This window comes from Sus scrofa, chromosome 10 (assembly GCF_054392235.1).
Source record: "Sus scrofa isolate SSC_HxYL_T2T_F1_AM1 chromosome 10, Sscrofa_HxYL_maternal_Yorkshire_Landrace_v2.0, whole genome shotgun sequence".
Lineage (NCBI taxonomy): Eukaryota > Metazoa > Chordata > Mammalia > Artiodactyla > Suidae > Sus > Sus scrofa.
The window spans coordinates 29,874,696-30,008,975 of NC_139392.1; the positions used below are offsets into that span (position 1 = coordinate 29,874,696).

At 46.7% G+C, this 134,280-nt stretch overlaps 1 protein-coding gene across 4 annotated transcripts; it reads right to left on the bottom strand.

Moving 5' to 3' along the window:
* Window positions 1-1,212: 1,212 nt before the first annotated feature.
* LOC110261044 (uncharacterized) lies at window positions 1,213-118,056 on the bottom strand. Of its 4 annotated transcripts, XM_084980804.1 has the most exons (50): window positions 117,933-118,056; window positions 102,138-102,470; window positions 100,993-101,137; window positions 98,890-99,068; window positions 92,975-93,156; window positions 88,958-89,093; window positions 84,205-84,325; window positions 78,465-78,548; window positions 65,766-65,956; window positions 65,292-65,316; window positions 64,177-64,206; window positions 63,046-63,093; window positions 61,867-61,995; window positions 59,591-59,811; window positions 58,842-58,866; window positions 55,744-55,794; window positions 55,337-55,384; window positions 53,554-53,774; window positions 52,805-52,829; window positions 49,707-49,757; window positions 49,300-49,347; window positions 47,517-47,737; window positions 46,768-46,792; window positions 43,670-43,720; window positions 43,263-43,310; window positions 41,477-41,697; window positions 40,728-40,752; window positions 37,630-37,680; window positions 37,223-37,270; window positions 35,438-35,658; window positions 34,689-34,713; window positions 31,591-31,641; window positions 31,184-31,231; window positions 29,399-29,619; window positions 28,650-28,674; window positions 25,552-25,602; window positions 25,145-25,192; window positions 23,361-23,581; window positions 22,612-22,636; window positions 19,514-19,564; window positions 19,107-19,154; window positions 17,323-17,543; window positions 16,574-16,598; window positions 13,476-13,526; window positions 13,069-13,116; window positions 11,287-11,507; window positions 10,538-10,562; window positions 7,441-7,491; window positions 7,034-7,081; window positions 1,213-1,920 (listed from the first exon to the last, which is right to left on the bottom strand). In XM_084980804.1, exons 10-50 carry the CDS (start codon window positions 65,305-65,307, stop codon window positions 1,901-1,903), a joined length of 3,348 nt encoding a protein of 1,115 aa, XP_084836930.1. In that variant the 5' UTR covers window positions 65,308-65,316; window positions 65,766-65,956; window positions 78,465-78,548; window positions 84,205-84,325; window positions 88,958-89,093; window positions 92,975-93,156; window positions 98,890-99,068; window positions 100,993-101,137; window positions 102,138-102,470; window positions 117,933-118,056; the 3' UTR covers window positions 1,213-1,900. The 4 variants fall into 4 exon arrangements, 3 of the variants coding, with proteins under 3 accessions (XP_084836930.1, XP_084836931.1, XP_084836933.1); XM_084980805.1 differs by lacking the exons at window positions 7,034-7,081; window positions 7,441-7,491; window positions 10,538-10,562; ... (15 more) ...; window positions 102,138-102,470; window positions 117,933-118,056 and having other exon boundaries at window positions 78,465-78,686; XM_084980807.1 differs by lacking the exons at window positions 7,034-7,081; window positions 7,441-7,491; window positions 10,538-10,562; ... (16 more) ...; window positions 63,046-63,093; window positions 64,177-64,206 and having other exon boundaries at window positions 55,744-58,080; window positions 64,531-65,316.
* Window positions 118,057-134,280: the final 16,224 nt, after the last annotated feature.

The following is a 134,280-nucleotide window of genomic DNA, read 5'->3' on the forward strand; positions in this document are numbered from 1 at the left end:
TTTCCCTTTGGCCAACAGCTCTTCTTTTAGCTCTCAGCCATGCTTCCTGGCTTGACCTGACTGCATTAGAGCAGTCCATGCTAGGAGTATCCTGCTGATAGCTGTCTGGTTCCCAGAACATGAAAGGCAGGTGTCTTGGTTCCCTTCTTGGGGCTCTTCAAGCAGCATGGTTGGGAGCACATCTTTTTGGATGGACTGCATCCCCTTCAGATGCTGGGTGAGTGTCTGTGGAAATCTGGGGGAGAACCTGACCTGATCGGCCCAGCAGGGACCCCAGGAGCTGCAGGCCCCTCAACCCCTCTGCCAACTTCAGAATGGCTTCCCCAGGGGAGATGCTTCACCAGGACGAAAAACACCTTGAGATAGCTCAGACTTGTGACAGCTTTGGTCACTAGGGGTGACTTGAGCCCGATGCTAAGGCCACTATGTCAACTGCCTCTCTTCCCTCTCTTTCTCTCTGAATTTTTGGTGTCTTTCTCTCACTCTTGTTTCCACTTTCTCCCCATTTTATGCTCAGCCCTCTCTCTCTCTCCCTGTCTGTCTTCCTTTTGGTCTCTGTCTCCTCTGTTTTTGTTGCTGGTGGACGGTGGAAAAAGCCTCCTCTTTTTGTGGTCGCCCAGTAGAAGCACTGGAGCATGGGGGTAGGTGGGGTTGGGGCCGGGATGTGCATTACAACCTGGGGAAGTGTGCAAAGTCTGTTCCCAGGGGTGAACCCAGTTTGGCCATCCCACGTCCTATCTGAATGACCAGGACTCAGCTTCCCACTAGGAGCATCTTTAGACACGGAAAGCCAGGAAGCCCAGGAGAGCCCGAGGGGTTTGAGAAGCCAAGGCAAAGACAGCTGGTCTTTCCCTCTCTTTCTTTGTTGTTTCAGGTGCAACCCTGATCATGCAGAACCCAGAGTCCTACAAGGCAGGGAGAGCAGAGCACGACGATGCGTGGACAATGGAAAGGTGTGACAACGCATTCTGGGGAGGGGAAAAGTGTTAACCTTGGGATTCACTCTCAGATTTTGGAATAGAGAAAATACTCTTGCCACCCAATTCTGCAGCACCACATCTTCCTTCTGTGGACAAAGAAATGTTTCTCTTGGCCTTTGCCGAAAAATCTGCACGTTCATGCCTTCTCTCATGTTTCCTATCTCTGCCTTCCATACTTGGGTATGCCATTCTTTATCCTCCCAAGGGATCCATTAACACAAAACACACTTGCTTTGCAATCAAAGTGTACTTTATTAAAATTACTTTTACAGTTTTTATCTGTGTCTCATTCGGTGTCACTCTACATGTTTTAAAAATACCAACTCCAGGCATGGGATATAAAGAAACATGTCAGAGACATGAGGAGGGAAAAGGTGAGATATGGATGTTCCAGCAGCCAGGATCTGGGCATGCAAGGCTCGGCCAACCATGTCATCCTGAAAGAGGGAGCGTGACAGAGTTCCCATGGTCAAAGGTACAAACCGACATGAGGCCACAGAATCCTTGGAAAGAAACTGGCTTGAGGGCAGTTGGTCAGGACTAAATCCACAGTCCCCTTCTTCAGTCAGGACTGATGCGGGTGACAGGACAGGGGGTGGACACTAGGGTGACTGCCTGACTCCAGTGCATTAAGTTCTACCTCTGCTTAAGGGGGCTTTCCTATACCTGTGTTTATTTTATCGAAAACTAGTTTTAAAAAAAGCAAATGGATAGGTAACAATTATTTAATACACAATCTTACATTCTACCAAAATCTTATATACCAAGTAGTAAACATGTATCAGAACTTAATACTAAATCTAGACAATAAAGAACTAAGCTTATACTAAAGTTGGCTCGTAATAGATGAAGAGTGAGGTCAATCTTGTATCCTGGTCAAGATGGAAACTTTTGGACTCTTCCAGTCCCAGGCTGAGGCTTCAAGGTGTCCCAGAGGAGTCTGCAACACAAACACAGGGATGCCATCACCGAGGAGGTGCAGAGTCAGATGGAAGGAGGGCTCCCCTGGGTGGATGTGTGGGTCCGTCAGGCTCCTCAGGGCCTGGAACTCCCCAGGGCTCAGATCCCCGTGGCACTGCCGTCTATGCTGTGCTTAGCTGAGGAGGTTTTCTGTTAGCAAAGAGGGAATACAATTGTCCTCCAGGAGCGAGTTCCCTGTGCATTGGGCTGGGCAGCCTTCAAGGGACTGATCCCTGCACAGTGAAACAGATGCAGCGGAAAGGGGAGGCTCCAGGAGACAAGGATGTAGTCCCTCCCAGTGGGGCCCTGGGAGGAGCAGGACATCTGATAACCCAAGGGAAGGGGTAACCAGCCCCTGCAGCCCATGCTTTATACCACTAACCATGAGACCTGCGTGGCAGAAATGGACAGAGGCCTGAAGACCTCCTTTTACCCTGAGAATGCTTTCTACCTCCTGGCCATTCTCGCTTGTGCTTTTCAAGGGGGGGGGGGAAGAAGTGGAGAAATCAGTCTTCCTGTATTCAGACTATACTACAAAGCTACAGTCATTCAACTCTATGATCCTGGCGAAAAAGCAGCAACACTGATCAGTCAGAAAGCCCAGAAATAAACCCAAGCACCAAGGGTCAACTGCTCTATGGCAAAGGAGGCAAGAACATACACTGGAGGAAAGACATTGTCTTCCATCAGTAGTGCTGGGAAAACCGGACAGGTACCTGTCAAAAGTGCAGTGAGAACATTCACTAACACCATACACAGAAATAAACTCCAAATGGCTGGGCGACCTCCATGTAAGGCCAGATACTAGAAAACCCCTAGAGAACAACAGGCAGAATGCTCTTGGACATAAATCGCATCAAGATCTTGTTTGATATGCCTCCTAGAATAATGACAATAAAAACACAACTAAATCAGTAGGAACTAATTAAGCTCAAAAGCGTTTGCACAGCAAAGGAGACCTTTTTTTAAAAAAGAAAAACTCCACAGAATGGGAGAGAATATTTGTTTTTTTTTTTTATTTTCCCACTGTACAGCAAGGGGGTCAGGTTATCCTTACATATATACATTGCAATTACAGTTTTTCCCCCACCCTTTCTTCTGTTGCAACATGAGTATCTAGACATAGTTCTCAATGCTATTCAGCAGGATCTCCTTGTAAATCTATTCTAGGAGAGAATATTTGTACATGATTCACCCACCAATGGCTTTACCTTCAAAATAGAGAAACAACACATACAACTCATCCACCACCACAAAAACCAAACAACTCAATGCAAAAAGAGCCGGAAGACCTAAAGAGACATTTCTCCAGATGAGGCTTAGGGATGGCCAATAGGCACATGAAGAGATGCTCAACCTTGCTTGGTACGAGGGGACTACACATCAAAACTGCAGCGAGGGACCACCCCACACCTGTTAGAATGGCCGTCATTAAGTTGATAGATAACAAATGCTGGAGGGGGTGTGGAGAAAGGGGAACCCTCCTACACTGTTGGTGGCAGTGGAAATCAGTGTGACCACTCTGGAAAAGAGTATGGGGGTTCCTCAGAAAACTCACTACAGTACTACCCTATATGATCCAGCGATCCCACACCTGGGCATCTACCCAGACAAAACTTTCACTCAAAAAGACACATGCTCCTGTGGAGTTCCCATCGTGGCTCAGTGGTTAACGAATCCAACTAGGAAACATGAGGTTGCGGGTTCAATCCCTGGCCTTGCTCAGTGGGTTAAGGATCCGGCGTTGCCATGAGCTGTGGTGTAGTTTGCAGACACAGCTCGGATCCTGCATTGCTGTGGCTGTGGTGTAGGCCAGCAGCTCCAGCTCCGATTTGACCCCTAGCCTGGGAACCTCCATATTCCACGGGAGCGGCCCAAGAAATGGTAAAAACACAAAAAAATGAAAAACAAAAAAAAACCCAAACCCCCCTCAAAAAACACATGCCCCTGTATGTTCATGGCACAATTCACAAGAGCCAAGGCATGGAAGCAATCTAAATGTCCACCAACAGATGGATGGATGAAGACGATGGGGTACACATATACAATGTCGTACCACTCAGCTGTGTACAAGAAAGAAACAATGCCACTGGCAGCAACAGCGATGCCACTAAAGTTATCATGGTATGTGGCACAAGTCAGAAAGACAATGACAAATACCACATGACATCACTTCCATGCAGAAGCCAAGATAGGGCACAAAGGAACATATCTCCAGAACAGAAACAGACTCACAGATCTAGAGGACAGACGTGTGGGGAGCCAAGGGGGAGGGGAGAGGAAGTGGGATGGACTGGGAATTTGGGGTTGGTCGATGCAAACGCTTACATTTAGGATGGATAAGCAATGAGGCCCTACGCTGTAGCACAGGGAACTGTATTCAGTCTCTTTGGAGAGAACACAATGGAACATAAGAAGAGAAAAATAATGTATAAATAGGTGTGACTGGGTCCCTTTGCTGTACAGCAGAAATAGGTACAAAAATACCTCACTTCTTCAAAAAATACTTCATGTATATATAGGAGTCACACTCAGCCATAAGAAAGAATGAAGCCATGCAATTTGCAGCAACATGGACAGACCTAGAGATTATCATACTACGTGAAGTAAGTTAGACAAAGATGAAAGTTCTAACACTTCTATGCTGAATCTGAAACATGACTACAATCCAGCTTTTTTACAAAACTGAAACAACGCACAGACATGGGAAGCAAACTTCCATTAGCAAAGGGGAAAGGGAAAGGAAGGGAAGGGATCAATTGGGAGTGTGAGATTAATAGAGAAGCAACAAGGATTCACTGTGTAGCACATGGAACTCTATGCAATATCTTCTCATAACCTGTAAAGAAAAAGAATTTGAAGCTGTACACCTGAAACTAACACAATACAGTAAATAATCTATAGCGAAAGAAATTCAATAAATATTTTTCAGTATTAAGAGTTTCAAAAAATCATGAAGATGTGGTAGTAGAAATATAAATTTATCTTTTTATTCTATTGCTGCATGAAAAGTATATAGAAGAAAGGTATTCTCTTTTTCTTTTTTCAGCCACACCTGCAGCATATGGACGTTCATGGGCTAGGGGTCAGGGACAAGCTGCCTCTGCAGGCCTAAAACAGATGCCACAAGGTGGGATTTGAATCGCCTTTGCAATGTATGCCACAGCTTGCAGCAATGCCAGATTCTTCAACTGACTGAGCGAGGCCAGGGATTGAACCTGCATCTTCATGGACACCATGTCGTGTTTTTAACCCACTGAGCCACAGCAGGAACTCTGAGAAGACAATGCTTTTGAAAGTGTACTAAAACAAGTTACATTCATGTTATTAGATGACACAGTGAAAAGTCACTGAAAGGAATACAACAAATTTGAATCCTAGCCTTTCACTTTTCCCAAGAGAAGACAGAACTGAATTGCCTCAGGGGTTGCTGCATTTGAACTTGTCATCTATGTCAAAGAATTTACAGAAGTTCCAACCTCAGTTTGAGAATGGGTGGCATGGGATGGCCCAGGCCATCCCTGGGCCTTACAGAGACTGAGGGAAGACCCAGACCCTGGAAATTCCCACTCAGGTTGGGATCCTGCCATGTCTTCTGTGTGATGCCAGGAGCACTAAGCATCCACAAGGATGCAGGGCTGTGCCAGGTGAGCCACTCTTCGTACATGAGCACTGAGGGATAGATGCCTTCATCTTGATTGTTTTCTGGAGCCCCGACATGAGGGAGGCCTTAGAGAGGCTGACACAAACTCAGAGGGAAAGGACCCTGTGTCACTTCTCTCAGGCTGAGATTGGTTCAGTACAGACCCGATGTGAATGCTCACCACCTGCCTCCATTTGGCCTGAGCCTCGGGGACCTGGGAGGGAGGAGACCAGGGCCAGGCTAGGAAGGGACACAGGGTCAACATGACTGGGATTTGGGGATCAGGGGATAGCAGTCTGATGGGAAGAGGGGGATCCAACAGGAGCTGTGACCACCTGGTCCTGCTGCCAGAGGCTCTGTCTGGGACATGGTCAATCCCAGGAGATGAGGTCACAGGGCCAGGAGAGAAAGGGTCTGAAGCAAGGCCAGCAGCTCCTTCACACAGTCCCCCAAATTCCTGCTGGCCAGGGGTGGTCTCTTTGGGCAGCTGGACATGGACCTCTCCCAGAGGGGAGGAGAGTCATGACAGCAGCCTGGGGTCAGCTGTGCAGGTGGACAGGACTCAAGGGTACTGGATCCTATGCAGCAACCCCAGATGACTTCTCCTTTATTTTATTTTATACTATTTTTGTCTTTTTCTTTATTCTAGGGCAACTCTGACAGGATATGGAGGTTCCCAGGCTAGGGACAAAATGGGAGCTGCAGCTGCCAGTCGAAACCACAGCCACGAAATACAGGATGCAAGCTGTATCTGCGACAAACACCATAGCTCACAAAAATGCTGGATATTTAAGACACCGAGTGAGGCAAGGGATCGAACCCGCAATCTCATGGTTCCTAGTTGGATTCCTTAACCACTGGAACTCCAAGTATGCCTCCTTTAACTCATCCAACTCTGCGAACATCCCTTCCCTCAGGACACACCGTGAGGACACAATAGGACAGGGAGGCCAGAAATCCCAAACATGCAGAGCCAGAGAGCTGCCTTCTCACCCACCACCTGACACTCACTCGACCAACTTGGTCTCCAGGGTCAAGGTGCCACCACTTCAGGTGCCACCACTTCAGGTCCCTCAAGGCCAATAAAGGAAACCAAGTCAACAGCTCTTGTGCACTGGGCCCTCACGGTGCCAATCACAAAGCAAACTTGCACAACGGGCAGAGACCAAAGCAGGAAGGAGCAGCTTTGGGAGGGAAAATCGATTCTCCCTCTCAAAGAAAAGGAGAGAGGAATACAAACACAGCACAACAAAGACCAGGGACCCAAGTCTTCTTCGTGGTATCCATTTCACAGGGGAAAACACCACAGCAGAGTGCCACTCATTAGGCCACCCACCCACCCACCCGCCAAGTCCTATCCCCCACTTCCTCCCTCTCCCGGCAGCAGGCGGAACCCAGGTGCTCCCAGGAACCCTCTCCCACTGGATCCCAGCTGCGTGCTCTTCCCTACCTGCAGCCTCCTCATCCTGGCGGCTGCTCAGGCTCTCCACCACTGAGTCTGTAGAAACACACCATCAGGGGAATCAAGGAGTTAGAAAGAGTGGCCCTCCCGTTTCTCCGGCTTCCCTGAGGTGACTACGGGTACAGAGCATCACCCTGGTTTTTCCTCCAGGTGCCCAGACCTTCCCTCTGCTCCATGGACTGAGACCCTTCCACACAAGGTGAGCACAGATGCCAACATTCAGGCATCTCATATCTGCTCCCTCTCCTTATTAAAGTAGGCGGTGAACATCTTTACATCAATTTCTTCCTGTTTTTAAGTTTCAGACTCACCTGCCCCACACTCCAAGCAGCAGGCGTCACCCAAGTGTCCCGGGATCCCTCTCCCATTGGCTCCTACCTGAGAGCTGTTCTTACCTGTATCACTTTCATCATGGTTGCTGTCACTCAGACTCTCCATGAAACATACTGCAGAGACACAGACATAAGGAATCAAGGTGTTAGAGCCTGTCCCCCACACGTATCCCCTACTTAGGGTTGTTTGCGGCCACACAGCACCACCCTGGCTTGTCCTCCGTGTGCTCAGAACTTCCCTCTGCTCTACGGCCTCAGAAGCTTCCATAAAACATTGGCCACAGTGGCAAACCTTCAGAGATCGTGGGCTGCTGAGGGATGGAGCCTTACACATCTCCCTTCTACGAGTCCATCTGGAGGCCTCAGCTCCAGGGTGACACACCTGAAATTCCAGCTGCATGGACACACTTGTGTGGTGGCCCCTGGGAGTGAACCATAGGCTGCTTTATTCTGTTCACTGCAAGAGGCAGACCTAACTACTGACTGAACTCAATTAAGCAGAAATGGCTCCTTCTGGCCAGTGGCTGGCACACTGTGGACAGCAGCTCTACAGAAGCACTGAGGAGAAAGGGACCACTGCCCGTGAGGTTCACCTCCAAAACATATATAAAGAAAACTCATACACCTCCACAACAACAACAGCAAAGAAACCACCCAGGAGTTCCCGTCAGGGCACAGCGGAAACGAATCCGACTAGGAACCACGAGCTTGCGGGGTTGATCCCTGGCCTCGCTGAGGGGGTTAAGGATCCAGCGTTGCCGAGAGCTCTGGTGTCGGTCGCAGATACGGGTGGAGAAAAGGCTCCCCCGCCCCAGCATTGCCGATGCGAACGTACACTGGTACAACCACTATGGAAGACACCATGGAGGGTCCTGCGAAAACTGAACACAGCAGGGCATGCGACCTAGCAAGCCGAGCACCCTGGGAAATATCAGGACAAATGTATCCAGGAAAAAGACATATGCCCCTCTATGTTTATGGCAGCACTGTTCACAACAGCCAAGACAGGGAAGCCACCTCATGTCCACAGACAGATGAATGGCTCATGACGATGTGGTCCACATAGATGATGGAATTCACGACTCAGCCAGAAAATCGAAGAAGAAACCAATGCCACTCAAAACAATAGGGATGGATCGGGAGATTCTCGTGCAAAGTGAAGTACGTGACAAAGAGAAAGACGGATACCACCTGATCTCACTTAGAGGTGGAATCTAAAGCACGGCACAAAGGAACCTGTCCACAGAACCCACGGATGCAGAGAACAGACTTGTGGTTGTGAAGGGCACGGACTGGGAGTTTGGGGGCAGTTGATGCCAACTACGGCATTGAGAATGGAGAGACAACAAGGTCCTCCTGTTGCAGCACACGGAGAACGAGATCCAATCTCCTGTAATCGACCTGATCTCAGACGGCAATAATATCAAAAAAGGAACATACGTTAATGGACACACACGACTGGGGAACGTTGCTCCACAGCAGAGAGTGAAACAACACTGTACCTCCATTAAAATAGAAACAAACAGAAAGGACAGTGTCTAACAATCCACTGAATGGAAAGACAACCTACAGAAGAGGATATTTGTAAATCTTGTATTTGAAACAGGGGCTCATATTTGGAATATATGGGAAACAACTACAAATCAATTGAATCAAAAGGCAAATACCTCAGTTGTAGATGAGTGGAAGCCTGGGAGAGACCCACCGTCCAAGAAGACCACAGAGAGCAGCACACAGAGGGCATGTTTCCCAAGTCGCCTATCACAATGGAAAGGCAAAGCAAAGGCACCTCGAGGTATCACCTCCCACCTGGTAGGACACGGAGTGTTTTCAAACCTGAACAGATGTTTGGGAAGATGTGACTGCCTGGGACTTCTGGACACTGTAGCAGGGAATGTCAACGGGGCCAGCCAGGACGGGAAACACCACGGCAGGACCCTGCAATCCCACTGCTGCATGGACATGTAAAGGAAGATCCATCAGTGTCGGGTAAAGAGACCTGCCATCCCAGGATCACGGCAGCGCCATACACAAGAGCCCAACAGAAACAGAGCCCCAGTGTCCACGGGCACACAGACTGAGAAAGACAACGGGGTGGATACAGACCATAGCAAGGTATTCCGTTGTCACAGAAGAAGGAAACCCTACCCATTGCAGCAATGCACAGAGAACTCCAGGACATTATTGACTGATTCACTTTTGGGCTTGAGGGCTGCCCCCGCAGCAGATGGAAATTCCCAGGCGAGGTGGCAAATCAGAGCTGTGGCCACCGGCCGACACCACAGCCACAGCCAAGCTGGATACCAGCCGCGTCTGGGACCTCTGCCGCAGCTCACCGCAATGCGGGATTCTTCACCCACTGGGCAAGGCCAAGGGTCGAACCCGTGTCCTCATAGGTACTGGTCAGGTTCATGAGCTCTGAGCCTCAACAGGAACTCGCTGGAGGACATCACTTCAAGTGAAGCCAGTCAGACACAGAAGGACAAAGACTCTCTGATGTCATGCACATGAGGTGTCTGAAAGACCACTCCTGAGCAGAGGCTGGAAGGGTGGCTGCCCCGAGTGGGCAGGAGGTGCGGGGGGAGCACAGCGTTCACAACACTCCTCGGGACACTTACAACCTCAAGAGGCTCGAGTTCATGGCACATGTTTGAAACAACAGCATGAAAGTCTGCACCAAGCAGAGGGGGAAGAAAAGAGGAAACGAAAGACCAACAGAGGAAGGAAAGCCTTTTCCCCAAACCTTGCTCCCAGCGGGTGCAGGGAGAATGAGGGAATGGACAGTTAGCCTGCGGTCATCATGAGACTGTTCAACGAGAAACTGGACAGCTATGTGGTGCTAAGGCACAAGTGACTCCCCACAAAACACACCCACTCACACTGGTTCACAATCACACCAACAGGCCCTCACACGCACACCCCCCAATGTTCCCGGACACCTACCCCCACCATACAAAGAGCCTCCTTTCCTCCAGGGACCCGAGGACTTGGGATGGCCCTTTTGTGGGAAGTCAGTCTCTTTCACCCCATCCTTCACCCCCTTTCCCAGGAGGAACCCAGAATCAGGGTGTCTCTGCAACCAAAGGGGCAGGAAAGCACCCCCCGCCCTTCCTCAACACCTGGACTTCTCCTCAGCAGAGCCGGGTTCCAGAATACTTACGGCTTTCATCGTCCATCCCGTCCACCTGTGATGAGAGAAAAGAAAACACTGTGAGTGTCACAGCATCCTCTGCACTGTGGCCACAGGTCTTCCTGTGGTTGCGGACCGCAGGCACACAGACAGAAGGCAGAGTTGAGTCTGTTTCCCCAAAAGAAGACAGCAAAGACACCTGTGGAAAAGGCACCAGCTTTTCATGGAAGACCTCCCAAGTCCACGTTCATTTAAAAAACATTCAGGCTTCTTTGGAGTTCCCGTCGTGGCGCAGTGGTTAACGAATCCGACCAGGAACCATGAGGTTGCGGGTTCGATCCCTGGCCTTGCTCAGTGGGTTAAGGATCCGGCATTGCCGTGAGCTGAGGTGTAGGTTGCAGACGTTGCTCGGATCCCGCGTTGCTGTGGCTCTGGCGCAGGCCGGTGGCTACAGCTCTGGTTTGACCCTGAGCCTGGGAACCTCCATATGCCACAGGAGTGGCCCTAGAAAAGGCAAAAAGACAACAAAACAAAACATTCAGGCTTCTTCAAAGACAAATGCTCCCTATGTACACTTGGGAACTGATGTGGTCCCTTTTGCCAATGCCCCTTGGAAGGAGTTATTGGTTGGTACCAAACTTTGACTCAACATTCCTCCACAGAGGAATGTGCATATATCCTCTATAATGGACTTGCTCAGATTTCCTTTTCTGAAGTAGGCACATCCAAGAAGAAAGGAGGCACCTTTTTAAATCTCCGATCAAGAAAGGTGAGCTTACCTTGGGGGCAAGCTGGTCTTCCTGCTCAACCAGGTCGCTGGCTGGGGACTCCTCGTCATTTTCAAGGGATGGGCCTGCCTCCTCCTCTGCCTCGTCAATGCAGGCAGCCTCCTCCTGCACCTTCTCAGTTCCCGGCCCCACCTCCTCCTCATTTGCCCCAGCCAGGGCCTCTTCCTCCGTCTTCTCACTCCCGCCGGCCTCCACAACATCATCGAGGGTTGCTAGGGGGACACACAGTCACTGTCAGCAAGGCGGTGGTGCTGCTCGGGAGGTACTCTGGGCACCTCACCTGACTGGACATGGGCTGAGAGTCAAGGGGTGGGGGTGGGATGAAGCACGGATGGAGCTTCTCTTGGCCCATCCTCCCGGGTAAACGTTTTGAAGGACGGCAGAGAGCACCTTGAAAGACCTGAGAAAGGGAGCCTCTGCCTCTCTTGCTAAAGGGAACCTCTCCGTGGCATATTCTCCATCTGAGAAATGGCCAACACGAGCATGCAGGCTCTGCTGCCATGACAGAGTCTCGTGAATCCTCCTGCCCATTTTCCTCTCCAGCCACATTCCTCCATCTTCTGAAATGGCAGGAGATCATTTCAGCTTCCCTACTCTTCCCACAGGGTGCTCCTGTGTTCACACGCCATCCTCTGGGATGTTTCGCCTCTTTTCTTTTCTTAGATACATAATGCTTCTCTTTGGAATACTTTGGCAATAGGAAACTCACGGGGAGAGCAGGCCTTCCCAATGCTATGTACTTTGCACCACTGTCCATAACAACTTTTCTCATCATAACTCATAGGACCTCTGCACCCATTCAGGAATGACTCCCCCTTCAGCCCTGCTGCCAGGTCTTGGCCATTTCTACTTTCCATCTCTGACACTCTGCCGAGTCTGGTTACCGCCTATATGTTGAGTTGCACGATATTTCCTTCTCTGTGCTGCCTGATTTCTCTATTTTTTTTCTATTGATACTTGTTGCTTTTTAGGGCCACACACATGCCATATGGAGGTTCCCAGGCTAGGGGTCTAATAGGAGCCGTAGCTGCCATTTTATGTCAGAGCCACAGCAAGGCAGGATCCCAGCTGCATCTGCCACCTACACCACAGCTCACGGCATTACTGGATCCTTAACTCACTGAGTGAGGCCAGCGATCGAACCCGCAATCTCATGGTTCCTAGTTGGATTCCTTAACCACTGGAACTCCAAGTATGCCTCCTTTAACTCATCCAACTCTGCGAACATCCCTTCCCTCAGGACACACCGTGAGGACACAATAGGACAGGGAGGCCAGAAATCCCAAACATGCAGAGCCAGAGAGCTGCCTTCTCACCCACCACCTGACACTCACTCGACCAACTTGGTCTCCAGGGTCAAGGTGCCACCACTTCAGGTGCCACCACTTCAGGTCCCTCAAGGCCAATAAAGGAAACCAAGTCAACAGCTCTTGTGCACTGGGCCCTCACGGTGCCAATCACAAAGCAAACTTGCACAACGGGCAGAGACCAAAGCAGGAAGGAGCAGCTTTGGGAGGGAAAATCGATTCTCCCTCTCAAAGAAAAGGAGAGAGGAATACAAACACAGCACAACAAAGACCAGGGACCCAAGTCTTCTTCGTGGTATCCATTTCACAGGGGAAAACACCACAGCAGAGTGCCACTCATTAGGCCACCCACCCACCCACCCGCCAAGTCCTATCCCCCACTTCCTCCCTCTCCCGGCAGCAGGCGGAACCCAGGTGCTCCCAGGAACCCTCTCCCACTGGATCCCAGCTGCGTGCTCTTCCCTACCTGCAGCCTCCTCATCCTGGCGGCTGCTCAGGCTCTCCACCACTGAGTCTGTAGAAACACACCATCAGGGGAATCAAGGAGTTAGAAAGAGTGGCCCTCCCGTTTCTCCGGCTTCCCTGAGGTGACTACGGGTACAGAGCATCACCCTGGTTTTTCCTCCAGGTGCCCAGACCCTCCCTCTGCTCCATGGACTGAGACCCTTCCACACAAGGTGAGCACAGATGCCAACATTCAGGCATCTCATATCTGCTCCCTCTCCTTATTAAAGTAGGCGGTGAACATCTTTACATCAATTTCTTTCTGTTTTTAAGTTTCAGACTCACCTGCCCCACACTCCAAGCAGCAGGCGTCACCCAAGTGTCCCGGGATCCCTCTCCCATTGGCTCCTACCTGAGAGCTGTTCTTACCTGTATCACTTTCATCATGGTTGCTGTCACTCAGACTCTCCATGAAACATACTGCAGAGACACAGACATAAGGAATCAAGGTGTTAGAGCCTGTCCCCCACACGTATCCCCTACTTAGGGTTGTTTGCGGCCACACAGCACCACCCTGGCTTGTCCTCCGTGTGCTCAGAACTTCCCTCTGCTCTACGGCCTCAGAAGCTTCCATAAAACATTGGCCACAGTGGCAAACCTTCAGAGATCGTGGGCTGCTGAGGGATGGAGCCTTACACATCTCCCTTCTACGAGTCCATCTGGAGGCCTCAGCTCCAGGGTGACACACCTGAAATTCCAGCTGCATGGACACACTTGTGTGGTGGCCCCTGGGAGTGAACCATAGGCTGCTTTATTCTGTTCACTGCAAGAGGCAGACCTAACTACTGACTGAACTCAATTAAGCAGAAATGGCTCCTTCTGGCCAGTGGCTGGCACACTGTGGACAGCAGCTCTACAGAAGCACTGAGGAGAAAGGGACCACTGCCCGTGAGGTTCACCTCCAAAACATATATAAAGAAAACTCATACACCTCCACAACAACAACAGCAAAGAAACCACCCAGGAGTTCCCGTCAGGGCACAGCGGAAACGAATCCGACTAGGAACCACGAGCTTGCGGGGTTGATCCCTGGCCTCGCTGAGGGGGTTAAGGATCCAGCGTTGCCGAGAGCTCTGGTGTCGGTCGCAGATACGGGTGGAGAAAAGGCTCCCCCGCCCCAGCATTGCCGATGCGAACGTACACTGGTACAACCACTATGGAAGACACCATGGAGGGTCCTGCGAAAACTGAACACAGCAGGGCATGCGACCTAGCAAGCCGAGCACCCTGGGAAATATCAGGACAAATGTATCCAGGAAAAAGACATATGCCCCTCTATGTTTATGGCAGCACTGTTCACAACAGCCAAGACAGGGAAGCCACCTCATGTCCACAGACAGATGAATGGCTCATGACGATGTGGTCCACATAGATGATGGAATTCACGACTCGGCCAGAAAATCGAAGAAGAAACCAATGCCACTCAAAACAATAGGGATGGATCGGGAGATTCTCGTGCAAAGTGAAGTACGTGACAAAGAGAAAGACGGATACCACCTGATCTCACTTAGAGGTGGAATCTAAAGCACGGCACAAAGGAACCTGTCCACAGAACCCACGGATGCAGAGAACAGACTTGTGGTTGTGAAGGGCACGGACTGGGAGTTTGGGGGCAGTTGATGCCAACTACGGCATTGAGAATGGAGAGACAACAAGGTCCTCCTGTTGCAGCACACGGAGAACGAGATCCAATCTCCTGTAATCGACCTGATCTCAGACGGCAATAATATCAAAAAAGGAACATACGTTAATGGACACACACGACTGGGGAACGTTGCTCCACAGCAGAGAGTGAAACAACACTGTACCTCCATTAAAATAGAAACAAACAGAAAGGACAGTGTCTAACAATCCACTGAATGGAAAGACAACCTACAGAAGAGGATATTTGTAAATCTTGTATTTGAAACAGGGGCTCATATTTGGAATATATGGGAAACAACTACAAATCAATTGAATCAAAAGGCAAATACCTCAGTTGTAGATGAGTGGAAGCCTGGGAGAGACCCACCGTCCAAGAAGACCACAGAGAGCAGCACACAGAGGGCAAGTTTCCCAAAGTCGCCTATCACAATGGAAAGGCAAAGCAAAGGCACCTCGAGGTATCACCTCCCACCTGGTAGGACACGGAGTGTTTTCAAACCTGAACAGATGTTTGGGAAGATGTGACTGCCTGGGACTTCTGGACACTGTAGCAGGGAATGTCAACGGGGCCAGCCAGGACGGGAAACACCACGGCAGGACCCTGCAATCCCACTGCTGCATGGACATGTAAAGGAAGATCCATCAGTGTCGGGTAAAGAGACCTGCCATCCCAGGATCACGGCAGCGCCATACACAAGAGCCCAACAGAAACAGAGCCCCAGTGTCCACGGGCACACAGACTGAGAAAGACAACGGGGTGGATACAGACCATAGCAAGGTATTCCGTTGTCACAGAAGAAGGAAACCCTACCCATTGCAGCAATGCACAGAGAACTCCAGGACATTATTGACTGATTCACTTTTGGGCTTGAGGGCTGCCCCCGCAGCAGATGGAAATTCCCAGGCGAGGCGGCAAATCAGAGCTGTGGCCACCGGCCGACACCACAGCCACAGCCAAGCTGGATACCAGCCGCGTCTGGGACCTCTGCCGCAGCTCACCGCAATGCGGGATTCTTCACCCACTGGGCAAGGCCAAGGGTCGAACCCGTGTCCTCATAGGTACTGGTCAGGTTCATGAGCTCTGAGCCTCAACAGGAACTCGCTGGAGGACATCACTTCAAGTGAAGCCAGTCAGACACAGAAGGACAAAGACTCTCTGATGTCATGCACATGAGGTGTCTGAAAGACCACTCCTGAGCAGAGGCTGGAAGGGTGGCTGCCCCGAGTGGGCAGGAGGTGCGGGGGGAGCACAGCGTTCACAACACTCCTCGGGACACTTACAACCTCAAGAGGCTCGAGTTCATGGCACATGTTTGAAACAACAGCATGAAAGTCTGCACCAAGCAGAGGGGGAAGAAAAGAGGAAACGAAAGACCAACAGAGGAAGGAAAGCCTTTTCCCCAAACCTTGCTCCCAGCGGGTGCAGGGAGAATGAGGGAATGGACAGTTAGCCTGCGGTCATCATGAGACTGTTCAACGAGAAACTGGACAGCTATGTGGTGCTAAGGCACAAGTGACTCCCCACAAAACACACCCACTCACACTGGTTCACAATCACACCAACAGGCCCTCACACGCACACCCCCCAATGTTCCCGGACACCTACCCCCACCATACAAAGAGCCTCCTTTCCTCCAGGGACCCGAGGACTTGGGATGGCCCTTTTGTGGGAAGTCAGTCTCTTTCACCCCATCCTTCACCCCCTTTCCCAGGAGGAACCCAGAATCAGGGTGTCTCTGCAACCAAAGGGGCAGGAAAGCACCCCCCGCCCTTCCTCAACACCTGGACTTCTCCTCAGCAGAGCCGGGTTCCAGAATACTTACGGCTTTCATCGTCCATCCCGTCCACCTGTGATGAGAGAAAAGAAAACACTGTGAGTGTCACAGCATCCTCTGCACTGTGGCCACAGGTCTTCCTGTGGTTGCGGACCGCAGGCACACAGACAGAAGGCAGAGTTGAGTCCGTTTCCCCAAAAGAAGACAGCAAAGACACCTGTGGAAAAGGCACCAGCTTTTCATGGAAGACCTCCCAAGTCCACGTTCATTTAAAAAACATTCAGGCTTCTTTGGAGTTCCCGTCGTGGCACAGTGGTTAACGAATCCGACCAGGAACCATGAGGTTGCGGGTTCGATCCCTGGCCTTGCTCAGTGGGTTAAGGATCCGGCATTGCCGTGAGCTGAGGTGTAGGTTGCAGACGTTGCTCGGATCCCGCGTTGCTGTGGCTCTGGCGCAGGCCGGTGGCTACAGCTCTGGTTTGACCCTGAGCCTGGGAACCTCCATATGCCACAGGAATGGCCCTAGAAAAGGCAAAAAGACAACAAAACAAAACATTCAGGCTTCTTCAAAGACAAATGCTCCCTATGTACACTTGGGAACTGATGTGGTCCCTTTTGCCAATGCCCCTTGGAAGGAGTTATTGGTTGGTACCAAACTTTGACTCAACATTCCTCCACAGAGGAATGTGCATATATCCTCTATAATGGACTTGCTCAGATTTCCTTTTCTGAAGTAGGCACATCCAAGAAGAAAGGAGGCACCTTTTTAAATCTCCGATCAAGAAAGGTGAGCTTACCTTGGGGGCAAGCTGGTCTTCCTGCTCAACCAGGTCGCTGGCTGGGGACTCCTCGTCATTTTCAAGGGATGGGCCTGCCTCCTCCTCTGCCTCGTCAATGCAGGCAGCCTCCTCCTGCACCTTCTCAGTTCCCGGCCCCACCTCCTCCTCATTTGCCCCAGCCAGGGCCTCTTCCTCCGTCTTCTCACTCCCGCCGGCCTCCACAACATCATCGAGGGTTGCTAGGGGGACACACAGTCACTGTCAGCAAGGCGGTGGTGCTGCTCGGGAGGTACTCTGGGCACCTCACCTGACTGGACATGGGCTGGGAGTCAAGGGGTGGGGGTGGGATGAAGCACGGATGGAGCTTCTCTTGGCCCATCCTCCCGGGTAAACGTTTTGAAGGACGGCAGAGAGCACCTTGAAAGACCTGAGAAAGGGAGCCTCTGCCTCTCTTGCTAAAGGGAACCTCTCCGTGGCATATTCTCCATCTGAGAAATGGCCAACACGAGCATGCAGGCTCTGCTGCCATGACAGAGTCTCGTGAATCCTCCTGCCCATTTTCCTCTCCAGCCACATTCCTCCATCTTCTGAAATGGCAGGAGATCATTTCAGCTTCCCTACTCTTCCCACAGGGTACTCCTGTGTTCACACGCCATCCTCTGGGATGTTTCGCCTCTTTTCTTTTCTTAGATACATAATGCTTCTCTTTGGAATACTTTGGCAATAGGAAACTCACGGGGAGAGCAGGCCTTCCCAATGCTATGTACTTTGCACCACTGTCCATAACAACTTTTCTCATCATAACTCATAGGACCTCTGCACCCATTCAGGAATGACTCCCCCTTCAGCCCTGCTGCCAGGTCTTGGCCATTTCTACTTTCCATCTCTGACACTCTGCCGAGTCTGGTTACCACCTATATGTTGAGTTGCACGATATTTCCTTCTCTGTGCTGCCTGATTTCTCTATTTTTTTTTTCTATTGATACTTGTTGCTTTTTAGGGCCACACACATGCCATATGGAGGTTCCCAGGCTAGGGGTCTAATAGGAGCCGTAGCTGCCATTTTATGTCAGAGCCACAGCAAGGCAGGATCCCAGCTGCATCTGCCACCTACACCACAGCTCACGGCATTACTGGATCCTTAACTCACTGAGTGAGGCCAGCGATCGAACCCGCAATCTCATGGTTCCTAGTTGGATTCCTTAACCACTGGAACTCCAAGTATGCCTCCTTTAACTCATCCAACTCTGCGAACATCCCTTCCCTCAGGACACACCGTGAGGACACAATAGGACAGGGAGGCCAGAAATCCCAAACATGCAGAGCCAGAGAGCTGCCTTCTCACCCACCACCTGACACTCACTCGACCAACTTGGTCTCCAGGGTCAAGGTGCCACCACTTCAGGTGCCACCACTTCAGGTCCCTCAAGGCCAATAAAGGAAACCAAGTCAACAGCTCTTGTGCACTGGGCCCTCACGGTGCCAATCACAAAGCAAACTTGCACAACGGGCAGAGACCAAAGCAGGAAGGAGCAGCTTTGGGAGGGAAAATCGATTCTCCCTCTCAAAGAAAAGGAGAGAGGAATACAAACACAGCACAACAAAGACCAGGGACCCAAGTCTTCTTCGTGGTATCCATTTCACAGGGGAAAACACCACAGCAGAGTGCCACTCATTAGGCCACCCACCCACCCACCCGCCAAGTCCTATCCCCCACTTCCTCCCTCTCCCGGCAGCAGGCGGAACCCAGGTGCTCCCAGGAACCCTCTCCCACTGGATCCCAGCTGCGTGCTCTTCCCTACCTGCAGCCTCCTCATCCTGGCGGCTGCTCAGGCTCTCCACCACTGAGTCTGTAGAAACACACCATCAGGGGAATCAAGGAGTTAGAAAGAGTGGCCCTCCCGTTTCTCTGGCTTCCCTGAGGTGACTACGGGTACAGAGCATCACCCTGGTTTTTCCTCCAGGTGCCCAGACCCTCCCTCTGCTCCATGGACTGAGACCCTTCCACACAAGGTGAGCACAGATGCCAACATTCAGGCATCTCATATCTGCTCCCTCTCCTTATTAAAGTAGGCGGTGAACATCTTTACATCAATTTCTTTCTGTTTTTAAGTTTCAGACTCACCTGCCCCACACTCCAAGCAGCAGGCGTCACCCAAGTGTCCCGGGATCCCTCTCCCATTGGCTCCTACCTGAGAGCTGTTCTTACCTGTATCACTTTCATCATGGTTGCTGTCACTCAGACTCTCCATGAAACATACTGCAGAGACACAGACATAAGGAATCAAGGTGTTAGAGCCTGTCCCCCACACGTATCCCCTACTTAGGGTTGTTTGCGGCCACACAGCACCACCCTGGCTTGTCCTCCGTGTGCTCAGAACTTCCCTCTGCTCTACGGCCTCAGAAGCTTCCATAAAACATTGGCCACAGTGGCAAACCTTCAGAGATCGTGGGCTGCTGAGGGATGGAGCCTTACACATCTCCCTTCTACGAGTCCATCTGGAGGCCTCAGCTCCAGGGTGACACACCTGAAATTCCAGCTGCATGGACACACTTGTGTGGTGGCCCCTGGGAGTGAACCATAGGCTGCTTTATTCTGTTCACTGCAAGAGGCAGACCTAACTACTGACTGAACTCAATTAAGCAGAAATGGCTCCTTCTGGCCAGTGGCTGGCACACTGTGGACAGCAGCTCTACAGAAGCACTGAGGAGAAAGGGACCACTGCCCGTGAGGTTCACCTCCAAAACATAAATAAAGAAAACTCATACACCTCCACAACAACAACAGCAAAGAAACCACCCAGGAGTTCCCGTCAGGGCACAGCGGAAACGAATCCGACTAGGAACCACGAGCTTGCGGGGTTGATCCCTGGCCTCGCTGAGGGGGTTAAGGATCCAGCGTTGCCGAGAGCTCTGGTGTCGGTCGCAGATACGGGTGGAGAAAAGGCTCCCCCGCCCCAGCATTGCCGATGCGAACGTACACTGGTACAACCACTATGGAAGACACCATGGAGGGTCCTGCGAAAACTGAACACAGCAGGGCATGCGACCTAGCAAGCCGAGCACCCTGGGAAATATCAGGACAAATGTATCCAGGAAAAAGACATATGCCCCTCTATGTTTATGGCAGCACTGTTCACAACAGCCAAGACAGGGAAGCCACCTCATGTCCACAGACAGATGAATGGCTCATGACGATGTGGTCCACATAGATGATGGAATTCACGACTCGGCCAGAAAATCGAAGAAGAAACCAATGCCACTCAAAACAATAGGGATGGATCGGGAGATTCTCGTGCAAAGTGAAGTACGTGACAAAGAGAAAGACGGATACCACCTGATCTCACTTAGAGGTGGAATCTAAAGCACGGCACAAAGGAACCTGTCCACAGAACCCACGGATGCAGAGAACAGACTTGTGGTTGTGAAGGGCACGGACTGGGAGTTTGGGGGCAGTTGACGCCAACTACGGCATTGAGAATGGAGAGACAACAAGGTCCTCCTGTTGCAGCACACGGAGAACGAGATCCAATCTCCTGTAATCGACCTGATCTCAGACGGCAATAATATCAAAAAAGGAACATACGTTAATGGACACACACGACTGGGGAACGTTGCTCCACAGCAGAGAGTGAAACAACACTGTACCTCCATTAAAATAGAAACAAACAGAAAGGACAGTGTCTAACAATCCACTGAATGGAAAGACAACCTACAGAAGAGGATATTTGTAAATCTTGTATTTGAAACAGGGGCTCATATTTGGAATATATGGGAAACAACTACAAATCAATTGAATCAAAAGGCAAATACCTCAGTTGTAGATGAGTGGAAGCCTGGGAGAGACCCACCGTCCAAGAAGACCACAGAGAGCAGCACACAGAGGGCAAGTTTCCCAAAGTCGCCTATCACAATGGAAAGGCAAAGCAAAGGCACCACGAGGTATCACCTCCCACCTGGTAGGACACGGAGTGTTTTCAAACCTGAACAGATGTTTGGGAAGATGTGACTGCCTGGGACTTCTGGACACTGTAGCAGGGAATGTCAACGGGGCCAGCCAGGACGGGAAACACCACGGCAGGACCCTGCAATCCCACTGCTGCATGGACATGTAAAGGAAGATCCATCAGTGTCGGGTAAAGAGACCTGCCATCCCAGGATCACGGCAGCGCCATACACAAGAGCCCAACAGAAACAGAGCCCCAGTGTCCACGGGCACACAGACTGAGAAAGACAACGGGGTGGATACAGACCATAGCAAGGTATTCCGTTGTCACAGAAGAAGGAAACCCTACCCATTGCAGCAATGCACAGAGAACTCCAGGACATTATTGACTGATTCACTTTTGGGCTTGAGGGCTGCCCCCGCAGCAGATGGAAATTCCCAGGCGAGGCGGCAAATCAGAGCTGTGGCCACCGGCCGACACCACAGCCACAGCCAAGCTGGATACCAGCCGCGTCTGGGACCTCTGCCGCAGCTCACCGCAATGCGGGATTCTTCACCCACTGGGCAAGGCCAAGGGTCGAACCCGTGTCCTCATAGGTACTGGTCAGGTTCATGAGCTCTGAGCCTCAACAGGAACTCGCTGGAGGACATCACTTCAAGTGAAGCCAGTCAGACACAGAAAGACAAAGACTCTCTGATGTCATGCACATGAGGTGTCTGAAAGACCACTCCTGAGCAGAGGCTGGAAGGGTGGCTGCCCCGAGTGGGCAGGAGGTGCGGGGGGAGCACAGCGTTCACAACACTCCTCGGGACACTTACAACCTCAAGAGGCTCGAGTTCATGGCACATGTTTGAAACAACAGCATGAAAGTCTGCACCAAGCAGAGGGGGAAGAAAAGAGGAAACGAAAGACCAACAGAGGAAGGAAAGCCTTTTCCCCAAACCTTGCTCCCAGCGGGTGCAGGGAGAATGAGGGAATGGACAGTTAGCCTGCGGTCATCATGAGACTGTTCAACGAGAAACTGGACAGCTATGTGGTGCTAAGGCACAAGTGACTCCCCACAAAACACACCCACTCACACTGGTTCACAATCACACCAACAGGCCCTCACACGCACACCCCCCAATGTTCCCGGACACCTACCCCCACCATACAAAGAGCCTCCTTTCCTCCAGGGACCCGAGGACTTGGGATGGCCCTTTTGTGGGAAGTCAGTCTCTTTCACCCCATCCTTCACCCCCTTTCCCAGGAGGAACCCAGAATCAGGGTGTCTCTGCAACCAAAGGGGCAGGAAAGCACCCCCCGCCCTTCCTCAACACCTGGACTTCTCCTCAGCAGAGCCGGGTTCCAGAATACTTACGGCTTTCATCGTCCATCCCGTCCACCTGTGATGAGAGAAAAGAAAACACTGTGAGTGTCACAGCATCCTCTGCACTGTGGCCACAGGTCTTCCTGTGGTTGCGGACCGCAGGCACACAGACAGAAGGCAGAGTTGAGTCCGTTTCCCCAAAAGAAGACAGCAAAGACACCTGTGGAAAAGGCACCAGCTTTTCATGGAAGACCTCCCAAGTCCACGTTCATTTAAAAAACATTCAGGCTTCTTTGGAGTTCCCGTCGTGGCACAGTGGTTAACGAATCCGACCAGGAACCATGAGGTTGCGGGTTCGATCCCTGGCCTTGCTCAGTGGGTTAAGGATCCGGCATTGCCGTGAGCTGAGGTGTAGGTTGCAGACGTTGCTCGGATCCCGCGTTGCTGTGGCTCTGGCGCAGGCCGGTGGCTACAGCTCTGGTTTGACCCTGAGCCTGGGAACCTCCATATGCCACAGGAATGGCCCTAGAAAAGGCAAAAAGACAACAAAACAAAACATTCAGGCTTCTTCAAAGACAAATGCTCCCTATGTACACTTGGGAACTGATGTGGTCCCTTTTGCCAATGCCCCTTGGAAGGAGTTATTGGTTGGTACCAAACTTTGACTCAACATTCCTCCACAGAGGAATGTGCATATATCCTCTATAATGGACTTGCTCAGATTTCCTTTTCTGAAGTAGGCACATCCAAGAAGAAAGGAGGCACCTTTTTAAATCTCCGATCAAGAAAGGTGAGCTTACCTTGGGGGCAAGCTGGTCTTCCTGCTCAACCAGGTCGCTGGCTGGGGACTCCTCGTCATTTTCAAGGGATGGGCCTGCCTCCTCCTCTGCCTCGTCAATGCAGGCAGCCTCCTCCTGCACCTTCTCAGTTCCCGGCCCCACCTCCTCCTCATTTGCCCCAGCCAGGGCCTCTTCCTCCGTCTTCTCACTCCCGCCGGCCTCCACAACATCATCGAGGGTTGCTAGGGGGACACACAGTCACTGTCAGCAAGGCGGTGGTGCTGCTCGGGAGGTACTCTGGGCACCTCACCTGACTGGACATGGGCTGGGAGTCAAGGGGTGGGGGTGGGATGAAGCACGGATGGAGCTTCTCTTGGCCCATCCTCCCGGGTAAACGTTTTGAAGGACGGCAGAGAGCACCTTGAAAGACCTGAGAAAGGGAGCCTCTGCCTCTCTTGCTAAAGGGAACCTCTCCGTGGCATATTCTCCATCTGAGAAATGGCCAACACGAGCATGCAGGCTCTGCTGCCATGACAGAGTCTCGTGAATCCTCCTGCCCATTTTCCTCTCCAGCCACATTCCTCCATCTTCTGAAATGGCAGGAGATCATTTCAGCTTCCCTACTCTTCCCACAGGGTACTCCTGTGTTCACACGCCATCCTCTGGGATGTTTCGCCTCTTTTCTTTTCTTAGATACATAATGCTTCTCTTTGGAATACTTTGGCAATAGGAAACTCACGGGGAGAGCAGGCCTTCCCAATGCTATGTACTTTGCACCACTGTCCATAACAACTTTTCTCATCATAACTCATAGGACCTCTGCACCCATTCAGGAATGACTCCCCCTTCAGCCCTGCTGCCAGGTCTTGGCCATTTCTACTTTCCATCTCTGACACTCTGCCGAGTCTGGTTACCACCTATATGTTGAGTTGCACGATATTTCCTTCTCTGTGCTGCCTGATTTCTCTATTTTTTTTTTCTATTGATACTTGTTGCTTTTTAGGGCCACACACATGCCATATGGAGGTTCCCAGGCTAGGGGTCTAATAGGAGCCGTAGCTGCCATTTTATGTCAGAGCCACAGCAAGGCAGGATCCCAGCTGCATCTGCCACCTACACCACAGCTCACGGCATTACTGGATCCTTAACTCACTGAGTGAGGCCAGCGATCGAACCCGCAATCTCATGGTTCCTAGTTGGATTCCTTAACCACTGGAACTCCAAGTATGCCTCCTTTAACTCATCCAACTCTGCGAACATCCCTTCCCTCAGGACACACCGTGAGGACACAATAGGACAGGGAGGCCAGAAATCCCAAACATGCAGAGCCAGAGAGCTGCCTTCTCACCCACCACCTGACACTCACTCGACCAACTTGGTCTCCAGGGTCAAGGTGCCACCACTTCAGGTGCCACCACTTCAGGTCCCTCAAGGCCAATAAAGGAAACCAAGTCAACAGCTCTTGTGCACTGGGCCCTCACGGTGCCAATCACAAAGCAAACTTGCACAACGGGCAGAGACCAAAGCAGGAAGGAGCAGCTTTGGGAGGGAAAATCGATTCTCCCTCTCAAAGAAAAGGAGAGAGGAATACAAACACAGCACAACAAAGACCAGGGACCCAAGTCTTCTTCGTGGTATCCATTTCACAGGGGAAAACACCACAGCAGAGTGCCACTCATTAGGCCACCCACCCACCCACCCGCCAAGTCCTATCCCCCACTTCCTCCCTCTCCCGGCAGCAGGCGGAACCCAGGTGCTCCCAGGAACCCTCTCCCACTGGATCCCAGCTGCGTGCTCTTCCCTACCTGCAGCCTCCTCATCCTGGCGGCTGCTCAGGCTCTCCACCACTGAGTCTGTAGAAACACACCATCAGGGGAATCAAGGAGTTAGAAAGAGTGGCCCTCCCGTTTCTCTGGCTTCCCTGAGGTGACTACGGGTACAGAGCATCACCCTGGTTTTTCCTCCAGGTGCCCAGACCCTCCCTCTGCTCCATGGACTGAGACCCTTCCACACAAGGTGAGCACAGATGCCAACATTCAGGCATCTCATATCTGCTCCCTCTCCTTATTAAAGTAGGCGGTGAACATCTTTACATCAATTTCTTTCTGTTTTTAAGTTTCAGACTCACCTGCCCCACACTCCAAGCAGCAGGCGTCACCCAAGTGTCCCGGGATCCCTCTCCCATTGGCTCCTACCTGAGAGCTGTTCTTACCTGTATCACTTTCATCATGGTTGCTGTCACTCAGACTCTCCATGAAACATACTGCAGAGACACAGACATAAGGAATCAAGGTGTTAGAGCCTGTCCCCCACACGTATCCCCTACTTAGGGTTGTTTGCGGCCACACAGCACCACCCTGGCTTGTCCTCCGTGTGCTCAGAACTTCCCTCTGCTCTACGGCCTCAGAAGCTTCCATAAAACATTGGCCACAGTGGCAAACCTTCAGAGATCGTGGGCTGCTGAGGGATGGAGCCTTACACATCTCCCTTCTACGAGTCCATCTGGAGGCCTCAGCTCCAGGGTGACACACCTGAAATTCCAGCTGCATGGACACACTTGTGTGGTGGCCCCTGGGAGTGAACCATAGGCTGCTTTATTCTGTTCACTGCAAGAGGCAGACCTAACTACTGACTGAACTCAATTAAGCAGAAATGGCTCCTTCTGGCCAGTGGCTGGCACACTGTGGACAGCAGCTCTACAGAAGCACTGAGGAGAAAGGGACCACTGCCCGTGAGGTTCACCTCCAAAACATAAATAAAGAAAACTCATACACCTCCACAACAACAACAGCAAAGAAACCACCCAGGAGTTCCCGTCAGGGCACAGCGGAAACGAATCCGACTAGGAACCACGAGCTTGCGGGGTTGATCCCTGGCCTCGCTGAGGGGGTTAAGGATCCAGCGTTGCCGAGAGCTCTGGTGTCGGTCGCAGATACGGGTGGAGAAAAGGCTCCCCCGCCCCAGCATTGCCGATGCGAACGTACACTGGTACAACCACTATGGAAGACACCATGGAGGGTCCTGCGAAAACTGAACACAGCAGGGCATGCGACCTAGCAAGCCGAGCACCCTGGGAAATATCAGGACAAATGTATCCAGGAAAAAGACATATGCCCCTCTATGTTTATGGCAGCACTGTTCACAACAGCCAAGACAGGGAAGCCACCTCATGTCCACAGACAGATGAATGGCTCATGACGATGTGGTCCACATAGATGATGGAATTCACGACTCGGCCAGAAAATCGAAGAAGAAACCAATGCCACTCAAAACAATAGGGATGGATCGGGAGATTCTCGTGCAAAGTGAAGTACGTGACAAAGAGAAAGACGGATACCACCTGATCTCACTTAGAGGTGGAATCTAAAGCACGGCACAAAGGAACCTGTCCACAGAACCCACGGATGCAGAGAACAGACTTGTGGTTGTGAAGGGCACGGACTGGGAGTTTGGGGGCAGTTGACGCCAACTACGGCATTGAGAATGGAGAGACAACAAGGTCCTCCTGTTGCAGCACACGGAGAACGAGATCCAATCTCCTGTAATCGACCTGATCTCAGACGGCAATAATATCAAAAAAGGAACATACGTTAATGGACACACACGACTGGGGAACGTTGCTCCACAGCAGAGAGTGAAACAACACTGTACCTCCATTAAAATAGAAACAAACAGAAAGGACAGTGTCTAACAATCCACTGAATGGAAAGACAACCTACAGAAGAGGATATTTGTAAATCTTGTATTTGAAACAGGGGCTCATATTTGGAATATATGGGAAACAACTACAAATCAATTGAATCAAAAGGCAAATACCTCAGTTGTAGATGAGTGGAAGCCTGGGAGAGACCCACCGTCCAAGAAGACCACAGAGAGCAGCACACAGAGGGCAAGTTTCCCAAAGTCGCCTATCACAATGGAAAGGCAAAGCAAAGGCACCACGAGGTATCACCTCCCACCTGGTAGGACACGGAGTGTTTTCAAACCTGAACAGATGTTTGGGAAGATGTGACTGCCTGGGACTTCTGGACACTGTAGCAGGGAATGTCAACGGGGCCAGCCAGGACGGGAAACACCACGGCAGGACCCTGCAATCCCACTGCTGCATGGACATGTAAAGGAAGATCCATCAGTGTCGGGTAAAGAGACCTGCCATCCCAGGATCACGGCAGCGCCATACACAAGAGCCCAACAGAAACAGAGCCCCAGTGTCCACGGGCACACAGACTGAGAAAGACAACGGGGTGGATACAGACCATAGCAAGGTATTCCGTTGTCACAGAAGAAGGAAACCCTACCCATTGCAGCAATGCACAGAGAACTCCAGGACATTATTGACTGATTCACTTTTGGGCTTGAGGGCTGCCCCCGCAGCAGATGGAAATTCCCAGGCGAGGCGGCAAATCAGAGCTGTGGCCACCGGCCGACACCACAGCCACAGCCAAGCTGGATACCAGCCGCGTCTGGGACCTCTGCCGCAGCTCACCGCAATGCGGGATTCTTCACCCACTGGGCAAGGCCAAGGGTCGAACCCGTGTCCTCATAGGTACTGGTCAGGTTCATGAGCTCTGAGCCTCAACAGGAACTCGCTGGAGGACATCACTTCAAGTGAAGCCAGTCAGACACAGAAAGACAAAGACTCTCTGATGTCATGCACATGAGGTGTCTGAAAGACCACTCCTGAGCAGAGGCTGGAAGGGTGGCTGCCCCGAGTGGGCAGGAGGTGCGGGGGGAGCACAGCGTTCACAACACTCCTCGGGACACTTACAACCTCAAGAGGCTCGAGTTCATGGCACATGTTTGAAACAACAGCATGAAAGTCTGCACCAAGCAGAGGGGGAAGAAAAGAGGAAACGAAAGACCAACAGAGGAAGGAAAGCCTTTTCCCCAAACCTTGCTCCCAGCGGGTGCAGGGAGAATGAGGGAATGGACAGTTAGCCTGCGGTCATCATGAGACTGTTCAACGAGAAACTGGACAGCTATGTGGTGCTAAGGCACAAGTGACTCCCCACAAAACACACCCACTCACACTGGTTCACAATCACACCAACAGGCCCTCACACGCACACCCCCCAATGTTCCCGGACACCTACCCCCACCATACAAAGAGCCTCCTTTCCTCCAGGGACCCGAGGACTTGGGATGGCCCTTTTGTGGGAAGTCAGTCTCTTTCACCCCATCCTTCACCCCCTTTCCCAGGAGGAACCCAGAATCAGGGTGTCTCTGCAACCAAAGGGGCAGGAAAGCACCCCCCGCCCTTCCTCAACACCTGGACTTCTCCTCAGCAGAGCCGGGTTCCAGAATACTTACGGCTTTCATCGTCCATCCCGTCCACCTGTGATGAGAGAAAAGAAAACACTGTGAGTGTCACAGCATCCTCTGCACTGTGGCCACAGGTCTTCCTGTGGTTGCGGACCGCAGGCACACAGACAGAAGGCAGAGTTGAGTCCGTTTCCCCAAAAGAAGACAGCAAAGACACCTGTGGAAAAGGCACCAGCTTTTCATGGAAGACCTCCCAAGTCCACGTTCATTTAAAAAACATTCAGGCTTCTTTGGAGTTCCCGTCGTGGCACAGTGGTTAACGAATCCGACCAGGAACCATGAGGTTGCGGGTTCGATCCCTGGCCTTGCTCAGTGGGTTAAGGATCCGGCATTGCCGTGAGCTGAGGTGTAGGTTGCAGACGTTGCTCGGATCCCGCGTTGCTGTGGCTCTGGCGCAGGCCGGTGGCTACAGCTCTGGTTTGACCCTGAGCCTGGGAACCTCCATATGCCACAGGAATGGCCCTAGAAAAGGCAAAAAGACAACAAAACAAAACATTCAGGCTTCTTCAAAGACAAATGCTCCCTATGTACACTTGGGAACTGATGTGGTCCCTTTTGCCAATGCCCCTTGGAAGGAGTTATTGGTTGGTACCAAACTTTGACTCAACATTCCTCCACAGAGGAATGTGCATATATCCTCTATAATGGACTTGCTCAGATTTCCTTTTCTGAAGTAGGCACATCCAAGAAGAAAGGAGGCACCTTTTTAAATCTCCGATCAAGAAAGGTGAGCTTACCTTGGGGGCAAGCTGGTCTTCCTGCTCAACCAGGTCGCTGGCTGGGGACTCCTCGTCATTTTCAAGGGATGGGCCTGCCTCCTCCTCTGCCTCGTCAATGCAGGCAGCCTCCTCCTGCACCTTCTCAGTTCCCGGCCCCACCTCCTCCTCATTTGCCCCAGCCAGGGCCTCTTCCTCCGTCTTCTCACTCCCGCCGGCCTCCACAACATCATCGAGGGTTGCTAGGGGGACACACAGTCACTGTCAGCAAGGCGGTGGTGCTGCTCGGGAGGTACTCTGGGCACCTCACCTGACTGGACATGGGCTGGGAGTCAAGGGGTGGGGGTGGGATGAAGCACGGATGGAGCTTCTCTTGGCCCATCCTCCCGGGTAAACGTTTTGAAGGACGGCAGAGAGCACCTTGAAAGACCTGAGAAAGGGAGCCTCTGCCTCTCTTGCTAAAGGGAACCTCTCCGTGGCATATTCTCCATCTGAGAAATGGCCAACACGAGCATGCAGGCTCTGCTGCCATGACAGAGTCTCGTGAATCCTCCTGCCCATTTTCCTCTCCAGCCACATTCCTCCATCTTCTGAAATGGCAGGAGATCATTTCAGCTTCCCTACTCTTCCCACAGGGTACTCCTGTGTTCACACGCCATCCTCTGGGATGTTTCGCCTCTTTTCTTTTCTTAGATACATAATGCTTCTCTTTGGAATACTTTGGCAATAGGAAACTCACGGGGAGAGCAGGCCTTCCCAATGCTATGTACTTTGCACCACTGTCCATAACAACTTTTCTCATCATAACTCATAGGACCTCTGCACCCATTCAGGAATGACTCCCCCTTCAGCCCTGCTGCCAGGTCTTGGCCATTTCTACTTTCCATCTCTGACACTCTGCCGAGTCTGGTTACCACCTATATGTTGAGTTGCACGATATTTCCTTCTCTGTGCTGCCTGATTTCTCTATTTTTTTTTTTCTATTGATACTTGTTGCTTTTTAGGGCCACACACATGCCATATGGAGGTTCCCAGGCTAGGGGTCTAATAGGAGCCGTAGCTGCCATTTTATGTCAGAGCCACAGCAAGGCAGGATCCCAGCTGCATCTGCCACCTACACCACAGCTCACGGCATTACTGGATCCTTAACTCACTGAGTGAGGCCAGCGATCGAACCCGCAATCTCATGGTTCCTAGTTGGATTCCTTAACCACTGGAACTCCAAGTATGCCTCCTTTAACTCATCCAACTCTGCGAACATCCCTTCCCTCAGGACACACCGTGAGGACACAATAGGACAGGGAGGCCAGAAATCCCAAACATGCAGAGCCAGAGAGCTGCCTTCTCACCCACCACCTGACACTCACTCGACCAACTTGGTCTCCAGGGTCAAGGTGCCACCACTTCAGGTGCCACCACTTCAGGTCCCTCAAGGCCAATAAAGGAAACCAAGTCAACAGCTCTTGTGCACTGGGCCCTCACGGTGCCAATCACAAAGCAAACTTGCACAACGGGCAGAGACCAAAGCAGGAAGGAGCAGCTTTGGGAGGGAAAATCGATTCTCCCTCTCAAAGAAAAGGAGAGAGGAATACAAACACAGCACAACAAAGACCAGGGACCCAAGTCTTCTTCGTGGTATCCATTTCACAGGGGAAAACACCACAGCAGAGTGCCACTCATTAGGCCACCCACCCACCCACCCGCCAAGTCCTATCCCCCACTTCCTCCCTCTCCCGGCAGCAGGCGGAACCCAGGTGCTCCCAGGAACCCTCTCCCACTGGATCCCAGCTGCGTGCTCTTCCCTACCTGCAGCCTCCTCATCCTGGCGGCTGCTCAGGCTCTCCACCACTGAGTCTGTAGAAACACACCATCAGGGGAATCAAGGAGTTAGAAAGAGTGGCCCTCCCGTTTCTCTGGCTTCCCTGAGGTGACTACGGGTACAGAGCATCACCCTGGTTTTTCCTCCAGGTGCCCAGACCCTCCCTCTGCTCCATGGACTGAGACCCTTCCACACAAGGTGAGCACAGATGCCAACATTCAGGCATCTCATATCTGCTCCCTCTCCTTATTAAAGTAGGCGGTGAACATCTTTACATCAATTTCTTTCTGTTTTTAAGTTTCAGACTCACCTGCCCCACACTCCAAGCAGCAGGCGTCACCCAAGTGTCCCGGGATCCCTCTCCCATTGGCTCCTACCTGAGAGCTGTTCTTACCTGTATCACTTTCATCATGGTTGCTGTCACTCAGACTCTCCATGAAACATACTGCAGAGACACAGACATAAGGAATCAAGGTGTTAGAGCCTGTCCCCCACACGTATCCCCTACTTAGGGTTGTTTGCGGCCACACAGCACCACCCTGGCTTGTCCTCCGTGTGCTCAGAACTTCCCTCTGCTCTACGGCCTCAGAAGCTTCCATAAAACATTGGCCACAGTGGCAAACCTTCAGAGATCGTGGGCTGCTGAGGGATGGAGCCTTACACATCTCCCTTCTACGAGTCCATCTGGAGGCCTCAGCTCCAGGGTGACACACCTGAAATTCCAGCTGCATGGACACACTTGTGTGGTGGCCCCTGGGAGTGAACCATAGGCTGCTTTATTCTGTTCACTGCAAGAGGCAGACCTAACTACTGACTGAACTCAATTAAGCAGAAATGGCTCCTTCTGGCCAGTGGCTGGCACACTGTGGACAGCAGCTCTACAGAAGCACTGAGGAGAAAGGGACCACTGCCCGTGAGGTTCACCTCCAAAACATAAATAAAGAAAACTCATACACCTCCACAACAACAACAGCAAAGAAACCACCCAGGAGTTCCCGTCAGGGCACAGCGGAAACGAATCCGACTAGGAACCACGAGCTTGCGGGGTTGATCCCTGGCCTCGCTGAGGGGGTTAAGGATCCAGCGTTGCCGAGAGCTCTGGTGTCGGTCGCAGATACGGGTGGAGAAAAGGCTCCCCCGCCCCAGCATTGCCGATGCGAACGTACACTGGTACAACCACTATGGAAGACACCATGGAGGGTCCTGCGAAAACTGAACACAGCAGGGCATGCGACCTAGCAAGCCGAGCACCCTGGGAAATATCAGGACAAATGTATCCAGGAAAAAGACATATGCCCCTCTATGTTTATGGCAGCACTGTTCACAACAGCCAAGACAGGGAAGCCACCTCATGTCCACAGACAGATGAATGGCTCATGACGATGTGGTCCACATAGATGATGGAATTCACGACTCGGCCAGAAAATCGAAGAAGAAACCAATGCCACTCAAAACAATAGGGATGGATCGGGAGATTCTCGTGCAAAGTGAAGTACGTGACAAAGAGAAAGACGGATACCACCTGATCTCACTTAGAGGTGGAATCTAAAGCACGGCACAAAGGAACCTGTCCACAGAACCCACGGATGCAGAGAACAGACTTGTGGTTGTGAAGGGCACGGACTGGGAGTTTGGGGGCAGTTGACGCCAACTACGGCATTGAGAATGGAGAGACAACAAGGTCCTCCTGTTGCAGCACACGGAGAACGAGATCCAATCTCCTGTAATCGACCTGATCTCAGACGGCAATAATATCAAAAAAGGAACATACGTTAATGGACACACACGACTGGGGAACGTTGCTCCACAGCAGAGAGTGAAACAACACTGTACCTCCATTAAAATAGAAACAAACAGAAAGGACAGTGTCTAACAATCCACTGAATGGAAAGACAACCTACAGAAGAGGATATTTGTAAATCTTGTATTTGAAACAGGGGCTCATATTTGGAATATATGGGAAACAACTACAAATCAATTGAATCAAAAGGCAAATACCTCAGTTGTAGATGAGTGGAAGCCTGGGAGAGACCCACCGTCCAAGAAGACCACAGAGAGCAGCACACAGAGGGCAAGTTTCCCAAAGTCGCCTATCACAATGGAAAGGCAAAGCAAAGGCACCACGAGGTATCACCTCCCACCTGGTAGGACACGGAGTGTTTTCAAACCTGAACAGATGTTTGGGAAGATGTGACTGCCTGGGACTTCTGGACACTGTAGCAGGGAATGTCAACGGGGCCAGCCAGGACGGGAAACACCACGGCAGGACCCTGCAATCCCACTGCTGCATGGACATGTAAAGGAAGATCCATCAGTGTCGGGTAAAGAGACCTGCCATCCCAGGATCACGGCAGCGCCATACACAAGAGCCCAACAGAAACAGAGCCCCAGTGTCCACGGGCACACAGACTGAGAAAGACAACGGGGTGGATACAGACCATAGCAAGGTATTCCGTTGTCACAGAAGAAGGAAACCCTACCCATTGCAGCAATGCACAGAGAACTCCAGGACATTATTGACTGATTCACTTTTGGGCTTGAGGGCTGCCCCCGCAGCAGATGGAAATTCCCAGGCGAGGCGGCAAATCAGAGCTGTGGCCACCGGCCGACACCACAGCCACAGCCAAGCTGGATACCAGCCGCGTCTGGGACCTCTGCCGCAGCTCACCGCAATGCGGGATTCTTCACCCACTGGGCAAGGCCAAGGGTCGAACCCGTGTCCTCATAGGTACTGGTCAGGTTCATGAGCTCTGAGCCTCAACAGGAACTCGCTGGAGGACATCACTTCAAGTGAAGCCAGTCAGACACAGAAGGACAAAGACTCTCTGATGTCATGCACATGAGGTGTCTGAAAGACCACTCCTGAGCAGAGGCTGGAAGGGTGGCTGCCCCGAGTGGGCAGGAGGTGCGGGGGGAGCACAGCGTTCACAACACTCCTCGGGACACTTACAACCTCAAGAGGCTCGAGTTCATGGCACATGTTTGAAACAACAGCATGAAAGTCTGCACCAAGCAGAGGGGGAAGAAAAGAGGAAACGAAAGACCAACAGAGGAAGGAAAGCCTTTTCCCCAAACCTTGCTCCCAGCGGGTGCAGGGAGAATGAGGGAATGGACAGTTAGCCTGCGGTCATCATGAGACTGTTCAACGAGAAACTGGACAGCTATGTGGTGCTAAGGCACAAGTGACTCCCCACAAAACACACCCACTCACACTGGTTCACAATCACACCAACAGGCCCTCACACGCACACCCCCCAATGTTCCCGGACACCTACCCCCACCATACAAAGAGCCTCCTTTCCTCCAGGGACCCGAGGACTTGGGATGGCCCTTTTGTGGGAAGTCAGTCTCTTTCACCCCATCCTTCACCCCCTTTCCCAGGAGGAACCCAGAATCAGGGTGTCTCTGCAACCAAAGGGGCAGGAAAGCACCCCCCGCCCTTCCTCAACACCTGGACTTCTCCTCAGCAGAGCCGGGTTCCAGAATACTTACGGCTTTCATCGTCCATCCCGTCCACCTGTGATGAGAGAAAAGAAAACACTGTGAGTGTCACAGCATCCTCTGCACTGTGGCCACAGGTCTTCCTGTGGTTGCGGACCGCAGGCACACAGACAGAAGGCAGAGTTGAGTCCGTTTCCCCAAAAGAAGACAGCAAAGACACCTGTGGAAAAGGCACCAGCTTTTCATGGAAGACCTCCCAAGTCCACGTTCATTTAAAAAACATTCAGGCTTCTTTGGAGTTCCCGTCGTGGCGCAGTGGTTAACGAATCCGACCAGGAACCATGAGGTTGCGGGTTCGATCCCTGGCCTTGCTCAGTGGGTTAAGGATCCGGCATTGCCGTGAGCTGAGGTGTAGGTTGCAGACGTTGCTCGGATCCCGCGTTGCTGTGGCTCTGGCGCAGGCCGGTGGCTACAGCTCTGGTTTGACCCTGAGCCTGGGAATCTCCATATGCCACAGGAATGGCCCTAGAAAAGGCAAAAAGACAACAAAACAAAACATTCAGGCTTCTTCAAAGACAAATGCTCCCTATGTACACTTGGGAACTGATGTGGTCCCTTTTGCCAATGCCCCTTGGAAGGAGTTATTGGTTGGTACCAAACTTTGACTCAACATTCCTCCACAGAGGAATGTGCATATATCCTCTATAATGGACTTGCTCAGATTTCCTTTTCTGAAGTAGGCACATCCAAGAAGAAAGGAGGCACCTTTTTAAATCTCCGATCAAGAAAGGTGAGCTTACCTTGGGGGCAAGCTGGTCTTCCTGCTCAACCAGGTCGCTGGCTGGGGACTCCTCGTCATTTTCAAGGGATGGGTCTGCCTCCTCCTCTGCCTCGTCAATGCAGGCAGCCTCCTCCTGCACCTTCTCAGTTCCCGGCCCCACCTCCTCCTCATTTGCCCCAGCCAGGGCCTCTTCCTCCGTCTTCTCACTCCCACCGGCCTCCACAACATCATCGAGGGTTGCTAGGGGGACACACAGTCACTGTCAGCAAGGCGGTGGTGCTGCTCGGGAGGTACTCTGGGCACCTCACCTGACTGGACATGGGCTGGGAGTCAAGGGGTGGGGGTGGGATGAAGCACGGATGGAGCTTCTCTTGGCCCATCCTCCCGGGTAAACGTTTTGAAGGACGGCAGAGAGCACCTTGAAAGACCTGAGAAAGGGAGCCTCTGCCTCTCTTGCTAAAGGGAACCTCTCCGTGGCATATTCTCCATCTGAGAAATGGCCAACACGAGCATGCAGGCTCTGCTGCCATGACAGAGTCTCGTGAATCCTCCTGCCCATTTTCCTCTCCAGCCACATTCCTCCATCTTCTGAAATGGCAGGAGATCATTTCAGCTTCCCTACTCTTCCCACAGGGTGCTCCTGTGTTCACACGCCATCCTCTGGGATGTTTCGCCTCTTTTCTTTTCTTAGATACATAATGCTTCTCTTTGGAATACTTTGGCAATAGGAAACTCACGGGGAGAGCAGGCCTTCCCAATGCTATGTACTTTGCACCACTGTCCATAACAACTTTTCTCATCATAACTCATAGGACCTCTGCACCCATTCAGGAATGACTCCCCCTTCAGCCCTGCTGCCAGGTCTTGGCCATTTCTACTTTCCATCTCTGACACTCTGCCGAGTCTGGTTACTGCCTATATGTTGAGTTGCACGATATTTCCTTCTCTGTGCTGCCTGATTTCTCTATTTTTTTTTTTCTATTGATACTTGTTGCTTTTTAGGGCCACACACATGCCATATGGAGGTTCCCAGGCTAGGGGTCTAATAGGAGCCGTAGCTGCCATTTTATGTCAGAGCCACAGCAAGGCAGGATCCCAGCTGCATCTGCCACCTACACCACAGCTCACGGCATTACTGGATCCTTAACTCACTGAGTGAGGCCAGCGATCGAACCCGCAATCTCATGGTTCCTAGTTGGATTCCTTAACCACTGGAACTCCAAGTATGCCTCCTTTAACTCATCCAACTCTGCGAACATCCCTTCCCTCAGGACACACCGTGAGGACACAATAGGACAGGGAGGCCAGAAATCCCAAACATGCAGAGCCAGAGAGCTGCCTTCTCACCCACCACCTGACACTCACTCGACCAACTTGGTCTCCAGGGTCAAGGTGCCACCACTTCAGGTGCCACCACTTCAGGTCCCTCAAGGCCAATAAAGGAAACCAAGTCAACAGCTCTTGTGCACTGGGCCCTCACGGTGCCAATCACAAAGCAAACTTGCACAACGGGCAGAGACCAAAGCAGGAAGGAGCAGCTTTGGGAGGGAAAATCGATTCTCCCTCTCAAAGAAAAGGAGAGAGGAATACAAACACAGCACAACAAAGACCAGGGACCCAAGTCTTCTTCGTGGTATCCATTTCACAGGGGAAAACACCACAGCAGAGTGCCACTCATTAGGCCACCCACCCACCCACCCGCCAAGTCCTATCCCCCACTTCCTCCCTCTCCCGGCAGCAGGCGGAACCCAGGTGCTCCCAGGAACCCTCTCCCACTGGATCCCAGCTGCGTGCTCTTCCCTACCTGCAGCCTCCTCATCCTGGCGGCTGCTCAGGCTCTCCACCACTGAGTCTGTAGAAACACACCATCAGGGGAATCAAGGAGTTAGAAAGAGTGGCCCTCCCGTTTCTCCGGCTTCCCTGAGGTGACTACGGGTACAGAGCATCACCCTGGTTTTTCCTCCAGGTGCCCAGACCCTCCCTCTGCTCCATGGACTGAGACCCTTCCACACAAGGTGAGCACAGATGCCAACATTCAGGCATCTCATATCTGCTCCCTCTCCTTATTAAAGTAGGCGGTGAACATCTTTACATCAATTTCTTTCTGTTTTTAAGTTTCAGACTCACCTGCCCCACACTCCAAGCAGCAGGCGTCACCCAAGTGTCCCGGGATCCCTCTCCCATTGGCTCCTACCTGAGAGCTGTTCTTACCTGTATCACTTTCATCATGGTTGCTGTCACTCAGACTCTCCATGAAACATACTGCAGAGACACAGACATAAGGAATCAAGGTGTTAGAGCCTGTCCCCCACACGTATCCCCTACTTAGGGTTGTTTGCGGCCACACAGCACCACCCTGGCTTGTCCTCCGTGTGCTCAGAACTTCCCTCTGCTCTACAGCCTCAGAAGCTTCCATAAAACATTGGCCACAGTGGCAAACCTTCAGAGATCGTGGGCTGCTGAGGGATGGAGCCTTACACATCTCCCTTCTACGAGTCCATCTGGAGGCCTCAGCTCCAGGGTGACACACCTGAAATTCCAGCTGCATGGACACACTTGTGTGGTGGCCCCTGGGAGTGAACCATAGGCTGCTTTATTCTGTTCACTGCAAGAGGCAGACCTAACTACTGACTGAACTCAATTAAGCAGAAATGGCTCCTTCTGGCCAGTGGCTGGCACACTGTGGACAGCAGCTCTACAGAAGCACTGAGGAGAAAGGGACCACTGCCCGTGAGGTTCACCTCCAAAACATATATAAAGAAAACTCATACACCTCCACAACAACAACAGCAAAGAAACCACCCAGGAGTTCCCGTCAGGGCACAGCGGAAACGAATCCGACTAGGAACCACGAGCTTGCGGGGTTGATCCCTGGCCTCGCTGAGGGGGTTAAGGATCCAGCGTTGCCGAGAGCTCTGGTGTCGGTCGCAGATACGGGTGGAGAAAAGGCTCCCCCGCCCCAGCATTGCCGATGCGAACGTACACTGGTACAACCACTATGGAAGACACCATGGAGGGTCCTGCGAAAACTGAACACAGCAGGGCATGCGACCTAGCAAGCCGAGCACCCTGGGAAATATCAGGACAAATGTATCCAGGAAAAAGACATATGCCCCTCTATGTTTATGGCAGCACTGTTCACAACAGCCAAGACAGGGAAGCCACCTCATGTCCACAGACAGATGAATGGCTCATGACGATGTGGTCCACATAGATGATGGAATTCACGACTCGGCCAGAAAATCGAAGAAGAAACCAATGCCACTCAAAACAATAGGGATGGATCGGGAGATTCTCGTGCAAAGTGAAGTACGTGACAAAGAGAAAGACGGATACCACCTGATCTCACTTAGAGGTGGAATCTAAAGCACGGCACAAAGGAACCTGTCCACAGAACCCACGGATGCAGAGAACAGACTTGTGGTTGTGAAGGGCACGGACTGGGAGTTTGGGGGCAGTTGACGCCAACTACGGCATTGAGAATGGAGAGACAACAAGGTCCTCCTGTTGCAGCACACGGAGAACGAGATCCAATCTCCTGTAATCGACCTGATCTCAGACGGCAATAATATCAAAAAAGGAACATACGTTAATGGACACACACGACTGGGGAACGTTGCTCCACAGCAGAGAGTGAAACAACACTGTACCTCCATTAAAATAGAAACAAACAGAAAGGACAGTGTCTAACAATCCACTGAATGGAAAGACAACCTACAGAAGAGGATATTTGTAAATCTTGTATTTGAAACAGGGGCTCATATTTGGAATATATGGGAAACAACTACAAATCAATTGAATCAAAAGGCAAATACCTCAGTTGTAGATGAGTGGAAGCCTGGGAGAGACCCACCGTCCAAGAAGACCACAGAGAGCAGCACACAGAGGGCAAGTTTCCCAAAGTCGCCTATCACAATGGAAAGGCAAAGCAAAGGCACCACGAGGTATCACCTCCCACCTGGTAGGACACGGAGTGTTTTCAAACCTGAACAGATGTTTGGGAAGATGTGACTGCCTGGGACTTCTGGACACTGTAGCAGGGAATGTCAACGGGGCCAGCCAGGACGGGAAACACCACGGCAGGACCCTGCAATCCCACTGCTGCATGGACATGTAAAGGAAGATCCATCAGTGTCGGGTAAAGAGACCTGCCATCCCAGGATCACGGCAGCGCCATACACAAGAGCCCAACAGAAACAGAGCCCCAGTGTCCACGGGCACACAGACTGAGAAAGACAACGGGGTGGATACAGACCATAGCAAGGTATTCCGTTGTCACAGAAGAAGGAAACCCTACCCATTGCAGCAATGCACAGAGAACTCCAGGACATTATTGACTGATTCACTTTTGGGCTTGAGGGCTGCCCCCGCAGCAGATGGAAATTCCCAGGCGAGGCGGCAAATCAGAGCTGTGGCCACCGGCCGACACCACAGCCACAGCCAAGCTGGATACCAGCCGCGTCTGGGACCTCTGCCGCAGCTCACCGCAATGCGGGATTCTTCACCCACTGGGCAAGGCCAAGGGTCGAACCCGTGTCCTCATAGGTACTGGTCAGGTTCATGAGCTCTGAGCCTCAACAGGAACTCGCTGGAGGACATCACTTCAAGTGAAGCCAGTCAGACACAGAAGGACAAAGACTCTCTGATGTCATGCACATGAGGTGTCTGAAAGACCACTCCTGAGCAGAGGCTGGAAGGGTGGCTGCCCCGAGTGGGCAGGAGGTGCGGGGGGAGCACAGCGTTCACAACACTCCTCGGGACACTTACAACCTCAAGAGGCTCGAGTTCATGGCACATGTTTGAAACAACAGCATGAAAGTCTGCACCAAGCAGAGGGGGAAGAAAAGAGGAAACGAAAGACCAACAGAGGAAGGAAAGCCTTTTCCCCAAACCTTGCTCCCAGCGGGTGCAGGGAGAATGAGGGAATGGACAGTTAGCCTGCGGTCATCATGAGACTGTTCAACGAGAAACTGGACAGCTATGTGGTGCTAAGGCACAAGTGACTCCCCACAAAACACACCCACTCACACTGGTTCACAATCACACCAACAGGCCCTCACACGCACACCCCCCAATGTTCCCGGACACCTACCCCCACCATACAAAGAGCCTCCTTTCCTCCAGGGACCCGAGGACTTGGGATGGCCCTTTTGTGGGAAGTCAGTCTCTTTCACCCCATCCTTCACCCCCTTTCCCAGGAGGAACCCAGAATCAGGGTGTCTCTGCAACCAAAGGGGCAGGAAAGCACCCCCCGCCCTTCCTCAACACCTGGACTTCTCCTCAGCAGAGCCGGGTTCCAGAATACTTACGGCTTTCATCGTCCATCCCGTCCACCTGTGATGAGAGAAAAGAAAACACTGTGAGTGTCACAGCATCCTCTGCACTGTGGCCACAGGTCTTCCTGTGGTTGCGGACCGCAGGCACACAGACAGAAGGCAGAGTTGAGTCCGTTTCCCCAAAAGAAGACAGCAAAGACACCTGTGGAAAAGGCACCAGCTTTTCATGGAAGACCTCCCAAGTCCACGTTCATTTAAAAAACATTCAGGCTTCTTTGGAGTTCCCGTCGTGGCGCAGTGGTTAACGAATCCGACCAGGAACCATGAGGTTGCGGGTTCGATCCCTGGCCTTGCTCAGTGGGTTAAGGATCCGGCATTGCCGTGAGCTGAGGTGTAGGTTGCAGACGTTGCTCGGATCCCGCGTTGCTGTGGCTCTGGCGCAGGCCGGTGGCTACAGCTCTGGTTTGACCCTGAGCCTGGGAATCTCCATATGCCACAGGAATGGCCCTAGAAAAGGCAAAAAGACAACAAAACAAAACATTCAGGCTTCTTCAAAGACAAATGCTCCCTATGTACACTTGGGAACTGATGTGGTCCCTTTTGCCAATGCCCCTTGGAAGGAGTTATTGGTTGGTACCAAACTTTGACTCAACATTCCTCCACAGAGGAATGTGCATATATCCTCTATAATGGACTTGCTCAGATTTCCTTTTCTGAAGTAGGCACATCCAAGAAGAAAGGAGGCACCTTTTTAAATCTCCGATCAAGAAAGGTGAGCTTACCTTGGGGGCAAGCTGGTCTTCCTGCTCAACCAGGTCGCTGGCTGGGGACTCCTCGTCATTTTCAAGGGATGGGCCTGCCTCCTCCTCTGCCTCGTCAATGCAGGCAGCCTCCTCCTGCACCTTCTCAGTTCCCGGCCCCACCTCCTCCTCATTTGCCCCAGCCAGGGCCTCTTCCTCCGTCTTCTCACTCCCACCGGCCTCCACAACATCATCGAGGGTTGCTAGGGGGACACACAGTCACTGTCAGCAAGGCGGTGGTGCTGCTCGGGAGGTACTCTGGGCACCTCACCTGACTGGACATGGGCTGGGAGTCAAGGGGTGGGGGTGGGATGAAGCATGGATGGAGCTTCTCTTGGCCCATCCTCCCGGGTAAACGTTTTGAAGGACGGCAGAGAGCACCTTGAAAGACCTGAGAAAGGGAGCCTCTGCCTCTCTTGCTAAAGGGAACCTCTCCGTGGCATATTCTCCATCTGAGAAATGGCCAACACGAGCATGCAGGCTCTGCTGCCATGACAGAGTCTCGTGAATCCTCCTGCCCATTTTCCTCTCCAGCCACATTCCTCCATCTTCTGAAATGGCAGGAGATCATTTCAGCTTCCCTACTCTTCCCACAGGGTGCTCCTGTGTTCACACGCCATCCTCTGGGATGTTTCGCCTCTTTTCTTTTCTTAGATACATAATGCTTCTCTTTGGAATACTTTGGCAATAGGAAACTCACGGGGAGAGCAGGCCTTCCCAATGCTATGTACTTTGCACCACTGTCCATAACAACTTTTCTCATCATAACTCATAGGACCTCTGCACCCATTCAGGAATGACTCCCCCTTCAGCCCTGCTGCCAGGTCTTGGCCATTTCTACTTTCCATCTCTGACACTCTGCCGAGTCTGGTTACTGCCTATATGTTGAGTTGCACGATATTTCCTTCTCTGTGCTGCCTGATTTCTCTATTTTTTTTTTTTCTATTGATACTTGTTGCTTTTTAGGGCCACACACATGCCATATGGAGGTTCCCAGGCTAGGGGTCTAATAGGAGCCGTAGCTGCCATTTTATGTCAGAGCCACAGCAAGGCAGGATCCCAGCTGCATCTGCCACCTACACCACAGCTCACGGCATTACTGGATCCTTAACTCACTGAGTGAGGCCAGCGATCGAACCCGCAATCTCATGGTTCCTAGTTGGATTCCTTAACCACTGGAACTCCAAGTATGCCTCCTTTAACTCATCCAACTCTGCGAACATCCCTTCCCTCAGGACACACCGTGAGGACACAATAGGACAGGGAGGCCAGAAATCCCAAACATGCAGAGCCAGAGAGCTGCCTTCTCACCCACCACCTGACACTCACTCGACCAACTTGGTCTCCAGGGTCAAGGTGCCACCACTTCAGGTGCCACCACTTCAGGTCCCTCAAGGCCAATAAAGGAAACCAAGTCAACAGCTCTTGTGCACTGGGCCCTCACGGTGCCAATCACAAAGCAAACTTGCACAACGGGCAGAGACCAAAGCAGGAAGGAGCAGCTTTGGGAGGGAAAATCGATTCTCCCTCTCAAAGAAAAGGAGAGAGGAATACAAACACAGCACAACAAAGACCAGGGACCCAAGTCTTCTTCGTGGTATCCATTTCACAGGGGAAAACACCACAGCAGAGTGCCACTCATTAGGCCACCCACCCACCCACCCGCCAAGTCCTATCCCCCACTTCCTCCCTCTCCCGGCAGCAGGCGGAACCCAGGTGCTCCCAGGAACCCTCTCCCACTGGATCCCAGCTGCGTGCTCTTCCCTACCTGCAGCCTCCTCATCCTGGCGGCTGCTCAGGCTCTCCACCACTGAGTCTGTAGAAACACACCATCAGGGGAATCAAGGAGTTAGAAAGAGTGGCCCTCCCATTTCTCCGGCTTCCCTGAGGTGACTACGGGTACAGAGCATCACCCTGGTTTTTCCTCCAGGTGCCCAGACCCTCCCTCTGCTCCATGGACTGAGACCCTTCCACACAAGGTGAGCACAGATGCCAACATTCAGGCATCTCATATCTGCTCCCTCTCCTTATTAAAGTAGGCGGTGAACATCTTTACATCAATTTCTTTCTGTTTTTAAGTTTCAGACTCACCTGCCCCACACTCCAAGCAGCAGGCGTCACCCAAGTGTCCCGGGATCCCTCTCCCATTGGCTCCTACCTGAGAGCTGTTCTTACCTGTATCACTTTCATCATGGTTGCTGTCACTCAGACTCTCCATGAAACATACTGCAGAGACACAGACATAAGGAATCAAGGTGTTAGAGCCTGTCCCCCACACGTATCCCCTACTTAGGGTTGTTTGCGGCCACACAGCACCACCCTGGCTTGTCCTCCGTGTGCTCAGAACTTCCCTCTGCTCTACGGCCTCAGAAGCTTCCATAAAACATTGGCCACAGTGGCAAACCTTCAGAGATCGTGGGCTGCTGAGGGATGGAGCCTTACACATCTCCCTTCTACGAGTCCATCTGGAGGCCTCAGCTCCAGGGTGACACACCTGAAATTCCAGCTGCATGGACACACTTGTGTGGTGGCCCCTGGGAGTGAACCATAGGCTGCTTTATTCTGTTCACTGCAAGAGGCAGACCTAACTACTGACTGAACTCAATTAAGCAGAAATGGCTCCTTCTGGCCAGTGGCTGGCACACTGTGGACAGCAGCTCTACAGAAGCACTGAGGAGAAAGGGACCACTGCCCGTGAGCTTCACCTCCAAAACATATATAAAGAAAACTCATACACCTCCACAACAACAACAGCAAAGAAACCACCCAGGAGTTCCCGTCAGGGCACAGCGGAAACGAATCCGACTAGGAACCACGAGCTTGCGGGGTTGATCCCTGGCCTCGCTGAGGGGGTTAAGGATCCAGCGTTGCCGAGAGCTCTGGTGTCGGTCGCAGATACGGGTGGAGAAAAGGCTCCCCCGCCCCAGCATTGCCGATGCGAACGTACACTGGTACAACCACTATGGAAGACACCATGGAGGGTCCTGCGAAAACTGAACACAGCAGGGCATGCGACCTAGCAAGCCGAGCACCCTGGGAAATATCAGGACAAATGTATCCAGGAAAAAGACATATGCCCCTCTATGTTTATGGCAGCACTGTTCACAACAGCCAAGACAGGGAAGCCACCTCATGTCCACAGACAGATGAATGGCTCATGACGATGTGGTCCACATAGATGATGGAATTCACGACTCGGCCAGAAAATCGAAGAAGAAACCAATGCCACTCAAAACAATAGGGATGGATCGGGAGATTCTCGTGCAAAGTGAAGTACGTGACAAAGAGAAAGACGGATACCACCTGATCTCACTTAGAGGTGGAATCTAAAGCACGGCACAAAGGAACCTGTCCACAGAACCCACGGATGCAGAGAACAGACTTGTGGTTGTGAAGGGCACGGACTGGGAGTTTGGGGGCAGTTGACGCCAACTACGGCATTGAGAATGGAGAGACAACAAGGTCCTCCTGTTGCAGCACACGGAGAACGAGATCCAATCTCCTGTAATTGACCTGATCTCAGACGGCAATAATATCAAAAAAGGAACATACGTTAATGGACACACACGACTGGGGAACGTTGCTCCACAGCAGAGAGTGAAACAACACTGTACCTCCATTAAAATAGAAACAAACAGAAAGGACAGTGTCTAACAATCCACTGAATGGAAAGACAACCTACAGAAGAGGATATTTGTAAATCTTGTATTTGAAACAGGGGCTCATATTTGGAATATATGGGAAACAACTACAAATCAATTGAATCAAAAGGCAAATACCTCAGTTGTAGATGAGTGGAAGCCTGGGAGAGACCCACCGTCCAAGAAGACCACAGAGAGCAGCACACAGAGGGCAAGTTTCCCAAAGTCGCCTATCACAATGGAAAGGCAAAGCAAAGGCACCACGAGGTATCACCTCCCACCTGGTAGGACACGGAGTGTTTTCAAACCTGAACAGATGTTTGGGAAGATGTGACTGCCTGGGACTTCTGGACACTGTAGCAGGGAATGTCAACGGGGCCAGCCAGGACGGGAAACACCACGGCAGGACCCTGCAATCCCACTGCTGCATGGACATGTAAAGGAAGATCCATCAGTGTCGGGTAAAGAGACCTGCCATCCCAGGATCACGGCAGCGCCATACACAAGAGCCCAACAGAAACAGAGCCCCAGTGTCCACGGGCACACAGACTGAGAAAGACAACGGGGTGGATACAGACCATAGCAAGGTATTCCGTTGTCACAGAAGAAGGAAACCCTACCCATTGCAGCAATGCACAGAGAACTCCAGGACATTATTGACTGATTCACTTTTGGGCTTGAGGGCTGCCCCCGCAGCAGATGGAAATTCCCAGGCGAGGCGGCAAATCAGAGCTGTGGCCACCGGCCGACACCACAGCCACAGCCAAGCTGGATACCAGCCGCGTCTGGGACCTCTGCCGCAGCTCACCGCAATGCGGGATTCTTCACCCACTGGGCAAGGCCAAGGGTCGAACCCGTGTCCTCATAGGTACTGGTCAGGTTCATGAGCTCTGAGCCTCAACAGGAACTCGCTGGAGGACATCACTTCAAGTGAAGCCAGTCAGACACAGAAGGACAAAGACTCTCTGATGTCATGCACATGAGGTGTCTGAAAGACCACTCCTGAGCAGAGGCTGGAAGGGTGGCTGCCCCGAGTGGGCAGGAGGTGCGGGGGGAGCACAGCGTTCACAACACTCCTCGGGACACTTACAACCTCAAGAGGCTCGAGTTCATGGCACATGTTTGAAACAACAGCATGAAAGTCTGCACCAAGCAGAGGGGGAAGAAAAGAGGAAACGAAAGACCAACAGAGGAAGGAAAGCCTTTTCCCCAAACCTTGCTCCCAGCGGGTGCAGGGAGAATGAGGGAATGGACAGTTAGCCTGCGGTCATCATGAGACTGTTCAACGAGAAACTGGACAGCTATGTGGTGCTAAGGCACAAGTGACTCCCCACAAAACACACCCACTCACACTGGTTCACAATCACACCAACAGGCCCTCACACGCACACCCCCCAATGTTCCCGGACACCTACCCCCACCATACAAAGAGCCTCCTTTCCTCCAGGGACCCGAGGACTTGGGATGGCCCTTTTGTGGGAAGTCAGTCTCTTTCACCCCATCCTTCACCCCCTTTCCCAGGAGGAACCCAGAATCAGGGTGTCTCTGCAACCAAAGGGGCAGGAAAGCACCCCCCGCCCTTCCTCAACACCTGGACTTCTCCTCAGCAGAGCCGGGTTCCAGAATACTTACGGCTTTCATCGTCCATCCCGTCCACCTGTGATGAGAGAAAAGAAAACACTGTGAGTGTCACAGCATCCTCTGCACTGTGGCCACAGGTCTTCCTGTGGTTGCGGACCGCAGGCACACAGACAGAAGGCAGAGTTGAGTCCGTTTCCCCAAAAGAAGACAGCAAAGACACCTGTGGAAAAGGCACCAGCTTTTCATGGAAGACCTCCCAAGTCCACGTTCATTTAAAAAACATTCAGGCTTCTTTGGAGTTCCCGTCGTGGCGCAGTGGTTAACGAATCCGACCAGGAACCATGAGGTTGCGGGTTCGATCCCTGGCCTTGCTCAGTGGGTTAAGGATCCGGCATTGCCGTGAGCTGAGGTGTAGGTTGCAGACGTTGCTCGGATCCCGCGTTGCTGTGGCTCTGGCGCAGGCCGGTGGCTACAGCTCTGGTTTGACCCTGAGCCTGGGAATCTCCATATGCCACAGGAATGGCCCTAGAAAAGGCAAAAAGACAACAAAACAAAACATTCAGGCTTCTTCAAAGACAAATGCTCCCTATGTACACTTGGGAACTGATGTGGTCCCTTTTGCCAATGCCCCTTGGAAGGAGTTATTGGTTGGTACCAAACTTTGACTCAACATTCCTCCACAGAGGAATGTGCATATATCCTCTATAATGGACTTGCTCAGATTTCCTTTTCTGAAGTAGGCACATCCAAGAAGAAAGGAGGCACCTTTTTAAATCTCCGATCAAGAAAGGTGAGCTTACCTTGGGGGCAAGCTGGTCTTCCTGCTCAACCAGGTCGCTGGCTGGGGACTCCTCGTCATTTTCAAGGGATGGGCCTGCCTCCTCCTCTGCCTCGTCAATGCAGGCAGCCTCCTCCTGCACCTTCTCAGTTCCCGGCCCCACCTCCTCCTCATTTGCCCCAGCCAGGGCCTCTTCCTCCGTCTTCTCACTCCCGCCGGCCTCCACAACATCATCGAGGGTTGCTAGGGGGACACACAGTCACTGTCAGCAAGGCGGTGGTGCTGCTCGGGAGGTACTCTGGGCACCTCACCTGACTGGACATGGGCTGGGAGTCAAGGGGTGGGGGTGGGATGAAGCACGGATGGAGCTTCTCTTGGCCCATCCTCCCGGGTAAACGTTTGAAGGACGGCAGAGAGCACCTTGAAAGAACTGAGAAAGGGAGCCTCTGCCTCTCTTGCTAAAGGGAACCTCTCCGTGGCATATTCTCCATCTGAGAAATGGCCAACACGAGCATGCAGGCTCTGCTGCCATGACAGAGTCTCGTGAATCCTCCTGCCCATTTTCCTCTCCAGCCACATTCCTCCATCTTCTGAAATGGCAGGAGATCATTTCAGCTTCCCTACTCTTCCCACAGGGTGCTCCTGTGTTCACACGCCATCCTCTGGGATGTTTCGCCTCTTTTCTTTTCTTAGATACATAATGCTTCTCTTTGGAATACTTTGGCAATAGGAAACTCACGGGGAGAGCAGGCCTTCCCAATGCTATGTACTTTGCACCACTGTCCATAACAACTTTTCTCATCATAACTCATAGGACCTCTGCACCCATTCAGGAATGACTCCCCCTTCAGCCCTGCTGCCAGGTCTTGGCCATTTCTACTTTCCATCTCTGACACTCTGCCGAGTCTGGTTACCGCCTATATGTTGAGTTGCACGATATTTCCTTCTCTGTGCTGCCTGATTTCTCTATTTTTTTTTTCTATTGATACTTGTTGCTTTTTAGGGCCACACACATGCCATACGGAGGTTCCCAGGCTAGGGGTCTAATAGGAGCCGTAGCTGCCATTTTATGTCAGAGCCACAGCAAGGCAGGATCCCAGCTGCATCTGCCACCTACACCACAGCTCACGGCATTACTGGATCCTTAACTCACTGAGTGAGGCCAGCGATCGAACCCGCAATCTCATGGTTCCTAGTTGGATTCCTTAACCACTGGAACTCCAAGTATGCCTCCTTTAACTCATCCAACTCTGCGAACATCCCTTCCCTCAGGACACACTGTGAGGACACAATAGGACAGGGAGGCCAGAAATCCCAAACATGCAGAGCCAGAGAGCTGCCTTCTCACCCACCACCTGACACTCACTCGACCAACTTGGTCTCCAGGGTCAAGGTGCCACCACTTCAGGTGCCACCACTTCAGGTCCCTCAAGGCCAATAAAGGAAACCAAGTCAACAGCTCTTGTGCACTGGGCCCTCACGGTGCCAATCACAAAGCAAACTTGCACAACGGGCAGAGACCAAAGCAGGAAGGAGCAGCTTTGGGAGGGAAAATCGATTCTCCCTCTCAAAGAAAAGGAGAGAGGAATACAAACACAGCACAACAAAGACCAGGGACCCAAGTCTTCTTCGTGGTATCCATTTCACAGGGGAAAACACCACAGCAGAGTGCCACTCATTAGGCCACCCACCCACCCACCCGCCAAGTCCTATCCCCCACTTCCTCCCTCTCCCGGCAGCAGGCAGAACCCAGGTGCTCCCAGGAACCCTCTCCCACTGGATCCCAGCTGCGTGCTCTTCCCTACCTGCAGCCTCCTCATCCTGGCGGCTGCTCAGGCTCTCCACCACTGAGTCTGTAGAAACACACCATCAGGGGAATCAAGGAGTTAGAAAGAGTGGCCCTCCCATTTCTCCGGCTTCCCTGAGGTGACTACGGGTACAGAGCATCACCCTGGTTTTTCCTCCAGGTGCCCAGACCCTCCCTCTGCTCCATGGACTGAGACCCTTCCACACAAGGTGAGCACAGATGCCAACATTCAGGCATCTCATATCTGCTCCCTCTCCTTATTAAAGTAGGCGGTGAACATCTTTACATCAATTTCTTTCTGTTTTTAAGTTTCAGACTCACCTGCCCCACACTCCAAGCAGCAGGCGTCACCCAAGTGTCCCGGGATCCCTCTCCCATTGGCTCCTACCTGAGAGCTGTTCTTACCTGTATCACTTTCATCATGGTTGCTGTCACTCAGACTCTCCATGAAACATACTGCAGAGACACAGACATAAGGAATCAAGGTGTTAGAGCCTGTCCCCCACACGTATCCCCTACTTAGGGTTGTTTGCGGCCACACAGCACCACCCTGGCTTGTCCTCCGTGTGCTCAGAACTTCCCTCTGCTCTACGGCCTCAGAAGCTTCCATAAAACATTGGCCACAGTGGCAAACCTTCAGAGATCGTGGGCTGCTGAGGGATGGAGCCTTACACATCTCCCTTCTACGAGTCCATCTGGAGGCCTCAGCTCCAGGGTGACACACCTGAAATTCCAGCTGCATGGACACACTTGTGTGGTGGCCCCTGGGAGTGAACCATAGGCTGCTTTATTCTGTTCACTGCAAGAGGCAGACCTAACTACTGACTGAACTCAATTAAGCAGAAATGGCTCCTTCTGGCCAGTGGCTGGCACACTGTGGACAGCAGCTCTACAGAAGCACTGAGGAGAAAGGGACCACTGCCCGTGAGGTTCACCTCCAAAACATATATAAAGAAAACTCATACACCTCCACAACAACAACAGCAAAGAAACCACCCAGGAGTTCCCGTCAGGGCACAGCGGAAACGAATCCGACTAGGAACCACGAGCTTGCGGGGTTGATCCCTGGCCTCGCTGAGGGGGTTAAGGATCCAGCGTTGCCGAGAGCTCTGGTGTCGGTCGCAGATACGGGTGGAGAAAAGGCTCCCCCGCCCCAGCATTGCCGATGCGAACGTACACTGGTACAACCACTATGGAAGACACCATGGAGGGTCCTGCGAAAACTGAACACAGCAGGGCATGCGACCTAGCAAGCCGAGCACCCTGGGAAATATCAGGACAAATGTATCCAGGAAAAAGACATATGCCCCTCTATGTTTATGGCAGCACTGTTCACAACAGCCAAGACAGGGAAGCCACCTCATGTCCACAGACAGATGAATGGCTCATGACGATGTGGTCCACATAGATGATGGAATTCACGACTCGGCCAGAAAATCGAAGAAGAAACCAATGCCACTCAAAACAATAGGGATGGATCGGGAGATTCTCGTGCAAAGTGAAGTACGTGACAAAGAGAAAGACGGATACCACCTGATCTCACTTAGAGGTGGAATCTAAAGCACGGCACAAAGGAACCTGTCCACAGAACCCACGGATGCAGAGAACAGACTTGTGGTTGTGAAGGGCACGGACTGGGAGTTTGGGGGCAGTTGACGCCAACTACGGCATTGAGAATGGAGAGACAACAAGGTCCTCCTGTTGCAGCACACGGAGAACGAGATCCAATCTCCTGTAATTGACCTGATCTCAGACGGCAATAATATCAAAAAAGGAACATACGTTAATGGACACACACGACTGGGGAACGTTGCTCCACAGCAGAGAGTGAAACAACACTGTACCTCCATTAAAATAGAAACAAACAGAAAGGACAGTGTCTAACAATCCACTGAATGGAAAGACAACCTACAGAAGAGGATATTTGTAAATCTTGTATTTGAAACAGGGGCTCATATTTGGAATATATGGGAAACAACTACAAATCAATTGAATCAAAAGGCAAATACCTCAGTTGTAGATGAGTGGAAGCCTGGGAGAGACCCACCGTCCAAGAAGACCACAGAGAGCAGCACACAGAGGGCAAGTTTCCCAAAGTCGCCTATCACAATGGAAAGGCAAAGCAAAGGCACCACGAGGTATCACCTCCCACCTGGTAGGACACGGAGTGTTTTCAAACCTGAACAGATGTTTGGGAAGATGTGACTGCCTGGGACTTCTGGACACTGTAGCAGGGAATGTCAACGGGGCCAGCCAGGACGGGAAACACCACGGCAGGACCCTGCAATCCCACTGCTGCATGGACATGTAAAGGAAGATCCATCAGTGTCGGGTAAAGAGACCTGCCATCCCAGGATCACGGCAGCGCCATACACAAGAGCCCAACAGAAACAGAGCCCCAGTGTCCACGGGCACACAGACTGAGAAAGACAACGGGGTGGATACAGACCATAGCAAGGTATTCCGTTGTCACAGAAGAAGGAAACCCTACCCATTGCAGCAATGCACAGAGAACTCCAGGACATTATTGACTGATTCACTTTTGGGCTTGAGGGCTGCCCCCGCAGCAGATGGAAATTCCCAGGCGAGGCGGCAAATCAGAGCTGTGGCCACCGGCCGACACCACAGCCACAGCCAAGCTGGATACCAGCCGCGTCTGGGACCTCTGCCGCAGCTCACCGCAATGCGGGATTCTTCACCCACTGGGCAAGGCCAAGGGTCGAACCCGTGTCCTCATAGGTACTGGTCAGGTTCATGAGCTCTGAGCCTCAACAGGAACTCGCTGGAGGACATCACTTCAAGTGAAGCCAGTCAGACACAGAAGGACAAAGACTCTCTGATGTCATGCACATGAGGTGTCTGAAAGACCACTCCTGAGCAGAGGCTGGAAGGGTGGCTGCCCCGAGTGGGCAGGAGGTGCGGGGGGAGCACAGCGTTCACAACACTCCTCGGGACACTTACAACCTCAAGAGGCTCGAGTTCATGGCACATGTTTGAAACAACAGCATGAAAGTCTGCACCAAGCAGAGGGGGAAGAAAAGAGGAAACGAAAGACCAACAGAGGAAGGAAAGCCTTTTCCCCAAACCTTGCTCCCAGCGGGTGCAGGGAGAATGAGGGAATGGACAGTTAGCCTGCGGTCATCATGAGACTGTTCAACGAGAAACTGGACAGCTATGTGGTGCTAAGGCACAAGTGACTCCCCACAAAACACACCCACTCACACTGGTTCACAATCACACCAACAGGCCCTCACACGCACACCCCCCAATGTTCCCGGACACCTACCCCCACCATACAAAGAGCCTCCTTTCCTCCAGGGACCCGAGGACTTGGGATGGCCCTTTTGTGGGAAGTCAGTCTCTTTCACCCCATCCTTCACCCCCTTTCCCAGGAGGAACCCAGAATCAGGGTGTCTCTGCAACCAAAGGGGCAGGAAAGCACCCCCCGCCCTTCCTCAACACCTGGACTTCTCCTCAGCAGAGCCGGGTTCCAGAATACTTACGGCTTTCATCGTCCATCCCGTCCACCTGTGATGAGAGAAAAGAAAACACTGTGAGTGTCACAGCATCCTCTGCACTGTGGCCACAGGTCTTCCTGTGGTTGCGGACCGCAGGCACACAGACAGAAGGCAGAGTTGAGTCCGTTTCCCCAAAAGAAGACAGCAAAGACACCTGTGGAAAAGGCACCAGCTTTTCATGGAAGACCTCCCAAGTCCACGTTCATTTAAAAAACATTCAGGCTTCTTTGGAGTTCCCGTCGTGGCGCAGTGGTTAACGAATCCGACCAGGAACCATGAGGTTGCGGGTTCGATCCCTGGCCTTGCTCAGTGGGTTAAGGATCCGGCATTGCCGTGAGCTGAGGTGTAGGTTGCAGACGTTGCTCGGATCCCGCGTTGCTGTGGCTCTGGCGCAGGCCGGTGGCTACAGCTCTGGTTTGACCCTGAGCCTGGGAATCTCCATATGCCACAGGAATGGCCCTAGAAAAGGCAAAAAGACAACAAAACAAAACATTCAGGCTTCTTCAAAGACAAATGCTCCCTATGTACACTTGGGAACTGATGTGGTCCCTTTTGCCAATGCCCCTTGGAAGGAGTTATTGGTTGGTACCAAACTTTGACTCAACATTCCTCCACAGAGGAATGTGCATATATCCTCTATAATGGACTTGCTCAGATTTCCTTTTCTGAAGTAGGCACATCCAAGAAGAAAGGAGGCACCTTTTTAAATCTCCGATCAAGAAAGGTGAGCTTACCTTGGGGGCAAGCTGGTCTTCCTGCTCAACCAGGTCGCTGGCTGGGGACTCCTCGTCATTTTCAAGGGATGGGCCTGCCTCCTCCTCTGCCTCGTCAATGCAGGCAGCCTCCTCCTGCACCTTCTCAGTTCCCGGCCCCACCTCCTCCTCATTTGCCCCAGCCAGGGCCTCTTCCTCCGTCTTCTCACTCCCGCCGGCCTCCACAACATCATCGAGGGTTGCTAGGGGGACACACAGTCACTGTCAGCAAGGCGGTGGTGCTGCTCGGGAGGTACTCTGGGCACCTCACCTGACTGGACATGGGCTGGGAGTCAAGGGGTGGGGGTGGGATGAAGCACGGATGGAGCTTCTCTTGGCCCATCCTCCCGGGTAAACGTTTGAAGGACGGCAGAGAGCACCTTGAAAGAACTGAGAAAGGGAGCCTCTGCCTCTCTTGCTAAAGGGAACCTCTCCGTGGCATATTCTCCATCTGAGAAATGGCCAACACGAGCATGCAGGCTCTGCTGCCATGACAGAGTCTCGTGAATCCTCCTGCCCATTTTCCTCTCCAGCCACATTCCTCCATCTTCTGAAATGGCAGGAGATCATTTCAGCTTCCCTACTCTTCCCACAGGGTGCTCCTGTGTTCACACGCCATCCTCTGGGATGTTTCGCCTCTTTTCTTTTCTTAGATACATAATGCTTCTCTTTGGAATACTTTGGCAATAGGAAACTCACGGGGAGAGCAGGCCTTCCCAATGCTATGTACTTTGCACCACTGTCCATAACAACTTTTCTCATCATAACTCATAGGACCTCTGCACCCATTCAGGAATGACTCCCCCTTCAGCCCTGCTGCCAGGTCTTGGCCATTTCTACTTTCCATCTCTGACACTCTGCCGAGTCTGGTTACCGCCTATATGTTGAGTTGCACGATATTTCCTTCTCTGTGCTGCCTGATTTCTCTATTTTTTTTTTCTATTGATACTTGTTGCTTTTTAGGGCCACACACATGCCATACGGAGGTTCCCAGGCTAGGGGTCTAATAGGAGCCGTAGCTGCCATTTTATGTCAGAGCCACAGCAAGGCAGGATCCCAGCTGCATCTGCCACCTACACCACAGCTCACGGCATTACTGGATCCTTAACTCACTGAGTGAGGCCAGCGATCGAACCCGCAATCTCATGGTTCCTAGTTGGATTCCTTAACCACTGGAACTCCAAGTATGCCTCCTTTAACTCATCCAACTCTGCGAACATCCCTTCCCTCAGGACACACTGTGAGGACACAATAGGACAGGGAGGCCAGAAATCCCAAACATGCAGAGCCAGAGAGCTGCCTTCTCACCCACCACCTGACACTCACTCGACCAACTTGGTCTCCAGGGTCAAGGTGCCACCACTTCAGGTGCCACCACTTCAGGTCCCTCAAGGCCAATAAAGGAAACCAAGTCAACAGCTCTTGTGCACTGGGCCCTCACGGTGCCAATCACAAAGCAAACTTGCACAACGGGCAGAGACCAAAGCAGGAAGGAGCAGCTTTGGGAGGGAAAATCGATTCTCCCTCTCAAAGAAAAGGAGAGAGGAATACAAACACAGCACAACAAAGACCAGGGACCCAAGTCTTCTTCGTGGTATCCATTTCACAGGGGAAAACACCACAGCAGAGTGCCACTCATTAGGCCACCCACCCACCCACCCGCCAAGTCCTATCCCCCACTTCCTCCCTCTCCCGGCAGCAGGCAGAACCCAGGTGCTCCCAGGAACCCTCTCCCACTGGATCCCAGCTGCGTGCTCTTCCCTACCTGCAGCCTCCTCATCCTGGCGGCTGCTCAGGCTCTCCACCACTGAGTCTGTAGAAACACACCATCAGGGGAATCAAGGAGTTAGAAAGAGTGGCCCTCCCGTTTCTCCGGCTTCCCTGAGGTGACTACGGGTACAGAGCATCACCCTGGTTTTTCCTCCAGGTGCCCAGACCCTCCCTCTGCTCCATGGACTGAGACCCTTCCACACAAGGTGAGCACAGATGCCAACATTCAGGCATCTCATATCTGCTCCCTCTCCTTATTAAAGTAGGCGGTGAACATCTTTACATCAATTTCTTTCTGTTTTTAAGTTTCAGACTCACCTGCCCCACACTCCAAGCAGCAGGCGTCACCCAAGTGTCCCGGGATCCCTCTCCCATTGGCTCCTACCTGAGAGCTGTTCTTACCTGTATCACTTTCATCATGGTTGCTGTCACTCAGACTCTCCATGAAACATACTGCAGAGACACAGACATAAGGAATCAAGGTGTTAGAGCCTGTCCCCCACACGTATCCCCTACTTAGGGTTGTTTGCGGCCACACAGCACCACCCTGGCTTGTCCTCCGTGTGCTCAGAACTTCCCTCTGCTCTACGGCCTCAGAAGCTTCCATAAAACATTGGCCACAGTGGCAAACCTTCAGAGATCGTGGGCTGCTGAGGGATGGAGCCTTACACATCTCCCTTCTACGAGTCCATCTGGAGGCCTCAGCTCCAGGGTGACACACCTGAAATTCCAGCTGCATGGACACACTTGTGTGGTGGCCCCTGGGAGTGAACCATAGGCTGCTTTATTCTGTTCACTGCAAGAGGCAGACCTAACTACTGACTGAACTCAATTAAGCAGAAATGGCTCCTTCTGGCCAGTGGCTGGCACACTGTGGACAGCAGCTCTACAGAAGCACTGAGGAGAAAGGGACCACTGCCCGTGAGGTTCACCTCCAAAACATATATAAAGAAAACTCATACACCTCCACAACAACAACAGCAAAGAAACCACCCAGGAGTTCCCGTCAGGGCACAGCGGAAACGAATCCGACTAGGAACCACGAGCTTGCGGGGTTGATCCCTGGCCTCGCTGAGGGGGTTAAGGATCCAGCGTTGCCGAGAGCTCTGGTGTCGGTCGCAGATACGGGTGGAGAAAAGGCTCCCCCGCCCCAGCATTGCCGATGCGAACGTACACTGGTACAACCACTATGGAAGACACCATGGAGGGTCCTGCGAAAACTGAACACAGCAGGGCATGCGACCTAGCAAGCCGAGCACCCTGGGAAATATCAGGACAAATGTATCCAGGAAAAAGACATATGCCCCTCTATGTTTATGGCAGCACTGTTCACAACAGCCAAGACAGGGAAGCCACCTCATGTCCACAGACAGATGAATGGCTCATGACGATGTGGTCCACATAGATGATGGAATTCACGACTCGGCCAGAAAATCGAAGAAGAAACCAATGCCACTCAAAACAATAGGGATGGATCGGGAGATTCTCGTGCAAAGTGAAGTACGTGACAAAGAGAAAGACGGATACCACCTGATCTCACTTAGAGGTGGAATCTAAAGCACGGCACAAAGGAACCTGTCCACAGAACCCACGGATGCAGAGAACAGACTTGTGGTTGTGAAGGGCACGGACTGGGAGTTTGGGGGCAGTTGACGCCAACTACGGCATTGAGAATGGAGAGACAACAAGGTCCTCCTGTTGCAGCACACGGAGAACGAGATCCAATCTCCTGTAATCGACCTGATCTCAGACGGCAATAATATCAAAAAAGGAACATACGTTAATGGACACACACGACTGGGGAACGTTGCTCCACAGCAGAGAGTGAAACAACACTGTACCTCCATTAAAATAGAAACAAACAGAAAGGACAGTGTCTAACAATCCACTGAATGGAAAGACAACCTACAGAAGAGGATATTTGTAAATCTTGTATTTGAAACAGGGGCTCATATTTGGAATATATGGGAAACAACTACAAATCAATTGAATCAAAAGGCAAATACCTCAGTTGTAGATGAGTGGAAGCCTGGGAGAGACCCACCGTCCAAGAAGACCACAGAGAGCAGCACACAGAGGGCAAGTTTCCCAAAGTCGCCTATCACAATGGAAAGGCAAAGCAAAGGCACCACGAGGTATCACCTCCCACCTGGTAGGACACGGAGTGTTTTCAAACCTGAACAGATGTTTGGGAAGATGTGACTGCCTGGGACTTCTGGACACTGTAGCAGGGAATGTCAACGGGGCCAGCCAGGACGGGAAACACCACGGCAGGACCCTGCAATCCCACTGCTGCATGGACATGTAAAGGAAGATCCATCAGTGTCGGGTAAAGAGACCTGCCATCCCAGGATCACGGCAGCGCCATACACAAGAGCCCAACAGAAACAGAGCCCCAGTGTCCACGGGCACACAGACTGAGAAAGACAACGGGGTGGATACAGACCATAGCAAGGTATTCCGTTGTCACAGAAGAAGGAAACCCTACCCATTGCAGCAATGCACAGAGAACTCCAGGACATTATTGACTGATTCACTTTTGGGCTTGAGGGCTGCCCCCGCAGCAGATGGAAATTCCCAGGCGAGGCGGCAAATCAGAGCTGTGGCCACCGGCCGACACCACAGCCACAGCCAAGCTGGATACCAGCCGCGTCTGGGACCTCTGCCGCAGCTCACCGCAATGCGGGATACTTCACCCACTGGGCAAGGCCAAGGGTCGAACCCGTGTCCTCATAGGTACTGGTCAGGTTCATGAGCTCTGAGCCTCAACAGGAACTCGCTGGAGGACATCACTTCAAGTGAAGCCAGTCAGACACAGAAGGACAAAGACTCTCTGATGTCATGCACATGAGGTGTCTGAAAGACCACTCCTGAGCAGAGGCTGGAAGGGTGGCTGCCCCGAGTGGGCAGGAGGTGCGGGGGGAGCACAGCGTTCACAACACTCCTCGGGACACTTACAACCTCAAGAGGCTCGAGTTCATGGCACATGTTTGAAACAACAGCATGAAAGTCTGCACCAAGCAGAGGGGGAAGAAAAGAGGAAACGAAAGACCAACAGAGGAAGGAAAGCCTTTTCCCCAAACCTTGCTCCCAGCGGGTGCAGGGAGAATGAGGGAATGGACAGTTAGCCTGCAGTCATCATGAGACTGTTCAACGAGAAACTGGACAGCTATGTGGTGCTAAGGCACAAGTGACTCCCCACAAAACACACCCACTCACACTGGTTCACAATCACACCAACAGGCCCTCACACGCACACCCCCCAATGTTCCCGGACACCTACCCCCACCATACAAAGAGCCTCCTTTCCTCCAGGGACCCGAGGACTTGGGATGGCCCTTTTGTGGGAAGTCAGTCTCTTTCACCCCATCCTTCACCCCCTTTCCCAGGAGGAACCCAGAATCAGGGTGTCTCTGCAACCAAAGGGGCAGGAAAGCACCCCCCGCCCTTCCTCAACACCTGGACTTCTCCTCAGCAGAGCCGGGTTCCAGAATACTTACGGCTTTCATCGTCCATCCCGTCCACCTGTGATGAGAGAAAAGAAAACACTGTGAGTGTCACAGCATCCTCTGCACTGTGGCCACAGGTCTTCCTGTGGTTGCGGACCGCAGGCACACAGACAGAAGGCAGAGTTGAGTCTGTTTCCCCAAAAGAAGACAGCAAAGACACCTGTGGAAAAGGCACCAGCTTTTCATGGAAGACCTCCCAAGTCCACGTTCATTTAAAAAACATTCAGGCTTCTTTGGAGTTCCCGTCGTGGCGCAGTGGTTAACGAATCCGACCAGGAACCATGAGGTTGCGGGTTCGATCCCTGGCCTTGCTCAGTGGGTTAAGGATCCGGCATTGCCGTGAGCTGAGGTGTAGGTTGCAGACGTTGCTCGGATCCCGCGTTGCTGTGGCTCTGGCGCAGGCCGGTGGCTACAGCTCTGGTTTGACCCTGAGCCTGGGAACCTCCATATGCCACAGGAGTGGCCCTAGAAAAGGCAAAAAGACAACAAAACAAAACATTCAGGCTTCTTCAAAGACAAATGCTCCCTATGTACACTTGGGAACTGATGTGGTCCCTTTTGCCAATGCCCCTTGGAAGGAGTTATTGGTTGGTACCAAACTTTGACTCAACATTCCTCCACAGAGGAATGTGCATATATCCTCTATAATGGACTTGCTCAGATTTCCTTTTCTGAAGTAGGCACATCCAAGAAGAAAGGAGGCACCTTTTTAAATCTCCGATCAAGAAAGGTGAGCTTACCTTGGGGGCAAGCTGGTCTTCCTGCTCAACCAGGTCGCTGGCTGGGGACTCCTCGTCATTTTCAAGGGATGGGCCTGCCTCCTCCTCTGCCTCGTCAATGCAGGCAGCCTCCTCCTGCACCTTCTCAGTTCCCGGCCCCACCTCCTCCTCATTTGCCCCAGCCAGGGCCTCTTCCTCCGTCTTCTCACTCCCGCCGGCCTCCACAACATCATCGAGGGTTGCTAGGGGGACACACAGTCACTGTCAGCAAGGCGGTGGTGCTGCTCGGGAGGTACTCTGGGCACCTCACCTGACTGGACATGGGCTGAGAGTCAAGGGGTGGGGGTGGGATGAAGCACGGATGGAGCTTCTCTTGGCCCATCCTCCCGGGTAAACGTTTTGAAGGACGGCAGAGAGCACCTTGAAAGACCTGAGAAAGGGAGCCTCTGCCTCTCTTGCTAAAGGGAACCTCTCCGTGGCATATTCTCCATCTGAGAAATGGCCAACACGAGCATGCAGGCTCTGCTGCCATGACAGAGTCTCGTGAATCCTCCTGCCCATTTTCCTCTCCAGCCACATTCCTCCATCTTCTGAAATGGCAGGAGATCATTTCAGCTTCCCTACTCTTCCCACAGGGTGCTCCTGTGTTCACACGCCATCCTCTGGGATGTTTCGCCTCTTTTCTTTTCTTAGATACATAATGCTTCTCTTTGGAATACTTTGGCAATAGGAAACTCACGGGGAGAGCAGGCCTTCCCAATGCTATGTACTTTGCACCACTGTCCATAACAACTTTTCTCATCATAACTCATAGGACCTCTGCACCCATTCAGGAATGACTCCCCCTTCAGCCCTGCTGCCAGGTCTTGGCCATTTCTACTTTCCATCTCTGACACTCTGCCGAGTCTGGTTACCGCCTATATGTTGAGTTGCACGATATTTCCTTCTCTGTGCTGCCTGATTTCTCTATTTTTTTTTCTATTGATACTTGTTGCTTCTTAGGACCACATGCATGGCATATGGAGGTTCCCAGGCTAGGGGTCTAATAGGAGCCGTAGCTGCCATTTTATGTCAGAGCCACAGCAAGGCAGGATCCCAGCTGCATCTGCCACCTACACCACAGCTCACGGCATCACCAGATCCTTATCCCCCTGATTGTGGCCAGGGGTCAAACTCACAATCTCATGCTTCCTAATCGGTTTCACTGCTGGCACGCCATGATGGGAACTCCTCACTTTTGGTCAAACAGTACTTAGTTTTTTTTTTTGGATCATCCTCTTGGTATCCTATTTAAAATTTTACTTTTGTTTCCGGTAGAATACTGTTCTCTTCTGTTCACATATCGCATTTGATCTCTCTCCTGATCTCTTGTCATTTGTGATTGGTTTCATCTCTTTGCTGTTGGGAATAACGTCCTTCTACAAATGGGAGTGTACACGTTCTCTATGGTAACATACTGGGGCCTCCTAATATTTTGCATGTGTCCAACCTCAACTACTGGCACAGCCCAAAAACTGAATGTGAATGTAAATGGGGAACTTTTCATTAATTAAAATTATAGGAATCTTTTGCTGCTCAGTGTACCATGAGTTCCCCATTCAGTGCTGGACGTTGTCATTGGTGGAAATTGGAGGAATGGGTTAGAGGAGCTTTCTGTAATATCCACCATTTCTTGTTAATATAATCTTGTTCTAAATCATTTCTAGTATTGTTTTCAAATTGGGAAATGTGGTTCCATGCAGGGATCTATTACAACTGGAAATGTTAAATATCAGCAAATGTCATAAAATGAGTGAGGTCACCTTTGCTATTAACCAGGAACCAAATGTCGATTTTAAATGAATCATTATTTCCATAGTTGGGAAATTACCAACTGAGTTATTCAATTTATTTTTTGCTTTTTTTGTCATTTTGCCTTTTCTAGGCCTGCTTCCCTCAGCATATGGAGATTCCCAGGATACGGGTCTAATCAGAGTTGTAGTGGCCTACAGTGACCACTGCCACTGCAACTCAGGATCCGAGCCACATCTTCAACCTACACCATGGCTCACGGCAACCCTGGATCCTTAACCCACTGAGCCAGGCCAGAGATCAAACTCACAACCTCATGGTTCCTAGTCGGATTTATTAACCACTGCGCCACGATGGGAACTCCGAGTTAGTTCGTTTGAATTTGCATCATGGAATAAAAGAAAGATGTGGCGTAGCATTTGTAGAGTTTGTTCTGAAATTTGGAACACGGAATGAACTAGAATCATTGTTCAGGCCTGGATGTATTGAGTCAGGTTCCACAGTACCTTCATCTGGCTCATTGGCAGGGTGCACCCTGTTGTGTGGCCACCATGGGATTATTCCAGCCAAGGTGGTAAAGAACAAAATTGCCCTCAGACTCCTGAAGCAAGATCCTAGGTTTCCAAAGCAAGATTCTGGAAAATACATGACAACAGAGAGAACGAGTGACATCCTGATTGCAGAAGATAACAGGGAAATGACTAATAATTGACTCCCAGGCCAAGCCCTCAAAGCCCATAACACCCGGCCGCCCAGAAGAGCCTTCAGAATCCAAGTTCTACTTAGAAAGATCTTGCTCTTTGGGGTGCACTTCAAAACATTACCTCCCCACACAGGTTTCGTGTGAAAATGCCTCTGGGTAGCGGAGACAACCTAGATAATGACCATGCAGAATGGTCTGATGTCAATCCCATTGGTTGACTGATTGATTGTCACCACTCCCAGGGGATGCAGTGGTTCCCAACCCAGGCACTTGATTCTGCACCACGGAAGGGATCGAACACTCGATCTTTAGCCTCTAGGACACTAGGGAACTCCTCACATCCCCTGTAGAAGAAACACATGCCACAAAAGGAGATGTAGATCTGTCTGTGCCTCAGTTCCCTGTTCTGGGCATCCAACTCTGGGAACGCCCCTTCCCTCAGGACACACCGTGAGGACACAATAGGACAGGGAGGTCAGAAATCCCGAACATGCAGAGTGAGAGAGCTGCCTTCTCACCCACCACCTGACACTCACTCGACCAACTTGGTCTCCAGGGTCAAGGGCCTAGGAGAGCTTTGGGTGCCACCACTTCAGGTCCCTCAAGGCCAATAAAGGAAACCAAGTCAACAGCTCTTGTGCACTGGGCCCTCACGGTGCCAATCACAGAGCAAACTTGCACAACGGGCAGAGACCAAAGCAGGAAGGAGCAGCTTTGGGAGGGAAAATCGATTCTCCCTCTCAAAGAAAAGGAGAGAGGAATACAAACACAGCACAACAAAGACCAGGGACCCAAGTCTTCTTCGTGGTATCCATTTCACAGGGGAAAACACCACAGCAGAGTGCCACTCATTAGGCCACCCACCCACCCACCCACCCGCCAAGTCCTATCCCCCACTTCCTCCCTCTCCCGGCAGCAGGCGGAACCCAGGTGCTCCCAGGAACCCTCTCCCACTGGATCCCAGCTGCGTGCTCTTCCCTACCTGCAGCCTCCTCATCCTGGCGGCTGCTCATGCTCTCCACCACTGACTCTGTAGAAATACACCACACGGGGAATTGAGTTAGAAAGAGTGGCCCTCCCATTCCTCCTGCTTCCCTGAGGTGACTGCAGGTTACAGAGCATCACCCTGGGTTTTCCTCCAGGCTCCCAGACCTTCCCTCTGCTCCATGGACTGAGACCCTTCCACACAAGGTGAGCACAGATGCCAACATTCGAAGGACAGCAACGTGCTGAAGGAATGACCTTTCAACTTCTTCCTTCTATGGCCCTTTATAGCTCCTACCTCTAAACTGACACACCTGAAATTCCACCTCTACACACACTGAAAAGGGGATAGCTGAGTAAGCAATTGAACGGTGCTGTGTTTTATATGAATGGATTGCACTATTTATTACAGAATTCCATGAAGTATAAAGAGGTGCTCTGCCAGTGACTGCCACATCAGGCATCGTGTTCAGGGTGGAGATTCAAAGATGAGCAAGATATGACCTCCCCTCCCCGGACATGCTTTACTGCAGACCAGTTGGCTGGTCTGACCTGATCATTCATCTGTATGTATCTCCTGTGCTCATGAACCTGTGCCAGGAATTCTGGGAGGCCCTGCAGACCCCCAAAGAGAGATGGCAACGGTGACATTCTAGACCGATTCCTAGCAGAACCCACGGGTAAGCAGAGGTGCTGTGTATGGCCCACAACACCTGTGCTGCCATAATCAGAGCTCAGTGCAGAGGCAGTGAGGGACACGCCAATGTTTTCACGAGCCCGTCCTTCTCATGGTGCTGCTGGAGTAGCTGGAAAGCAGGCTCAGGGCTCTAAGAAAGGAAACAACTTTTACACTGAAAACTACAAAACATTGCTGAAAGAATTGAATAAGTCACAAAGAATTCAAATGACATTCCATGTTCACAGAGGGGAAGGAGGAGTGCCCATTGTGGCTCATCAGGAATGAACCCAACTAATATCCATGATGAAGCAGGTTCAATCCCTGGCTTCACTCAGTGGGTTAAGGGTCCAGTGTTGATTTGAGCTGTGGTGTAGGTCACAGACGTGTGTTGTAGGTGTGGATGTGGCTCTGGTGTAGTATGGCATAAATAGCTCAGATTTGACCCCTCACCTGGGAACTTCATTATGTCATGAGCAAGGCCTGAAAAATACAGAAAAATAAAAAAAATAGATTGGAAGACGGAATATCATTGACATTTCATACTACATGAAAAAACAGCAGGTACACTACAACACATATCAAAATCTCAATATCATTTCTTTTGGTCTTTTTAGGGCCTCGCTTGAGGCATTTGGAGGTTCCTAGGCTAGGAGCTGAATCAGAGCTACAGCTGCTTGCCTATGCTACAGCAACAGCAACTTGGGATCTGAGCCATGTCTGCAACCTACACCGTGGCTCAGGGAAAAGTCAGATCCTTAACCCACTGAGCAAGGTCAAGGGTCGAACCCGTGTCCTCATAGGTACTGGTCAGGTTCATGAGCTCTGAGCCTCAACAGGAACTCGCTGGAGGACATCACTTCAAGTGAAGCCAGTCAGACACAGAAGGACAAAGACTCTCTGATGTCATGCACATGAGGTGTCTGAAAGACCACTCCTGAGCAGAGGCTGGAAGGGTGGCTGCCCCGAGTGGGCAGGAGGTGCGGGGGGAGCACAGCGTTCACAACACTCCCTCGGGACACTTACAACCTCAAGAGGCTCGAGTTCACGGCACATATTTGAAACAACAGCATGAAAGTCTGCACCAAGCAGAGGGGGAAGAAAAGAGGAAACGAAAGACCAACAGAGGAAGGAAAGCCTTTTCCCCAAACCTTGCTCCCAGCGGGTGCAGGGAGAATGAGGGAATGGACAGTTAGCCTGCGGTCATCATGAGACTGTTCAACGAGAAACTGGACAGCTATGTGGTGCTAAGGCACAAGTGACTCCCCACAAAACACACCCACTCACACTGGTTCACAATCACACCAACAGGCCCTCACACGCACACCCCCCAATGTTCCCGGACACCTACCCCCACCATACAAAGAGCCTCCTTTCCTCCAGGGACCCGAGGACTTGGGATGGCCCTTTTGTGGGAAGTCAGTCTCTTTCACCCCATCCTTCACCCCCTTTCCCAGGAGGAACCCAGAATCAGGGTGTCTCTGCAACCAAAGGGGCAGGAAAGCACCCCCCGCCCTTCCTCAACACCTGGACTTCTCCTCAGCAGAGCCGGGTTCCAGAATACTTACGGCTTTCATCATCCATCCCATCCACCTGTGATGAGAGAAAAGAAAACACTGTGAGTGTCACAGCATCCTCTGCACTGTGGCCACAGGTCTTCCTGTGGTTGCGGACCGCAGGCACACAGACAGAAGGCAGAGTTGAGTCTGTTTCCCCAAAAGAAGACAGCAAAGACACCTTTGGAAAAGGCACCAGCTTTTCAAGGAAGATCTCTCAAGGCCATGTTCATTTAAAAAAATTTTGGTCTTCTTCAAAGAAAAATGCTCCCTACCATACACTGCAGAACTGATAGGGTCACTTTTGCCAATGCCCCTTGCAAGGAGTTATTGGTTGGTACCAAACTTTGACTCAACATCCCTTCAAAGAGGAATCTGCATATATCCTCTATAATGGACTTCCTCCGATTTCCATTTCTGAAGTAGGCACATCCAAGAAGAAAGGAGGCACCTTTTTAAATCTCAGATCATGAAAAGTGAGCTTACCTTGGGGGCAGTCTGGGCTTCTTGCTCGGCCCTGTCGCTGGCTGGGGACTCCTCCTCGTTATTTCCACTTGTTGTGGCCTCCTCCTCCACCTTGTTATTGGGCGAGCCTTCCTCCTCCTCATTTTCCCTGGCTGGGGCCTCCTCTTCGGTCTTCTCACTCCCACTGGCCTCCACAACATTGTCGTGTGTTTCTAGGGAGACACACAGTCACTGTCAGCAAGGCAGTGATGCTGATCAGGAGGTACTCTGGGTGCCACACCTGACTGGACATGGGCTGGGAGTCAAGGGGTGGGGGTGGGATGAAGCATGGATGGAGCTTCTCTTGGCCCATCCTCCCGGGTAAACGTTTTGAAGGACGGCAGAGAGCACCTTGAAAGACCTGAGAAAGGGAGCCTCTGCCTCTCTTGCTAAAGGGAACCTCTCCGTGGCATATTCTCCATCTGAGAAATGGCCAACACGAGCATGCAGGCTCTGCTGCCATGACAGAGTCTCGTGAATCCTCCTGCCCATTTTCCTCTCCAGCCACATTCCTCCATCTTCTGAAATGGCAGGAGATCATTTCAGCTTCCCTACTCTTCCCACAGGGTGCTCCTGTGTTCACACGCCATCCTCTGGGATGTTTCACCTCTTTTCTTTTCTTAGATACATAATGCTTCTCTTTGGAATACTTTGGCAATAGGAAATTCAGGGGTCGGGCATGCCTTCACAAGCCATGTACTTTGCACCACTGTCCATAACAACCTTTCTCATCATAACTTATAGGACCTCTGCACCCATTCAGCAATGACTCCCCCTTCAGCCCTGCTGCCAAGTCTTAGCCCTCTCTACTTTCCACCTTTGACAATCTGCCTAATCTACTTACCGCCTATATTTTGAATTGTTCAATATTTCTTTTCCTGTGTCTGTCTGACTTCACTATTGTTAAAAGTGTGTTTCATTTTGGATCATCCATGTAGCAACATATTTAACATAATTACAATTTTTTCTCCGGTAGAATTTTATTCCTATGTGGATTCATACTGCCTTTGGTTTATCCACGGATCTCTTGTTAACATTTGGGATTGGTTTCATTGAATGACTACCTGCATAAGCTTGAGTCTTGGGGCTGGTTGGATCAAAAGAGGGGGTTTGAATAGCTCCACAGCAAGAGAGTATGGAAGAACATCATGGGAAGGAAGCTTTCCAGGTCATGTAGCGTCTCTCTCATCATCTCCTCTCATCCCCAAGTTGGCCCGGTTGCAGGCGAAGGGGGTGCAACCCAGAGAGTGTAAGCCTGATTTGACAGTAGAGGGCATTGAACTTTAGACTAACTTGCCAAGAATCACGGCAATGTTGAAGGATGGATGTGGGCCAAGAATGTAGTTGGTTCCTTGAGGACAGAAATCCCTGAACCCTGAAGGCCGGACACCTGCTCAGGGCCAAGACCATGCCCTGGACCCTTGAATCAAGAGATCTTCTCACTCTCCCACAAGTCCTCCCATCCCAAGGTTTTAGTGGGCAAGCTCTGATGCCTTCCCTGCAGGAGATGCTGAACCAAGACATCAGTCCAAACCCTTATCCAGCCCTTTGTCTCCATGCTTTAATCCCTGATCTGAATCCAACATTTTCCTCCAAACAAAGCCCCTCTGAAGGACCTAGGCTTTGCCCTGGCTCCGTGGATACTCCAACCCAGGCATTCTCCCCCAAATCTTCATGTCATCCACTGCATCACATTACACTTTCATGACAACCAGCTGACAACCTCCAGCGACTAGGGGTCTGTTTCACTCCCAAGATGGCTCAGAGCTTAGAACAGTCTCGACTGAATGCCAAGAATGAGCTTCCCTTCAGCTAATCATGCCTGGATAAGAGGTTCCTGGGAATTCACTCGGGAGGAGACCATCTGGGCCAGTGCTCTGACTGTTTAGTAAATTAAAATCTCTGACTGTCAATGTCTCACACAATTTTCTTTAAAAAATTGTTGTGATGAAAATACTGTTGACTGACAATGTTGTACCCCTTGCTGCTGTACAGCAATAGGAGTCTGAGCTCCTCCTCTGCAGCCTGGACCAAGGTCTGGCTGAGAATGAGCAGGAGCTCAAGTCATTCTTCACCCAAACCCAATCTGTACCCTGGAAACTCCTCATCCTTCTTCAGACCCTGCAGTGGCAGGGATAGTCTTCTATCCTCTAAAAGGGACCCTTTAGAGACTCTCAGCTTGAAGACCTGACCCTAAGTCTCCCTCTGTGGATCACCAGTCGGACCCTCCTTCCCTCAGTTACCAAATGGTCACCCCACGAACCTACCAGCACTGTGTGTTCTCAGCACACTACCAGCGAATAGCCAACTACCCAGGGAGCTTATCATCATCAACCCATGGAAATCCTACTTGAAAATCCAAGTTTCACTCCTTACAATCAATTTCTACATTTAAAATGCAATTATTGGGAGTTCCCGTTGTTGAGCAGTGGTTAACGAATCCAAATAGGAACCATGAGGTTGCAGGTTCGGTCCCTGCCCTTGCTCAGTGGGTTAAAGATCCGGCATTGCTCTGAGCTGTGGTGTAGGTTGCAGATATGGATTGGATCCCGAGTTGCTGTGGCTCTGGTGTAGGCTGGCGGCTACAGCTCCGATTCGACCCCTAGCCTGGGAACCTCCATATGCCGTGGCAGCAGCCCAAGAAATAGCAAAAGGGACAAAAAAAAATTGCAATTATGTGGCTTCAGACGTTGATATGTGCATTCAGAAGAGTGGAGCTATAAATGCCCATTTCCATCATGTGTATTGAAGAATGGAATCAGGGTCCCTCTGCACTGAATAAAGGCAGAGTAGGGTATTACCAGGGTTAGTGTGATGGGAGAAGGTTTGTACATGGGAAATAGGAAGGAGTATTGTATAAATTAAGAAAAAAATTGAGGCGCCCAACCAGGAAGAAATAATTAAAAATCTTAAGAGTAATACAAAATGGCTGTATAAGAGATTTACATCTCTGTACACAAATTGAAGTGGTGGAAATGAAAAAAAAAAATCAGAGAACATTTTCCATCAGGGTAAACTATGCCATCTGATGGAACAGCCTTTAGATCAGTATCAACATACCTCCCCAACAACAGCTCAGGTTGCCCATCGTCCAACTCTTGAGGGGTGAAGGGGAGAGCCTCCCAGTTGTGGCCCAACACACACCTCTCCACTCACAGAGTGGCAGTTGGACCGCAGGACCCCGTGGGTATCATCCTATTGCTGTGGCAACCAGTCAAGGCCTGGAACTTTCAGAGGGAAGGCAACTCTGCCCCCTCTGGGCCCACCTGCTCTGTCTAGACTAATGTGTCTTTCTACGGACAGGGATGGCAGTGCAGGGTCAACATGTTGTCTCAAAAAATGCATCCCAGAACCACACAGTGTTACTCTCTGCTTGAGAACACAAGACAGGTGAGAGAAAAAGACCCACATTCCAAATAGACCAGATACAGACAATAATTAAAGAGTGAGGAAGAACCAAACAGGAGAAGGCCTTTCCATGGGAAGGGGGCTTTATGGCTCAGGGAGAATGTCTCCTGTCACGTTCCCTGATCTGCACATCATGCCACTTTAGAGGAAGAGGGTTCAAAACAGGGGCTCGAACCCCTATCTTCCAGTGGACAGCACTGAAACTTAGAGCATCTTCTCAAGAGTCGCGCCAATCATGTGTGAGCAGATCTGGGACAAGAGTGCAGTTGGTTCCCTCAGGTCACACATCCCCCTGAACCACTGAAGCCTGCTTGGCGCTGAGATCATGCCCTGGACTCTTGCTTGAATCCAGAACTCCACTTTCTCTCTCTCTCTCTCTGTTGAATCCTGCTGCCCCCAAGATGTCCTGGGGTGATCCTGGAGAACATATCAGAGCCAGGAGAGCAGTCCAATTCTTTACCCAACATTTTGCCTCTATCTTCTGACCCACAACCCAAAATACAAACATTCATCCAAAAAGAGCTCCTCTGGAGGACTAGACAAACCCCAACTCGGCCCATCCTCCCCCAATCTTCCCTTGGCAGCCCTTCACAGTGACCAGCTGACCACCTCATGTGAACAGCGGTCTGCTTGGATCCCCAATTTGACTCAGGGATCAAAACACCTTCAAGTTCACATGACGGCTCTAGCAAGAATCAGCTTTCCTGCGGCAGACCACACCTGGATGATCAAGTCCTGTGGACTCACTGGGGAGGTGGCCATCCGGATGAGTGCCTGCTGGGGGGCGGGGTTAGGAAAGGAAATCTGTGACTCTCCAGGTCTCACTGACGTTGCATCAGAGCACCAGTCTGAGCAACCTTGACGAAGGTCTGGCTGACAATGGGCCAGAGTGCAAGTCTTCTGTCACCCAAACCCACTCTATACTCTGGACACTCCTCATCCTTCTCTAGACCTGAGAGTGGCAGGGACAGTGCTCCTCCTAGAGAGACCCCCTCCAGACCTCAGCTTGAAGACCCCACCCTGGGTCTCTCTGAGGATCACCAGAGAGACCTTCCTTCCTTTCCTTACCCAATGTTCACCCCACTAACCTGCTGGCACTGGCCCTTGTCACCACACTACCAGCTAACACCCAAAGAGCCAGTGGGCTAGTCCTCATCAACCCGGGGAAATCCAACCTGAAAAATCCCCGTTTCTTGCTCCATCGAAATTCCTCTGCCTTTGGACTGCTAGCATGTGCATTAAGACATCGACATGTACACTGAGAAGAGTGGCGCTGTAACGTCCCTCTTTTGAATGTCTACTGCAGGGCTGACAGCGAGGGCCTCGTGCTTCGAAAAAGGCAGAGGGGCATGTTTGCCGTCTCTGTGCTCTGGGAGAACGTGTTTCAAACTGCCACGAGACACGAGTCTTTTCTCACATTTAGGAAAATACTTGAGGCAGTTGGCTCACTCGGAGCATTAAGATATACCTTAGTCATACAGCAAGCCTGTATAACAGACCTATGGCTTGAGAGACTGATGAGACTGGTGGCAATGGAGATAAAGATGGAGATAATATGTTTAGTCAAAATGAACCACCCATCTGAGGAAACAGCCTTTAGAACAGTAGCAACATACCTCCGCAACAACAGCTAAGGTTGCCCATCGTCTGACACTTGAGCAGTGAAGGGGAGAGCCTCCCAGCTGTGGCCAACACACACGTCTCTTCTCACAGACTGGCAGTTGAACCACAAGGCTCCGTGGGCAGCATTCCATTGCCGTGGAAACTGGTCAGAGGCCTGGAACTTTCAGAGGGAAGGCAACTCTGCCCCCTCTGGGTCCACCTGCTCTATATAGCCTAGTGGCCGTTTCCCTGGACAGGGTCAACATTTTATTTCAAAAACTGCATCCTACAATCAAACAGTATTACTCTCTGTTTTGAAAAGACATTACTGGAGAGAAAAAGACCTCCCCAAATATAATGGGTCTTCAACGTTTAGGGGAATTGCAAAATCCTACCATGGTGAGATTTAAAAGGGCTCCCATTTTTTGATGGAAATACCATTTCCACTCATTTCTGGTAGTTGAGGCACCAGACATTTTTACACTCCATAGGTAACATTTGTCCAGAAGAAAAGGAGTAGTTATAGAAATTAAATTGTAAAATGCCACACACTAAGCATATGTTCATCAAGTTGCAAAAGTCTTCACTCAATGACCGTGTGTAGAATTTTTCTCTGGATGCAACAATCTGTACACTTCATTATCTTTCCACTGGTTCTTCATTAACAGTGTCCCTGTCATTGTATACGTACAAAACTTACTATGCCTTGAACAGTTAGGAAACAAGGACTCACCCTACTTTCAACAGTGGGTTGCCTTAAAACACATATCTCATAATTTTCTAAGCAACAAACTTTAGCTAACTCAAAGTTCTAGGATGAAATGTATTCTTCTCAAAATTCAACCCCTCATCACACCAGTGCCTGGGACAGTGTCATGAAATCTGGCTCGAGAGCAAACTGAGCACCAGCCCACATGGAACATGAGACAATTCCTGGAGAAAACTGAGAGCACTGCAATATTTCAAGCCAAGCAGGGAGGGTGTAAGGTATGGGAGGCTGTGAGAGACAACTCTGCCATGGCTGATTCTCCCCAAGTATCTAAAATTGAGAGACCAAATGCATCGCTCTTCTGATAGGACAACAAGGGAGATGGGAGTCCTCTTTTCCTCCCTGTATCTATGAGTCTGTTACTCTTTGGTGTGTTTGATCATTGGTTTTGGGTATTAGACTGCACAAATCAGGGACATCACATAGTATCCTGATTTGTCTGACTGTGGCCTTCAGCATAATACTTTCTAGGCTCACCCAAGGTGCAGCAAATGGCAAGAGGCCACTCTCTTTTCTGGCCGAATACCACTGCACTGCATATGGACACCACATCTTCTTGACTCATCCCTCAGTGGACACAGGCTGCTGCCATGACCTGGCTGGTCTACACATTATCACTCGCTGTTGTGAAAAGAAGTTATGTGAGAGAAAAAGTCTAAGGGACACTTCAGTGGACAGAGCTGCTCCTATCTTTTCAAATTAGGATGTTCGTTTTCATCAGAAGCCCTAGCAATGGATTTGCTGAATCTTATGAGAGTTTTGGTTCCGTTTTTTTTGGATGAAATTCCACAATTAAGATACACTACTGAGGTTCTCATCAAACAATACATCCTACCTCATTTTACCTCATGTGGTAGTTCATGGCGGTATTCCTTTTCTTTTCTTTACTACTGGATTCTATACAGGTAGAAAAATTCTCAGGGAACATGTTTTTAAACATGACCCTTAGGCATACTTTGCTGTAAGTAGGAATGAATTCTTCAAAGGGACACATATTTAACTTAAATTTATTTAAAAAGCAAACTTCAGGAGTTCCCGTCATGGCTCAGTGGTTAACAAATCCGACTAGGAACCATGAGGTTGTGGGTATGGTCCCTGGCCTTGCTCAGTGGGTTAATGATCTGGCGTTGTCATGAGCTGTGGTGTAGGTTGCAGATGTGCCTCGGATCCCGTGCTGCTGTGGCTCTGGCGTAGGCCAGGGGCTACAGCTCTGATGAGACCCCTAGCCTGTGAACCTCCATATGCTGTGGGAGTGGCCCAAAGAAATAGCATAAAGACAAAAAAAGAAATCCTACTTTTCACCTTCATACTCAGTCCCACAGAGGAAAACATGAACACACAGCCCCCTGACTCTCTGAGAAAAGGAAGCTGACCTGCTCAGCACTGGAGCTCATTCGCGGGTGCATCTCCATGGCTAGGAGGGAAATGGGCTCTGAGAAACAGCCTCCCCTTCCTGCTGACTGAGAGGAACCCCATTCCCACACTTCTGCTTGGCAAGGGCTGGTGTGTGTATAAGTATGGCAGTTGTGGACATGCTGCTCAGCTGTGGCTGTAGCAACACTGTCTGAAGCAAGGGAAAGGGAAGAAAGCAACCCAGAGAGGCTGCAAAGCCTTCCTGAGGACCAGGGCCCTAGATCGCCCCCCTTAGTCCACATGGGAGAAAAGCCAGCTCTGGAACAATGGAGGAACTATGTTCGAAATTAAACATCAGGACACAAGGGCTTTCAAGCAGAGAGAACATGAAAAAATCAGGGCTTCGCACCCACCGCAGCTAGGCACCTTGTGTCCCAGACCGGTGCTTCCCCACTTCCCAGCAAAGAGAATCACAGCTGGGCCCCCACCACAACAGGAGGGTTCACACAGACCACAGAGGAGACACTCCTTGAGTGCCTGGCTCTTGTGGCCAAGTGGGATGGCGCCTCTGGGCCCTACAGGACAGCTCCCAAGTATATCCTCTCCTTCAAGACTGGGAGAGATGGCAAATGGACCTAATGCATGGAAACACACACAGAAAATTAGGCAAAATGAAACACAGGGATATCTTTCTAAAAAAAAAACAAAACAAACACAAGGCAAAATCACAGAATAAGAACAAAATGAAGTGGAAATAAGCCATCGACCTGAGAAAGAGTCAGAAGTCATGGACATAAAGATGCTTACTGAACTCAGAAGAAGGAATGAACACAAAGAGATCTTCAATGAAGAGACAGGAAGCAGAGGAAAGAACCAAAGAGAAGTTATTAATGAACTGAAAAACACACTCGAGGGCTTTGACAGCAGACTGGATGAAGGAGAATTAATCAGAGACCTGCCTGACAAAACAATGGAACTCAATCAGATAGAGAGGCAAAATGAAAAAAGAATTTTTAAAAAATTAGGCTACTTTAAAGGACCTATGGGATACCATCAAGCAGAATAACATTTGCATTACAGGGGTGGTTCCAGAAGAAGAGAAAGAGAACAGAACAGAAAAATTAATGGAAGAAATAATGCCTAAAATCTTCCATCATCTGGGAAGGGAAACAGAACTTGCTTGGCTGTGGTGTAGGCCTGCAGCTCTAGCTCTGATTAGACCCCTAACCTGGGAACCTCTGTATGATGTGGGTGCATTCCTAAAACTAAAACCGAAAAACAAAAAGGGTAAAAACCATATGATTATTTCCATAGATGCAAAGAAACCCATGAGATAAACTTCTACATCCACTTATGTTAAAGTCTCAACAAAGCAAGTATAAAGGGAATGGACCTCAACTTAATAAAGGCCATCAACTGCAAACCTACAGCTAACATTCCACTCAACTGTGACAAGCTGAACGCTTTTTCTCCTCTAAGATGATGAACAAGAGAAGGATGCCCACTCTTGCCCCTTTTATTCCACATAGGATTTGAAGTCCTACTAACAATTAGACAAGAAAAAGAAATAAAAGGAATCTGAATCATAAATGAAAAAAGTAAAAGTGTCCTTTTTGCCGATTACATGATACTATAATAGAAAATCCTACATACTCTAGCAAAAAACTGTTTGAATGAATACATTCAGTTATGTTTCAGTTTACATAATCAACGTACATATCAGTGGCATTTCTATACAATAATAACAAAACATCAAAAAGAGAAACAGGCGTTTCTGTCATGGTTCAATGGTTAAAAAACACAACAGTACCCATGAGGACACAGGTTCAATCCCTGGCCTTGCTCAGTGGGTGAAGGATCCTGTGTTGCCTTGAGCTGTGGTGTAGTTGCAGATGCAGCTCAGACCCCATGTGGCTGTGGTGTAGGCTGGTAGCTACAGCTCTGATTCAACCCCTAACCTGGAAACTTGTACATGCTGCAAGTGCAGCCCTAAAAACAAACAAAACAAAACAAAACCCCAAGAAGAGAAACAGACACGGAGTTCCTGTTGTGGCTCAGTGGTTAACGCATCTGACTAGGGACCATGCTGTTGTGGGTTCGATCCCTAGCCTCGCTCAGTGGGTTGAGGATCCTGAATTGCTGTGGCTCTGGTGTAGGCCCACAGCTACAGCTCTGATTAGACCCCTAGCCTGGGAACCTCCACAGAACAGATAAAAAGACAAAAAAAAAAAAAGAAAGAAAGAAATAGACAAGATGGCAGAGTAGGAGGACTCAAGCTCCCCTCCTCTCATGAAAACACCAAAATTACAACTATGTGCTGAATGACCATCAACAAAATAGACTGGAAACTACCAAGAACAAGATATCCTACACCCAAAGGCAATAAGGAGCCACACTGAGACAGCAGGAGGTGCTCATTCATGGTAGAAGTAATCCCATACCCCCTGCATGGGCAGCCCACAAACTGGAAAAGAACTCTATTTCAGAGGCTTTCCCACAGGAGACTTCTGAACCCCACAGCAGGTGCCTAAGCCAGGGAGTCTGGCACGGGAAGGAGGAGCCCCTGGGACACATGACATTGAAGGCCAGTGAGGCTTGTGTGCAAGAGCTCCACAGGACTGGGGGAGACAGAAACTCCACTCCTGGAGGGTGCACACAGGCTTTCATGTGCACTGGGTCCCAGGGCTAAGCAGGCACTCAAGAAGAATCTGGGTCAGAATGACCTGGCCAATCATGGAGGGTCTCCTGGGAAAGGAGGGGGTGACTGGGAAACACTGTAGGGCAGGACAGTCTAGGCAGAGGTCCCAGGAATAGTTGTTGGCATGAGCTCCCCTGGAGGTGGCCCTTTTGGAACAATCTGGTCCCACAAGTTAGGGCTGAGAAGCCCCAGGCCAAACAACAAACAGGCTGGGAACACAGACCCACTGATCAACAAACAGGTACCTAAAGTGCTCCACATCACACCCACAGACAAAGGTACACCCCCTAGAGGGACAAGGCTCAGCTCCACCTACCAGTGGGCAGGCACCTGTCCCTCCCATCAGGAAGCTGGCCATAAACGCCTCTATTTTACCTACAAGAAGGCAGACACTAGAAGCAAGACAGGCTACACACCTCTAACCTACAAAAAGGAGATCATGCAAAAAGCATACAAAATGAGAAGGCAGAGAAATATGAACCAGATGAAGGAACAAGACAACCCCCACACCCACCTCCATGCAAAATGACTTTAGAATAATGATTGTGAAGAGGATCCAAGAGCTCAGACAAAAACTGGAGGCAAAGATCAACACATTACAAGAAAGACTAAACAAAGACATAGAAGATTTAAAACAGAAACAAACCAAAAAATCGTATTTATGATTGCATCAAAAATAAAGTACCTAGGAGTTCCCGTCAAGGCCCAGTGGTTAAGGAATCTGACTAGGAACCATGAGGTTGCAGGTTTGGTCCCTGCCCTTGCTCAGTGGGTTAACGATCTGGCGTTGCCATGAGCTGTGGTGTAGATTGCAGCCGCGGCTCAAATCCCGCATTGCTGTGGCTCTGGCATAGGCCGGTGGCTACAGTTCCGATTCGACCCCTAGCCTGGGAACCTCCATATGCCGTGGGAGCCGCCCAAAGAGATAGCAAAAAAAATAATAATAATAATAATAAAATAAAATAAATAAATAAATAGATAAAAATAAATAAAATGAAAGTAAAAGAAAAAACTAAAGTACCTAGAGATAAATTTAACCAGGCAAGGTAAAGACTTGTACACTCTAAACTATATGCTGTTGAGGAAAGAAATTAAAGGCACAAATTAATGGAAAGATATTTCATGTTTATGAGTGAATTCACATCATTCAAATGTCCAGATTACCAAAAGCAACAGAGACTCAATGCACTCTCCACCAAAATCCCAACTGCACATTGCACAGACCTAGGAGAAACCCTTCTAAAATTTGTATGGAACCACAATAGATCCCCATCAGCTACAACCATCTTGAGAAAGAGCAGCAAAGCTGGAAGGATTACATTTCCTGATTTCAAACTACACTACAAAGCTATAGATAGCAAAACAGATCAGGACTGGCACAAAAACAAAACAGACAGACCAGTGAAACAACACTGACAGCCCAGAAGGAAAACCAACACAGACACAGACAAGTCATTTCCAACAAAGGACCACAGAGCATACAATGGACAAGGGACAGTTTCTTCAATCAATGGTGCTGGAAGAACTGCACAGGCACATGCAAGGAATGGAACGAGACCCCTACCTTACAACACATCCCCAAATTAAAATGGACTAAAGACTCAAATGGAAGAAATGAAACCATACAATGTCTAGGAGAAAACATAGGTGGTAAGCACATGGACATCTGTCTGCTTACACTTGGCTCTGACCTCAAAGGCAAGTGATAGAAAGGGAAAATTAAACCAGCGGAATGGAGTTCCCATTGTGGCGCAGTGGTTAACGGATCTGACTAGGAACCATGAGGTCGTGGGTTTGATCCCTGGCCTTGCTCAGTGGGTTAAGGATCTGGCGTTGCTGTGAGCTGTGGTGTAGGTCGCAGACACGGCTCAGATCTGGCATTGCTGTGGCTGTGGTGTGGGCCAGCGGCTAGAGCTCCGATTCAACCCCTAGCCTGGGAACTTCCATATGCCCCAAGAGCGGCCCAAGAACGTGGCAAAAATACAAAAATTCTGCTATTGTTACTACGGTGCCATGGGGCGCTGCTGGTTCCGTCCCTTACCTGGGAACTTCTGTGTGCCTTGGGTGTGGCACAAAACAAACAAAAAACAAACAAACAAAAAACTGGGGCAGAGGATCTGAATAGACATTTTCCAAAGAAAACAGAAAATGGCCAACAGGCTTATGACAAGAGGTTAAACCACACTAATGGAACTACAAACCAAAACCACAATAATGTTTCAACCTCATCCCTTAGAGAATGGTTATTATAAACACACACACACACAAGCAATAAATGTTGGAGAGCATGTGGAGAAAAAGGAACATTACTGGTGCAGCCACAGTGGAAAACAGCATGAGATTGCTCAAAAAATTAAAATCAGAACTACAGTGTGACCCAGCAATTCCACTTCTGGCAATTTATCGAAAACACTCGCTTGACGATCATACGCACCTCTATTTCATCACAACAGAGTTACAATCACCAGGACAAGAAAACAACCCAAGCATCTACAGAAGGATGAGCCAAGAAAGATGTGGTATATATCCATCTGCATTTCAGGGAAACATGGAATACTTTTGAGTAGGTCTCAAATATTGCATGAGGCATCCGTATACTTAAAATATATCTGTTGTTTATCTGAAATGCCAATGTAACTGGGCCTATCTTGTTCTTATCTGTTAAACCTGGGGACAGTCCAATGAACGTGAATGAGAATGGTCAGGGCAGAGATCATCACAGGGTGTCTGGGCTGCTGTGAGGAAAGACTTCAGAGAGCTGGGAAGACAACTGAGTCTTAAGCTGAGAACTCTGTGGGCTCTTCCACTCCTTGCAGAAATTCACAACACACCATCATTACTTGTGACTTACCTTTTGGATGGATCCATGTTTTGTCTGCAGAATAGATCCTAGGTTGCTTGAAGACAGGAACGAGGTGTGTGTTCCCCACTCCACCTAGGACCAACAGGCACACCAAAGGCATGTTAGTAAATCACCGCAGGAACTGAGTCAAAGGGTTTTATCTTCCCAAAGAGTAAAACCATTCTGTTTGGGAAATCACTGTTAACGGCTATTTTCTTTCTTTCAACAATGCAGCCAAGAATCCAGTCTGGAGTTTTTGCAGGCAAATTAGTAATACAGACATGCATTGTCTGTGGTGCAGTAAGTGTCCATGGTAGTGATGTCATGGGCACATTTCAGGTTTTTGAAAGTTGGATGTAGGAGATGGGATTAAGATGGCGGAAGAGGACTGGAGCTCAACTTCTCTCCTAAAAACAACAAAAGTCACGACTAAAGGCTGAGCAATCTTCACCCAAATGGACCAGAAACCTTCAAAAAGACATCCTACTCCGGAAGAGAAAGAGGAGGCCACATCAAGAGGTAGGAGGGATGATTTTGTGATACAAACAACCCCATACCTCCCAGGTGGGAAGCCCCCCAGACTGGAAACTAACTGGTTCACAGAGACCTACAGGAGTGAGAGTTCTGAGCCCCACATCAAATCCTCACATGCAGGGATCTGGCACTGGGAGAAAGAGCCCCAGAGCATCTGGCATTGAAGGCCAGTGGGGCATGTGTGCAGGAACTCCACGGGACTGGGGGAAAAGGAGACCCCACTCTTAAAAGGCGCACACAGACTTTCACGTGCACCGAGTCCCAGGGCAAAGCAAAGTCTCCATAGGAATCTGGTCAAAACTGAATGCAGTTCTTGGAGAACATCCTGGGAAAACAGGGGTGAATGTGGCTTGTTGCGAGGGAGGGACATTGGGAACAAAGCTCTCAGGAATATTCAGCAGCATGCCTTTCTCTGGAGGGTGGCCATTTTGGCAAAATCTGGCCCCACCAGTCAGTGCTGAGAAGCCCCAGGGCAAACAGCAATCCAGGTAGGATCACAGCCCCATCCCTCAGTAAACAAGCTGCCTAAAGAACCCTCAGGCACACAGACACCTCTAATCCCATCCAGAGACAAAGCCCCACCCACTAGAGGGAGGAGAATCAGAATCAGCCCCACGAACCGGTGGGCAGGCATCAGCCCTTCCCATCAGGAAGCCTACAGCAAGGCTCCATACCAACCTCAGCCACAAGGGGGGCAGACACCAGAAGGAACAGAGGCTACAATTCTATTCCCTGTCAAAAGGTCACTGCACCAAAAACCTATAAAAATGAAAAGACAGAGAACTATAACTCTGATGAGGGAGAAAGGAAAACCCCCAGAATATCAGCTAAGTGATGAGGAGAGTCTCAGCCTCTAGGAAAAAACTTTAGACGGTTGATGCTGAAGATGATGCAAGACATTGGAAATAAACTGGAGGCAAAGATGGGTAGTTAACAGGAAACACTGAGCAAAGAGATACAAGATATAAAACTCAAACAAGAAGAGATGCAAAATACAACAACTGAAATAAAAAATTCACGAGGAGCAGCTAACAGCAGGATACAGGAGGCAGAAGAATGAATAAACGAGGTGGAGGACAGATTAGTAGAAATTATGGGGGAGAGAGGACAAGATGGCAGAGGAGTAGGGGGACACGCTCACCCTTTCCCACAAACACAACAAAAAAAGCACATCTACAGAATAAATGACTTGCACAGAACAGCAACCAATCGCTGGCAGAGGAACCTAAACTCCAGTAACGGCAAGAAGTTCGTGACATTACTGGGCAGATCGGGAGAAAAGAGGAGAGTGAGAGAAGGTGAATCCGAGCGGGATGGGCGCTCCCGAAAGGGAACTGAGGAGGAGAAAGGGATCCCGCACGCTGGAAAGTCACCTCCACGGGGGGAAGATCAAACGAACCAGAGAAATCTCCAGATGCAGAGAAGAGAATAGCAGTAAGTCAGAGTACGGAAAAGCCGATCAAGAACCGAACGGACCATCTGAACTATGGGCACAGTCACCAAAAATTGAGATGCCTGGGTGGGGGCTGGGCACCAAGACCTCGGCTCCAGAGGTTAGTCCCAGGGCTGGGGGGGCAGGGCGGAGCGGAAACTGCTTGGAAGTCTAGAAACTTTTTGACCGGGCAGAGACTGCCTGGGAGACTAGAAAACAAAACTGTGGCAGAGGGAGGGAGCAATACTCTAGGGGCGGGGAAGTGGAAAGCTGCATCAGAGGGAACCTGGGAGAAGAGCCTGGTCTGCGCCCGTGCTGGGGAGGGGAGAAAAGAAGGGGTGGGTCCCCATAGAATACCCCCCACACCACAGCAAGCTTACAGGCCCACTAGCTAGCAGAAAGCTGCGCTTCCCAGTGCTTCCCCCCCACCCCCACCACCCCCTATGCTCTCGCTGGACCTGGGGCTACCTGCCATCCAGGAGGGCTGGCCTCAACAACTGCCTGAAGCCTACCACCACAGGGGCTGTCCCTGCACAGGCCTGCTTGCCCTTTGGAGGGGCTACACTTCCGCAGAGCAGCACCAATCACCACCAGCCCCCGAGAAAAGGCCTGCAGCCCAGAAAAGCTAGAACAAGCCTAGCCAGGCTGTGAATAAGTCTGCCTAATTCTCAGATGGTTTTTCGGAGTCGGGCTGCCCTGGGGAGGAGCCTCTTGGATTTCCAGCGGCCCTGCTACCCGCCCAAGGCCCCAGGGGGTGCCAAGCTCTAGAGGATCAGCTGCATACCATCACCAGCCCTCAGAAAATATTCCACGGCAGTGACAAGGCAAACACTGCCCGGCCACTGAGGGTACAACTCCACCAGGAAAAAGAAAACAACAAGCAAGATGAAGAAGCTGAGAAACCACCCCCAGTCAAACCAACAGGAGAACTCACCTCAAACAGTCAACAATGAAACAGATCTCTGCAGTCTGACAGACCTGGAGTTCAAAAGAGAAATAGGGAAAATACTGAAGGAATTAAGAGAAGATATGAACAGTAACGCAGATACCCTCAGAAAGGAACTAGAAAATATAAGGAGGAGCCAAGAGAAACTAGAACATTCATTTGCAGAGACGCAAACTGAACTAACGGCAGTAAAAACCAGAATGAATAATGCAGAAGAACAAATCAGTGATATGGAAGATAGAATAATGGAAATCACTCAATCCGGTCAACAGACAGAAAACCGAATCAAAAAACTGGAAAGCAATATAAGAGACCTATGGGATAATAGAAAGCTGGCCAATCTACGCATAATAGGAATTCCAGAAGGAGTAGAAAAAGATAAGGGGATGGAAAATATATTTGAAGAAATTATCGATGGAAACTTCCCAAATCTAAAGGATACTGGGTCCAAGATACAAGAAGCACAGAGGGCCCCAAACAAACTGAACCCAAACAGACCCACACCAACACACATCATAATAAAGATGGCAAAAGTTAGTGATAAAGAGAGGATCCTAAAGGCAGCAAGAGAAAAACAGAATGTTACCCACAAGGGAACCCCCATAAGAATATCAGCTGATATCTCTACAGAAACACTACAGGCCAGGAGGGAATGGCAAGAGATATTTAAAGTGCTAAAAGGAAAAAATATGCAATCTAGAATACTCTATCCAGCAAGAATATCATTTAAAATAGAAGGGGAAATAAAAATTTTTCCCAACAAACGAAAACTTAAAGAATACAGCAACACAAAACCCAGGTTAAAGGAAATTTTGAAAGAGCTTCTCTAAACCAAAAAGAAAGGAAGGAAAGGGAAGAAAAAAGAAGAGAAAAAAAAAAGAAGAAGAGAAAGAACTAGGACTGAGGAAAACGCAATCAGAGAGCAGTCACTCAAATAAGGCAGCATACAGATTATATAAGAAAAAAGAAAGCTTTATAGTTCTATGCCAAACTTCACAAAGAAAATATGTGTCATTGTGCGGCACATATTATATGGTAACAGTACTCACGTACCTTTCTGTAAATTTGGGAGAAGTAAGCTATGGAAATGTAGTTGTGTCATTTGTGAACAATGAAATTATAATTAAAAAATACATTCCTATTTTCCATCCAAAGTTTATTTATATTTCATTGGCTAATTCTAAACTTGGCGTGTAAGCTGTTCCAGGGTGAAACAGAAAAACGTGATGAAAGATGAGCCCAAGTCTCACAAAAATAGAAGAGTTTTACTTGATAACATTCCAAAAGATATAAATTCTAATTTGGTTTAGTATTGCAACCACTGTCCAAATCAAATAGTAGTAGTCCAAGACCTCTATGAAGTGCATTTATTAAAAATTGAATGTTAGTGTATTATTACTCTGAAGTTGTGACAACCCATTATCCTTGGAAGTCACTGAAACATGCATCAAAGATACAAACAGGCTTCTTAGAAGAAGGAGTTAAGGCATTTTTGGCTGAACACTCAGCACAGAAGATATTTCCACATTGTCTGCAGTGATGCTGTAAACAACAACAAAAAAATAAACATTTTCAAGCATAACAACTACATCAAAATTATGAGACTACAAGAATAGGCCAACTGCACTTTGAAAGTATACTATTTCAAGGTTTATTTAATAACAAATCTCAATGCTGATTTAATCCTTTGATTAATTTGAATGCTTACTAGTTATATACTACACTAAAAATTTCAATATGAGATTGATCTTAGAATTTTCAAAAAACCATGCGAGGCATTTTTAAAGTGTTAATAAAACAGTCCTATCAGGTGAAAAACTATTTCTACTTGCCAAATATTTCAGGCATCATTTCTACAATCAGAATATAAATTTGAAACATCACATGATGGTATTATTTAAAATGATTTTTTTAATCTCTGCTTTTTCTTCCTTTAAAATAACTCAATGATGATAAAATGTATGAGTTTAATAATGATGCTGTGGTTCAGAAAATGATTATTCTAGAAAGTGAATCAGTAGGAAGGCAACAAATGAATTTAAAGTTAAAATATATGCTAATCAGAAACTAGACTGCATAAATTTAATTGTTCTACGTAGTTATAAGTTAAAGTTAATAAATGGCAAAACTTTAAAGTCTATCAAATGCAGGACAATTCTGATGGTTAAAACAGTCAACTGTGGAATAAAATCCCATCTCACTGTGACTGAAAAGCCTTTCCCACAGGTGCTTCAGCTCTGTACTTCATTGTCGTTAGCCCACTTTCTATTCAGTGTTTGTGTAGGTCTGATCTATTTTAAAAAGTTTCAGCACATTATAATATTCCACACTTTTAAGAATGATTGGTGCCCAAGTTTTCAAATGGATAACATTTTGAAAATCAGAAATAATTTGGTCATCTTCCATTATCAAAAAGTGCTACAATCTTAAGTCTGAATGACAATAAAGCAAAGCAAATTTTATCTCTCAAAAGCACTGGAAATTTCTAACCTTTGGTAATTTCCCATTTATTCTAACCCTAGGGAGCAATCCTTCCTTGAGACTCCAAGCATATATATTCAGATCACTTCTTTAACACACAGCAACTCATTCATGCCTTTGTGTTCTTGACTTCTCCTAATACTGACAATTCATGAATGACATGTCTCTATAATCCTTGGAATCCCTGAAGTCTTTAAATCTTGTATTTAATTACCCATAACACCTACAATATTATTACACAGACAGCAGCCATTTAAAAGTATGTATATATGAGATTTTTTAATGTTCAAAATATGCTTTTTACTAAGAGGTAAATTCTAGACTAAAAAACTGCTGCACATCACCAGGCGACTTACCTGAAGGGACTGATTCTCTTTGCCCAGCTCCTGCACTGCTGCAGTTTTATTATCCAGCTTTCTTTGCAACTCTAGTACTTTGGTTTGAAGCTTTTCTATTTTACCTTCTCCTTTAAGACACCTAGAACAAATCACAAAAACATTAAAAAAATAATTAAAGACCCCCCAACACAGATAATGAACTACTTTAGCAGTCTGAAGCATAATACATGAATTTCAACCATCTGTTGTAATGAGTAGTTTCTAAATGGCTACTTAAATACCTGTTGGAGCACTATTCTCAAGACTTCAGTTTTTTTCAATGTGCAATATGTAAGTCTTTATCACTTAGAATGGAAATAAATTATTTTTATTAGACATCAGTCACCTTTCTGGTAGTGCCCTTCTTTCATCATGATTATTCTGAACTGTTGCTTCCAATACCATGATTTTTCCCTGTAAGTCATCCATCTGCTTTTTTTTTTTTTTTTTTTTTCTTTTCTAGAGCCACACCTCGCAGCATATGGAGGGCCAAAGCCACAGCAACGGGGGATCCCAGCTGCATTTGCGGCCTACACCACAGCTCATGGCAACGCCGGATGCTTAACCCACTGAGCAAGGCCAGGGATCGAACCCACAACCTCATGGTTCCTAGTCAGATTCGTTAACCACTGAGCCACGACGGGAACTCCCCCATCTGCTTCTTGAGCTCACTGACTCACTGCTGACTGGACTGCCACTCCTTCTTTACAGTGCCCAGGTTTTCATTTAATGCAGCTATCTGCATGGTATGTTTAGCCTAGTTTTCCTCATGCTTCTGCACTGCTACTTCTTTTTCTTTTCTTTCAGAATGCTGAGAATAGGAAAAACGGTGAGTAAAAAAAATCTATTACAAAAATAAAGTAAAAAAAATAAATTTGTCGAATTTAAAATACCAGCTGCATAACTACTACTACTTCTTTGGGAAAGAAGACACTAGTAGAATGGATTCCACAAATATCTGTGTATTTTGAACTGGCTTAAAGGCCACAATGCTGAAATGATGTTCAGCAGGTTTCTTATAAAATCAAGCTGAAGTAAATCAATTTAAGATTTTCCTTTTTTCCACTACAGCAGAAGAATAACCGTAATCAGGGATAGCAAGGTGCCCTGGAGATAAAGCTCGACTTTTCTTATGTCTTAAATTACACATGCATCCCTTGGTCTCCATCAACATGCCAAAAACACAATACTTCAAATCACTGTGTGAACCTGAAATTGCAATTCAATGAAAACATTCCACAGTCAAGTTATCTGGGGCTATTTGGACCTCATTCACTAGAGGAAAGCCAGATGCTTCCCATTTGGCACACGCAAGTTAGGGAGGGGAAAGTAGACTTTTGGTCACACAATTGGTCATCACAATTCCCAACTGAAATCTCCACTTCCCCTTATCAGCATTCACTGTGACCAAAAAAATGAGTTCAATATAACTAACGTTCATGCCATCTACCGCAGACTACATAGTTAGAGGTTAGTTTGTTTTACTGGCACTAAAAGGTTTTTTTTTTTTTTTAATTATGTTCTACTGAACTTTCACTTACATAAGCCAAAAATTATATTTCCTATCACATGTCAGCTATTTAAGTCAATCAGATCAGTCTTAAATTGAACAGTAAAGTGTCAGTTGAGCACTTGAATTATAACTTTTAAGTAGAAAAATCCTCTCTCACTGAATTAATTTACAAAATCAATTACAAAACCTCCCATTGTACTGTACAGCAAAGGGAACTATATCTAATCTTGGGATAGAACATGATGGATGATACTACAGGAAGAGGAATGTGTATATATGGATGACTGGGTCACTTTGCTGTACAGCAGCAATTGGCACATGATTATGAATGAACTGTACCTTAAAAAAAAAATAAAAAAACACACCTCCCACCATTAACTTACTGACCAGTTTAGCTCCCTTCTCCATAAATTCTTTCCTCAGTTCAACTTCTTCCTTTTTCATCTGCTTTTTTTCCCACTGTACAGCAAGGGGATCAAGTTATCCTTACATGTATACATTACAATTACATTTTTCCCCACCCTTTCTTCTGTGGCAACATGAGTATCTAGACAAAGTTCTCAATGCTATTCAGCAGGATCTCCTTGTAAATCTGTTCTAAGTTGTGTCTGATAAGCCCAAGCTCCCGATCCCTTCCACTCCATCCCCCTCCCATCAGGCAGCCACAAGTCCCTTCTCCAAGTCCATGATTTTCTTTTCTGAGGAGATGTTCATTTGTGCTGGATATTAGATTCCAGTTATAAGTGATGTCATATGGTATTTGTCTTTGTCTTTCTGGCTCACTTCACTCAGGATGAGATTCTCTAGTTCCATCCATGTTGCTGCCAATGGCATTATGTCGTTCGTTTTTATGGCTGAGTAGTATTCCATTGTGTATATATACCACCTAAATTCCACCTTCAGTGAAATGGTTCTTTGGGGCACTACTACACAATCTTCTCAGTCCTAACAAATTTGCTACTCCTTGCCCCAAACAAAAAAAAAAAGAGATTTAAGTATTTTAGGAAGAAAAACAATTATAAAAACAGAATCTCTTAAAATCTTAATTCTAAACTTAGATATTTTGAAGTTTGCTATCTATAACTCTTTTATTTTTTGTCTTTTTGCCTTTTCTAAGGCCACTCCTGCAGCATATGGAGGTTCCCAGGCCAGGGGTCTAATCAGAGCTGTAGCCACCCACCTGCACCACAGCCACAGCAACACAGGATCTGAGCCACATCTGTGACCTACACCACAGCTCACGGCAATGACGGATCGAGGCCAGGGATTGAACCCACAAACTCGTGGTTCCTAGTTGGATTTGTTAACCACTGGGCAATGATGGGAACGCACATAATTCTTTTAATTGATAGCTTTCTTGATTAGCATCTCAATAAAATCTAAATTTTTAGGGTTACTTCTCATTATTTAGTCATCTGAAAACAGAAGTAACAGTTTCAATATATGTATAGATATTCTGCAACACAAAAGCACTGAGAGCAAGAATATTTGTCAAAAATAACAAAACAATGGTTCCTGGCATAAAGTATGTTTTTTTTTTCTTTTTATGGCTGCACCCACATCATATGGAAGTTCCCAGGCCAGGGATTGAATCTGAGCTGCAGTTGTGACCTAAGCCAAGGCAATTCCCACTGCTCTTGGAATCAAACCTGACACCTCTGCAGCAACCCGAGCCATTGCAGTTTGATTCCTAACCCACTGGGCTATGGTGGGGACTCCCACAAAGTATGTTCTTAATAAATAAATGTGCGTGTGTGTATATATATACACTTTTTTTTAACAAGCACTAAAAAATACAGAGGAAAAACAATGATTATCTTCACATATCTTTATGCTTTCTTGCTTGTGAGACTTAGGTTCTTCACTCAATTTAGCAATTTATTTTTCTTGTCCACATTTAATTTCCTCAATCTCTGCCAATTTAGATTTTTCATTTACTAGTTCTTTTTCAGTGACTATAGAAAAATAACTTATTAAAAAAATAATTTTAACTACTTAACTGAAAATTAACAAAAATGACTGCTACTGTTTATGACTGTCTCTGCCCCTTTAACCTAAGTTAACTTGAGCAAATTACCTACCTTCTCTTGTTCCTGTGTCCTTGTTTATACAATATGAACAATAATAATGTTATAAGGACTAAATAGTTAATACTATAAAGTAAATAGTGTCTGGCCAAACTTGAGCTAAAACACCTTCTTATGCTTATTAATATTATTACTCTCACTATCTTTACATAAGGCACCTAAAGAGGAGAACTATATGTCTAATCTAATCTCTATACCACATAGCTCCTTTTAATCCTCATTTTATAGGTAAAGGGACAAAGGCTTAGAAAAGTTCAATAATCTATTAGAAGTAGAACCAAAACTAAAACAAGAGCTGCATGATCTCATGCCCTTGTAATTAAAGGCCTGTAAACTATAGTTCTGTCAGAATTTTCTAAACTTGTGGCATAAGTCATAAATTTCATTCCAGCTTCACCGGTCCCATCCCCACAAAAACATCCCCCTAGTTTTTAGTTGAAGATAATTTCCAGGAACTGCACAATTAACAGATATACATACAAGTGCGCACACACACACACACACACACACACACACACACACAAATACCTTCATAAATTGTACACTTAAGAATATTCTATCCACTGATGGAAATACATGATCTCAGTTATGAAACCAAAAATCAAATGTTTCTTAGAATCTGCATTTATCTTTTATATAGAAATATAACTGATCATTATGTGTACTGGTCATATAACCAGTACTTTCAACTTTATAACTTAGCATCATTTATATAAAATAAACCCACACTTCCTCTTAGAAAAAAGCTGGTTATTAATATTAAGAATTCTTAACACACTCAATTATTCCTAGACCTTTCATACCTGATTTCTATATCCAGAGGATAACATGTTATATGAGAAATAATTGAGGAGCTATAGTATCTTTTTTTGAATAACCAAGGGTCTATGATATAAAAAAACAGACTCCTTTGTATAACTAAAAAGAGCAATAAGAAATGGCAAGGAAGCTGTAAAGAATAACCTCCTAGGATTAGAATTACAGTCACCAAGAGTCTCTTATTTATAACCTTGATGCCCATCTTAGCTGTTGAATATAAGGTGATGCCTTTACTGGTTAAGAGGTTTGACTAGATGATCTCTATGGCCATTGTAACTCTGAAGATTCTAGATTTAGTTAGAAAATAAAATACCTTTTCTTTCTGAACATCTTGTAGTGGTTTCTACTGCTCCTTCAACTGCTCTTCTTTCTTGGCTGAATCTTGCTCCAAAGAAGTCCTGGCAGTCTTCAGTTCTCGAATCAGTTTATTTTGGTTTCCAATTTGATTCCTGTTTGAAATCAAGCCCTCCTATGCTAGAGAAAGCGTCTCTTTCACAGACTTATAAAAAAATTTCCCCAGATTATTATATGTCATTGTTTAGTAAATTTCTATAGAAACATAACAGTTAACATATGCACAGTAGAAAGCAGTACACTCTAAAAAGATAGTATGTTATGCCCTTGAGCAAGATAATATACAAACTCCAAAATGCCTGTGGTTTAAATAGCTGCCTATAACATTGTAAACTCTCACAAAAACCTAATGACTAAATCTTTTAAAATCAAGCTCAAAATCTGTGCTACTATTTTCTGAAGATGCCAAGACATACTCTTCGACTTTGCCTCTAAATATTCATTTGTGTCATTCAGCAATACACTGCTATATATTCCTTTTCCTGGCTGCAGGCCAGGATATTTTCATCTGCTCAGGATCTTTTTACGTTGGAGAACTCCTTCTCTCATTTAGTGGTTTTACTGGGGCTACTTTAACCCACTGACTCCCACCAGAATAAGCAAATTCCTGAGTAGAACAAATACCAAACCTGATCCTGGAATACCCTAAACACATAGTAGTGTAGCCAAAAAGGAATTTCTGCATTATTCTGTGGTAGCTTTTTTTGGTCCAAAAATTTTTCTTTTTTCAAAATAAAATTTTAGAAATTTTAGTTGTTACTTATTCTTGATATCTGATGAAATGATATAAGGAATAGTATTAGGCTAACAAGGTTTATATTTAATTTTAAACTTACTATCCTAGAATTCTCACTTCATTCACGGTACAAAATCTATAGTTAAATTCCATTTCTATGAACTTTCTTGACAAGAAAGAATAACCTACAGCATGGCCAATTTGGAATACCCAGTCACAAACTTTAGTATTTCATTAATAATCCAGCAGATGGGGCTAAAGGCATAGATCAAGCCAGCCGGACTTGCATTTCACTGGTGTCTAGATACACCACATGCCCACAGATGGCACCCCTGACTTGGGTGTCATGTTACATGGTTCTGAACTTCTTCCTTTTCTCTCTTGTACACAAGATTATTTAACAAATACGATGCTGTGTGGGAGAAATTGACAGAACACTAAACCAACTATAATGGAAAAAATAAGAATCATAAAATTGAAAAAATCACGGAAGCAAAAGAATGGCCAATAACCATCCTTTATTCTGACCTATAAATTTGATTTGAATGTTCCTAGGAATTCCTTTTATTAAGTAGTTCAGATAACTTCTCACTTTGGAAGGAATTAAATGTCAATACTTCTATTAAAAAAAAATTTAGTGAAATGATGGTAAAAGAATCATGAATCAGAAGAGCTGAGATCCAGTCACAGTTCTGTTATTGTGCAAACATTAGGCCTGTCACCAGCCAAGCAGGGCTTCAGTCTCACAGGCAGAAGGAAGCTTTGGAAGAAAGATCTATTCATGGCCTCTCAGCAGTTGTAAAACTCCATGGCAGCCTTAGCCCTCTGTCTTTCTCTTCTTCCCATATTTACATTTGCATTCTTTCAGGTATAAAATTAGAACAAGACATAACATTTTAGACAAAAATAGTTGGCTTAATGAAAAAATACTGATTTAAAAGATCTAAGACTTGTTGTTATTCTCATGCGTAAATAACATACATATGAAGAAAAAGTGTGATTTCTGTAGATCTTTTACAGTCAGTCTTTAGATATCATCTTCTCTGTCACCAAATAGTCCTTCCAGTTCATCTGCATTTCCCATCCTTCCTCCTACCAGCTCAAGCCACCATCATCTTCACTTGGACTATGGCACAGTCTCCTCTGTCTCATCCCCACATTCACCCAGGTTCCCCTACAATCCATCCTTATCCTGCTGCCAGTTATTGGCCTAAATAAAATACAAATCCTTGCAAATCCTCCTTCTTTTAGGATAAAGTCCAAACTCTTCCACCAACCCTCCCCAACTTTCAATAGTGTTCTAAAGGGAAAAAAAATAGTAATTTAAAGCTACTTAGAGAATACAGCAAGTAAGATGCTCTCTAAATGTCGAGGTGGTATTTTTTTCCTTAAAACAACTTGTTGATTTTGAACTTGATATATATAAAATATCTATTGTTGGCCCTATGAAAATTCTTTTACCCAATCTCCTGTTTCTTTGTCAGATCATTAGTCACCAACAATTCCTTCACCTCCTCTCTACCTATATGTTATTCATCCTTTTTGTTTCATTGTCTCTCTCCCATTAATCTCTTCTGTTCCAACCTTTTTAACCCCAGTCATAATCAATTCACACCTAGACTGCTGGAGTTTATGGAGGAGGAAGGGAGACAGCCTCTTTAATCTCCATGGCACTAATTTACCTCAGGTCCAAACTAAGCTGTCTTTAAACAACTTCCAGGTTAAGTTGCCTACAAATTTTTTTTTTCTTTTTATTCCTCTGCTTAGATGACTCTTCTCCTCTCCCCCAAATATAAACTCCAGTCATCCCTGCTAGGCATCTAAGATACTTCACAATTTGAACCCAACCTTTTAAACTTCCAGACACCAACCATCACTCTGGCAAGACAATTATGTTGACTCCCAGCTTTGCTGGTTCCTGCTGCAGCACCTTTTCTCAAATGTGCCCCTGAGTGAACGGATCTCTCTCAGGACTCTGGGTATTCAAATTCTTAGATCCTTCAGGACCTGGTCAAGTCCTACCTCCTTCATAAAGCCTTCCCTAAAACAGCTTATGAATAAAACATAGTATATTTATGTATATTATAAATATTCTGTGATTTGACAAAATTTGTCAATAAGGCACTTTATACAAAGAAACAAACAAACAAAAAACCATACACATTAAAGGATCAAAAAGCATAATATTTCACCACGACAAAAAAGAGGACTGGCTAAGTCTTCTTTGAGAGAATAGAAATGTTCCATCTCCTGTAGAGAACTGATAACTTAATGCTACATAAAAATTATTTACCTTTTTTGTATATCATTCATTTTAATGATACTTTATCTAATCAAATAGTATTGCCAAGGACAAGGTATCCAGATATGTTTAGATAATTAAGGTTAAATTTACTTTGAGTTATAATCTCCCGATTTTAACCATTATGCATTCCAATAGTCTTGGGAAGTTAACAAATCCATAAAATTAAAGTCAGTCTTTCTTGAGAAGCAACAATAAAATTGCTTCCATTTTCACAAGTGGTTTACATTGAAAACTCCTTGGATTTTCTAACAGCAGTCCTTTATAAGTTATTTTTTTTACATAGGCAGCAAAGTCCTTTGATAAGCTAATACGACAGTTAACATATTTCCAAATTGTTTCACTATTAAAAGATACATTTGTATGGGGTTTTGTGGTTGTTTTTAAATGGCCACACCCATGGCATATGGAAGGTCCCAAGCCAGGGATTGAATCTGAGTGGCAGCTGTCCTTGAACCCCCTGCTCCAGGCCAGGGATCAAACCCATGCCTCCCCAAGGCACTGCAGTAGAATTCTTTTTCTTTTCTCTTTTCCTTTCTTCCTTCCTTTTCTTCCTTGCCTTTTTAGGGCTGCACCCATGGATATGGAAGTTCACAGGCTAAGGGACAAATCAGGGCTACAGTTGCCAGCCTACACCACAGCAACACGGGACCCAAGCTGCATCTGCGACCTACACCACAGCTCATGGCAACACTGGAACCTTAACCCACTAAGAAAGGCCAGGGATCAAAACCTCACCTTCATGGATACTAGTTGGGTTTGTTACCACTGAGCCACGACACGAATTCCCACAACTTATTTTTTAAAAAGCATATTTCTCCAAAAATAATTCAAAAGAAAACAAGTATGATATTCCACAAATACTAACATTCCCTGCCCATCTGGGTTCAGATCAATCATTTAATATTTATCAATAACATAGTGAGTTTTTATGATACCTTGAGATCTTGCTTGTGGCAAGAAGTTCAGATTCCTTCCCATAGAAATCAGACTGAAGCTGCTTTAGATTTTCCTGATTTTTTTCATAGGCATTTTGTAACACTGATATTTTCTCTTTCTCTGCTGCAAGTTCCTGTGCTGCTTGTGTTGACTGCTGCTGTAGTTTATTCTCAAGTTCTATCTGAAACATACAAGTTATTTAAAACAGTATGCATACAAAAATCCAGTTACAAATACAGAATGAAATCCAATAACTAAGATTCCTGAGAACAAACTAAAGTTATGTCTTAAAATTCTACTGTAATAAAGAGTATCTTACTTAGAAATACAAAATTAAAGAATTACAAAATCTGACAAGTCCCAATTAAAAAAAGAATTAAGTAAAGAAAAAAATATTTTCACTGGTAAGTGTCAAGTACCAAGGTCTCAGGAGACTGAGAGTAACAACTACTTTCTGATGGAAGATAGAGTGCTATGCATGCTTTAGAAGATGCTGAAAGTTAAGGTTGAACTAGAGGAATTTTCTGCATGAAAGAATTTCAAAGCCATTACTGAGCTCAAGTGTATTGTTTCTGCTCCCTAAAATTCAAGAATGACCCAAGAAATTTCTAAGGGCATGTTCATTAACATCAAGGCAGAAAAAGAAATGAAAATCCTGCAAAGGTCCAACTCCTCTAAACTTGTTTTCAGTCTTTAAGAAGATTCAAGAGATGTGCACAAATTATGATGTAATTAGAAGATATGTATGTATAGTATGAGAAGAAGCACTTGGCTTTTAAAATAAACTTACTACTTCCATGAACCTGCTGTTGAATTTATCAGCAACCTTTTTGTTCCACAATCCAATATTCATGTTCTTGTCCACATCTTACTGAACATTCCAGCAGTCCTTAAAATAGCTGATGATGGTCCCTGCTAGAAACATTTCTTGAACCTGGTTTCCAAAACATCTTGTGTTTTAGGTTAACCTATTACCTCACTGGTTATTCTTCCTTCCTAAAATCTCTTACTACTGCCTTTGATCGCTCTGTAGTACAAGACCCCAGGGTTCCATCCCTAGGCTGCTTTTATTCTATAAACAGTCTCTCTTTAGAATATCCTAACTAGACTCATAGCTTTAAGTACTTTATTTACAGTTGACTTCTGAATTTAAGTCTCTAGCTCCAACCTCTGCCTGAACTTTGAGCTCATTATATCAAAGGACTTCCCAGACATCTTCCCTTGACTGACTGATAGATATCTACCTCAAGCAGAATTCTTGACTCCTGACAACAATCCTCCTCCTCAAAAAGCTACTATTTCCCCCAATAAATATGGCCATCCATCCACCTTCACAAGCCAGAAACCTAGAGTTATTCCTGACTCTTCTTTCCAGCATCTCTCACCATCCAATCTATCAGCAAGCCCTGATGATTTAACTTCCAAAAGACACTTCCAAATCATTCACTTGTAACACTTTAGTTCATGCCATCATCATGGACTTTCTGGACTACTGCAATAGTTTTTCAGTGCCCTCCTTGCTTGCTCCTTTATCTCCCTTCAGTCATATCCCATCATTTTCTGCTCAAAATTTCCTAATTGATTCTAATTGTCCTTCAAATAAAATATATCATTCTGTTATAATCTACAAGTTTGCATGTTTATGCTTTGTCTGCTTCGCTGAGCTCAGCTCATATGACTCTTCCTCTCTCCTACTATACTTGTTTTTAGAAACTACCATGCTTGCTGTAGCCAAAGATCTCTGTACTTGTTCTCCTGAGCACTGTATGTATGGCTCGTGTATTTCATGTACCAGCTCAAACCTCTTCAGAGAAGCTTCTTTGATCACCCAGCCTTTTAGCAGGGCTAAATCCATCACTGTCTTTTGTGAAGCCTCTTCCCCCCTCAAGAAGGTGTAAATCCATGAGAACAGGTTACTTGTATGCTCACAGCCACATCTCCAACACCCAGAAATGTGCCCATGGCATAAAATACATACCTAGTAATATTTCTTGAATGAATGAATGACAAATAGATGGGAAGTGGACAAATAGAGCCCAAAACTCCACTAAGAGGATCTTATAATAGTCCATATAAGACAAAACCTGGACAAAGATTATGGAAGTTGGGAAATAAGAAAAGGAGATAGAGGAGTCCCACTGTGGTGCTGTGGGTGAAGCAATCTCGCATGGCTACAGCTGTGGCATAGGCTGCAGCTGCAGCTCAGATTCAGTGCCTGGCCCAGGAACTTCTGAGTGCCATGGGTGCAGCCAAAAAAAAAATAAATAAAAAGAGATAGGTGCAACTGAGTTAGGAAGCAGATTGCTGGGAGATGGTGGGGAAGGGGATGCCTAAGGGGGGGAAGGGCATTGATCACCCATACATTATCAGATAATACCCCATATCCCCTCCAATGATTCTTCATTATGACATTATTTTTCATGTTGAAGACTATACTGCATTTTTTTTTTTGGTAGACTACTACTTTAACATCACCCCCCCACAAATCCAGATTTCTTTCTCTTTATTCACCAAAGTACTCTACAAAGTCTTAACAATGATCATCATTGCCCTCTGGGGCTTATATTTGGACCTTCATTTTATCAACTCCAAATGACAGGCTCATTCATTGATTCATCCATTCATTCTTTTTAAATCACTGATAGCTTATTTGTTAGAAAACACAGTTCTCTGATTTTGGAAATTCAAATTTATTAGTGGGTAGGTTAAAAAAAACAACAGGTCAATGTAACAGTTTGATAATTATTTTAATGGAACTAAATCCAACATTCCAAAGGAGAATACAGGAGGGTCCGTCATTTGCAATTTACCCTTCACACAGTGATCAGTTTTTGTACTAAAACAGGTATGATCACATTTCCCCCTTCTTAAAAACCTTTAACCTTCCAATATCAAGTATTTAATGTAGAAACAGTTATCCATCTACTCTGATCTTACTTCACCCAATTCTGTAGCCTTATCTCCCCTCACTTCTCCACTTACCATGTATTCCAATAGCGAACCTCCTATAATGACATCTTTTTAAGTTTCAAAAACTTTGCTAGTATTGCTTCCTCCTTGAAATATCTGCTTTCTTCATTTATTTAGGGCAGAACCCATGGCATATAGAAGTTCCCAGGCTAGGGGACAATTCGGAGCTGAGGCTGCCAGCCTACACCACAGGCATGGCAACACCAGATTCAAGCCGCATCTGTGCCACAGCTTCTGGCAATGCTGGATCCTTAACCCACTGAGCAGGGCCAGGGATCAAACCCGAATTCTCATGGGTACTGGTCAGGTGCGTTACCACTTAGCCACAATGGGAACTCCTTCTTCCTTTTTTTAACTTTTCAAAATTATAATCATCTTTAAAGATCCAGTTGAAATGCCAGCTCCTCTAAAAAGCCAGCCAAAACTTCTACTGAGCTCTATTTTTTTCTCTTTTTTATTACAATTTTCTTTGTCCTTACATACCAGCTTCCTCATTAAATTATAAGCTACTTAAGAATAGGGGCCATATCCTATTCAATCTGTATTCCCACATTAGGTTTCAAATAAAGTTGCTGTAGGAACCGATAACTTACAGCCGTGCTGGATCCTTGTTCAGTGGTTCCCAAACAATCACATTAAAAAAAAGGAAGTATATGCATGTGTGTCTTATATATAGTGTATGTACACATACACATCTATACCCTAAACTTTATCCCTGTTTTTCCTATTTCCCTGTGGCCCACTAATAAGTTTCCACAGACCATCACTGTGTGGTTTGCCGTGTGCACTGACAGTCTTGGATCACAGCTTGCCTACTTCCATATACTATCCCACAACTATTTTGTTTGCAACATGACACTGGCAGAGTAGACAACAACTCTATGACCCCATTATATTAATTCAGAAAGATGAATCACTTCCCTGTGACCATAAACCTAATAATACGTATAACATGAAATTTAAATTCAGATCTGCCTGACTCTAAAATTTACCTTCTTTCCAGGATATTATGCTGCTCCTCAATAAAGCCAAACTACTCTTGCCTCTCAATGATTCTCTAGTTACTCCAAATTCCAAAACTAATTTAGAGACTGGATATCCACCCAGCACTCCCTCAGGGTTAAAAATTGTGTCCCTTTTTCTGGCATCCATGCACTAGCATAAGTGAACTACTTACTGTGAATGAATGTCTCCAAAATGCACGTTTAAGCCTAGATCCCCAATGTAATGGTATGTAGAAGTGGATCTTTGGGAGATCATTAGATGATGGGGGTGGAATCCTTGTGAATGGGATTAGTGCCCTTCTAAGAAGGAATGAGATAACTGTTCTCAGTCATATCAGGATACAGCTGTCTACAAGCCAGAGTGGACCCTCATCAGACACTAGCTATGCCAAGTACCTTTATTCTAAGTTTCCCAGTCTCCAGAACTCTGAGAAATCAATGCTTATTGTTTTAAGCCACCTAGTCTATGGTATATTTGTTTTAACAGACCCATGTAAGACAACTACTGATAACAACACTTCCTCTAAATCTCATAATTCTTAAGGTGGTATCTAGTAAAGCCATGCAAAGTAGAAGAAATATACATTAACCATAAATCTGGAAGAAATCTTGTTGTAGCTAGTAATTTAAAAGAAAGAAAATGTGCTAATAGTTGTTAAGACTTTTTACTTATTAAATCAGGTGCTATAAAAATGATCTAAGGAATACTTTAATATGAGACTAATGGATTTCTTTGGTTTGTTTGTTTTTGTCTTTTTCTAGCACTGCACCCAAGGCATATTGAGGTTCCCAGACTAGGGGTCTAATTGGAGCTGCAACTGCCAGCCTATGCCACAGCCACAGCCATGCCAGATCTGAGCCTCGTCTACAACCTACACCATAGCTCACCACAACTGCCAGATCCTTAACCCACTGAGAAAGGCCAGGGATCGAACTTGAAACCTCATGGTTCCTAGTCAGATTCTTTAACCCCTGAGCCACAATGGGAACTCTTGAGGCTAATGGATTTTGAAAAAACAAATGAACTCAAGATATCAAATCATAAACCAAAATACATATTGTGATAATTATATCCTGACTTCTGATTACATATGATAACACACAAAAAAAGAATAAAGGGTCATTAGAAAATTACTCTTTTGTAAAGCAGCCATAATAATGGTTGTAAAACAGAGGTCCACATAAAAGAATGTATTTGTGGGGTTATTTTTTTTCCTCTAGTAATATGACAAGCCAGCTCTTAATGCTATGAAGTATTTGGTTCTACATATTAAGGATTTTATATCTCCCTTCTCCCTGCATGAATTAACATAGAACAACCATGAGGAAAACCTCATTTTGTTCAAACACTAAGTTCATTCCACTTTTATCAACTCTTGGTCTGGACAAATATTAAAACATATTTAAGAATGAAGAACAGATGCTTAATAATAACTTATCATAGGTTTGGAAATAAAAACCATTATGATTTAACTTAAAAGTATCAAACAATTATAACCATATGAAACCTACATTATATACGTTATAGTAGATATAAATATATCTCACATTGTGATTTTTTATCTTGATTATTTCCCTTAATAAGGATAATTTATTGCTAAATTCCTTTAAAATTTTCTAATACACTAGAGATGTTTATACATTTTTCTCAATGTTGTTGTATCTTATTTTACAAAAAGTTTTGTCTATCAAACAAATGATTAGTGTTATAAGAATTATCGAACAACATGATTACAGTGAATGGAAATCCAGACTTAGTCAATCATAGAAGTACAGTTGTGTATTTTAACTTCAAAAAATTTGAGCATGTATAAATTTTTCTTTGTTGCACCTCATCTGTGTTAATTATCATGTTACTATTTTCAATGCACAATTTTGCTTCCCATAAAAAGAAAACAAATATCACTATCTTCCCATAAAAAGAAAACAAATATCACTACCTTTTAATCTCTCCTTGGAGTGCTTCAATTTGCTTTTTCTTCTGTTCAGTCAGTTGCTTTAACTCATTTCTGTTACCCTGAAGTCGTTGTTCTTCTTTTTCCTTTTGTTTTAAACTCTTCTGGGCCTGCATTAGTTGTCCCTGCATTGAATTGCACTCCAATTTCAACTGATGAGAAGTCTAAAAGAAAATAAAAATCTGTTTAGCATTCTTTTATCCATTCACCCTACTTCAAGCTAAGCACTACTCTAAGTAGAAACTACTGGGTCTGATGGCCATAAACAATCCACTAGTAAACCACAAAAAAAGAAAAATCCCTGTCCTCACAGAGCTTTCATGACTGACACTATGCACTATTAGATGGCATGCTGAATTAATCTTCAATATTTGTTTAATCCTCCTTTCCTTTTTAACTTATATATTTGGATAGAGCTTGGAAATGGACTATTCCTTTACATCATAACATAGGGAAAAACAGCATTCATCTCTAGATTGCTGAAATGTCTACTGCCTTTCAAGGATATGCAAATGCTACCTGAGCCTGTTAGCCACCATCAGAAAGGATAGCTTCATATTAACTGCAATAAAACCAAAATAATTTTGGCAAATATGTTTAGTATTTGATGAAACTAAACTATACCGCACACAATTTGTCATTTAGAGATCTGAGGAATATTTTGTTAATACCTTCTTTTTACAATCTACTAGGATATAGTTCTGTTCAAAATTAGACATCATATAGAAGCTAAGAGAGGTTCCTCTGTGGCCAAGGAGAACTACACATTCTCCGACATTTCTAGCTAAGGTCATGTTTCATGTTTTATGCATATTTCACTATGAACATAATTTGAGCAATTTGACCATATTCTGAGTAACTTTTGAAAAAAATTCAGTGCTTCAGCTTATCTCCAACACAAAGGGAAATATTTTGTGCAAAGCAGGAATCAGGTAGTATAACAATAATGATTAACAAGTACCACTGGTTATGATAACCAATGACAAAGTAATAGCTAACATTTGACCATTTATTTTGTTAAGCTGGTTTTCTAAGCACTTTGAAATATATTAACCAATTTATTTCTCAAAATAATTCTATAGTGAACATTCTCTTATTAGCCTTATCTTCTACTGAGAAAACTGGAACACAGAGAGATCAAGTTGTCAGCCTAAGACAAGGCAAGACAGCACAGCTATTAAGTGGCACAACCAGGATATAAATCTGGACAATCTGGATTCAGAACTTATACACTAAACCACCATAATTTTGCCAGTTACATGTTGGCATCTAAAACACAGGTGTCTTCTTTCAAGCAACAACCAGAACACAACACTACAGATGTGTCAGGACCAGGTTTCACTACTTTATCAAATCAGATCTCTAGAAAGCTACATGCCTGGACTCTGGCTGCTGGAGGTATGCCTTCAGAAAAAATAGCAACATATTACTATACTCGCTTAATGTATATTATACTCTTGCTTCTTTTGATGGAGAACAACAGAAGTATTAACCACAGAAAATCTTTTTTTTTTTTTTTTTTTTTTTTTTTTTGTCTTTTTAGGGCCGCACTTGTGGCACATGGAGATTCCCAGGCTAGGGGTCAAATCGGAGCTGTAAATGCCTGTCTCCACCACAGCTACAGCAACAGCAGATCCAAGCTGTATCTGCAACCTACACCACAGCTCATGGCAACGCTGGATCCTTAACCCACGAAGCGAGGCCAGGGATCAAACCTGCATCCTCATAGACACTAGTCGGGTTTGTTAACCATTGAGCCATGACAGGAACGCCAACAAATCTCTTCATTGTTAAACAACCATTATCAAATATATTAATATCAATGTCCATGAAATTGCCCTTAAAATTTCATTTCTATGGAAAGCCTATCAAGACTTTTTTTTATCCATAGTAGTCTGCCTTAATCTAAATTATCTAATTATAACTCTATAGTTAGATTACTCAATTTTCCATCTTTAATTAACTACTTTTATTTTAGGCCTCTTATCAAAAACTAGGTTAACTCTTTTTAGTAGTGGGTAGAACACAAATGAAATAAACCTTCTTTTGACCTAATTATCACTGAAAATATTTTGAAAATATAAATACCTTATTATGCTATAACATATTTTGTTACAGAAAAAGAAAATCTTAGCTCCTCTTTTTCAAGTGAGTTTTTCAGTTCATTCTGTTCCTTATGTGCGCATTCTATCTGTACTTCAAGGTGATGCTTTAAATCTTTGCAGGTTTTCTCCTAAAAAAATGGAAACTATATTATGCCGAAAATATCTGTAGTAAAATAAGACTTTTGGTTTACAAGCTTATAAGGTCGTTAGAAGGAAATAAACCAGAATTGCTGATCATTGAAGATGGGACAAAATAATCCCATTTCATTAATAAAAACAGGCAAGTATTATAGCAGTAAGGAAGGAGGAACAGGAAAAGGCTAAGTGTTTCAATCATCAACCAAGAGTCACAATAAATAATTTAGATAGTATTTGGGCAAGATTTTAGAAAACTTTGGTTTGGAAGCCACATTTTTTGTCACAGAATTAATTAAATTAAATAACTTATGTGGTTGTGGATATGGTTTGGTTTTTTTGATCACATCTGTGGTGTGCAAAAGTTCTCTGGCCAGGGATCAAACCCATGCACACCACGGCAATGACCCAAGCCACAGCAATGACAATGCTGGATCCTTAACTCCCTGAGCCACCAGGTAATTCCAAATTATGCTATTTTAAACGTAGAATAATATGCTTCAAAAAAAAGGAAGCAAGGAAATTCTTAAAAAGAAAGTGTTGAAATGATAAATAAAAATAATCACATATACTTTAAGAGGGAATGTGTACAGATAGATGTTTTCTCCAAACAGAAAGGAACATAAAAGTAACATGAAAATCTTTTTTTTAGGAGTTTCCATTGTGGCTTGGCAGAAATGAATCCAACTAGTAACCATGACGGTACGGGTTTGATCCCTGGCCTTTGCCTCACCCAGTGGGTTAAGGATCTGGCATTGCCATGAGCTGTTGTGTAGGTCACAGATGCAGCTCAGATCCCACATTGCTGTGGCTGTGTTGTAGGCCTGCAGCTGTGGCTCCAATCCAACCCCTCCTGTGGGAATTTTCACATGCCATGGGTGTGGCCCTATAAAGCAAAAAAGAAAATGTCAAATATGAATTAGGCAGAAGAATCAGTACATTTTAAATATTATCACTTCTGCTTAAAAAAAAAAGTAAATACAAACAACTAACCATATCTAATATAGCAGCTTTTCCCTTCTGACTTTCCTTTTCAAATTCACTTCTGGAGTTCTTCAAAGAATCAGAAACTTTTGATAATTCCTCTTTTGCTCCAGAAAGCTCTGTTACTAGAGTTTCTTTCTCCATCTTCACTTTGTGTAGTTCTGTCACTGCTGCTTGAATTTTGTTATTCAATTCTTCCTGCTGCATTTTTGCATTTTGACTTAAATTTTCTATTTTCTTGTTTAAGGATTTTTTTTTCCTTCTTCTTGCTTGGTAAGCACTTGCTTAATATTTTCAAGTGCTTCAGATTTCTTCTGTAGATCCAACTTTGTACTGGATATGCTATTTAAGAAAAAATTTAATAATGCATAATTTATCACCTCTAATTTACCATTCAAAATAAATTATTAATTTTTAAACTTTTTTGTATCCTTAAGAAGTAAAAATAATAATTTAATGTATCAAGCCAGTACCACCTCACACCAGTCAGAATGGCCATCATTAGTAAGTCTACAAATAGCAAAGGCTGGAGAGGGTGTGGAGAAAAGGGCACCTTCCTACACTGTTGGTGAGAATGTAAATTGGTACAACCACCATGGAGGTTCAATAATATGGAGATTCCTCAGAAAACTAAATACAGAACTACCATATGACCCAGCAGTCCTATTCCTGGCCATATATCGAGACAAAACTTTCATTCAAAAAGATAAATGCACTCCCATGTTCACTGCAGCACTATTCACGATAGCCATGACATGGAAACAACTTAAATGTCCATCTACAGATTAATGGATTAAGAAGATATGGTACATATATACAATGGAATACTACTCAGCCATAAAAATGAATGAAGTAATGCCATTTGTAGCAACACATATGGAACAAGAGATTCTCATACCAAGTGAAATTAAGAAAAAAGAGGAAGACAAATACCCTATTTCATTTAAACGCAGAATCTGAAATACGGCACAGGAGTTCCCACTGTGGCGCAATGGAATTGGTAGGATGCAGGTTCAATCCTTGGCCCAGCACAGTGGGTTAAAGGATCCAGCATTGGTGCAGCTGAGGCATAGGTCTCAGCTGCAGCTTAAATCTGATCTCTGGCCCAGGAGCTCCATGGGCAGCCCCTCCCCCCTCAAAAAAATGGCACAAAATGAACCTATCTACAAAAGAGTAACAGACTCCCAGACTTACAGATTTGTGGTTGCCAAGGGGAAATGGGACAGACTGGGAGTTTGAGGTTAGTAGAAGCAAACTATTACATTTAGAATGGATAAGCAATGAGGTCCTATTGTATAACACAGGAACTATATCAAGTCTCAGGGAACTATATCTTGGAAGATAATATAAGAAAAGTAATATGTATATACGTGTGTGTGTATGTATATATACATGTATATGACTGGGTCACTTTTCTGTACAGCAGAAGTTGGTACAACATTATAAATTAACTGTAATTTTTTTTTTAAAAAAAGCAAAAAAAATTTAGTCAAAAAATAATAAAACCACACAACCAAAAAAATGCCGTAGAACATCTGTTCTGACTATTTAACAGATAAAGAAGATTTACCTCAAGTAAATAAATTAGTGGTAAAGTCAAGACCATCTAACGCCCCTGACTTAATCCCCAAAGAAAACTGTGCATAGAGCAAACCTAGCCTACGACAGCCAGAAAAGTTTTCCCTGTACTCTAAAGAACCTATTAACCCCTGAACATACAGAAATTTGCCTCCTTCCTTGAAAACATAAAACACATTATATCTTTGAAACGACTTAAACTTCAAAACACATAAGGTAAGTAGGAAAAAAATAGAAGAATATCTCATTTCAGATAGAGGAAGGACAAAAGATTTATTGTAATCTTAGAACCTAGCAGATTATGTAAGAGATTTGTTATTATTTGCCCCTTAAAAAATGCTTTCTGTAGCTAAATCAGTAAAAATTTATAAGAATAAGGAAATGCACATATTGCTGTAAGAGTTAAAGACTTCTCTTTTCATAAAATGAATACAATTATGTTTATATGCATATCAAAGGAAAAGCACATATTAAAGATCAACAAGTTTCTAAAGAGAAAATAAAACCAGATGCAAAGTAGTATTTCTAGAATGTATCCTCTTTCTAGTGTATTTTACCATCAATGTACTTACTATAAATTGAACAATATGTTAAAGAGAGATTATTAAAAGCTATATCAGCCACATAATTGAAGTTAGGTATTAATACAATACCAGAGCTGCACATATACCTTGAAAATTTCGAACTTTTAGTCCCAGAAACTTACTTTTACTTTCTAAAAAGTAGCTAGAAAAGTGAACTACATTCATAGGATCCTGTACCGCACTGATTTTTAAAGGTCTAAACAGAAAAGTCATTGTACTAATTATTACTTTACCATTTTAATATAATTAAAATCCATGTCAAGCAACCTTGAAATTAGGACTTGATATATTTATTCACTATGCTATTTAACTTTCCCACAAATAATTATTATAAAATCATATGACTATGTGAATCAAAGACAGCAATAGAAATAAAGGCCTTCATAGTGACTGCAAAACTTAGCTGTTTTTTTAAAGTCACTTAGTAATAAAAAAACAAAACAAATCAAAATGAAAAAAAAAAAACCACACATGATCTGGGAAACCTTAACACTCCGTTCTCAGAAACTGATAGAAATGACCAGAAGGGAAAAAATGGCAAGGATATGGAAGATTAGAACAATATTATCAACTACCTCAACCTAATTGATATTTATGGAATACTTTACCCAACAACACATATGTGTACCCAAGGAAAATTAACCAAGATAAGCCATATACTGGGCCCTAAATAAAACAGTTTGAAAAGTCTGAGTATGTTCTCTGACCTCAGTGGAATTAAATGAGAAACCAGTAACAGTAAGATATCTACAAGAATCCCAAATATTTGACAAGTAAACAAAATACTTCTAACTAACCATGATCAAAGAAGAAATCACAAAAGATATTTGAAAATATATTAAACTGCAGAGGAATGAAAATATAAGATGGAAGTTGGTGGGCTTGAATAGCATCAGTGGCCCTTGAGAAAGGTGGGCCCTGTGCCCTGTTATGTGGGCTGAGCCTTTCAACCAAGGTTGAGGGTTTAGTCAAACTCTAGATATGTTTACCTAGCTTGCCTTTCTTAGGTAGTACTCTAGAAAGGCAGGACCCAACATAGGAAATGTTCGTATAAAGGGAAAAAAAAAAAAAAACAAACAAACAAAAAAAACCTTAGTAGAAGTGGAAAGAACCACTGATCCCATAAGTGTCCTTGGGAAAGAGAACAAGAAGCAACTCAGAGGTCACCTTCAAAGACACATGACTGGCTTCCAGAGGTGACAACCAAGTTAGTGGGTGATACAAAGGATCAGGTGTACTCTCCAAACGTCAGCACTGGAAACTATGATGTTATCAGTGAGAAGAAATGCCATTTGCACCTGTATATCCTCAAATTCACAGTATCAGGACCCAATGTACTAGATATGAGAACAAAAAAATTTTGTCATCCCTCCCAAAACAAGGATGCAACCATGAAGGTGTAAAACAACTTAATTATTGATGGGTTTTATTTCATTTCTCTGAAAGGTAACTTTCCCATGCACCCAACTTCCATCTTTACTACTGAGAGTCAAAAATCTTCATGCTCTTGCCACAGATCAAGTCCGTCAACACAGTCGGAATGGAATATTTGGCATTTAAAGACAAAGTCTGCTGAAATGTGACTGGTAACAAGCCCTCCTATTTAACCATATTATATGGATTTATTTTTATTCATGTTAATATAAGCAGTTTATAGAATCAAGTAAATCCTTAAAGATGTGATGATAAAATTGAAATCTTAAAAATATGTTAATTCTTAGTTTACAATGCTCCCCCTTAAGTCATTAAGCTTATGTTTCTTTCTCCACTTCAACTTGTTTACTCAATTCTGTAGCTCTAAGCTCTAAATCTGTGTTCAGTTGTCTTTGCTGTTGTAGATCCTGCAAAGCTTGCTCCTTGCTTGCTTTAACTTCAAGTGAATCAGCTTCCAATTTCTATTGAAGAAATATAATAACAACTTTAATGTCAATTATCTACTATAACATTATACCACTTTTGTTTACATTCAAACTGGTGTTGACATAACACACAAAAATAGCCAAAAATATCTGTTATAATAAAAAATACACTCTGAAGCTTTCACTGAATAAAGCTGCCATTTATCATGGAATATTTAAGAAAACCTAGCAGCAGGCTTCCTATAGGAGAAGCAGTCACTGAGTTTTTAATTTTCAAAATTAACTCTAAGAGAAAAACTTAAAATAAGTATATTTGTTACCTGCGTAAAATTTATTAACTAAAGTCCGAAAAAACTAAGTAACAGGTTCACACATGGGCCCACTTAAAATATGTACTCCTTTATAATCACAGTTAATAATACTGAGATAATTAGAACTATTCACAACTAAAATGCAGTTGTCATGTCATCCTTCTCATTAACACCTATTGACCCTAAACATAAAACCAATTAAACTTCTGATTTTGCTTCTTCAATCTCTTCATCTAGAGATCATTGTTCTTCACAGTGTGATTTTTGTGTCATTCATGTAGATATAACTGTGGGCACTTTTACAAATTCACAAAAGTCAGGAGTTCCCTAATGGCTCAGCAGATTAAGGATCCGGCATTGTCACTGCTGCAGCTCAGGTTGCTGCGGTGGTGCAAGTTTGATCCCTGGCTGAGGCCCTTCCACATTCCATAGGTGAAGCCAAAAAAAAGTCAAACTGTTAAGTACATAGTTCAAAAATCTATGAGCAAGACATTTTCTTGTATAGCAGTAAAAAATTTTGTGCCCTAAATATTTTATAAGCCAATCTAGGTACCTGTAGTTCTTACTCAAGGCTTATATTTGACACTCAATGTAACTATGTTAATTCTATGTAACAGATGGAATACGTCCTAAAACAATGATTAGAAAAAATATCTAATATCCAATGTTGTGATAGGTTACAATAAATATTATTGGTTCTAAATAACTATTTTTAAAAGATACTTAAATAGACTTCTCATGAGACGCCTTCATCTAAAAAATTAGTTTTTTGTTTTTTTCAACCATTATGTCGAGTAATTTGTCATGCCATGTTATTGACCATAAAGAAAATAAAAAAAGGAATGCAGAGAAGATCTGAAAATGTAATTTTCTTCTTCCACGTTATACTGATGTGGATGTGGATGTATACAAATTCAAAGCCCAGGATTCTACAGTTGTACAGAAGTGCTTTATCTGACAGTGGAGGTATAACTTATATATATAGTAACTTGAGAAATTTTTAACTTACAGCAGTTTTAATTTAAAGGACAAGGGACTCAGGTCAAATCCTTCTCTCATATGTGTAGCCACTTAATCTCTTTAGCTCCAAACTTTCATCTGGAGTTGTATTAAAGAAAGAAGTTTACCATAGTGTAAATTATAATAAATTTAAATGATATTAAATTAGAAACAAAACCCAAAGAGTATAAATGTAAAGTTTAAAATAGGAAGAAATATGCCATCCCTGAATATTATACTGGAATAAAGAGGGAAAGAGACAGGAATGATATAGCAAAACAAAAAATAAGTTCCTCATAATTACAGAGTAGATCCCTGGTTGGCTGTCTCTTTGAAATATTTACACATACCATGGAACCAGTATATATGTTAACTGCTATTTGCAAAAGCCCTCCTTTAACAAAGAAGTTAAAAGTAAAGATGGAATTCAAAAATCAAACAAGAAAAAGCACAGGTAATTTTTTTTGGTTCCCAGGCTAGGGGTCAAATCAGAGCTATAGCCTACACCTAGCAATGTCACAGCCTACAGCAACATCAAATCCAAGCCAAATCTGCAACCTACGCCACAGCTCATGGCAACGCCAGATCCTTAACCCACTGAGCAAGGCCAGGGATTGAACCTGAAACTTCATAGTTCCTAGTTGGACTCATTTCTGCTGTGCCACGATGGGAACTCCATTTATATATTTATTTATTTATTTATTTATTTATTTAATTTATTTTTGTCTCTTTGCTATTTCTTGGGCAGCTCCCGTGGCATATGGAGGTTCCCACGCTAGGGGTCTGATCGGAGCTGTAGCTGCTGGCCTACGTACGCCAGAGCCACAGCAGCTTGGAATCCGAGCTGCATCTGCGACCTACACCACAACTCATGGCAACGCCGGATCCTTAACCCACTGAGCAAGGGCAGGGACCGAACCCGCAACCTCTTGGTTCCTCGTCGGATTTGTTAACCCCTGCACCATGATGAGAAATCTTTCTTTTTTTTTAATTTTTAAAACTTTTACATCACAGCTTAACCTTTGTTTGAAAGTTTGAAATCTTAGATTCCATCTGAGTCATCAATTACATTGCTACAGGAACAGAAAATATGGCGAAATTCAGTTTCTTTTATACAAACCCTAATTTGACCTTCTAATTCTTCAGTTTTCTGTTCTAAAGAGAGATGTTTCTCTTTATATTCTTTAAGATGACTTTTCACCTGACTGCCATATTCTTGCTTATCCTGCAAATGTGTAGTGACCTGAGCCAGTTGAGTAGTGACTTTATTCAACTCCTTTTAGAAAAGTAAAATTAAAGATAACTTCAGTAAGGATTACTTTACTCTAGTTCCCAAATGATCGGTTAAAGTAAAATAGAAAATTCTAATTTTATTGAAGAAACTACTTTGAGTAAGACAATAGATAAGTCTATCAAAGGTTAAATTTACCCACCAATATAAAGGACCTGAACTGAAGTTATACACAGCCTGAGATACTAAGTTTACATACCTAACAGCTCAATTAACTTTCTCAAGGAAGAGTTACTTTAGGAGCCAAAAGATACAGTAGAATATTAAATAAGCTAACAGTAAAATAACACTGTCACAAATAAATATTATCAATGTTCAAGGCAGCATTTTTTAATAATTTATTAATTATAATGATAACATAATGTTCATTTGGAATATCTAGTTGCACAGGGAAAACAAAACAAAAAAAATACTAGGAAATCCACTACCCATAGATAATCACTATTAATATTTTGATAAATTTCTTTCTAGTCTTCTCTGTATGCTAGCCTCTATTTTCTGATTTGTATGTTTAAAATAACAGGTCTTGCTTTACATAGTGTTTTATTGTAACCTTTGTTTTTCCATAACAATGCATCATGAACCTGACATTATTTTCTAAAATATCATTATACATCACTACATAAATTTCCGTTTTATTGATACAGACCATTTTTTAGCCAAAGTCTTATTTTACAGTCTTAGGTTGCTACAAAACTTTCTGCAGAGATGCAAAGTATGATTATTCCTTAGGGTAAAGGACTAAAGGTGAGCTAAAGAATAAGAAAAATCCGATACGGGAGGACAAGATGGCGGAGGAGTAGGGGGACACGCTCGCCCTCTCACACAAACACAACAAAAAAAGCACATCTACAGAAGAAATGACTCACACAGAACAGCAACCAATCGCTGGCAGAGGAACCTAAACTCCAATAACGGCAAGAAGTTCGTGAAATTATTGGGCAGAACGGGAGAAAAGAGGAGAGTGAGAGAAGGTGAATCCGAGTGGGATGGGCGCTCCCGAAAGGGAACTGCGGAGGAGAAAGGGATCCCGCACCCTGGAAAGTCACCTACACGGGGGAAAGATCAAACGAACCGGAGGAATCTCCAGATGCAGAGAAGAGTGTAGCAGTCAGTAAGTTGGAGTACGGAAAAACCCATCAAGAACCCAACGGACCATCTGAACTACGGGCAAAGTCACCAAAAATTGAGACGCCTGGTTGGGGGCTGGGCACCGAGACCTTGCCTCTGAAGGTTAGTCCCCGAGAGGAGGCCGGGGGACGCCTGGGTGGGGGCTGGGTACCAAGACCTTGGCTCCAGAGATTAGTCCCCGGGCTAGGGGGCAGGGCAGAGCGGAAACTGCTTGGGAGGTCTCTAAACCATTTGAAGGGGCAGAGACTGCCTGGGAGACTAGAAAACAAAGCTGTCGCAGAGGAAGGGAGCAATACTCTAAGGGCGGGGAAGTGGAAAGCCGCCTCAGAGGGAACCTGGGAGAAGAGCCTGGTCTGCACCCGTGCTGGGGAGGGGAGAGAAGAAGGGGTGGGTCCCCATAGAATACCCCCCACACCACAGCAAGCTTACAGGTCCGCTAGCTAGCAGAAAGCTGCGCTTCCCAGTGCATCCCCCCCGCCCCCACCACCCCCTATGCTCTCGCTGGACCTGGGGCAACCTGCCATCCAGGAGGGCTGGTCTCAACAATTGCCTGAAGCCTACCACCACAGGGGCTGTCCCTGCACAGGCCTGCTTGCCCTTTGGAGGGGCTACACTTCTGCAGAGCAGCACCAAACACCACCAGCACCCTAGAAAAGGCCTGCAGCCCAGAAAAGCTAGAACAAGCCTAGCCAGACTGTGAATAGATCGGCCTAATTCTCTGACGGTTTTTCTGAGACGGGCTGCCCCGGGGAGGAGCCTCTTGGGTCTCCAAGGGCCTTGCTACCCGCCCAGGCCCCCAGGGGGTGCTGAGAGCTAGTGGACCCGCTGCATAGGACTGCCAGCTCCAGGCAGGACCCCCTGCCGCCCAGAAAAGCTGCAACAAGACTGGCCGAGTTGGGAAAAGATCTCAGACGGTTTTTCTGAGTCGGGCTGCCCTGGGGAGGAGCCTCTTGGGTCTCCAAGGGCCCTGCTACCCGCCCAAGCCCCCAGGGGGTGCTGAGACCTAGTGGACCAGCTGCATAGGACTTCCAGCTCCAGGCAGCACCCCCTGCAGCACAGAAAAGCTGCAACAAGCCTGGCCGAGTTGGGAAAAGATCTCAGACGGTTTTTCTGAGTCGGGCTGCCCTGGGGAGGAGCCTCTTGGGTCTCCAAGGGCCCTGCTACCCGCCCAAGCTCCCAGGGGATGCCCCACTCCCGTGAAATAACTGCTCAGCACCACCAGCCCCCTGGAAGGGCCCCTGCGGCCCAGAAAAGCTGCAACAAGCTCAGCCAGACTGTGAAAAGATTCACCTACATCCTCAGGCTGTCCTTCTGAGTTGGGCTGCCCTAGGGAAGAGCCTCTCAGGTTCTCAGTGACCCAGATAGCTTCTCCAGCCCCCAGGGGGTGATGCACCCCTGAAGAGCAGCTGCCCAACACCGCCAACTCCCTGCAAGAACCCCACAGCCTAAAAACACCAGAGCAAGCTCTGCATGACCAAGTGAAATCTGCTACCATCGTGGGGTGGACCTCCCAGTCCTGTCTGCCCTCAGGAAGTCCTCCATTGCTTCAAAGAAACACTGTTAGCCCCATCAACACTCCAGAAAAGCCACACTGCCTTAAAAAAGATTGACCAACAACGCCAGCCCTCAGGAAATATTCCACGGTAGTGACAAGGCAAACACTACCCGATCACGGAGAGTACAACTCCAAAAGGAGAAAGAAAACAACAAGCAAGATGAAGAAGCTGAGAAACCACCCCCAGTCAAACCAACAGGAGAACTCACCTCAAACAGTCAACAATGAAACAGATCTCTGCAGTCTGACAGACCTGGAGTTCAAAAGAGAAATAGGGAAAATACTGAAGGAATTAAGAGAAGATATGAACAGTAATGCAGATACCCTCAGAAAGGAACTAGAAAATGTAAGGAGGAGCCAAGAGAAACTAGAACATTCATTTGCAGAGACGCAAACTGAACTAACGGCAGTAAAAACCAGAATGAATAATGCAGAAGAACAAATCAGTGATATGGAAGATAGAATAATGGAAATCACTCAATCCGGTCAACAGACAGAAAACCGAATCAAAAAACTGGAAAGCAATATAAGAGACCTATGGGATAATAGAAAGCTGGCCAATCTACGCATAATAGGAATTCCAGAAGGAGTAGAAAATGATAAGGGAATGGAAAATACATTTGAAGAAATTATCGATGGAAACTTCCCAAATCTAAAGGATACTGGGTTCAAGATACAAGAAGCACAGAGGGCCCCAAACAAACTGAACCCAAACAGACCCACACCAACACACATCATAATAAAAATGGCAAAAGTTAGTGATAAAGAGAGGATCCTAAAGGCAGCAAGAGAAAAACAGAATGTTACCTACAAGGGAACCCCCATAAGAATATCAGCTGATTTCTCTACAGAAACACTACAGGCCAGGAGGGAATGGCAAGAGATATTTAAAGTGCTACAAGGAAAACATATGCAACCTAGAATACTTTATCCAGCAAGAATATCATTTAAAATAGAAGGGGAAATAAAAATTTTTCCCAACAAACGAAAACTTAAAGAATACAGCAACACAAAACCCAGGTTAAAGGAAATTTTGAAAGAGCTTCTCTAAACCAAAAAGGAAGGAAAGGGAAGAAAAAAGAAAAGAAAAAAAAAAGAAGAAGAAGAAGAGGAAGAACTAGGACTGAGGAAATTGCAATCAGAGAGCAGTCACTCAAATAAGCCAGCATACAGATTTAATCATGAACATACTTCAAACAAAATAAAATTAAAAAGAAAAAAATAAAAGAGTCATCAAAACCACAAAATGTGGGCAAGGGATGTTAGGAGGTAAATTACCCTTTTTGTTTGTATGTATGTCTCTCTTCTTAATTTTTAATATAGTAATGAAGTGTTTGAACTTACAGGACCATCAGGCTAAAACACACAATTATGGGAAGGGGTTAGCATACTTAAAAAACAGGGCAACCACAAGCCAAAACCAAATATTGCATTTACAAAAAATGAAAAAAAAATACACTCAAGCAGATAATAACAGGAGACCATCCAACAAAAAAAAAAAAAAAAAAAAAAAAAAGAAAGGAAGAATGGAGAACCATAGAATCAACTGGAACACGAGGTTCAAATGGCAATAAATAATCATCTATCAATTTATCACCTTAAATGTCAATGGACTGAATGCCCCAATCAAAAGACACAGAGTGGCTGAGTGGATAAAAAGGCAAAAACCTTCAATATGCTGCCTACAAGAAACTCACCTTAGGACAAAAGATACATATAGATTGAAAGTGAAAGGGTGGGGAAAAGTATTTCACGTCAATAGACATGACAGAAAAGTAGGAGTCGCAACGCTCATATCAGACAAAATAGACTTTAAAACAAAAGACATAAAGAAAGACAAAGAAGGACACTACTTAATGATTAAGGGATCCATCCAAGGAGAGGATGTTACTATCATCAACATATATGCCCCAAACATAGGAGCACCCAGATACATACAACAAATATTAACAGACATAAAGGGAGATATTGATGAGAATACAATCATAGTAGGAGACCTAAACACCCCCCTCACATCAATGGACAGATCCTCTAGACAGAAAACCAATAAAGCAACAGAGATCCTAAAGGAAACAATAGAAAAGTTAGACTTCATTGATATCTTCAGGACACTACATCCAAAAAAATCAGAATACACATTCTTTTCAAATGCTCATGGAACATTCTCAAGAATCGATCACATATTGGGACATAAAGCGAATCTCAATAAATTTAGGAGCATAGAAATTATCTCAAGTATCTTCTCTGACCACAATGCCATGAACTTAGAAATCAACCATGGGAAAAGCAAAGAGAAAAAACCTACTCCATGGACACTAAACAACATGCTACTTAAAAACCAATGGGTCAATGAAGAAATCAAGAAGGAAATTAAAAACTACCTTGAAACAAATGATAATGAAGACACAACCTCTCAAAATCTATGGGATGCTGCGAAAGCAGTGCTCAGAGGGAAATTTATAGCAATACAGGCCTTTCTCAAAAAAGAAGAAAGATCCCAAATGGACAACTTAACCCTCCACCTAAACGAATTAGAAAAAGAAGAACAAAAAAGTCCTAAAGTCAGCAGAAGGAAGGAAATTATAAAGATCAATGAAGAAATCAATAAAATAGAGATTCAAAAAACAATAGAGAAAATTAATAAAACCAAGAGCTGGTTCTTTGAAACGGTGAACAAAATTGACAAACCCCTGGCCAGACTCACTAAAAAGAGGAGAGAAAGAACCCAAATAAACAAAATTATAAATGAAAAAGGAGAAATCACAACGGATACTGCAGAAATACAAAAAACCATAAGAGAATACTATGAACAACTATATGGCAACAAGTTTGACAATCTGGAAGAAATGGACAATTTTCTAGAATCTTACAGCCTGCCAAAACTGAATCAAGAAGAAACAGACCAACTGAACAGACCCATCACTAGAAATGAAATGGAAGAGGTCATAAAATCACTCCCTACAAATAAAAGTCCAGGACCAGATGGATTCACAGGCGAATTTTATCAAACATATAAAGAGGAATTGGTGCCCATCCTCCTTAAACGCTTTCAAAAGGTTGAAGAAGAACGAATACTGCCAAAGACATTCTATGATGCCACCATCACCCTCATTCCAAAACCAGACAGAGATACCACCAAAAAAGAAAACTGTCAGCCAATATCATTGATGAGTATAGATGCAAAAATTCTCAACCAAATCTTAGCCAACCGAATCCAACAACATATCAAAAAAATTATACACCATGACCAGGTAGGGTTCATCCCAGGTTCACAAGGATGGTTCACCATACGCAAATCAATCAGCATCATACACCACATTCACAAAAAAAAAGTCAAAAATCATATGATCATCTCAATAGATGCAGAAAAAGCATTTGACAAAGTTCAACATCCATTCATGATCAAGACCCTCGCCAAAGTGGGTATAGAGGGAACATTCCTGAATATAATCAAAGCCATTTATGATAAACCCACAGCAAACATAATACTCAATGGGGAAAAACTGAAAGCCTTCTCACTCAAATCTGGAACAAGACAGGGATGCCCACTCTCACCACTGCTCTTCAACATCGTTTTGGAAGTCTTAGCCACAGCAATTAGACAAACAAAAGAAATAAAAGGCATCCATATAGGAAGAGAAGTGTTAAAGCTGTCACTGTATGCAGATGACATGATTCTATACCTAGAAAACCCTAAGGACTCAACCCCAAAACTCCTTGAACTGATTAATAAATTCAGCAAAGTGGCAGGATATAAGATTAACATTCAGAAGTCAGTTGCATTTCTGTATACCAGCAATGAAATATTAGAAAAGGAATACAAAAGTATGATACCTTTTAAAATTGCACCTCACAAAATCAAATACCTCGGAATACACCTGACCAAGGAGGTAAAGGACCTATATGCCGAGAACTATAAAACCTTAATCAAAGAAATCAAAGAAGATGTAAAGAAATAGAAAGATATTCCATGCTCCTGGATTGGGAAAATCAATATTGTGAAAATGGCCATTCTACCAGAAGCAATCTACAGATTCATTGCAATCTCGATCAAATTACCCATGACATTTTTCACAGAACTAGAACAAACAATCCAAAATTTTATATGGAACCACAAAAGACCCAGAATCGCCAAAGCAATCCTGAGAAACAAAAACCAAGCAGGAGGCATAACTCTCCCAGACTTCAAGAAATACTACAAAGCCACAGTCATCAAAACAGTGTGGTACTGGTATCAAAACAGACAGACAGACAGACCAATGGAACAGAATAGAGAATCCGGAAATAAACCCTGACACCTATGGTCAATTAATCTTTGACAAGGGAGGCAAGAACATAAAATGGGAAAAGGAAAGTCTATTCAGCATGCATTGATGGGAAACCTAGACAGCTGCATTCAAAGCAATGAAACTAGAACACACCCTCATACCATGCACAAAAATAAAATCAAAATGGCTGAAAGACTTAAATATACGACAGGACACCATCAAACTCCTAGAAGAAAACATAGGCAAAACACTCTCTGACATCAACATCATGAATGTTTTCTCAGGTCAGTCTCCCAAAGCAATAGAAATTAGAGCAAAAATAAACCCATGGGACCTAATCAAACTGAAAAGATTTTGAACAGCAAAGGAAACCCAAAACAAAAAGACAACTTACAGAATGGGAGAAGATAGTTTCAAATGATGCAACTGACAAGGGCTTAATCTCTAGAATATATAAGCAACTTATACAACCCAACAGCAAAAAAACCAATCAATCAATGGAAAAATGGGAAAAAGACCTGAATACACATTTCTCCGAAGAAGATACACAGACGGCCAACAAACACATGAAAAAATGCTCAACATCGTTGATTATAAGAGAAATACAAATCAAAACAACCATGAGATATCACCTCACACCAGTCAGAATGACCATTAATAAAACCACAAAGAACAAGTGCTGGAAGGGCTGTGGAGAAAAGGGAACCCACCTGCACTGCTGGTGGGAATGTAAACTGGTACAGCCACTATGGAGAAGAGTCTGGAGATACCTTAGAAATCTATACATAGCTGGGGCTCCGCTGCCATCCTCACCTCCCGCCCCAACGCTCGCGGTGGCCCTCCACAGTCCCTGCGCTCTCCCTTCCCCTGCACGCACCCAACCCCCACGCCTGCGCCGCCCCCAAGCCGCTCCCCGCCACCCTCCTCCCGCCCAAAACACGCACCTTTCCCCCAAACACTTCCTGGGACCTTCCCTCCCCTTTTCCCAAGCATCCTAGGCACCCTCTTCCCTTCTCAAAAAGATAAACACAAACCTACCTTGGACCTGCCCGCTGCAGCCCTGCTCACGCCCTCAGCTCCTTCACCCATGCTTGCTCGCCGCGGTGTCCCTCAGCAGTCGCTCCGGGGGCTCCCTTCCCCGGCACGCACGCAACCCCCACGCACGCCACGGCACGCACGCAACCCCCTCGCACGCCACGGCACGCACGCAACCCCCACGCAGGCGCTCTGCACAACCGCGTCCCCGCCCCCCTCGCCCCTCTCTGCCCCCACCCACACCCCCCCCTTCCTGGAAACTTTCCCCATCAGCTCAAAGGCATCCAACCTACCCACCCCTCTACCCCCTTCTCAAACAAACAATCAAACGAACAAACACACACAGCAAGCCAAAAACCAAAACAAAAAACACCTCACTTGAACCTGTCTGCTGGAACTCCACTGACAGCCTTACCTCAGTCCCCCCCTGCTCCCCTGGCCCTCAGCACTCCCTTCAGCTCTCCCTTCCCCTCTGTTCAGGCACTACCCACAAGCCCCTCCCAGCTGCCCTGGCCCATTCCCACACGAACCCCTCTGGGCTCCTTTCCTGACATCCTTCCGCTCCCATGTGCTAAGGGGTCCTCATCCTCCACCCTCTTCCCCCTTCACAACAACCAACCAAAAACCAAAAACCAACAACAAAAACCACCACCACCGCAGCAGCCACCAAAACCTACCTTGAACCTATCCCCTAGAATGCCCCTCACAACCTCCCCGCAGGGCCCCAGGCTCTCCGTGTCCCTCTCCATTCCCTCCGGCCTCCCTTCCCCTGCACCCACGCAACCCCCACGCACGCTCGGGGGGCAAGGGGTGCCTGCCCGCCTCCACGCTCCCCGCACTCGCACAGGCCCAACCCTTCCTAGGACCTCGCCTCCACTTTTCCAAGGGATCCCATCCACCCTCTTCCTGCCTCTCAAAACTAACCCTAACTTCAACCTCTCAGCTGGGGCTCCGCTGCCATCCTCACCCTCCCTCCCCCACGCTCGCGGTGGCCCTCCCCATTCCCTCTGAGCTCCCTTCCCCTCCACGCAGCTAACCCTCCTGCACTCAACCCCCATACCTGCCCTGCACTGAAGCCGGTCCCTCCCCAACCACGCACCTTTCCCCCAAACACTTCCTGGGACCTTCCCTCCCCTTTTCCCAAGCATCCTAGGCACCCTCTTCCCTTCTCAAAAAGATAAACACAAACCTACCTTGGACCTGCCCGCTGCAGCCCTGCTCACGCCCTCAGCTCCTTCACCCATGCTCGCTCGCCGCGGTGTCCCTCAGCAGTCGCTCCGGGGGCTCCCTTCCCTGGCACGCACGCAACCCCCACGCACGCCACGGCACGCACGCAACCCCCTCGGACGCCACGGCACGCACGCAACCCCCACGCAGGCGCTCTGCACAACCGCTCTGGCTCTGGAGAGGGATGTGACCTCACCTAGGCAGGCTGCCCATGGGCCAACCCCACCAAACAGCATGGCCTTGGCTGCTCTCTGCACATGGAAAATGCCCCCTTGTCTTCCTCACCTTTATTCAAACCCGACACATATTTCAAGGCTAGTTCACTATTATCTTTTCTCTAACCCTCTCCTGATTCTTCAACAGCATTCCTCTTAGAACTTCCATGGTGACTTTAGACTGTTTGTGTAACTGAAAATATACCCACCCCCCACCCCCAAAGGGTTAGGGTTAGGAGTCCAAGCTCCACCTCTGGAACTCACCATGGATAAACTGTACTTAGGATGCTCTGCATTTTTCTCTTGGAGGAAGCGGCTCAGGAGGATCAAGGACACAGCATCCAAGAAACATTTTTACGGGCAGTGCCGCATGGTGCTGGGGCCCAAGAAGCTCTGTGGAGATGGCAGGCAGTGGGTCCTGGGTCCTCCTGCCCCCTTCCCGCCTCCACCAATGCCACTTCCAGATGACTCCCTGCCCTTTCCCATCCACTTCAATCTCCTTGTACATACATGCAGCAGCCTCCAGAGGGGAGACAAAAGTCCTGGAGTTTGGCTCTGTCCAGCTTCTGCCCTCCTCACCTCTCATCCAGGCTTCCAGGTGAGACTAGAGAAGTTTCTGTCATTTCTTCACTCTTGGAGCAGAGACCTGACCAGAAGGATGTGTTGCCAGGAAGAGGAAAGCAAGGCTTAGGGATGAACCAACCCTCGCCCAAACTGCAAGCTCAAGCCAGTCCCCACCTGGGTGTAATTGGCCAATAAGTTGGGTCTCATATGTTAGCTCCCCCCCTACATTTGTGGCTGATTCTTCCCAGGATCATGATTGGCAGATTCTGAAGTTTGGGATCAAATCAGAAGGACCAAGGGAAACTAGTTTGTACACAGCTTTCTTCCGTCCTGGAGTGGTGCAGAGGATGGAAAGCTAAAAGTGACTAGAACCTTCTCATCCTGTGAAAGTCTTTACCATGTTTGGAAGACTCCACTGGGGTCTTTGTGTCTCATAGAAAATGTGGCTTAAAGGTTTATCAGAGAGCAGGGATTCCTCTGAAATCAAGGAGAAAAGACCTCAATGCTGCAGGATAGGGGCCCAGTGGGCTCTTCAGAGGTAGCAGCACCTAGACACCCCTCCCAGGAGACCCTGCTTGTCAATCACCGTTCTCTTTGAATGGGGACTGCTCACCACACCAGCCTCATAACAAGCACCTGCTTCTGGATGAGGCAGGGATACAGTTGGAAAGCCAGCTTTCCAGCCTTTTCTCTCAAACCCAGAAGATTGGAAATGAATGATCAGTCTGACTCAAATGGATGAGGAGGGAGTGCCCCCATCCTGCCCTACCCTGCCCAGGCTGCAGTCACCCCAGCTGCTGGCTGTGTCTTGTACTCACCCCAAATGGCTCCTCGAATCTCCAGTTCTTTCCAAGGCCCAGAATGGCTCAAAGGGCCTCTGAAGTTGACTTTTCTTCTCTCTTTTTTTTCCATTACTAAGAATATATTTCATTTCTTTCTCACTCTTCCATCCCCTCACCATGCTTAGCTGAGCATTACATGAACTGTAGTTGTAGCCTTTCACTAAGAAAAGAAGATGACCAGATGATATCCTATCTTGTCTCTTCAGCTTTTGAGATGCAAAAAATAGAATTTAGGATAAGATTTTACATAGGGTTTTTTCCTTTCAGGTTTTTTTTTTTTTTTTGGTCTTTTTAGGGCTGCACCTAAAATTAGGTATGGGGTTGAGTTTCATTTCTTTGCACTGATATGGTGGTTCCCAGGCTAGGGGCCGAATCAGAACTGTAGCTGCTGGTCTACATCCCAGCCACAGCAACACCAGATCTGAGCTGCATCTGTGACCTACACCACAACTGATGGCAACACCAGGTCCTTAACCCACTGAGCAAGGCCAGGGATCAAACCCACATCCTCATGGATCCTAGTTGGGTTCATTAACTGCTGAGCCACGATGGGAACTCCTGGATTTCCACATTTTTAAAGGCTGCAGAATACTTTATTGTATGTGTTTATACATCACATTTTCTTTCTCTGTTCTTCTGCCAATAGACATTTAGATTGTTTCCACATCTGGGCATTCTGAACTCTGGTGCAGTGAACATAGGGGTACAGATATCCTTTTGAGATTCTGACTTCAATTCCTTTGGACACATACATCTTGAAAAGTGGAACTGCTAGATCATAACTTAGTCTTTTTTGTTAAGGCCTGCACTTGTAGTTCATGGAAGTTCCAAGGCTAGGGATCTATTTGGAGCGGCAGCTGCCGGCCTACACCACAGCCAAAGGAACTCAGGATCCAAGCTGTACCTGCAATCTATGCTGCAGCTTTCAGCAACACTGGATCTTAACCCACTGAGTGAGGCCAGGGATTGAACCCAAGTCCTCATGGATGCTAGTCAGGTTCTTAACCTGCAGAGCCACCGGGTCTTTATTTCACTCCTGTTAGTTCTAGTTTTAATTTTTTGAGGAACTTATGTAACGGCTGCACCAATTTATATTCCCACTAAGTGTACAGAGTTTCACTTTCCCCCACATCCTCACCACAAGAAATGAGGTGATATCTCATTGTGGTTTTGGTTTGAATTTCCCTGATGACTGGTGATGTTGAGAATCTTTTCATGTACCTGTTGGCCATATGTATGTCTTCTTTTGAGAAATGTCTTCTTTGATTTTTTTTTTCTTTTTAGGGCCAAACCCATGGTGTTTGGAAATTCCCAGGTTAGGGGTCAAATCTGAGCTGCAGCTGCAGTCCACAGCCACAGCACTGCAAGATCTGAGCTGTGTCTGCAACCTACACCACAGCTCACAGCAACGCTGGATCCTTAACCCACAGAGCAAGGCCAGATATTGAACCTGCAACCTCATGATTACTAGTTGGGTTTCATTATTGCTGAGCCACAATGGGAACTCCCTTTGTTCATTTTTAACTGTGTTATTTGGTTTTTTGCTATTGAGTTATATGACCTTCATACATATTTTGGATATTAACCCCTTGTCATTTAAATGGTTTGCAAATATCTTCTATTCAGTAGGCTGTCTCTTCATTTTGTTGATGGTTTCCTTTGCTGTGCTAAACATAGTGCTATTTTTATTTTTTTTTTATTTTTTTATTTTTTATTTTTTAGGGCCACACTTGTGACATATGAGGTTCCCAGGCTTGGGGTTGAATCAGAGCTGTAGCTGCCGGCCTACACCACAGCCATGGCAATACAGGATCCAAGCCGTCTCTGCGACCTACACCACAGCTCACGGCAATGCCAGATCCTTACCCCACTGAGTGAGGCCAGGGATGGAACCCACATCCTCATGGATCCTAGTCAGATTAGTTTCCGCTGCACCACAATGAGAATTGCTCGTGTTACTTTTAAAATTTAGGTGTTTGTCTCAAATTCATATTTGCATATGGAATGAGGTAGGGGTTGAGTTTCACTTCTTTGCACTGATATATATTTGTTTCAGCACCCCTTTCCCTTACTTTTTTTTTTTTTTTTTTTTTTGGTGGTTTGTCTTTTTTTTAGGGCCACACCTGCCACTTATGGAGATTCCCAGGCTAGGGGTCTAATCGGAGCTGTAGCCACCGGCCTACACTACAGCCAGAGCAACACCAGATCTGAGCCGTATCTCCAACCTATACCACAGCTCACCGAAACACTGGATCCTTACCTTGCTGAGCCAGGCCAGGGATCGAACCCACAACCTCATGGATGCTAGTCAGGTTCCTTAACCACTGAGCCATGACAGAAACTCCTCTCTTACCTTTTGATTTACTTGGCATCTTGTCAAAATCCAGCAACTGTCAGCATGAGGCTGTTTTTACTCTAAGCATTTCTGCACTCTATTTTTGCTACACTGTAAATAGTATCACATTGTGTCCCCTCCCCCAGCCCTGAGGTCATCATGATATTCTCCTACTTATTCTTTCTTTTTTTTTTTTTTTTGTCTTTTTGCCTTTTCTAGGGCTGCTTCCCAGGGCATATGGAGGTTCCCAGGCTAGGGGTCCAGTCAGAGCTGCAGCCACTGGCTACACCAGAGTCACAACAACATGGGATCCAAGCTGCATCTGCAACCTGCACCCACAGCTCACAGCAATGTCAGATCCCCAACCCACCGAGCAAGGCCAGGGATCAAACCTGCAACCTCATGGTTCCTAGTTGGATTTGCTAACCACTGTGCCATGACAGGAACGCCATCTCCTACTTATTCTTGCAGTGGTGTAGGAGGGGTCTTTTAGGTGGGACTGTGTTAGGTTTCCAGTAATACTAGTTTTCTTATGTGGGTGACCATCCATCCTGGCCCTGTTTATTCAAGTGAACATCCTTCCCCACCCACTTGCAGAGTGCTGTCTCTATTATAAATCAGCTTTCTTGATACCTCTATTTCTTGGGGATGGTTTTCTTTCTTCCTTTTTTCTTTTTAGGCTGCACCCAAGTCACATGGATGTTCCCAGGCTAGGAGTCAAATCAGAGCTACAGCTGCCAGCCTATATCATAGCCACAGCAGTGCAGGATCCAAGCTGTGTCTGCAACCTACACCACAGGTCACAGCAATGCCAGATCCTTAACCCACTAAGCAAGGCCAGGGAGCGAACCCACATCCTCATGGATCCTAGTCAGGTTCATTAACTGCTGAGCTATGAAGGGAACTCCAGAGCTTTCTCTGTTTTTAATGGTGTTGTTTTGTTAGAATTCTTTGCATATTTTGAAACAAATCCTTTGTTGTGTATGTGTTTGCAAATAGTTTTCTCTCGGTTTGTGACTTGCTTTTTGATTTTCTGAGTAAGGCCTTTCACAGAGGAGAAATCTTTAATTTTACAAAATCCATTTGACCCCTAGCCCAGGAACTTCTGCAGCCCTAAAAAAACCAGACCAAACCAAATACTCTAGGAGTTCCCGTGGTGGCACCCACGGGGCAGGTGTGGTCCTGGAGGACCCTGCTTTGCACAAATGAAGGGAGTTGAGGCTCCTTGGGCCCATGGCTTCTGCTTTGCTGGGATGATTGGTGGCATCTCTGCTGTCAGAGCTCTGTCTTCTTCAGACTTCAGGGGCTTTCAGCTTTAGGACATCAAGGGGCAGTGTCTACACTGATGGGAGCCAGGTTTCCTGCCAATTGGGTGGCACAGGAGGAAAAGGTGAGCAGAAGCTTTTAGCTTCCCATGTGCACCAGAGGGGGGGTCCACCTTCAGAGGATGCAAGAGGGGCTCTGGGTTGAAAGCTGGGGTTTTTTGGTCCATTGTGTGTGTGGTATGGATGGTGTCCACTGTCTTTACATGGTATGTGGTGTTGAGTTTTCCCAGCAGCACTTCCTGTGGGGACGACGTGGCCTTGGCCCCTTTGTCGTGAACACACTGACCCGCTCAGTGTGGGTTGAATTCTGGGCTCTGTCCTCTTGCTCTGGGCCAGGCACCTGTTTTTGAGCCAGTTCCACACTCTGTTGGTGACTGTAGCTTCACAACATAGAGTGAAGTCAGGCAGGGAGATGCCTCCGGCCTCTTGTCCTTTCTGAGGGTTGCTTTGGCTCCTTGAGGTCTTTTGTGGCTCCACACAAACTGTAGGAGGATTTGCTCTATTTCTGGGAAAAAGACTGTTGGAATTTGGGGAGGGGCTGGCATTCACATGTTCATTTCCTTGGGCAGAATGAACATTTGAACAATGTGAATTTTTCCAAGAGCACAAGGTATCTTTCCATTTATGTGTGTCATAGTTTTCAGGGGCTTCATCACTGTCTGAAAGTGTTTCAGTCTTTCATGTCCTTGGTTAAATGTATTCTTTTGTTCCTTTTTTCCCTTTTTTAGCTGCCCTGTGGCATGTGGAGCTCCTGGGCCAGGGATCAGATCTGAGCACAGTTGCAACCCATGCCACAGCTGTGGCAACACTGGATATATATATAATGATTTTTATTTATTTTTAGTATAGCTAGTTTGCAGTGTTCTGTCAATATTCTGCGGCACAGCATGGTGACCCAGTTACACACACACATTCTTTTTCCTCACGTTATCATGCTACATCATAAGTGACTGGATATAGTTCCCAGTGCTACACAGCAGGATTTCATTGCTTATCCATTCCAAAGGCAAGAGTCTGCATCTATTAACCCCAAGCACCCCATCCATCCCACTCCCTCCCCCTCCCCCCTGGCAACCACAAGTCTATTCTGCAAGTCCATGAGTTTCTTTTCTGTGGAAAGATTCATTGGTGCCATATATCCGATTCCAGATACAAGTGATATCTTATGGTACTTGTTCTCTTTCTGACTTACTTCACTTAGTAGGAGAGTCTTTAGTTCCAACTGTGTTGCTGCAAATGGCATTATTTTGTTCTTTTTATGGCTGTGTAGAATTCCATTGTACATATTTACCACCTCTTCCTAATCCAATCATCTGTTGCTGGACAGTTAGAATTTTTCCGTGTCTTGGCTATTGTGAATAGTGCTGCAATGAACATGTGGGTGCATGGGTCTTTGTCAAGAAAAGTTTTGTCCAGATATATGCCCAAGAGTGGGATTGCTGGGTCATATGGTAGTTCTATGTGGTTTTCTAACGCACCTCCATACTGTTCTCCATGGTGGTTGCACCAACTTACATTCCCACCCACAGTGCAGGAGGGTTCCCTTTTCTCCACACCCCCTCCAGCATTTGTTATTTGTGGACTGATGAATGATAGCCATTCTGGCTGGTGCGAGGTGGTATCTCATGGTAGTTTTGATTTGCATTTCTCTAATAACCAGGGATGTTGAGCATTTTTTCATGTGCCTGTTGGCCAACTGTATATCTTCCTTGGAGAAATGTCTATTCAGGTCATTTGTGCATTTTTCAATTGGGCTATTGGCTTTTTTGCTGTTGATTTGTATAAGTTGTTTGTATATTTTAGAGATTAAGCCCTTGTCAGTTGCATCATTTGAAACTATTTTCTCCCTTTCTGTAAGTTGTCTTCTTGGTTTCCTTTGCTGTGTAAAACTTGTCTGTTTGATTAGGTCCCATTGGATTAGTTTGGCTTTTATTTCCGTTGCTTTGGGAGACTGACCTGAGAAAACATTTGTAAGGCTGATGTCAGAGAATGTTTTGCCTATGTTCTCTTCCAGAAGTTTGATGGTGTCTTGTCATACATTTAAGTCTTGAAGCCATCTTGAGTTTATTTTTGTGCATGGTGTGAGGATGTGTTTTAGTTTCATTGATGTGTGTGCACCTGTCTGGGTTTCCCAGCAATACGTGCTGAAAAGATGTCTTTTTCCCATTTTATATTCTTGCCTCCTTTGTCAAAGATTAATTGACCATAGGTGTCTGGGTTTATTTCTGGGTTCTCTCTTCTGTTCCATTGGTTTGTCTGTCTGTTTTGGAACCAGCACCACACTTTCTTGTTTCCTGTGGCTTTGTGATATTGCCTGAAGTCTGGGGAGTTAAGCCTCCTGCTTGGTTTTTGGTCCTCAGGATTGCTTTAGCAATTTTGGGTCTTTTGTGATTCCATATAAATCTTTGGATTGTCTGTTGTAGTTCTGTGAAAAATGTCATGGGTCATTTGATAGGGATTGCGTTGAATCTGTAGATTGCTTTGGGTAGTGAGTACATTTTTACAGTATTAATTCTTCCAACCCAGGAGCATGGACTCTCTTCCCATTTCTTTGAATCCTCTTTAATTTCCTTGATTAATGTTTTCTAGGTCTCAGCATATGTGTGTTTCACCTCCTTGGTCCGTGGTATTCCCATGCATTTGATTTTTGGGGTATTGTATTGTATTTTTGAAAGGTATTGTATTTTTGTGTTCCTTTTCTAATATTTCATTGGTAGTATCCGAAAATGAAACTGATTTCTGAATGTTCATCTTGTATCCTGCTACTTTGCTGAATTTGTTGATCAGTTCAAGCAGTTTCTGGGTTGAGTCCTTAGGGTTTTCTATATCCAGTATCATGTCTTTGTAGGCATACGGTGACAGCTTTACCTCTTCTCTTCCTAGTTGGATGCCTTTTATTTCTTTTGTTTGTCTGGTTGCTGTGGCTAGGAACTTCCCATACTTTGGTGAGTAACAGTGGCGAGAGTGGGCATCCTCATCTTGTTCCAGATTTGAGTGGGAAGGCTTTCATCTTTTCTCCATCGAGTATTACATTTGCTGTGAGTTTGTCATAAATGGCTTTTTTTATGTTACGGTATGTTCCCTCTAGACACACTTTGGCAAGAATTTTTAGGGTGAGTGGATGTTGGACTTTGTCAAATGATTTTTCTGCATCTATTGAGATGATCATGTGGTTTTTGACTTTTCTTTTGTTAATGTGGTGTTTGATGTTGATTGATTTGCACATGTCGAACCATCCTTGTGAACCTGGAGTGAATCCATCCTGGTCGTGGTGTATGATCTTTTTGATATGTTGGATTCAGGTGGCCAAAATTTTGTTGAGAATTTTCAAGTCTATATTCATCAAAGATATTGGCCTATAGTTTTCTTTGTTGGTGGTATCTCTGTCTGGTTTTGGAATTAGGGTTATGGTGGCATCATAGAATGTCTTTGGGAGTGTTCCTTCTTCTGCAACCTTTTGAAAAAGTTTAAGGAGGGTGGGTGTAAGTTCCTCTTTGTATGTTTGGTAGAATTCTCCTGTGAAGCCATCTGGTCCTGGGAATTTTATTTGTAGGGAGTGTTTTTATGACACACTCAATTTCATTTCTAGTGATCAGGGTGCTCAGTTGATCTATTTCTTCTTGATCCAGTTTTGGAAGGCTGTATAAGTCTCTAGAAAGGTTTCTGTTTCTTCTAGTTTGTCAAACTTGTTGACATATAATTGTTGAGAGTATTCTCTCATGGTTTTTTTCTTTTTTCTATTTTTTTTGGTATTTTTGTAGTTTCCGTTGTGACGTCTCCTTTTTCATTTCTGACTTTATTTGGGTTTTTTCCTCTCCTTTTCTTGGTGAGTCTGGCAAGAGGTTTGTCAATTTTGTTGACTGTTTCAAAGAACCAGGTGTTAGTTTTATTGATTTTTTCTATTGTTTTTTGAATGTCTGTTTTATGGATTTTCTCTCTGATCATTATGATTTCCTTCCTCTGCTGACTTTAGGTTTTGCTTGTTGTTCTTTTTCTAATTCATTTAGGTGGTGGGTTAAGTTGTCAACATGAGATTTTTCTTCTTTTTTGAGGAAGTCCTGTATTTCTCTGAACTTCCCTCTGAGCACTGCTTTTGTGGCATCCCATAGATTTTGAGTAGCTATGTCTTCATTGTCATTTGTCTTGATGTATTTTTTAATTTCCTCCTTCTCTTTCTTTCTTTCTTTCTTTCTTTCTTTCTTTCTTTCTTTCTCTTTTGGTTTTTAGAGCCATATGTTGTGGCATATGCCAGCCTACACCACAGCCACAGCAATGCCAGATCCAAGCCACATCTGTGACCTACATCACAGCTCTCAGGAACACCTGATCCTTAACCTAGTGAGTGAGGCCAGGGATTGAACCCAAGACCTCATTTTTCCTAGTAGGATTCATTTGCACTGCACCACAATGGAAACTCCTTAATTTCCTCCTTGATGTCCTCATTGACCCATAGGTTTTTTTAGTAGCATGTTGTTTCATCTCCATGTAGTAAGTTTTTTTCTCATTTCTTTTCCTGTGGGTGACTTCTAGTTTCATGCCATTGTGGTCAGAGAAGATAATTGAAGTAATTCCTATACTCTTAAATTTGTCGAGGTTAGCTTTGTGCCCCAGTATGTGATCGATCCTTGAGAATGTTCCATGTGCACTTGAGAAGAATGCATATTCTGATTTTTTTGGATGTAATGCCCTGATAATGTTAAGTTCAATGTTTCTAAAGTGTGTCCTTTAGGATCTCTGTTGCCTTATTGATTTTCTCTCGAGAGGATTGTCATTGATGTGAGTGGGGTGTTAAAGTCTCCTGCTATGATTGTATTCCCATAAATTTCTCCTTTTATGTCTCTTAGTATTTGTTATAGGTATCGAGATGCTCCTATATTAGGGGCATATATATAGAGGATTGTAATATCTTCTTCTTGAATGGATCCTTTTACCATTAAATGCTGTCCTTCTTTGTCTTTCTTTATGGCCTTCATTCTAAAGTTGATTTTGTCTGATATGAGTATTGCAACTCCTGCTCTCCTGTCTTGTCCATTGACATGAGATATCTTTTCCTGTCCCCTCACTTTCAAACTATATGTGCCCTTTTCCCTGCGGTGACTCTCTTGTAGACAGCAGATGGATGCTTTTTGCTTTTTTTAATCCAATCTACCACTCTGTGTCTTTTGATCAGAGAATTCAGTCCATTGACATTTAAGGTGATTCTTATTATTCCTATTCTTATTTAGACTTTTAGGGCCGCATCTGCAGCATATGGAGGTTCCCAGGCTAGGGGTCTAATTGGAGCTGTAGCTGCTGGCCTACACCACAGCTACAGCAAAGTGGGATCCAAGCAGTGTTTGTGACCTATACCACAGCTCACAGCAACGCTGGATCCTTAACCAACTGAGCAAGGCCATGGATAGAACCGGCAACCTCATGATTCCTAGTCAGATTCATTTCCACTCTACCATGACAGGAAATCCAAGGTGATTATTGATAGATAGGTATTTATTGCCATTTTCTACCTGGTTTTCCTGTTGATTCTATGTTTCTCTTTTCTTCTCTTCCTTTTTTGGCTGCATGATTTCCATTTATTTTATGTTTGAGTACTTTTCTTTTCAGGTTTTGTGAATGTAATGTTCAGTTTTGATTTGGATTGCCCTGTTGTTAAAGTATGTTCTTAACCCCTTCCTATATCTGCTTGCTTTAGCCTGATGGTCACATAGCCTCGAACACCTCATTAAAATAAAAACAGAATCTATATTTTCTTAATTTCCTTCCCTACATTGTATGATTTTGAAGTCCTTTTTTTAACATCTTCATGTTTAGATCTATATGCTGACTTACTTAAGGGATTGCTTTCCAATTATGGTTCCTTCCATCCTATTTCTTCTTCCTTTTTTTTTTTTTTTTTTTTCTTTATTTAGAGATGCCCTTTCCGTATTTCTTTTTTTTTTTTTTTTGTCTTTTTGCCTTTTCTAGGGCTGCTCCCGTGGCATATGGAGATTCCCAGGCTAGGGGTCCAATCAGAGCTGTAGCTGCCAGCCTACGCCAGAGCCACAGCAACACGGGATCCGAGCTGCATCTGCAACCTACACCACAGCTCACGGCAATGCCGGATCCTTAACCCACTGAGCAAGGCCAGGGATCGAACCTGCAACCTCATGGTTCCTAGTCAGATTTGTTAACCACTGCACCAAAACGGGAACTCCTCCGTATTTCTATTTGAATGGGTTTAGTATTGCTGTAGTCTTTCAGCTTTTGTTTGCTGGAGAAATTCTGTATTTTCCCTTCTATTTTAAATGATATTCTTGCTGGATAGAGTATTCTAGGTTGCAGATTTTTTTCCTCTCAGCCCTTGAAATCTATCTTGCCACTCTGTTCTGGCCTGTAGGGTTTCTACAGAGAAAAATAGCTGATAGCCTTATGGCTTTGCTTATCATTAATGCTTTGCTTTTCTCTTGCTGCCTTTAGAATCCTCTCTTGATCTTTAACTTTTGCCATTTTTCTTATGTTTTGGCGTGGGCCTGTTTGAGTTCACCTTGTTTGGGGCCCTCTGTACTTCCTGTATCTTCATATCAGTTTCCTTTAGATTTGGAAAGTTTTCAGACATCATTTCTTCAAACACATTTTCAATCCCCCCTTTTTTTCTTCTCCTTCTAGAATTCCTATTATTTGTAGATTGGCCTGCTTTATATTATCCCACAGATATCTTATATTGCTTTCATGTTTTTTCATTTGGTTTCCTGTCTGCTGTCCTGATTGGGTGATTTCCATTATTCTGTCTTCCAAGTCACTAATTTCTCTGCATCATTCATTCTGCTTTTTAGTGCCTTTAGCTCAGTTTGCATCTCTGCACATGAATTTTCTAGTTTTTCATGGCTCCTTCTTATATTTTCTAGTTCCTTTCTAAAGGAATCTGCATTACTATTCATATCCTCTCTTAATTCCTTGATCAGCATTAATTCCTTCAGTATTTTCACTATCTCCCTTTTGAACTCAATGTCTGTCAGACTTCAGAGGTCTGTTTCATTGTTGACTTCTTTAGGTGAATTCCTCTTTTCCTTTAACTGGGATTGGTTTCTGAGCGTCTTCATCTTGCTTATGTTTTTCTTTGTCTGTGAGTTTAGGGAAGCCAAACTGTAGTCTTGCAAGGCTACTTCTATGTATTCTTTTTTTGTGGGGGGGAGGGTGGCTATTTTTGGTGTGCGAGTTTGAATAGTTTCTGTCTCTTTCTTTGGTGTGAGCAGACTGTTATTTCCAGGACACTCAGTGTGTTTTCAGGGAGAAGGAGGAAGTGGGTAGGGCCAGCAGTCAGTGCCTGGTCATTGGGTTCAAAACAGCAGCAAGGACCTGCAGGAATGTGGTACAGGCTACTCATAGTTGCAGGGTCCGAGTAAGTGGTAATGAGCTCTAGGCAGATCTACGAGGAGTCCAGAGCATTTGGCAGTAGCAGCAGCAGTGTTCAATTGCAATGCCCTCCTCTGAGGTGATTGGAACCACAGGTGAGGTGGTGCTTGTTCAGGGACCCCTAGTGGGAGCGGGCCATGACTGCCTCTGGAGTCAGAGATAACTGTGGTGGTTTGCCCCCACCACATGCAGACCATACAAGAAGCACCCTGTTCTGCCTATCCCCCACAGGAGGTGCTGCGCCAGCTGCTCCTAGTTGTAGGGTCTTGGGAAGGGACAGATGACCATCTCTGGGTGCTGCCCAGAGCATTTGGCAATGGCAGCTGCAGGGCAGGTGTGTTCCCAGGGGAGTGAGAGCAAAAGTGTATGGTGCTTGGGTGCAGTGCCCTCTTCTTTTTGCCAACCCCTGAGGTGACTGCAGGTGGAGCCCACTCACATGTCCCCAGTGGTGGCAGGCCATGCTTCTCTCTGGCCTCTGAGGCAACCGCTGAGGCCTGTCCCTGCTGCCTGTAGATGGTGCAAGAGGCACCACACAGCACTCAGCCCCCTGATGCTCTTAGGCCACACAAGAGGTGCCTGACCACTGGCAGCCTGCAGAAGAAGTGCCCAGTCTCCCTTCGAGGAGCAAGAGGCTTCTCACCGCCTGCTGGGAACCTGCACAGAGCCACCTGGTCCTCTGAGCCTGGGGCATGGGCAGCTCTGGTGCCTGGAGCTTCCTTTGGGTCCACCCATGCCCCTCCCTTCCCCAGCAATGGTGCCTGGCCTCTCGTGTGGGTTGGCCCTTCTCCTGGATTCCCTCTGCCCTGGCATTCCTCTCCTCAGCCTGTGCTGCACAGCTGCTTAGCCCCTCAGGCTGTCCCCACATGCCAGCCTCAGTCCTCTCCCCAGGACTCCCCTCTGGAGCCAGAGTCTCAGCACCCAGCCCCTGTCTGCGCATCTCTGGCTGGGGTGTCCCGGCCAGTGGTTCAGATGCAGCTCTCACTCTGCTTTGCCTTCCTCAGTCCAGCTGCTGTGCTTTTCGTGGTGACTTTGAGATTCCTCCATCTCAGCTTATCTCCCTGTCAGTTAGCTGCCTTCCCAGGAGGTGGGATCCTTTTCTCCTTCAGAGCTCCCTCTCAGGAATGCTAGTCCCGCCCTGATTCCTTTACCCTCTCTTTTTGTCTTTGGTTCTTCCCAGTTCTCTCAAGAGTTGCCCTTTTTGGAGGTTTAGGTTCCTCTGCCAGCAGGCAGTGGATGTTCTGTGCGAGTCATTGTACGTGCAGATGTGTTTTTCTGATGTGTTTGTGGGAGAGGGTGAGCGTGTCCTCTTATGCTTCTGCTGTCTTGCTCCAACACTGGATCCTTAACCCTCTGTGATGGAACGTGCCTCCCAGGGGTCCCAAGGCGCCACCGATCCCTTTGCACCCCAGTGTGAACTCCTTGTTCTTTTGGATGCAGTGGTGAATAGGGTTGTTTTCGTTCTTTTCCTGATGGTTCAGTATGAATGTTTAGAAATGCAGTGCCAGGAGTTCCCATCGTGTTTCAGCAGAAATGAATCTGACTAGCACCCATGAGGACAAAGGTTTGATCCCTGGCTTCACTCAGTGGGTTAAGGACCCCATGTTGCCATGAGCTGTGGTGTCAGTCACAGACTCGGCTCGGATCCTGCATTGCTGTGGCTCTGGTGTAGGCTGGCAGCTACAGCTCCAATTAGACCCCTAACTTGGGAACCTCCACATGCCAAGGATACTGCCCTAAAAAGACACACACAAAAAAAGGCAAGGCTCACAGATTTCAGCGAGTGGGGTGGTTTCGAGTGGGGAGAGAGCCCTGGGAGACCTTGAGATAGGCTTATCCCCACCTGCAGTGCTTCTCAGTGTACTGAGAGGGAGAGGGTTAAGGAAGTCATGCTGGCAAATGCCCCAAGGCCAGTGGGGACAGGGGGTCTGTATTAGGAAACAGTAGGAAAAGTGGAGCATTGGTCTCAGAGCACATGGCCACCAGATGGTGCCAGACACCAGCAGAGTCCCTCTGCAGCTCCCTGGCTGTGCCTTCAGGCTCAGAGATGGGGTTGGAGACAGGTGGGTTGAACCTCATGGAAGTGCCCAGGGCCTTGCACCTGGGTACATGCAGCCTCTGATACTCTGGCCCTCTTTGCCTCAACTCAGAGAGGGGACATAGTTCCCCTTTCACACCTGTGGTTCCATTCCTGTCTGGTTGGGCAGCCCAGTGCCTAGAGAGTTGGACAGGCTATCAGGGGGCTCTGAGGGCCCTTTGATGACTTGGAGGCAGCATTCTTGGTCCAGATGTACCTGGCTTGAATCCTGGAGGTGCAGCTTCCTAGAATCAGGCTGGCATGGAATTTGGCTTCTGGTCATGAGCACAGTGTGTCCACGTGGTGGTATTTTGGGGGCAGGCTGTGCTCATCCCTGTGCCCTTTCTCTCCAGAGAGCTCCACACTCGCCTTCTTCCTTCTCCGTCTGAGCCTCTTCCTCCTCTGTGGCACCCTCGTTAGAAGGAAGCTACCTGAATCCAGGTCATGTGGATACAAGCTGGGTGGTCCTTGATTTGTCTGGATCTCAGGTCTGAAGGGTGCTGATGACTCAAAGCCTGCTCACTTGATTTAAAAAGAGGGGTTGCTGATTTCAGGGCATAGGGTGGTGTCGGGTTGGGTGAGAGGCCCAGCCAACTTTGCAACTGGTATTCATTTTGGGGCACTGAGAGGAGCAGGTAACTCATGCTGGCAGGTGCCCAAGGCCAGTGCAGACCAAGGTTCTGCTGTGGGAGGCGGAGGGAACTCTGCACGTCCAGTCTCTGTTGATCTTGGAGCCTGGGGGTCTATCACTGTACTTCGCACCTTATTGGAGTTTCCTTTCCCTTTGGCCAACAGCTCTTCTTTTAGCTCTCAGCCATGCTTCCTGGCTTGACCTGACTGCATTAGAGCAGTCCATGCTAGGAGTATCCTGCTGATAGCTGTCTGGTTCCCAGAACATGAAAGGCAGGTGTCTTGGTTCCCTTCTTGGGGCTCTTCAAGCAGCATGGTTGGGAGCACATCTTTTTGGATGGACTGCATCCCCTTCAGATGCTGGGTGAGTGTCTGTGGAAATCTGGGGGAGAACCTGACCTGATCGGCCCAGCAGGGACCCCAGGAGCTGCAGGCCCCTCAACCCCTCTGCCAACTTCAGAATGGCTTCCCCAGGGGAGATGCTTCACCAGGACGAAAAACACCTTGAGATAGCTCAGACTTGTGACAGCTTTGGTCACTAGGGGTGACTTGAGCCCGATGCTAAGGCCACTATGTCAACTGCCTCTCTTCCCTCTCTTTCTCTCTGAATTTTTGGTGTCTTTCTCTCACTCTTGTTTCCACTTTCTCCCCATTTTATGCTCAGCCCTCTCTCTCTCTCCCTGTCTGTCTTCCTTTTGGTCTCTGTCTCCTCTGTTTTTGTTGCTGGTGGACGGTGGAAAAAGCCTCCTCTTTTTGTGGTCGCCCAGTAGAAGCACTGGAGCATGGGGGTAGGTGGGGTTGGGGCCGGGATGTGCATTACAACCTGGGGAAGTGTGCAAAGTCTGTTCCCAGGGGTGAACCCAGTTTGGCCATCCCACGTCCTATCTGAATGACCAGGACTCAGCTTCCCACTAGGAGCATCTTTAGACACGGAAAGCCA

Coding starts and splice junctions, on each gene's coding strand:
- LOC110261044 (XM_084980804.1), bottom strand. Junction 58,867..59,590: donor AAGACCAGCTTGCCCCCAAG/GTAAGCTCACCT, acceptor CTCTCATCACAG/GTGGACGGGATGGACGATGA. Junction 52,830..53,553: donor AAGACCAGCTTGCCCCCAAG/GTAAGCTCACCT, acceptor CTCTCATCACAG/GTGGACGGGATGGACGATGA.